Source organism: Rhinolophus hipposideros, assembly GCF_964194185.1.
Source record: "Rhinolophus hipposideros genome assembly, chromosome: 4".
NCBI lineage: Eukaryota > Metazoa > Chordata > Mammalia > Chiroptera > Rhinolophidae > Rhinolophus > Rhinolophus hipposideros.
In genome coordinates, this window is record NC_138050.1 from 29,999,468 (window position 1) to 30,143,646 (window position 144,179).

The 144,179-nt window shown below is 42.0% G+C and overlaps 1 protein-coding gene across 20 annotated transcripts; it reads right to left on the reverse strand.

Moving 5' to 3' along the window:
• Positions 1-9,401: 9,401 nt before the first annotated feature.
• Positions 9,402-77,616, reverse strand: ACSL1 (acyl-CoA synthetase long chain family member 1). Of its 20 annotated transcripts, none has more exons than XR_013993241.1 (22): positions 77,430-77,616; positions 57,386-57,612; positions 44,786-44,900; positions 40,763-40,827; positions 37,761-37,862; positions 35,378-35,477; positions 34,983-35,161; positions 31,754-31,786; positions 31,567-31,618; positions 30,982-31,055; positions 28,556-28,633; positions 26,753-26,887; positions 21,485-21,619; positions 20,729-20,824; positions 19,917-19,989; positions 18,721-18,809; positions 17,290-17,406; positions 12,697-12,840; positions 11,613-11,714; positions 11,434-11,505; positions 10,455-11,068; positions 9,402-10,368 (listed from the first exon to the last, which is right to left on the reverse strand). XR_013993241.1 is itself a non-coding variant. In XM_081046955.1 (22 exons), the coding sequence occupies exons 2-22, from the start codon at positions 57,578-57,580 to the stop codon at positions 10,928-10,930; spliced, it is 2,175 nt and encodes a 724-aa protein (XP_080903081.1). In that variant the 5' UTR covers positions 57,581-57,612; positions 77,430-77,616; the 3' UTR covers positions 9,402-10,927. The 20 variants fall into 20 exon arrangements, 19 of the variants coding, with proteins under 19 accessions (XP_080903081.1, XP_080903068.1, XP_080903079.1 ...); XM_081046955.1 differs by adding an exon at positions 28,407-28,484 and having other exon boundaries at positions 9,402-11,068; XM_081046942.1 differs by adding an exon at positions 76,595-76,675 and having other exon boundaries at positions 9,402-11,068; positions 77,430-77,604.
• Positions 77,617-144,179: the final 66,563 nt, after the last annotated feature.

A 144,179-nucleotide genomic window follows, 5' to 3' on the forward strand; every position in this document is an offset into this window, starting at 1 on the left:
ACCTATCTAGTGAGTTGAAATGGTATCCTATTGTTTTTGATTTGCATTTCCCTTAAATTGGTCATCTTTCCATTGTTTACAGGTCCTTCATGATTCCTCTTGAGTGAAATGCCTGTTCACCCCACCCAGGATCATCTGGGCAATCGCAATAGAAGAGTAAATCACCTCTGAGGTATTGGAGTTGCCCACTGATAGGTACAAATAGGGTTCCTGGCACCACTGAAAGTTGTCACCCTTCAGCGAGTGGATAGGTAACTCCAATTTCTGGGAAAGGGGTTGTAGTCAAACCTTTTGTGCTTGTGGGTCTGAAAAAAGAAACCACTCAACTGCTAAGACAGGAAGAGATTCAGCACTCGGGATGGAAATAAAAACTCAACCCAAATAGGTTTAAATAATAAAGGGATTTATTAAAAGCTGATGTCACTGTCAAGTCCAGAGGTAAGCTACCTGTCAAGCTCAGTTTGATCTAGAGGTTTGAGAAGCCATCAGGGCTCTGAATCCATTTTCTTGCCCTCCTTGTAAGTAAGGTTTTTTCCTCGGACTGGTTTCTATCATCATCATCATCATCATCACTTGGATTTATTGAGCATTTACTATGATCAGGCATTGCTCTAAGTGCTTAGTATCTATTAAACCATTTAATCCTCCCAATAACCCTGTGTGGTTGGCACTATAATCCCACTTTACACATGAGGAAACTAAGGAGCAGTCCTACAAGAAGTAAGTGAAGGTGCCTGCATTAGATCTTAGGATTCTGGCTCAGAGCTTGCACCTGACAACTGTTCCAAGTCACACATCTAAATTCCACCATTCAGAGAAAGAGAGTAGCTATGTCCCAACACTCCCAGGAGAAGACCTAAGATTTACTCTAATTGGACCAGCTTTGGTGACATAACTACCTGTATTAGTTAGGGTTCTCCAGAGAAACAGAACCAACAGGAGATTATATATATATATATATATATATATATATATATATATATATATATATATAATATATAAAATAAATCTCTTCCTAATGTGCACATATATATATTATACAGGAGAGAGGCTTATTTATATATAAATATACATAGATGTAGGATATACGTATATAGCCTACATAACTTCGGGATCTGCCACGTACACATTTACAAAAGGTTAGCTAACCGTGGCAGAGAGAGTACAGCACAAGCATCATCGTAAAGTAGAAACTGTTGGCCATGGCTTCCCCCCAAAGTAATCTGCCATGCTAAACTCAACAACTTTGTGTTGTTACATCGAGAAGGGTTGTGAAGAGTTAGGGAGAGTGTTCAGGATGGGGTGAAGCGCGTGGGTGATTGGAAGGGGGCTGAAAACACAGGAGTGAAGGCAGCAGGGTCCTAAGCCCTGGAGGTACCTGGAGCGAGGTGAGCAACCTCAGAAGAAGCTCGGAGATACGGGAGAGCAGGGGACTGCAGGACACTGGAGGACATCTAGGTAGCGGGTCCTTGAGTTATGTAATAACTTAACGCTTAACTTCCATGTTTGGCAAATGGAAAAACCCCGACTGCTTTTATAGTACAAATACAGATAATAAAGAACTACAAACCATCTTAGATCCTTGGGATAAACTGACTGGTTGGATGTGGGTGCTTCTCTGTGGAAATGGATCTTCCCTGTGGAGTGGGTTGATGTATAATTAGTTCCGTACTTCAGAATGAGAAGTTTGATGTTTAAGTGAGAATATAAACAAAGATATTATTATTAATATGTATCTTACAGCATTTTCATGAAGATAAGAGGTGAAGAATGTGGAGGCTCCTAGATTTATATAAGGGCTTCTCATTTCTTAAGGTGTATCTTTGCTTTTTTTCTAATGGACTCTTCCGTTGAATTGTCTGCTCAGTATGTGTCCACTAGAGGGCACATAAAGAAAGGGGCTGGCGATTTGAAAAGGTAATTGGAGACCAGAGCTACTTACTCATTTGCAGACGTTGTAAATATTGGTTCTAAGTCAGTTCAAAATTAGTAAGACTAGAGACCTTAACTGACCTTGCTCAACTCATTTGTCCCCTTCTTGTGCATATTCTCTTCCCTAATGTATCAAATCCATTCCTGTAAGTTTCCCTTAAGGCAAAGAGTATGGTTTTCTATTGTGGAAAATAATTTATTTCTCAGATTCTCCAACCTTCTTTTTTAACTTCCTATAGCACTTACGAATTATTGGGTACATGGGAATAACCCACTACCCTTGGCAGTTCTCGCCAGGAAGAAACTAAAGTCGTTATCTGTTTTAAACAGACCAACTGCTCCACATCTGTAATTATGACGCAGCAAAACAAACCTGGAAAAGTCCCAGGCGGCAAGGGTGGGGCAAGGAAGGAGGAGACCTTCACTTGGATGTTCTCTCTACGTAAAGAGGAAATAAAATTCAGAAAGGAAGTATTCATCGGTGTCTGTTAAAGTTGGAAGGCAGAAAGCTTTTTCCATTGTAACAATGGCAGTGGCATGATATCCTTTCGTGTGTCACCTGCTGTCCGACATTTCCCCGGCTCTACGCGACTACCAAACTTATTTGCTCTGTAACTAATGTTCTACTTTTTCCAGACCTAACTGGCACTGCTCCGCCCCAAGCTGAGATCACATGGCTAAATGGGTCTGACCACCACATCAGTGCTTGCGGCGTCACGTGTCTCAGATTCCATTCCCTGTTCCCTGCAGGGTTAGGAGAGGCTGGTGCAGGAATCCTGGCAGGATCATTCTAGCAAAAACCAGCATGGCTCTAGCCAAAGAAGCACTGACTTCCAACCTGCATAGCAAGTAATTTTATAATTCAAACTTGTAAAGAGGCCAAATGAGCAGAGACTATAAAAGGAAAGGATACCCCCAAAGAACAGTATTTTTTTAAGGAAGGAGGAAAAACAAGTCCTGGACTACAATCTCTAAAGTAGAGATTTGTCTCTATGATTCTCCCTCAAGCTGTGGTTGAAAAGAACTTTCTGAAAAAAGTTTTCATCCTTTGAATCACCTTACTCACTCTGACACTACTTTTGGGTGGTCTGAGAACACAGTTGTGATTGTGAGGCTGACCTTGTTCAGAGTCCTGGGCAACTAGTGACCCTTTCTGCTAAGCTGAGAATTGATAGCATGAGAGCCAAGATACCATGAGCCAACGACCCTTCAGACAAGCTCAAGACAAACAGACTTCCCTCTCTAATCCCCAGGTGACACAAAAACCTTCCTAGAACCTTCTCTGGAAGGAAGGAGCTCTCCTCATTCTGTGGCTGCTGCCCTATACCTCACAGGCCAGCTCACCCACCTTTGACCTTGTAACGTAGCAAAGAAAGATCATTACCACCCTACCCCTCTACCTCACTGCCAGGCCATTAACATGCTCACCACTTTTTTTCCTGGGCTTGGGCTTGGAGACTCAGAGAAGGCTTCCTAGAAGAAGTGACATCTATGATCTAACTGAAATAAAGAAGTAGGAGCCAGCCAGGCCAGGGTAAGAGAATGCTCCTGGAGAGAGCATGTGCAAAGACCCAGTGGTGAGCAAGAGCGTGAAGCATTCTGGGAGCTAGAATAAGTTCAGTGTGGCTGGAACAGAGTTGGGAAGGTGGCCCAGGATGAGGCTAGGGAGACAAGCATGGATCTTCCAGCACCTTGCAGCATTGGCATTACCTGGGAGTTTATTCGAAATGCAGAATTTCGGGCCTGATTCCAGAATTATTGAATCAGAATCCAAATTTTAAGATCCCCAGGGGATGTGATGCACAATAGAGTTTGAGAAGCCCTCCTCTTAAGTACATTAAGCAGTTCAGACTTGGCGGCAATGGGAAACTTCTGAATGATTAAGTAGGGGAATCACGTGACAAGACTTGTGACTTCGAGAAACCATTCTTGCGGCAGAGTGGAGGAAAAGTGAGTGAGTTCCTAGAGGCCAATACAGGAGACAAGGAGGTCAATTAAGAGGTTGGTGCACCTGTCCCAGCAAGAGCTAGCCAGTGCCCTGAAGGGCAGTAGAAATAAGGGCCGAAGGGCAATGGACAGATGTGACAGATGACAGGAGAAAGCATCGGCCAGATGTGGCAGCTGAGGCTGCCTGAGGCAGCCCTGCGATTTCTCCCAAACGTAGGGCCCACTGACGACTCAGCCGGGCGGGGCTGACGCACTGGCAGGAGTGTAGCAGGGTGGAGGAAAGCAGTATCAGGGGTGTGGGAAAGCAAGAGACTCAAAAACAAATGTCCCTCTGAGTCGACACACGTTGCCTGATGCAGAATGTGAGCAAACTGGTTTCACACACACTTCACGTATGTCCCACGTAGTGTGTGGTGCTTAAATACCCCTGTGGCTGGGCACCGCTGGCACTCCCATGACTCACCCTCCGATGTGAACAAGCCACCTGAAAAGCAGAAGCCTGTCTGGAGTTCTTGGGGAAGGGGGTGGGGGGTGGGGGGTGGGGGGTGTCGCAGCCTTAGTATTGAGCAAGGACGATTTGTGTTTGAGAAATTGTACAGCCAACCCCCGACCCCATTAAAAACTTCAGCAAAAGAGAGCAGCTAAGAATTTACATGCAAAATATACTTGGGGGGGAGGGCGGGGACAAAACGCCTGTTTCCCGCCAAGAACAGAATCCCTCTGTACCTGAAGTACAGTGATGAGAAGCAGAATTCATCCAGCAAGACTTCTACCATTTTCAGCAAGTCAGCGCTGGGAAGGAGTTAAAAGTCAAAGGGAAATCTGGATTTCTTCTTCTGACAAATAATGGATAATGAGTAAGGTGGGTCAATTTCCGCATCACCCACATTGAGTGAAGTGAGTTCAGTACGAACACAGATTTGGGCATCTCCTCTAGGATACCGGGTGAGAGGACAGCTGGGGTGGCAGTGTAGGGTTGCCCTCGTGATCTCATACCTGCAGCTGAGACAGCTCTGCTGAGAGAAGGTGTGGAGGAGCTGCCTCTGTGCTGGGACGCTCACCAGGATGCCCTTTCAGCCAGACTCAGGACCCACTCTACTTTCCATCATAAATACAGAAGGGGCTGGAGGCTGAGGAATGGGAGGGGCGCTCCAGGCCTGCTCAGCCTAACAGACCCTGGGCCCCCATCTCTCAAGGTGTTGCCACAGCCTTCTGCCTCTGTCCACCTGCAGCCAGCCATGGGGACAGACTGGCAGGCTTTTTTCTGCGTATGCTGCCGTGAAAAGAAGCAATGGAAATCTGGATAAAACACAAAAAGGAAATTCCAGGGCCCGAGGCATTTACCACCTGGGACATGACGAATTGTGAACAGGTATACGTATTTGCCATGGAAAGTATGGTTGCACCTGAGGACTGGCTAATTCAGAAAATGCATCCAATACAGTCATGGGGCACTCAGGGTACCCAGGGCACTGGGCACCACAACACGGAGAGGAAGGGACAGCAAGACAGGCGCTCCAGGCACGGAGAGGCCCCGGAGTCACAATATCCAGGTCAGTCCCTTTCTAGGACAGGTGAGCTGATCTCTGCAGGGCTCAGTTTTGTCATCCATAACCAGGAGGAGTACTTCAACGGAGAATAAAATAGAAGTATCCAGATAGAAGCTCCCTAAGTTTTCTACCTCGGTCACCATGGATCTTCTGACATCTATCCCACATTTTCTATATCCCCTAGTGCTGTGATGGAGAAAGTACCCTCTCATCCTCTCTCAGGACAGCAGTCTTCCCCTCTTTCCTCATATTCTCTCTCTCCCCCTCCCTCTCCCCCCACCATTCTCACTGGCATATTATGCTCTAGTATTTCCCATTTTAAAAACCTCCACCACCGGCAAACAAAAACAAATCTCTCAACCTCCCATTTTCTCCAGTTACCATCCATTTGTCTAGTCTCCTTCATGATAAAACTTCAAAAAAGAGCTGTCCACCCTTCTTCCTGACTTCCCAGTTCATGCCTCCACTTGCTTCACACAGGCTTCTGGTCTTCTTACTCTGCTGGGACACTATTGCCAAGGTTGCCCCCACTGCTGAATCCAGCAGCCATTTCTCCATCTCTACCTTATTCTACCTTTCAACAGCATATGATGTAACTTCCCTTCCTTCCTGAAGCACTTTCCTCTCTTGTCTTCAGGGAGATCACATTCTTGGTTTCCCATCTTCCTCCACGGCAGGTAATTCTCAATTCCTGTTGCCAGCTCCTTCTTTTAACTCCTGTTCAAATATCAAGGACCCCCAGGCCTCTATTAGGGCCTTCGTCTAAATTCTATCCAGATTTCCTGGTTCCCCAGGTTACCTGATCGAGTCCCTTGGTCTATCAGGGGTTTTGTGAGAGTGAAATGAGAGCGTAAGCACGCAGCATAGCATACTGCCTACAACAAATCCACAATCCCTATAGCTATTACCACCTCCATAATTGAAGACTCCTAGAACTTTGAAGGGATCTCACGAACCTACCTTATGTCTATGACTCAGCTTTATACATATTTTCCTCCTAAAATAGAGTGGCTGGTTCTACCAAACTTTTGGTCCTTAATGGATTTGGGATTACCAACATCACAGAGAGCTACGATATTTCATTTTTGATAAGCCGGATAGCCAGAATAAAATGCTGGGAAGTAGTATTTGCCCTACTGTAATAAAGAACAATTCTTAGATAGGAGTCAAAACCCTTTGTACTGAAGCTCAGAGGCAGAACTGCTGGCACAAAGAAACAATGCAATGACGCATTTTGTCAGGAAGTTCACTGCTGAAGGTACAAAAGAAGAAACCTCCACATCATGAGGTTGAGAACATAGTGTCGAGCTAGACTTCTTGGCGCCAGTTCTGTCTGGGTACATGACATTGATTAAATTATCTGTGTGCTTCCATTTCCTTGTCTGGAACACGGGGACAACAGTAGCATTTGGCTCAAAGGGTTGTAAACATAAAATGGGTCATCTGTGTAAAATGCTAAGAATAGTGTCTGGTAGGCGACAATACTCAAAACATTTCAGTTATCAGTATTATTGTAAGTAATCTAAAAGTTGGGAATGGGGCAAAAACATGTACCTACCAAATGCCAAATATACTTAAAAACAAACTGCATTTCCGAGTTTGGATACAGAGTGAGCGTGTGTCATAGCTGGGGCCTGCAGGGAGCAGCGAGGTGAGCTCGGAGGGCATCAGGACTACTACTGCTGGATTGGCACTTCCTGCCTGGGCCTCCAGGCTCAGGCTCTGCCAGGTGAGGCTTCAGGGCCGTTACTGAAAGGAACTTAGCACACAGAGGCCTGGAGAGAAGAAAGGACTGCCTCATTTCCAGTCAACCAGATTTCTTCTCTTCTGTTCTGGCTGGAGAGATGGGTTTGAGACAGAGACCACTGGGCTTTTGAGGTGAAGTTTGGATCTGTGGGATTGAGGACCATCATGCATCTACTATTGCTGAACAGGCATTGACCCCAAACAGTGCACCAGGAAAGTTAAAACTCCAAAAGTGTTTAGGGATTACTATTCATAATACATAAAGAACTCCGATAGCTCAATAACAAACAACCACCCAATTTTTCAAAATAGGCAAAGAACTTGAATAGATCTTTCTCCAAAGAAGATATACAGTTATTAAGGAAATGCAAATCAAAACCACAATAACATACTACTGCGCACCCATTAGGATGGCTATTATAAGAAACAAAACAACAACAGAAACCAAGACTAGTGAGGATGTGGAGAAATTAGAACCCTTGCGCATTGCTGATGTAAAATGGTGCAACGATGTGGAAAACAACATGGCAGTTCCTCAAAAAATTAAACATAGAATTACTGTATGCAATTTACTTCTGGCTATATACCCAAAAGAAATGAAAGCAGGGACTAAAACACATGTTTGTCCACCCATGTTCAAAGCAGCATTAACACATACATATACTGGAATATTCTACAGCCTTAAAAAAAGAAATTCTGACATGCTACAACATGGATGAATCTTGAGGGCATTCTGCTAAGCGAAATAAACCAGACACTAAAGAACAAATACTGCATGATTACACTTATGTAAAATACCTAGAGTAGTCAAATTCATAGACAGAAAGTAGAATTTCGTTGTCAGGGGCTAGGAAGAGAGAATGGGGGTTAGTGTTTAACGGGTAGAGTTTCAGTTTTGTAAGATGGGTGGTAAGAAGCTCTGTGGATGGGTGGTGGTGACAGTTGCATGATGTGAATGCACTTCACGCCACTGAAATGCATGCTTAAAAATGATTAAGATGGTAAACTGTGTGTGTATTTTGTTGTAAGTTTTTTTAAAAAAGAAAAACCTGTGTTTGTCAACCGCATTACAAAGAGCAGCTTTGTTCAAAGTTCCAAGTATTTGTCCAAACAGACTTATTTAATGAATAGCTACTAGTTTCTAAGTGCTGTGTTCAGTGCTAAGAAAGGGAAAAAGAAAAGTGATACCTACTCTCAAGAAGCTCACACTTCATAAGGGAAGAGAGGAAGAAAAAGGTAAGATAAAACAGGATAAAAATCTTAAGAACTAAAATAAAAGGGCAGAGGGGCCACCCCGGTGGCTCAGGTGGTTGGAGCTCCGTGCTCCTAACTCCGAAGGCTGCCAGTTCGATTCCCACATGGGCCAGTGGGCTCTCAACCACAAGGATGCCAGTTCAATTCCTCGAGTCCCGCAAGGGATGGTGGGCTGTGCCCCCTGCAACTAGCAATGGCAACTGGACCTGGAGCTGAACCGCACCCTCCACAACTAAAATAGAAGGGACAACAACTTGACTTGGAAAAAAAAAGTCCAGGAAGTACACACTGTTCCCCGATAAAGTCCTGTTCCCCCTCCCCAATAAAATCTTTCTTTTAAAAAAGCCCCCCATGAATATAGCTCTTTAAAAAAAATTTGTTTTAAATAGAAGAATGCATTTAAAGAATGCATTGGTAGCCTTACCAGAGATGCGTGCACAGGGCTTGAGCTTTAGAGAAAGAAACCAAACATCACACCAAACACAAGATTTAAGGGAGGGAGGGAGGAAGACTGATTTAAACACAACAGGCTGTATAAGGAATTGGGGGTTGATTAATGAACACCTTTGGAAAAGAAAATCTTTAAAATGACAGTGTAGAATAGGGATAGAGGAAAAAGAAAAAGGTGGTTGCTCTTAGACCGCTTCCAAACCAGTTCTATATAAGAAAATGACTAACATGCACAGAACTAAATCCACCACAGAACCACCAACTACAGCCAATGTCTCCAGAAACGTCATTTTCCGGCAAAGAATGTGCATTTTCAAGAATACCCATATTATTCACACCATAATTTTCTTCTCCACAGGACAGTGGGACTGTTGCCAGACAGCCTGTCAGCTCAGCAGCATTAGAGGAAGAAGACCTGGGAAGGAGCCCACGGGGTGGCCCCGAGGGCCACGCCAGCTCTTTGCTTGTGCAAAGCAAAGGCTGACCTGAATATTACAGCTGACCTGAAAAGAGAGGCTTCACTCACTTGAAATGCAGAAATATTTATTTTGGTTTCCTTCATTGTTTTTGGAAATTCTGTTTTGGTTTATAAAACATAGAAATAGCCAACACTTAAAGCAAACATTCAAAACCCCAATGTGACAAATTATTGACTTTTGTGCAATTAAGTATACACACATGAAGTTAGGCTACCAGATAGTGTTACTACAATGACAATTCTTTAGTGCAAACCTGTTGTGCTTGTGTAATACATGTACTTTCACACACCCACAAACAATTGCTTTAAATGTATAAATGACAACTTAATTCAGTCACATGTGGCAAAGGCTTGCAATAAAGTGAAATGCTGCTAATTTCCCAAATTAACTTTTTAAAAAACCCCTTGAGAAGTTCCTCCCAGGAAATGAGTTTTCCAGATTTCTACATCCTAGTATTTTGGCTTGTCAAATACATTTCATTAGAAATCAGGTAGCATGATGATAGAAGAGTATTTGTTTATTACTGTCCATTTAAATAAGTACCCAAGTCTATCTACTCCCTTAATCTTTTTAAAGACATGCCTTGCCTGAGAGTTTATTATGGGGAAAAAAGCCAGTTAATCACAACATGAACCTTTGATATGAAAACCACATTAAAAATCCGTTGGCCATCACACACACAGAGTGACTGGTTCAGTGAAGATAAAGTGGACAGTTATTTAGGCGTCACAGTTGAGCATGGTCTTTCTAGGTAATTATTTCCTTCTTAAAATGCTTGTCTTCACTGTAAAGTAGTCTAAGGCAGATTTTTTCATAGCCCCTGGGAAGGGATGGAGGGAGGAATCAGGTCTGCAGAGGAGGGTCCGAGAGCATTCTGCGCTGTGGGCGCCAGAATCCATTCGCTCTGGCAAGTGGCCATTCATCTGAGACTCAATATATCTACGCTGTTCTGGGTTGGTCTGTCCTTTGCTTCACTGGGAACCTTCTTCTGCAACAGGAACAATAGGGGACTGTGGAGAAGAGCAGGGCTTTCAGAACTCTTTATCAGAAATGGGGAAGAGAAGGTGGCAGGGATCCAAAAAAAAAAACAAAACACCTCTGGTCCACTTGTGACATTCTCCAGCCGGGATAGTTCTTAAGGGACAGTTTCCCTCCAGTGCACTGTACTCTTCAGAGCAGCAGACAACTGCAAAATTTGCAGTGAGCAGCAGACATCTCAGAAATAGCAAAGTCCTAATCCCTTGGTTAGAAAAACAGGGAGACAGAAGGTTTCACACCTGTCTTTTTAACTGAGGAAGTCGCAAATAACTTAGCACATTTATAGTTTCCCCTTTACAATTTTTAAGGCTCATTTTGGAAATTGTATATCACCAGATACATGGTCTGCAACACGAGGTGACTGTAAGGCAGTGTTCCATTTCCTCTAATATTCCTATGACAAGAACCCCAAATGCACAAGTCAAACATGGACGGTCCCTTCCCTATGCTTGCTGTAGTCAAAATTACCAACGTGAAGGCCATCAGAAGATTGCGGAGGTGTGTGGTTTCTTCTGAACTTTCTTCCTCCCATTAAACTTTGATAGTGGAATAAAGTTCATCTATCTGTGACCTGAAATAATTCCGAAGTTCTACCCTTTTAGCTTTCATTGTTGGGGTGAGAAGGCCGTTGCTGACGGAGAATAATTCAGTGTGGAGAGCAATGCCTTTGACCTGCAAATAAACAAGGTTATTAAAGGAAGAAAGAGGATAGATGCAACTGAAGTCTAACAAGCACCTAAGCTGCCCAAGGGGATACAGACCCTTATGCGAAACCATCCTCTCACCTCAGGCCCAGCTGCATTCGCTCAACAAAGGCAGCGGCTTATTAGGATAGGATTCAGGACTGTATCCTGACCTCCAGGAAAAGAGAATCCACACCCTTGCTGAAAGAAATCCCTTCCCTTGCCAAACCATTCCATTATTTATTCCTCATGGATTTCTTTAGGTCATATCATCCTGTTCTATAATCTACTCATAAAAAAATCGAGTCAAAAACTTGTTTTGCAGGAATTCATGCACTTTCACGAAAGTCTTACCTGTTCAAATGGTTTGAGGCCAGACTCCTTCCCAAGTCTCAACATGTCTTCTAGGATACTTTTTTTGACATCCTAATAAGGTAAGCAAAATAAGATGTTTCCTGAGTTGGAGGCCCCTGCACTTTGCACTTAACGCAAAGTGAAGATGCAGAAGTAGACCACACACTTGAGAACCTTACCTTGTTTCTGCACAGCTCTTCAAAGGAGCCTTCAAATCCTCTCTTTCGGGCCCAGTGACACAATGTCTCCACATCTGGTACCACAATTGCTATGAGAAATGCCTTTAACACAGACAAATGAGTTATTACATGGTTTGTTCCAGATGTTCTAGAATAGTGGTCCTTTATTATTATACATCACAGACCCCCTGGAAGAAACTGATGAAAGTTATAGATTCTGTCTTCAGAACATATTACCAGGCCCAGAAGTCCACTGAGCCCAGGTTAAGAACACCGGGCTCTAAACTATAGATAGCAACAGGAATTTTGCAATAAATGTCTTACAAGAACTACTGAGAATCAAAATCTAACACAATCCTAATTTTTATTTACACTTATGTATACTTTTCCAAAAATAAAACAGAGTCAAATAAGCAAATAAGGTGACACATATCGAATAAATAAATAAACAAATAATACATTTAAAAAATTCAATGGCACGGTAAGAGTCTAGGTCAAGAAAAACAGGCCCACTTTCTTATAAGAAAATATGCTTCTAACGTTATTTATAAATCTCAAGATTTATAAAAAGATTAACCTTCAGGAAACCAGACCCCCTTCTCTCCCTTGTCACCATCTATCCAACATTTTGGCAAATGGATATTTCACTACAATATTGTCCTTCTGTTTCAACTTTAAGTATATGTTGGCTCGCAACCACCGTTTTCTCAAAAATGACTGAGGAGGCATATCATAAATAAGTTGGGTTTATTTAACATGGTTGAAAATGCCAAACTTTCTCATAGTCCATATATCAATATCATCCCCACATAATTAAATTAGAAGCATATTTTACCCACTCTCTGGTATCTTTATCTACCCTCCCTTGGTATACCAGATGACTGTGGGTAAAATTAAAAAATATGGAAATTAAAGAGAAAACACCTTTCTGGATAAGAAATGCCACGCAGCAAGTAACATTCCAGCATGTCAAACATGAAAGTCAATTCACACCCATCAAAAACTTTCTATCGCATTTAAAGGCCCCGGAGAACCCCACTCCCCACGCCTGGGCATCAGAGCTCACAGCTCAGAAAGCACTTACCTGCAAGCTCTCTCCATGGACAAACACCTGAGCAACAGGTTCACTTCGCTGGTAGACATTTTCAATCTTTTCAGGTGCTATGTATTCTCCTTGTGCCAGTTTAAATATATGCTTTTTCCTGTCGATAATCTTCAAGGTACCATTCTGTTTATCAGAGGGGAGGGGACTGTGAGTGGGGTTGTGGCTGCTGTCTACCCAGGATCAATCACATACAGCACAGGGATTTTTTATGCACTATCATTTAATCCTAATAAAGATGCCTGGCAGGGCCAGTTGTGATCCCATTTTACAGAGAGGGAAACCAAGGCTTAGAGAGATTAGGTAACTTGACCAAGGCCATTGAGCCAAGTAGGGAGACAGAAAGGACTCCAGAGCCCATGTCCACTCCGCTTCACCTCTTTGCTTGCTACCTTCAGTTTAGCAAGCTTCATGTAGTCTTGTATCTGAATCAGAGAAACACATATGTGCCTCTCCAGCTGAGCCAAGTTCCTTGAGAGCAGAGATACAGACCTACCCTCCCACAGTGCTCTGCACAGAGTAAAGACTCGGTAAATGTTTACTACACAAAGGCAGGATTTCAGTTTCTTTATCACTGTTTCAGGGTGGGGGAGGGACAGGGCACTACTGACCCTTTGGAAAAGTTCTGTCAGCCGCCCACACAACTGTGGGAATGCTACAATCTCTGGACCAGACCAGCCAAATGCTAGTCGTGACCACGTCTAGTAATCAAACCCCAACCCAGCTTTCAACCAATCACCACCCACAAATATACTCATGCTTCTAAAAGTCATCTGTTGGAAAGTTTCTAGGTTCGCTCATTCTACACCAGTTCTTTCATTTTCAAGAGTTATAGACTGACATCCAGTGAGATTATGAGATGTGCTCATTAGAACCAGAGTCAGAATGAGAACTGATACTTAATCCCTCCTGAACATGGAAAAAGGAACTTAATTTATTTCTAAATAGCTTGGTATTCTGAAATCTGAATTACTTGGGGGAGGGTGGACATTTTTCAAATCAATATAAACTTCAGAGTATTAAGCTCCTTAAACCAATAAGAATCGAACAATACACAATAAAAATTACATTAGTGATTTTAGTGCTTGCATTTAAACATAGTAACAACTTTAAAAAGCAGTGGTTGTTACCACATCAAGCAAAATTGGCCAAACCTCTGGATGTGGCTTCTTGGCCGAGCCTCTCACTCCTAGGATGGCCTCTGGAATTTCTATATAGTAAATTCAAATGAGGTGGTCTAATCCATGAAATATTTATCCTATTTTAAACTTAGGAAACACATGTATTTACAAATTCCTGCCCATTTTACACTCCTGGCACTCTACCTTGTTTAACTAAGGCAGCAATATCAAGGCACAGCATTGATATATAAAAATCCAGTCTCTATTACCTATTTTCCTCAAACTATTCCAAAAAATCCAGAAGGAGGGAAGGCTCCCAAACTCTTTTTACGAGGCCACTATCACCCTGAATCAGACAAAGACATTACAAAAAAAGAAAACTACAGGCCTATATCCCTAATGAACATAGATAAAAAATCCTCAACAAAATATTAGCAAACAGAATTCAGCAATACATTAAAAAGATCATACACCACAATCAAGTGGGATGCCTTCTTTTTATGCAAGGTTGGTTCAATATTCGCAAATCAATTAATGTGATACACCACATTAACAAAATGAAAAACAAAAATCATATGGTCATACCAACATATGCAGAAAAAGCATTTGACAAAATCCAGCAGCCATTTATGATAAAAACTCTTAATAAAGCGGGAATAGAGGGATCATATCTCAACATAATAAAGGCCGTATATGATAAATCCACAGTTAACATTGTACTCAATGGGGAAAAGCTAAAACCATTCTCCTTATGATCAGGAACAAGACAAGGTTGCCCATTTTCCCCACTTTTATTCAATATAGTTCTGGAAGTTCTAGCCATAGCATTCAGAGAAGAAAAAGAAATAAAAGGCATCCAAATTGGTAAGGAGGAAGTAAAATTGTCATTATATGCAAATGACATGATACTATATATAAAGAACTCCAAAGACTCCACCAAAAAACTATTAGAACTGAAAATGAATTTAGTAAAGTAGCAGGATACAAAATTAATATTCAGAAATCAGTTGCATTTGTATATACCAATAATAAACTATCAGAAGGAGAAATTAAGAAAACAGTTCCATTTATAATTGCTTCAAAAACTATAAAATACTTAGGAATAAATTTAACCAAAGAGTAAAAGACCTGTACTCAGAAAATTATAAGACACTGAAGAGAGAAATTAAAGAAGATACAATTAAATGGAAATACATACCATGCTCATGGATAGGAAGAATTAATATAGTTAAAATAGTCCATCCATAATATAGTCCATCCATACTGCCTAAGGCAATATACAGATTCAATGAAATTCCTACCAAACTACCAAGGACATTTTTCACGTAAATAAAACATATAATCCTAAAACTTATATGGAACCATAAAAGACCCTGAATAGCCACGGAAACTTGAGAAATAAGAACAAAGTGGGAGGTATCATGATACCTGACATCAAATCATACTACAAGGCTATAGTAATCGAAACAGCATGGTACTGGCATAAAAACAGACACATAGATCAATGGAACAGAATAGAGAGCCCAGAAATAAATCCATGCCTATATGGTCATTTAATCCGTGACAATGGAAGCAAGAATTTACATTGGGGTAAAGACAATCTATTCAATAAATGGTGCTGGGAAACCTGGACAGACACATGCAAAAAAATGAAGCTGGACCACCTCGTTACGCCATATACAAGAATAAATTCAAAATGGATTAAAGACTTAAATGTAAGATCTGAAACCATAAAACTCATAGAAGAAAATATAGGAAGAAAATTTGCAGACATTACTCTTAGTAATATTTTTACTGATATATCCCCTTGGGCAAGGGAAGTAAGACAAAAAATAAACATATGGGACTACATCAAACTAAAAAGTTTTTTCACAGCAAAGGAAATCATCAATAAAACAAAAAGGCATTCCACTGAATGGGAGAAGATATTCATCAATGATACATCTGATAAGGGGTTAACATCCAAAATTTATGAAAAATTCATTCAACTCAACACCAAAAAAACCCAAACAACCCAACTGAAAAATGGACAGAAGACATGAAGAGACATTTTTCTAAAGAGGGCATACAGATAGCAAACAGACATATGAAAAAATGCTCAACCTCACTAATCATTAGAGAAATGCAAATAAAAACCACAATGAGGTATCACCTCACCCCACTCAGAATCATCAATGAATCAGGCTATCATCAATAAATCAACAAACAAGTGCTGGTGAAGATGTGGAGAAAAGGGATCCCTCGTGCACTGCTGGTGGGATTGCAAATTGGTGCAGCTACTATGGAAAACAGTATGGAGGTATCTCAAAAAACTAGAAATGGAACTACCTTATGACCCAGCAGTTCCACTCTTTGGTATCTATCCAGAGAAATCCAAAACACTAATTTGAAAAAATTTATGCACCCGTGTTTATTGCAGCACTATTCACAATAGTCAAGACATGGAAACAACCAAAATGCCCATCAATAGATGACTGGATTAAGAAACTGTGGTACATTTATACAATGGAGTATTACTCTGCCATAAAGAAGAATGAAATCTTACCACTTGTGACGGATGGACCTAGAAAACATTACGCTAAGTGAAATAAGTCAGATTGAAAAAGATAAATACCATATGATCTCACATACATGTGGAATCTAAAGAATAGAATAAGTGAACAAACTAATCAGAAACAGTCTCAGAGATATAGACAAAAAACTAAGGGTTGCTAGATGGGAGGAGGGTGAGGATGAGGGAGAAGGTGAGGGGATTAGAAAGCGCAATTGGTAACCACAAAACTTCCATGGGGATACGAAAGACAGTTGGGGAATGTAATCAACAATGTTGTAAAGATTTTGTAAGGTATTTAATGGATACTTGTCTTATTAGGGAGACCACTTCATGGATGGTGTAGGTGCCTGACCACTGCACTGTACACCTGAAGCTGAATAATAGTGAATGCCAACTATAATTTTATATATATATATAGATATATAAATATATATCTATATATATGATCACAGGATGTGGAGTGCAGCATAAGGAATAGTCAGTGGAATAGTAACAGCTATATACGATGTCAGAGGGTTAGTTGATTAGGGGATGGCGGTCATCACTTTGTGAGGGGTATAAATGTCTAACTACTACATTTTTTTTGTACACCTGAAACTAATAAGAAAAAAAATGCAGTCTCTCTGGATTTCAAATGGGAAGCAGCAACCAGAATTGATGTCAAACATCAAAATAAAACATACTTGTTACAGTTAAGGTGGAAATCCTACACAAATATGCTAAGAGTATAAACTTGTTCCCTGCAGGAAATGAAAACGTCTCCACCAGAGCACTCAACAAAGAGAAGGGGAAAAGAAAAGTCAGGGTGCCACTGCCATGTGGCAAATGTAGAGCAAATGGGATATTTTCTTCCCTACAGCGGAATAAAAGTATTTGTGAACAGGGGAGGCAACCACTTACTGGTAACCATTTTCCAATGTCCCCTGTGTGTAACCAGCCATCTTTATCCAGAGCTTCTGCTGTTTTTGCTGGATCCTTCAAGTAGCCTTGAAATACATTTGGCCCTTTCACACACACCTGAAGGGAAAAAGATCAGGGGTTGAGTTAGGGTGGGAATTGGAGGAGGGGTGTCAAAAGGTACAAACTTCCACTTATAAGACAAATAAGTACCTGGGATGTAATGTACACATGATGACTAGAATTAACACTGCTGTATCAGACATTTGAAAGTTGTTAGAGATCCTAAGAGTTCTCATCACAACAAAAAAAACATTTTCTTTCATTTTTTTGGTATCTTTATGAGATGATGGACATTAACTAAACTTACTGTGGTAATCATTTTGCAATTATGTGTAAGTCAACTCATTATACTGTGTACACCTTAAACTTATAGCGGGTTGTGTGTCAATTACATCTCAATGAAACTAGGAGGGGGAATCATCTGTTAACAGAGAAAACTGGTGTGTGAGTGTCCCATCCTTTAGCAAGAAGCCCTGAATTCCATGATCCAGAGGGAGCTCCCAGAGTGCCAATGGAATCTTGGTGGCACCTCCCATGCCTGCCCGTTTCCCGTTCTCTTTCTTTTAAATTCACCAACCCATTTAATTTTTATTTTTTAAAATTTTGTTGGATAACAGTGTTGTTGTTTTTTTTCCAGAACCCATCAGCTCCAAGTCAAGTTGTTTTCCTTCAATCTAGTAGTGGAGGGCGCAGCCCACTGACCCATGTGGGAATCGAACAGGCAATCTTGTTGTTAAGAGCACACACACTAACCAACTGAGCTAACCGGCCGCCCCCACTGCTTCCCTTTATTAATGACCTTATCTGCAGTCAACTTGTGGGGCTGATGCTTGCTCTAGGTTCTGGAAAGCTGCTGGGAAGCCCCCGAGGGGATGAAATCCCTTTGAAGTAATCAGGCTTTCCTTCTGCCAGGTAGCTCACTAATAGGTGTCCAGGGCAATTAGCAGATAGGAGCTCTGCCCAGGCCTCGGGCCAATGGGGCCTTTGCTTGCTCTTGGGCCCAAGTCCCTGTTGCATGTGACAGAAGTGGCCTCCCTCCCACACACTCCCTGAGAGCTAAATATAAATGTACCTTCAAAAAGAAGTGTGTTTGGTTTAGCCTTTGTATTTAAAAGAATCACTTTAAAATTCTTTAGTGAACATCTTTGACATTGTTCTAAATTATTTCCTAAGAATAAATTTTTAGAAGTGGACTTGCTAAAAAAAAAAAAAAAAAAAAGAAGTGTGTTTGACTCCAGGGTCACCAATAAAATCAAGCTCAATGGCTCAAAGGCTTTACGGGACACTATGCTGGGACATGCACTGCACTTGTCATGGCCAGATTTAGAGGCAACGGCAATGACAGTGACTGACAGACGGGACCTCACTCACCTCGCCCTCGCCCTTGGCAGCCATGTAGTTCATTTCTTCCACATCAACAAGTTTTATGAAATTACAAGGCATTGGGGCACCAACATGGCCTGTATGTGAAATAAAAGAATGGTCACTCCTAATGGGACTGTAATATCCTTTGGCAAATTATTTTTTTTTTTATAGCAAATAAGCCTGCTCAGAATAAGAGCAGCTGGTATAAACTTCTGGTTTCTGCAATTAAAGCCAGTCTCCCCCCCTGGCAAATTAATTTAGAGAGTTTATTCCTAGAATAGAGACAAAAATATGCAAAGGTCTCCTGGGGACCTAGAGATCCATATTCCAAATTCTCTCGCTGGAAAGGAACCAGAGGTTAAACATTAAACCCCATGAAAAAGGTTCCTAGACTGTTAGTATCAATCCCAGAAGAATTCCACTATGGATCATGCTAGGTACTTGAGTCTGTGTTACTAGATGATGCTCTTATTTATAATACACCAAATAAATCAAGGAACTGATATATCACAGAGAAGACTACACCACCAGTGTGGTACAAGGAATGCGCGGAAGTTTTACAGTCGGACCTGGGTGACAACCCTGGCTCCAAAGCATAATGCTGTCAATTCTTATATATTATTTACATGCTTCTCCACCAACAATCAATCATTTCCTCCCAGAGGTAATAGGACTCATCTCAGGGATGCTGTTGGGATGAAATGTATGTAATGTACATCTTAAGCCCCTCACGCAGAACCTCATTCATGGCAGATGCTCCACCAATTATTTTTGTGTTTGTCTCTGCTTGTGGGGAAAAGGACCTGTGATTATAGCTCTCTGTAGTTTCAACATCCAGCACAGCACACAGTATAAATTTAGTTAAAATTCACCAGCAAAGCATTAATCCCCAGTCAATTACTGGAAAGCTCTGCTGAGCCAAACATTCCAAACCTGGTGTAAAGGGCATCGTTTCTCAGCTGTCACTTTCACGTTCTGGGCACATCTCTATTGCCACCTAGCTTTACAGTCAGAGCCTCAAAATCACATCCCACTCCGCCACAGGAGACATTTTCTGTATGGCTCCCTGATTTACATGACTGTGTGCCCAATGCCTGATCATTTGAGACATAGCACTTAAGTTGGTGAATGAACCAATTAATTATTAACTCAATTCCAATTCTAATAACAGGGTCCCGCAAGGACTGTCCCACCCAATGTACCTGCTGTCCAGTCTCCAGGCAAAGTCAGGGAGCAGCCGGCTGTACACTCGGTCTGTCCGTAGCCTTCGTAAAACTAGGTCACCAAGAGATGAAACGTTACTAAAGAAGGGACAGTCACACCTGTGCTGGAGGTGCACAAGTGACTAAGTTCCTCTAACTCCTGAGTAATGGCTGACTGTGGTAAAAACCTCTTTTCAGATTTTCTGTTTGGTAAACTCATTCAGTACTACAGCACCCAAACATACTCACCCTCACAACAAACACCAGCCACAGTCCATGTCTGTTTTCTACTTAACTTCCTGTGCACGAGCAGGGGAGAACAGCGAAACTGCACAATGGCCCCACTGCACATGACCCCACTGGGGAATGTATTTGCTGTGCCATCTCCCAGCTCTACCCCCAACATGTCCTGTGTCATTGGGGCTATCTCCCTTGCCCCATTTAAGACACGTTCTCTGTAACGTTTGTCGATCAGCCTATCACATACAGCCCATCCCATACCCTCATGCTTGACTCTAAAGGCATATTCTGTGTCTTTCTCTAGAGAAAAATGACATATTTATGGTGGACACAAATGCATCTTTCTCTGGATAGGGTGAAAGATATATATATATATATATATATATATATATATATATATATATATATATATATATATATAATATATATATACTCTTCTCCAAGCAACCTCAGAATAACATCATCTTCCAAATAAAAAACTAAGACATACATAAGAAGAATAAGAATTTTTGGAAAGAAGGCCCCGGGCAAGACAAAGCCTGAGACAATCAAGTGCAGTGAAGCCAGCTCACCTGACAGCCAAGCGCAGCTCGCAGAAATGTCAGCACGGTGGCAGACACTGGTGCAGCTCCTGTGATCATCAACCTGACCTTCCCTCCCAGGCTCGACTTATAAGGCAGGAGAGGAGAGAGAATGAGGGTTAAATGGCTGGAAGTCGGTGGGCTCCTCAAAGATTATTTCTCAGTACCTGGGCCCTAACCCCCAGTGCCCTAACCTCCTCTGCAGGCCACCCAGACTCACCAACACCTGAGAACTCACAGGCATGCCGGAGAAGAACACCTGACTAGACTTTGTTTCCATCTGAAACTATACCATTTGCTCTCAACCAGAGTGGAAAGAAGCCAACACCTCTACTTCCAGGTATCTTAAAGAATTAGAATAAGAGTGTGATGGATTTGAGGCAACAGCCACACTTTTGGCATTTTTTTGGACATAATATTATTCTTTATCACACATGCCTAAAAACATCACCTCAACAAGGACCCACTTGTTCCAGAAAAATAAAAACAAATGGGGAGTGAGAAAGTCTATGATACCCTGATTCCGTCTCCACCTTAGTAGCTACAGTATTGTTCAGATCCTACATGTTGTTGCATACTGAGGTTTACCTAATGGCGGTAGCCTTAACTTTTAGAAATGGGCCAGAATTAACAAAAACGTGTCTCTCTCTTTCTCACCTTCATACCGCTCTAAAATAGAGCCCTCATAGATATTTTGGGACCCAACTTAGTCTACATGACAAATAATAGTGTGCATCTATTTGTTACCTGTATTTTGTGGAAGATTAGTTTATCCCACAGGCTGTTGTTTCTAATGATACCGCTGCGGAGCTCGGCTTCTTTCCTCTTGGAAGCAAAGTCCAACAGCCAGCGCTTCAGTGTGGTGTTTGCTTGTCCAAAAATCTAATGAGTCGAGACAAAAGAAGGTGTCACAATTACTAGAATGACTGGAATCAGAAAGTCAATAATAACAAGTGTTGGTGAAGATGTGGAGAGACTGGAACTGCTGGTGGGAATGCAATATGGTTAGAAAACAGACTGCAGTTCCTCAAAGCGTTAAACAGAATTATACTGCCTAGCAATTCAGCTCCTAGCTACCCACCCAAAAGAAATGAAAACACATATCCACACAGAAACTTGTACATGAATGTTCGGGGCAGCATTATTCGTAATAGCCAAATGCTCATCAATGGATGAATGGATAATAAAATGTGCTCTGTCCATATAGTGGAACACTTGGCCATTAAAAGGAATGAAGTATCGGTATGTGCTACAATATGGAAGAACCTTGAAAACATGTTAACTGAAAGAAGCCAGTCATGAAAGAACACATATTGAATCATTCATTCATATCAAAGTCCAGAATATACAAATCTATAGGTTCAGAAAGTAGATTACTTTTTGCTTAGGGATAGAGGTGGGTAGCTGGGTGGATGATAGTTAATGGGAAGGTAAAGGGTTTCTCTTTGAGGTGATAAAAATGCTCTAAAATGGACTGTACTGATGATTGCAGAACTCTGTGAATGTACTAAAAACCTTTGCACTGTACACTTTATTTATTTATTTTCACAATGACCTAATTTATTTATCCAATCTCCCATTGGTGAACATTTAGATTTTTCCAATTTTTCACTGTGTGGACATTGAATAAACTCATAAATTCAGTGGGAAGCAAAGAGCAATCATGATGTCATGATTCTTCCACATTTAAACATCAAGTAATTTTAGCATTAGCATCTATGTGTATGATTTTATCAACTTCTAGCAAAGGAGAATTCTACAACTTTTGCCAAAATATGTAATTTTATTTCTAGCATGATTTCAAGAAGGACCTATTTATTGTCTTTGGCAATTTTAATTAGCACCAAAGTCAGAAAAACCAGCATCTAAAATCTGTGGCATGCCACTCTTAGCATGGATCAGTGAAAGGTCGAGTTTAATGGTATTGCCTCTTGACTAAATGTGCAAATGACGTGGCAATGAACACCCTTGTCTATCTGTCTTTACGGCCCATGATAAAAGTTTCGTTAGGGTTTTTACCTAGAAGGAGACTAGGCAATTCTTCTCCAATATGGATTTGTCAAAATGGATGAGATCCCATTTCCCACATCCTCACCAACATTTGGTATTATCCAACTCCTAAATTTTTGTCACTCTAATGGGTGTAAAATGGTATCTGAATGTAGTTGTTGGGTTTTTAATTTGGAAATACTTTCAAACTTACAGAAAAGTTGGAAAAAAGAGTACAATGAACTCTCATATACCCTTTAGCCAGATTCATCAATTGTTAACATCTAGCATCATTAGATTTATCATTCTCTACCTATACGCATATATGAATTTTTCTGAATCACTTCAGATTAAGCTGTGTGTATTATGTCCCCTCACACCTAAACATTTCAGTATATTCAGTATATTTCCTAAGAATAAGAATACCTTTTATAATGATCAACTTCAGGAAAATTAACATACAATACTTTTATCTAATCAGCCAACCATAATTCTGTCCACTAATAATGTCCTTTATGGCATTTTTCTCCCCAGTCCAGGATCATGTACAGCATTTGACTGTCATGAGTTTTTAGTCCCCTTTAATCTGGATTAGTTCTGCAGGCTTTCTTTGTTTTGAAGAATATAGTCCTCATGTTTTAATAAAATGTTCTTCATTATGAGTTTTAATGTAATTTAATCTATGTTTTCCTGTTAAAATCTTTTCATATGTGTATTGGTTATTTAAATTTCCTCTTCTGTGAATTAATTATGTATATTCTTTGCCCCTTTTTCTACTGAGTTGTACTTATTGAGTTTTCTTTTTAAGATCTTTATTAAAGATATAGCTAACATACAATATTACATTAGTTTCAGGTGTACACCATCGTTATTCAACATTTATATACCTGAAAAAGTGATCACCATGGTAAGTCCAGCAACCATCTGACACTGTACCAAGCTACCACAATATTATTCACTATATTCCCCATGCTGTACATTACACCCCCATGACTTATTTGTTTTATACCTGGAAATTTGGACTTCTTATTCCTTTTCATTTCCCCCCACCCTTTTAAAATTTTTCAATTACAGCTAACATTGCATATTATTTTATATTAATTTTGGGTGTATAGCACAGTAGTTAGACATTTATATAATTTAAGAAGTGATCCCCCTAGTACCCACTTAGCACTATACATACTGGTAGTGATTACCATATCATTGACTATATTACCTATGCTTTACTTTATGTCCCCAAGACTATTTTGTAACTACCAATTTGTCCTTCTTCATCCCTTCACCTTTTTCATTCTGCTGCCAAATCCCCTCCCATCTATCACCCCAATAAATCTAGTACCCATCTGACACCATACAGTTATTACAATATTATTGACCATATTCCTGTGCTATAACCTACAGCCCCATGATTACCATGTAACTACCAATTTGTACTTCTTAATCCTTTCCCTTTTTCACTCACCCTCTCAACCTCCTTTCCATCTGGCAACCATAAAATGTTCTCTGTACCTATGAGTTTGTTTCTATTTTATTCTTTAGATTCCACATATAAGTGAAATCACATTGATCTGTCTTTCTCTGTCTGACATACCCCACTCAGCACAATACCCTCCAGGTCCATCCATGATGCCACAGATGGCAAGAACCCATTCCCTTCCATGACTGACAATATTCCATTGTATATATGTACCACCTGCTTTTTATCCATTCTTCCATTGATGGACACCCAGGCTGCCTCCACATCTTGGCCATTGGAAACAGTGCTGCAGTGAACATATGGATGTATGCATCCCCTTGGGTTTTGGGTTTCTTTGGATAAATACCCAGAAGTGGGATTACTGGTGGGGTCCTTCTTTATCTTTTGTTATAGCCTTTGTTTTAAAGTCTATTTTTTTCTGGTATAAGTACTGCTACTCCAGCTTCTTTTTCTTTCCATTTCCATTTTCATGAAATAACTTTTTCCATCCCTTTACTTTCGGTCTGTATGTGTCTTTCGATCTGAAGTGAGTCTTTTGTAGGCAGCATACATAAGGATATTGTTTTCTTATCCATTCAGCCACCCTGCTTTTTATCAGACCATATAATCCATTTATATTGAAAGTAATTGCTGATAAATATATAGTTATTGCTATTTTATTATTCATATTTTTGATCCTTTTTTCCATCTTAAAGTAGTCCCTCTAACATTCCTTGTAATACTGGCTTGGTGGTGATGAACTTCTTTAGCTTTTTCTTGTCTGGGAAGTTCTTTAAATGATACTTGATGGGTAGAGTAGTTGGTTGTAGGTTCTTGCTTTTCATCACATTGAATATTTCTTGCCTATTGCTTCTGGCCTGCAAAGTTTCTCTTGAGAAATCAGATGACAATCTTTTGGGAGCTCCCTTATAAGTTACTAGTTGCCTTTCTCTTGATGCTTTTAGGATTCTTTGTATTTAATCTTTACCATTTTAATTAACGTGTCTTGGTGTGGGCCTGTTTGGGTTCATCGTGTTTGGAACTCTCTGCGCTTCCCAGGCTTATAGGTATGTCTGTTTCCTTAGCCAAATTAGGAAAGTTTTCAGTCATTATTTCTTCAAATAGGTTCTCAATCCCTTGCTTTCTCTCTTCTCCTTCTAGTACTTCTATGATGCGAATGTTTTTATGCTTTATGTTGTTCTAGAGGTCTCTTAAACTATCCTATTTTTTTTTAAAATTCTTTTCTCCTTTTGCTGTTCCGATTGGGTGTCTGCTACCATGTCTTCCAAATCGCTGATTTGATCCTCTGCTTTGTCTAGTCTGCTGGTGATTCCTTCTAATGCATTTTTCATTTCAGTTACTGTATTCTCTACTTCTGACTCGTTCCTTTTTATGGTTTTTATGTCCTTTTTTATGCTTTTATCTCTCTGTTGAAGTTCTCATTAAGTTCCTTGAGCATCCTTATAACCATTGTTTTGAACTGTGTATCTGGTAGATTGCTTGCCTCCATTTTGTTTCATTCTTTTTCTGGAGTTTTCTCCTGTTCTTTCATTTGGAAAGCATTTCTTTGTTTCCTCACTTTGGTTGCTTCTCTGTTTCTATGTATTAGGTATTTCTGCTATGTAAGTTAGTCTTAGTCTGGTGGCCTTAAGTAGTAGGTGCCCTGTGGGGGCCCTGGCACAGTCTCCCTGATCATCTGTTGTGGGTACTACAGGAGTGTCCCTTGTGTGGGTTATGTGTGCCCTCCTCTTACAGTTGAGCTTTGATTGCTAATGGTACATTAATGGGTGGGATTGACTCTCGGGCTGACTAGCTGTAGGTTTTGGTGACAGTCACAAACAGCTTTTGGACTATTTGCATTGTACGCTTAAAATGGGTGAATTGCATGTAATGTGAATTATATCTTAATAGAGCTGTTTAACAAGAACCATAAAAAAATGAATAGGTTCTTATAGATGACAGAAGCTATGCCTCAAAATAAAGAGTATTAAAATCTCCCAGTCCAAATTCATTTTGGAGACTGTTCAAGTCTCATGCTGATCTTGCCCTGGCTGTGTATTCCATGCTACAATGGCCCATACAGAAGGGATGGCTTCTCTCGGCCCCTGGTTTGGCTTAGTCTCTTCTCTCAAAGTGGCTAAGCATGTAATATTTTACTTGTGCATGGAGCTTTACAATTTATAAAAGCATTTCATAGTTATTATTTTCATGTGATACAATTAGCAACTTTATAAGCTAGACAGCAAGGGGAGGAGGTAACAGTCCATTGTATAGATGAGAAAACAGAGGGTCAAAGAGTTTATTGTATAAATAAAATGACCTCCCACCTTATACCTGCATTGTGCTTTCCAGTTTACAAGTGTGTTCACCTGTGTTTTCTTTTATAATTCTTGAAAACATCTCTGTGAGCTCAATGTATTCTAGTTTTACAGATGAGTAAACTGCAGTTCTGTGAGACTAAGAGGATTGTCGATGGTCACACAGAAGGTACCTGGCTGAACGTAATTTAAACCTGAGTCTTGGACTCAAGGCCAAGTGCTCTGTCTCCTAACTCTGCACTTGAAACTTACTCGGTCAAACATCCGGTTCAGCAGTCTCGGCACCACAGGAAAGATAGTGGGCTGAAGTACCTTGAGGTCATCCATAAGCAGCCTGATATCTCCTTGGAAAAATCCTATTTTAGCTCCGTGACACAGCATCACACACTAGAGGTAAACAGAAATAACCAACATTTTACCATTACACAACACACACACAGACACATAAAGCTTCAGTTTTCGCATTTACGAAATCTTAAAGTTCCTATTTCCAGAAATGTTAAGAGTCCTAACTTCAGGTAACTTTTAAAAAAATGTTCTGTATTCTTCAGTCATTGTAAAACATAGAAATGTGGTATTTCTCCTGATCATCCTGACGACGAAAGATCTAGCAAGAAACCAGGGTATGTTGGTTTTAATGACGATAATAGAGGTTCTGCTATTTTAGCTTCATGATAAATAATCCGTTGACTGAATGACATGGTATTATATAATCAAAACATGTTTGGTCTTCCACAAACTGTAGGTCTAATTTATTCTCACAATAAAAACGTAGCTACTTGCTTACAGCCCAGGCTTATTCAAGTCTCATTTCATTTGAATCTAAAAAGCCACTGCATATGTTGCTGTTGAGACACTAGGACATCTCATGGCCAGCGTGGCCTGTTATTTAGCTATAGTCTGTTGCATCACAGTTTTCCTGTGGGACGTAAACTGTACTGGCAAGCCACATGCGCTTAGCAAATGGTCTGCCTCTTTTCAATTTTAAAAGGGAAGAGAGATTCAAAAGATGATGCCACAGAAATGCAAATGTCTTCAGGCGTCAAAGCAGAAACCATGAGAAAGGCACACCATGGCTCACTGTTTAAAAGTTCAGGAGACTTTGTTCAGTGTGCCCTGCCTCACAGGCACACTTCCAAAACAACATTCAGGTTCACAAGGCACATTATCAACTCGTTTGAGATCACTCGATAAAATCACAGGACCTCCTGAAGTGTTCAAGAAGCAGAAGTAACAGATGGAAGATGGAATCTAATGATCCTTGATCCTTTAGGGGTAAGTAAATCTTATAGGGCAGCAAGCAGCCACCCAAAGGGTGGACCCACTATTAGTCACCTTTCTGTCACCAACACCTAGCACATGGCCTGGCATATGGCTGATACTCAATAAATATTTGCTAAATGAATGAATGGTGTCCACTGTTTTTCTTATAAGTACATAATCCAAAATTGTCCAAGAAGAAAAAACAGGTGGTTCTTGGCAAGTTTTTAAACTAGTCACACAGTAGTGTACAGGGAGCCCAGGTGAAGGTCAGCTAAATAAAGATCATCCTGCTTTTCAAAGGTCACTTAAAATTTTGGTGAAAAAAATTAGTCTTAAGCCAATGTGTGCATTATGAAAAAGCACAACCAAAAACAGAGACTCTTCACAGAGCAGAAGCCTCATTAGGCTTTATAGAATGGTATTCATAAAAATTCTGCTCTTAAAGTTCATCTTTCTGGAGTCATATCCACATTCATATCCTTCAAAAGTTTGAGCTTCTAATTTAAAAATGAATGATTAAAGTTCAAGTATCCAGACTCAGGAAAATAATTATAATCTTTTAAATAATTAGCACCATTTCTAAAATGGGGCTAAGCAAAGAATTAAATATGGGGATGGATGACAGTGTACACATCAAACTTACCATCATGATTTGCTCATACATGTGTGCAAGTGGTAAAAACGAAATATGTGTGTCACTGGCATTCAGGGCAAGTGCTTTCTGTAAAACACAACAACTTAGCAGAACACAAATAAACAAGCAAGGAAGAAAAACAAAAATCAATGCCTTACCTCAACAACTCTCTCAAACATATGAGCAAGAGGCAAGAAAGAGATCAAAGTATCATCTGGAGAAGGATTGACAGTATTCTGTAAGCAAAGACACCAGCAAAGCAGAAAAGCATTAAGATTTCCAGTAATTTCCCACTTTATTTCAGAGCACATAATACCTTAACACTAAGGAGAAACAGCTTTAGCTTACGATCTGTAATTTTTCCTCACCAAAGAAGGAAACGAAAAGCAGTACTTTAATTATTCAAATAGAGTAGAGGTCACTTCTAACAACAAAGTCAATCCACTCAGGACTTTGGTCAAAATAAGGAAAATTTTGCCCAAATAGGGATATTAAGGGATCATGTGCTCTAGTCATTTAGCATTTCAGAGTTATAGTACCCCAGTACCAAGCAACCTCAATTTGACCCAAAGTAAGAAATATAAGATCCAATCCAACGTAAGGTAGCATATTATGTTGTATAGGGAAAGGGGGAGAGAAGATAAGAGAAATTGGATTTCCAAGCTCTGTCTATTTATGGAATAAGTGGATCTTGAGTATTTCAGTTTGATCAACATCTTTACCATAAGTCCCTACTTTACCCAGGAAAAAAACCAATTTGTTCAATGCAAGCTCTGATCTGGCACCAGGCGATCTGTTCTCCTATAAAACACTCATCATGACAGGTCTGCATCTAGATTAAGTACAAATATCTGATTTCCATTTTATGGCTCTGAACAGGCTTTACTTATGGTCAGGAACATGAGGGTTTGCAGGGTCTGTTCATGTTATTAACATAAAGAATACTGGCCAAAACAGAAGCTGCCAAAGCAGCTGCTGCCACACCAACTAAGAAACGAAGACACTGCCAGGTTGCCTAGACAGTGATACCTTCACTCCTCCGCCATGCCCACCCTCTCCCCACAGCTGGGCTACCCTTCCTAATAATGCGATCACCGGGGAAAGCACCAGTCCTGAGCAAACACAGCAGCCCCAGAAGCATGTGCTGCAGCCTGAACACGCCATAATCTCAGATTAATTTTATTCAAGTGTCATCTGCATCCCAACGAGTACTGCTTTGTAGGAAATTGTTATATAATGAGAATCAGACTTAGTAGTATTATACTTTTTGACTTTCTGATTTGGTGCAACAAATAACGTGCACTAGCATAATTAGAAGTTTTACCAATTTGAGAATGCCCGATAATTAATTTTAAACAAACCTTTGTAATAATTTGTCTCAATGAGCCACTAATGCATTTGAAATTTTCTTTGAAGGCCAATTAGAAAATTAAAATTTCACTTTGGTAAAGTACTAAATGCTGAATTCTGTTTAGACAGTATATACCAAAAAAAGTATTTGGGACTAAGAGAGTGTGAATATAAGTGAAAGCAAGATCAGCCTTCAAAGATGTCCAGTCTCCAAAATCAGCACAGACTTCTGCCACAGACAGAACCCTCCCGGAGACTGCAAAAGCAAATTATGTAAAAATTCAAAGGGCCCAAGGGAAAGGTGTTACATGGTTCAATAGTAACTTTCTAAAAGTTTGAAATATACCCTTAGTGTGATAGACTGCATTGTGTCCCCCACGCCCACTCATATGCTGAAGTCCTAACCCAACGTGAATGTATTTGGAGATAGGGCCTTCGAGGAGGTAATTAAAGTTAAATGAGGTCATAAGGGTCGGACTCTGACCCAGTTGGGCGGGTGTCCTTGTAACAAGAGGAACATATACCAAGAACATCTCTTGTTCTCCTTGTGCACAAAGAGCAAAGGCCATGTGAGGCACAGTGAGAAGGTGGCTGCCCACAAGCCAGGAAGAGAGCCCTCACTAGAAACCGAATTTGTCGGCACCTTGATCATGGACTTCTAGTCCCCAGAACTCTGAAGAAATAAATGTTTAGTGTTTAAGCCACTCAGTCTGTGCTATTTTGTTATGGGAGCCCAAGGAGACTAAGACACTTGGACAGCAAACTTTAAGATTATAGGAAATCAACTGAAATTCAAGGCTTTAATCCTTCTCATAAAATGGAAGTCAAATTGACCACAGTAAATAATAATAATTCAAAAATCTTCAGCATCATTTAACATTTCATTGCCAACTTAAAGAAATTATTTTTACTACACTGGAATAGTAGATAAAAAGCACAAAAGAGTCATTTCTCCCCTGCCCTTTCCTGGAAACATTTATAGAGCAGTTGCCAAATAAAGTTTTACTATATAAAAGTTGTAATAAATGCTGTCAATTCACTTAATGGTCACAAACAGAAGTTGGAGATTAGGTCCACAATGAAAACTATTTGAACAAACCACATTCAAGTTTCAGAGAGTTTTCCAAATACAGTATGGACTTTACATGGTGGGGGTGCCTTTACCACTTTCATTCTTGAGGCCTAATGCCAACCAATGAATATGAAGAAAGGTGACAAGATGCCAAAAGCTTACCTCTGTCACTTTCACAAAAGCTGAACAATCACTGACTATATTTCGATGAGTGATCAATGCTCCTTTGGGGTTGCCTGAGGAACACATATGAGCACAATAATGTTACAGGACAGAAACTCCATTCAAGAATGACAGAAATTAAGGAAGCCCAGGGACCCTACATAATTAGGGTGTCAAATGCCTCTAGTGTTAGGTACACCCAGGAAAGCCAAATGTTGAATAACATTAATTTCCTGAGCAATCTACAATTCTTTAAATGAAACTTATCATCTTAAACAATTTTTAATAATATGGACAAGTTTTAGAGGGTGTGTAGAAATAAGAGAAGAAAAACCAGGAATTTTTATATTTCTGTAAATCACTGATACAGTCTGTCTCAGGAAGACCGATGAAATATCACCTTCAATAAATGAGGAAATACATGTCACTCTCAGTTTCTAAGAATGTCTTATAGAGTAACAAGAAGACAGTGCTTAATCAATTCCTTCTCTTCTACTTTCCGTCCATTTATAAGTCATCCCAAAAAGGGGACAGGGAGTATATACTTCCGATACCACTTAGAAGCAATTCCATTGCAAAGCTTACCTGTAGTTCCACTTGTGAAACAAATTACTGCAAGATCTTCAGGTGCTGGAGGCTATAGCACATTTAAAAAGGAGGCACAAATTAGAATAGAAAAATGTAAGCTATAAGCTATCACTCAAAATTTCTACTAGTCTCCGAGATGACTAGATATTGAAAACTACATAGAGGGCTGCAGCAGAATGCTTACCTTGGGTTTTCGTCTGTTGGCTCTTCCCAGGTCCTTAATTAGGAGAGGAAAAAAAAAACTTAAATGGGGATATTTTCTAAATGTAAATAATAAGGTCACATCAAGTCACTTTAAGCTAACTTTACTGTGGGATTCACTAAAAGCTGGCTCAAAGACAGCATACATTTCCAATTAAATGAACTATGGCAACTTAAATTAACCCAAACCAAAAAATTCATCCTTGGCTCTAAGAAGCTGTTTTCCAGTTGTCTTCTCTTGAATGCAAAACTATATAAATGGTATTGGGACTGGCCTTTGCAACAGGAGTTATTCAAAAGACAGGAATCAAAGTCTTTTATGATGTATGTCTTGTCCCCACTCCCACTTCCTGGGCCTTTAACAAAGCCCAGCTCTTAACCATCATCAAACACCTGCAGATGCTTGGCACCCTCCCCAAATGAGAGCCCAACATATGTGATCACCTCATTCTGCATAACTAACATCTTCAATCTGGAGAGAAGGATCAGTCGGCAGGATTTAAATGCTGGCAATTTTAGAGGCTCAAATATCTGTACTCCCCACATGGAGCAGCGAATGATAAAACAGGCCACAATAGTAGATCTAAGGCCTCTTTTGAATGGATGTGAAAGTTAAGAATGACAGATTCATTTCTGAGGTGCAGCATTTCCCAGCAGCTGGCTCCCACATACTACCAAGGATTCATTCCGATCTTGTTCAGTTTTACTACATGAAGGCAGTCTCCGTGACTGCTTTAATACCTATTAATTTTTAAATGAACTATTGACATTCTTTTCCTATTAAAATTGAAGAGTTTGAGTGAGCAATGGAGTGAGCATGCCTAGAATTAAATGGAAGTTAGATGGATGTGCTCAGGGCTCAGTGAGCTTCTTTTGCCCAGCATACAATTTTAAACAGGTTTTAATCTTAATCACATTTTAAATTATATCTATAAAAAGACCACTGGTTAAAAAAAAGAACACTGGTGCCCAAATTGAAGTCAACTAAGAGCTAGAGCAATGAGAGTTCCACCAATTTTTTTCCCAAAATCTTTATCAGATCTAAATTCCCACTCATCTATTCAAAATTCTTACATCTATCTCAAAATTCTTGAGATCTCAAATTCTTCCAAAATTGAAATAAAATAAAACAATAGTGATAAGCAATTTAGCTTTCAATTTATTGGGAACAACATTACTGCACTATTTGCCAAGAAAGTTTCTCTGCCTGAAATATGTCTTAAGTCATTATTCAGGAAAAGCGCAGGAATCATAAAAAAATAAGTCACCATCTATAGGTTCCAAGTGCCAAAAAAAAAAAGAACTATAAACAGAAGAAAACCTGAATTCTAGTTAATGATTAGCATGCTGCCATATTTGAGAGTGATAAAATATGCACCCTACTGAAAATGCATTAAGTAAAAAGACAGATTGATGAATGAATAGAGGGATAGAATGATGGATCAATATATGATAAATCAAATATATTAAAATGTTAGTTGTAGCCTCTTGGTGGCTATATGGCAGTGTACTGTACAATTCTTTCAACTTGTTTGCATGTTTGAAAATTTTCATAATACAATATTTTTAAAAATTCCAAATACCAATGTTTCTATTTTTGATCCTGTATAAAATATACAGTAATATAAACTTGATCACATGATCAACCATAAAGCTAATTTTAAATAAGTTTGTATAGTGACAGACGATTACCATAATCAGTGGTATACCTCACATTGTAAGGTATAAAAATGTTGAACCACTTTATTGTACACCTGAAACTAATAGAATACTGCACACCAACTATACCTAAAAAAGAGGTAAGACAACAACAGTGAAATCAACAGAGATGTGAGGGGTCAACTGGAAATATATTTAACAATTTTTACAAGAAACATAGGTTTTTTTTTCCTTTACAAGGCCAAACAATTCATTTCTTAAAAACTTAATCTTTTGCTTACAAACTTTTAAAAACAAAATATGAACCATATTACATAGGTAAGTATAAAACAATGTGTTTCATAAATAAAGATTTTAATATAAACTTTATATTATAATCTTCAGTCACTCATCTAAATTTTTTAATCTTAAAATTACTTCTTTACCACATAGCAGTCAAAAAAGACAAAAAAATTCCTGTGTGTGTGTTTGTGTTGGGGGGGGTAATCAGGGAGAAGAGGAAAGATAAGGGAAAAAGAAATTAAATTATGGTGAAAGAGGATTACAAGTGAAAAATAAAATTGAGGAAACGCTAGGTAAAAAAGATAGTTAACAACCCGGTTTAACACTACAGCACAGCCATTACTTCTTACGGATTCATGTTCAGTGCTATCATGTGCGCGCGCGCATGAGGAAGAAGGCTCTGTCAGAACATATGACGATTTCCCTCTGACAACTAAGTTCCCAGGAAAGGTTATATGGATCCTTCTTTGTAGCCTCAAATTCTTTATAGAAGGAAAACTATAAATAAATTTAAAAACCCTATTTATAACAGTTCCAGGAGAAAACTTATAAACATTTTCATAAAGAGAATGACTTGCTCTATCGAGCCTATTACTTCCTTTTGTGTGTACATAACAAGACCCTCCTCCTGCCAACTCCTTTGAATTCTAACCTAACGCCAACAGGGAAAGTCAGCTTTTTCCACGAGCTGATGTCAAACCACCAATTTAAATATGGGCCACACTCATTTTCCTAGTATGGTTAACTTTAAAGTTGTGATGAATGTGAATCTGAAGAAATTTAATATGAAAATAAACCAAGTCAAACGTCTGTGTCGGAAATTCACCAGGACTACAAAAGCAAACTTGGAACACAAATAAGAGGGCAGGTGTCCATACCCATACCTGGCTCTGTTTAGAGACAAATCAGTAAGTAAAAGGCATTAAATCCTAAAAAGGGACACACAAACTTAAACCTCGTCTGCATCTGAAATTCACATTTCCGACATTTATTGGCGTAGCTTGTCAGGACTCTAGAATAACTACGTGTGCAGCTCAACAGCTTTATGAGAGGAGTCTGTAAGATGTGGGGCATTAACTCTGGGCATGCAAGTAGAATTCTTTCCAGCAGTGAGATAGCAGTTTCTGCTTTCTCTCTTTCATGAGCTGCGAGACTACAGGCCAGAGGTGGGACTGAATACCAGTGTGACAGAAGGTCACACTGAATACCACATTTGAGCCAAAGTGACCTCAGGGAAACCCTCCAGAAGTGGGCGGGGCAGAGGGACTCACCTCCATCGCCTTCATGCTGAGGATTTCCACCCCACACTTCTTGCCTCGTTCCAACAGGTCACTGCCATAGGAGTCCATGACAACGATGATTTTAAGGCCCGGTGTTAACTTATTTTCTACACCTTCTAATAACATGTTGGCTTTCTCGGGCTTGTCAACAAAAACCAGAGAGAGTTCAGCTGGAAATGAAGAGATACAAGTAAGGAATAAACTCTGGGATATTAAGATCTTGACTGTATAATATCTGATACCAGGTTATTTTAAACATTACATTAAAAAGAAAGGGAGATGCACATTTAAATATGAAATCCCTATCAAATCAAATATAAGCAAATGTAAAATCACCATATCTAACCGATAATAAGGCCAATTTCCACGCAAAGTCCACAACATACCTTTGTTGACGATGTAGGTGATGGCTTCAGTTCCAAGGGTGTCATAGAGGGGAACGACCACCATTGAATAAGCAAAGCATCCCTGTTCAATGATCACCCACTAAACAAACAGTAAAGGTTGGGGAGAGAAAACGGGATGTCATTATGGAATCAGCACAAGGAGACCAACACTCTAGATCTAAAGTGGAAACAGTAGGTGTGGCAAAATAAACATTTGTACATCTACGGCTATATGCCAGGCACCGTGAGGGATTCATGAGGAGAACAAAACAGTTGTCCTCTTCTTGAAAGAGAAGTGCAATTCCCCTGAACAACTGAGGCGAATATGAAAAGATAACAATACAAGAGAGTGACTGACTCAAGCCCCGATGGCCCCCTTTCTAGGGGAGGGAACTGACTCAAAGCCAGATGGCCAACCTCTGTGGGGGAGGGAAGCTTGCCCTTTACAAGAGCAGCACGATTCGGACAGACAGAGAGAAAGGCAAGGACCTCAATAGCAGGACTGCAGGAGCAGAAACAGGGAGGCCATCAGTGAGCCCTGGACTGGCATGGGTGTCCTGGCAGGGAGTGGAGAGCAGCAAGGCTAGGAACAAGCCTCCGGCTCTGAAGGAGTCTCTGGTCCCCAGGCAATGCAAAGCCCCTGAGGGCTTCTCAGCCAAACGGGACCGTGAGGTCTGAGGAAGGTCATGCTGGCAGCCATGGACAGTAGCCTAGGAACAGGGGAAGGAGGGACACACGTGTCTAACAGGAAACGCATTCTGGCAGAATCTCCCCAGAAAAGGGGTGAAGGAAAAGCAGTGATGCAGTCACTGGCCTCCAAACTCAGCAGCCACATGACAGCTGATCTACCTACAAGGCAAATGTGGCAGATCCTCAGAGGGACCCATTATCTCCAGCTGCAGTTCTGCATCTGCCAACGTCTGGCACGGCACAGATAAAGGCATAGCTGCCGTGGGAAGGGAGTACAACCCAGTCAACAGTTTTTTTCTCCCTCCCCCTTCTCCCTTGAAACCAATTTCAAGCCACCAGCAGGGAGGTAAGGCCCACGCTCCTTAGGAGAATACATGTGGCACACAGGATCCTCTCTTCCCCGCCCCCTGATGCTGCCACTCCAAACTGTCCCAGGTTAAAGTGCTTCATTCCCCATCATGGGCATGCTGCTTGCTGAGAGCATGCCCTTGGCTTCTCCTCTCTCACTTCCATCAAGACTCCACTCAGCTGCCAGCTCCAGGAAGTCCTCTATGCCTGAGCTCCCATGATTCTCTTGCCCTCTGTCCACACTTAGCATGTTACGGGGAAAGCATCAGCTTACAGGGCTGTCTTTCTTTAGGCAGTACCTCACGGAGAGGATCCAAGTCACTGTGGTACTTTGGTGCCGTGCACAGTGCTTGGCATAAAGTAGGTGCTCAACATACATTTGTTGAACTAACTGACAAATGTAGGAAGGAAACTCATCCTTGGAGTAAGGAATGTGTGTTCTAATTATAGATTCATTATAAAATTCCACCAAAACAAAAATTCTGGGTGTGTTCCTTTGAATGGGTTTCACTTCAAATGAAAGAAACTAAATTCTGTGAGCCTAGTCATGGTCCAGCTGTGGAAAATGCTGCTTTTCCCTTACCAGGACGTAAAACTCTAAGGAACTATTCTAATTTATAAAACAGTCGGTAGCTCAGGGATTGAGCCAATGTGTCTTTTGGATATAAGTAGGATTAAAGATTTCTTCAAGCCCGGGGCTTGAACTTTTCCAAGCCAGCTATGCCATGAATTTATTCACTAGTATTATAATCAATACCTCCAAAAGAGTGTCTCGTTTACATTTACTTTAATACCATGGGTTCCAGCAGCACCATGCCTGGGCCTAGAGAGCTAAAGAACAGCCTGCACGTCTAAATTTAGTCCCACTCAAGGTGAGGCACTCTGCCCACTGTCTGGGGTATTTTAAACTTTGTAACCTGATCAGAGGGAAAACTCGCACCTTTCAGAAAGGAAAGATGGGAGTTTGCTATTGACAAAACTGTATCCCAGTTTCTCTGTAATTCATTAATGCTATTTTTCTACTCACAAAGGTCACCCTTAAATAGAAGACTTTTTTTTTTAACTATCTGTTGTAAGGATTTTGTTTGAGGACTTGGCTTAAAAAAACAAAACCAATAATTTAAAAAAACAACAATGTGATTTCTCTTTGTTTTTCCCCACCTAAGGCTAAGCAGGCCCTGGTTTGGGTTTTCATGTGCAACTTTCTAAGGAGTAACATAAAGCCATGTTGTCAGCAGAAAGCAGACCACAAAATTTGGTCTCCAGCAGAGACAGGTATGAATCCTAACTGGCTCTCTCTGAGAACTCCCCAAGCCATGGGCCGCCGGTGCTTCATGGTTCTTACCTCAGGTCTGTTCTGAGCAAAGATGCCAATGAACTGATCTGGGGCTGCCTTGAATCCCTTCTGGATCAGTGCTGAGCCCACACACTCCGCCATTTCCGCAACCTAAAGTGGGAAGAAGACCAGGAACAGCGTCAGGACCGACTCAAGGACAAAGCGAATTGGGTGAGAGATGAGTCTCAGGTCTCAGGTGGTAGGCAGCTCCACACAGAGAAAAAGCTCAGACGCCAACAGGTACCCCCTCAGTTACACATTTTTGTACAACACAAGGTGTGATTCACTAGAATTCACCCTTAAGAGAACTGATCACACAATTCCTTCTGTAAAGCAACAACTGCAGGTCGCTACGACAGTTCTATTTTACACCTCAGTTTTACAGAATCTTACAAAATTATAAAAGTAATACAGGGACATAGAATTTTTATTTTTATTTTTTTTTTGTATTTATAAGAGCAGCAAAACAGCCGTAACTGGTCATTTGGTATAAACACAGGAACAGCAAGTTTGGGGGAGACCTTTAAAGAACATGGGAAACAAGTTCTTATCATTAGGCTCTCCAGTTCCTTTCTTAAGAAGTTATTCTTTGGAAATAATTCAATCTTAGAGGGAGGTTTTAAAAACTTTTATGTACAAAGATAGATATTTCTAAATTATCTAAAGCCACAAAACTCAATGACACAAAAGCCCAATGGCTGGGTGGTTAAGTACATGATGGGAAACCTCTGAGAAAATGCCACCTAGATAATAAATACTATCATTATGAAAACCATGTCAAACTTAGAATATTTGAAACAATTTTAAGTAAAATAATTACAAAAATGCATACTATTATTACAACAAAGTAAAACTAGGTAGATTTATAAAAATTAGGCAGAACTATATACTTGCCTCTATGCCCTTTCCCCATTCCTACCCCCAATTAACTAAAAAACGCTTTGTAAATCTTAAAATTTGGAATTCTTTGCTTTATTCTCAGTTGATGAATTCTCAAGAGCACCTTTAATTCCCACCCACACAGGTAAGAGATAAAGCCACACCTATTCCTGCCCCAGAACCCTGTTGGTTCTGGCACCTGGTGCCATCCTTCCCTCTGCCTATGGGAACGAGAGCTGCTGGAGAGGTGACAGCAAGAATAATATTAGGTGCTTATTACTTTCATACCCCATGGACTGTTTCACAACTCTTGCTTGCATTTAAGGGATGGGAACCTGTGAAATGCCTGCAGTGGTTTGCAGAACTTACTGGGATAATACGCATACATTTATATCTCTAGAAAGAGGGTCCATACTTTCTTCAAAACACCTCAAAGGGCATGCTAGCCCCCAAAAGGTCAGAATCATTGTGGTAGTGAAAAAAAAAAAAAAGATTTAAATGTACAATCTGAAGTTGGTTTCAGGTAAATCCAGGTTTTGTCTTCACCAGCCTCTGACTAAAATGCAGAATTCACAGATTAACACCTTCAGAAACCCCAGTGATTTTTCAGTCTGCTTTGCGAAACCCAATCTGCAATGGCCGTGTCCTCTCTTCCAGCCGACATACAACATAAGTGATGTGGGAATATATTACTGTGGGTAACATGACAGAAGTAATCCAGAAAGCACTGAGCATTCTGTGAGGCCCTAAGATGCAATGTTATATGTCCAATACACATAAACTGCTTTTGCACCACATGTGAAAATGAGGGATCTTGAAAACTACTGTTTGGACACTATTATTTGGCTCTGGTAAGGCAAAATAAAGACAGCAAAATCCCTCGTCACCTGGGCTACAGCTCTTCACTCCTTCTACAAGCAAGGTAGGCCATGCTGTTTTGCCTCTTGCCAGAGAGAGAGAGGGAGGGAGGAACGGAGGGAGGGTGGAGGTGGGGAAAGGCCCAAGAAAGCCTTTTGCATTTGGCTGATCCTGGGGGAGGGGGCGGGGAGGGGAGGGAAGAAAATGCCTAGGGAGGACATAAATAAAGCATTACTCCAGAGCGGGCTGTAGCGCTCCCAATGACAACACCTTCACATACACACCCCAGAACACACCAACAACTGAACGCATGTTCACACAAAGCGTGGAAGGAGGAAGTTCATTTCTATTCTCCAATGCCGCAGGATTACCTGCCCCTAGAGCAGGGAGCCATTTCCTGGACAGCTGTGCTGGAGATAAAAGGCAGCAAAGCTGACACTCCAGCTGCTCCTGCTGGTCCTCAGGCTCTACGAGGACTCAGGAGAAGCACAGGAAGTCGATTTGTTGTGATCATGATACAAAATAAAAATACCCAGCAAATGTACTGGTACCTGCCATTCACAAAGTACTAGTTAACCAGCTAACAGCGGTGGATAGTTGGGACTGCCGAATGACAAGAGTAAAACCACCCAGATCCCAGCTTCCTTTGAATTTACAGAGACTACAGGTGTGGTCTCTGAACATCTGTGCTGCTCTCTATGGCTGCCATGAGGCTAACTGTCACACTGGTCCCAAGTTGGTCACGACACACTGAAGAGCCCTGCACCAGATGGCATGGGTCTCACTTCTGGTCCTGGTTCTGCCACTGACCAGCAGTGACCTTGGGCAAGTCCTGTGCCCATCTGGAGCATGTTTTCCTCGTCTAGAGAATGAGAGGATTGCTCTGTATTGGGACTACTAAATTTTTCTAGAACCTCTCATGGCAGAGACGAGAGTTATCCTATCCCGCGACATGGTCTGGGAGGAGAGTCACCTGCCTCAAGCTCATTTCTAGAATTTTTATCTTCAAAATTATACTCTACTCCACAGTGTATATACATCAGCTGCAAAATAAAGCACTTTGAACCACCAGCTAAATTACTTCACTAGTTTTCCCCAAATCTTTGTGTCAGCCTTCTCCATTCAGATGCTGCACGTTGGTCCTAAAGCTCTGAGCGAGTCCTCACGTATATGCTGTGGACACCTTCCCAGCCTAACATTAATTATGGCCCCAAGAACTGACATACATAAGCTCTACAGCTTGCATGAGGCGTCCACACAGCCAGAAAACTCACCTGGTTGTATGAAAGCCACTCATAGGGTTGGTCGGGCTTTCGGGATCCCAAACAAGGGCCATTATCTAAAAAAAGGAAAGACAAAGAATGGGGTAATGTACACAAATATCCTAATTTGTATTCTACCTCATTCTACAAAATATCTGGTCGACTCTAGCGGTCCTCAGATTAGAAATAATAAGTTCAGATTGGAAATGTTTTCTCCCTGGGTTTTGGTCTGATTTTTCACTCATTTATTTGCTCCCATTTTGTTTCTTAAATGCGACAGGACAGGAGGAAAATGAGAGGAGAAAAAGCAAATACAATTTTTAAGGACACTCAATTTGTGAATTCTTCTTTAACATCCTATCGGCTTAGGAAGGAGTCAGTAGCTGAGTAGTAGAGATCTTGATATGGGTTTCCAGAAGTGTCCCTAAAAATTTCTAGAGAAGTGTAAAGCATTTTAACTCAGAATGCAAAAAAGGAAATATAATTTTTAAGTGTCCAAATCCTGATGGCTAAAGGTATCAGGAATCATCTGGAATTCTGATTACCTGGGTGCAGTCTTGATTGCAGAGAAACAAATATGATGAAAAGATGCAAAATGAGGGAAAATAAGGGGGCAGTTGTGAAAGCAAAAGTTAAGAAATATCAGAATGTGTCCTCATTCCAATTTAGGTACCACTAATCAGAAAGAAAGGCAATCCATATTAATTATTTATACTAAGTGCCACCACAGTAATATATATAAGCCCAAATCATTTATATTTGGAATTATACAAGTTTCTTTCTACAGATTACTCCCATGCTAACTTTATGCTTAGTTTGTAGTTGTTGAAGGGAAAAGCTATGTCCACCTTTAAAAAAAAGAGAAAAAAAGCTGCCATGTTTAGACGAGCAGAGTTGACCACACATGAGTATGTTTCCTAACTGGAAACGTGGGCTCTGTGTCATACTGAGCCTACACAGCCACTTCTACGGGACATCTGAAGTTGGATGTTTTGACATCTCCCATCTGATGGGGCATCTACATTTCTGCTTTGAGACCATAACACATCTGGCTTCACCATTCTTGGTTTGAGTGTCAGCTGAGGTGTTCAGATTTGGGTTGGGGACTGGAGGGTGCAGGAGGGGAAAGGCCAGCAGGTCCCATCTGGGGCCCTGACAAGCTTGGGCCTATTACATAGAATTACACCCAGGAGGAGAGAAGTAGGATGTGCTTGTGCATTCGAGAATGAGTCACGAGGATGGGGAGGACCCAGGCTGTACAAACCCCCTCTTTCACACTGACTCCTTGACCCTCTCAAAGGCCGTCTTGAGAAAAACAGAAAAGTGTGCCAAGAGGGCCTGATTCTCACACCCTCTTCAATTCACAGGGACAATAATAAAGACCAGGCTGCCAGTCATAAAATAAGTAAGTCATGGTAGTCAATATAGTACAGCATGGTGACTGTAGTTAATGATACTGTAATGTATATTCAAAAGTTGTTAAGAGGGTAGATCTTAAAACTTCTCATCACAAGAAAACAAAATTTGTAACATGTGAGGTGATGGACGTTAACTAGACTCATCGTGGTGATCATTTTACAATATGTACAAACATGAAATCATTATGTTGTACACCTGAAACTAATAAACTAATATAAGGTTATACATCACTTATAGCTTAAAAAAAACAAAACAAAAAAACACAAAAATCCAGGCCAAACATGACAAGTTCTAGCAGATGTTGTTTTCAGATGGAAAATATTTATGTTTGCTATATGAAATAATACCATTTTATTCTTCAAGAAAAGGAATTGGCAATCGATAGGCAGAGGCCAATCAGGCCTGCCGCCTGGTTTTATAAATACATTTTTCATTGGAAACAGCCGACTCATTCATTTACATATTAACTAAGGCTGCAGTTGAAGAGTTGTAACAGAGACCACAGGGCCCAAAAAAGCCTAAAATATTTACAGTCGGGACCTTTACAGAAAAAGTTTGTAGATTCCAGCTCTAGAACAGTGTAGTGAATTCCCAGGCTCACCTGGGGAACTTAAAAACATACCCTATACCCAGGCCCAACTAGCAACACTTTTGAAGTAATTGGACAGGGATGGGCCTAGGCCTTAGTATTTTTCAAAAGCTCCCCAGGTGACACGATAGCAAAGCTGGGGGTGAGAACCACTGACAAACAGGAAACTCAAACTTTATGAATAGCTTCGTAGGTATACTTTTAAAATACTAGGTTTAAAAACTCTAAGCTGGCTTTTCCTGTCATTCAACAGACTCCTAACTGCCTAGGTGCTGGTTTTTGCTCTCCTGTGAAAGTTTAATCTTATGGTAGCCTAGGTAAATTAAAAGTTAGAATAAAAGTGTCCTCTGCGGGGAGGTGGGAGGGAGGGGGCGGAGAAAGAAGAAAAAAAATAACCTGCAAAGCAGCTCCCTTCAATCCATATAGGTTAAGAAGACTGAACTTATTTTTCTTCAACTTCTCTGAAACATTCATATAAGTCCTTCATTTTCCAAGTGACCAAAAAAAAAAAAAAGTTACAAGACCTGTCTTAACATCAAGGGAGAGTCGAGTATAATGCAAGTCACCATACTCCTAAACGAATCCCATCCTCTGTTAACAATGTAAAAATGCGTGTACACTTCTACACACACATAGGATGTATTTTTTCATGTGGCCGTACGTGAGGATGATCTGTACCTTCTATTTACACTCACAGACAAACACTGACCCTGACACCAACTCGGAAGACTCGGAAGTTCATGAATTACATAATGTAGCAGAGTGAGTCTGCTTTTCCTTTAGAGAGGGGCTTCATGAATATGCTACCGGGATATCGGGGCAAACGCACTGAACTGAGAATCCCATTTTATCAGAAGCAAGTGAAAAACAATGGGCACCTCTTGAGTACACATCACATGCAACATATAGTGGGGGACAGAGCAACAGCACACAGTCCTTCAGCTGAAAGCAGATTACAATCTTGCTAGCAGTGGCAAAATAAAAGCTAACCCTCAGAAGATTTAAATAACGATGCATGGCCCCCAAGGACCACGTTTAGACAGGAAACTGAAACTAAGCAAAACTAAAGAGGCTAAAACCAAAAGAGGAGTAGTGGGAAGCAGAGGGCATCCTCTCCTCCATTGAGGGCACATTAACGGAGAATCTTCTGTGTGCCAGGCTCTGTGTTGGTGCTGAGAGAAGAAATGGCCTCCCTGTTGAAAGAGCAGCTGCTGGAGGGACAGATGGCCAGGGAAACACCTGTCCCCTGAAAGGGGTATTACAGAAATAGGTACAGGATGCTGGGAAAGGGAAATGTCTCACTTGGAGGTAGGGGGTGAAAAGGGGAGACCAGGAAGCTTTCACAGAAAAGGTGAAAGGCGATCTGAGTGTTACAAGATTAGGAAGACTATATGAAGCGCCGTGGGCCGGGGTAGGACAGAAGAGGCGTTCCGACGAGGAAGCACACAAAGTCATGGGGTCACGAGAGAGAACAGGGCTTGTGGCTTGGCAAGCTCAGTGACTTGAGTGCATCTGAAGCCTGAAGGGAGGCGGGCTGGGAAGGAGGACAGTGCCCGAATCACAGGGTCTCTGATGCCACCACTGGTGATTCAGGGCAGTCCCACAAGCCACCATTTCCAGTGTCACTGATGGAACACCGCTTCCTGGGATGTCAGTATCAGTTTCTTGAGATACGAGTGTCCTGGTCACTAAGTTTGAAAAATGTTGGCTTGGGCCCAATTAAACAAGTCTCTTGACTACAGGAAAAATGAGAGCCCATAATGAGCTAACGTACGTGTGATTCTCCATGAAATAAATAACACGCTAAACACATATTTGACTATGGAACCCCCTTTGCCACGGGGAACATCTATCTTGAGGGTCCAGTGAGCTTTGGGGCTCACCCTGGAGAACTTAAGGCACAAGACGGGGAGACTTGAATGACACTAGGAGGCGAAAGTCGTGAGCAAATGTGCCTTTCTAAAGAAATACCACTCCTGAATGGAAACCGTTAAGTGCCAGCCACACAAATTCAGTACAATGCTTACTTGACACGTGTCTGCCCCTTTGGAAACCTTCGTATAAGGTTTTGACGTCATCATAGAAATATGACAAGAGCTCATCACTGTTAAGTAGCGTGGATCTGCGAGCACCATCGCTGCCCTGGGGGAAAAGACAGACAGACAGACAGATGAGCATGTTAGAAGACAGCATCACAAATAAAACGCCTAACGTGCATGCCTGTGATCCCCCAGGAGCCCCTGCGGAGTAGCTGCTCAGCGAGTATTTGTTGAATAAACTGAAGTGGAGGACGGGGCACAGAGGCCGGTTTTGTGTCAGCTCTGGTGGAAATGACACTCCGTTCAGTCTCACTTCCACAGCGTTATCTACGTTCTTTTCTTGTTAAAGTATAGCCGACTATATTCTTTTTGAGATTAGTTCCACTCACTTATCTCTTTGCCAACTGCACTGTTAGGAACGTCACATAGCCTCTAACAGTCACAGACATCAGTTACCTGACGCGTGGGGTGCAGACATGCCTGTACGTGTGTGTTGTGCAGCACGTACAGGTAGGCAGACTTGATACCACTGTGCGCCCTGCTCTACGCTGTCTTCCAACATAGTAAGCACACCTGCCATGGACCAGAGCTCCTAACCAGTAGTGGCAGTCATCTTAAGGGGTGCTGGTTCTCCACCTGTGAGCCGCTGCAACCCCTGGGGACACAGAGTCACTGCCAGGGGTCCAGATAGCCATAGGAGTGCCAAGTACTCTTTAGAGACTGATGAATGAAAGCTCAACTACTATGATGCCAGAGCCTACAATTTTTTGTTTTTTAAATATCAGACAGGGGCCTTCACATTTGCAATGGTCAGGACACACTTTCTTGGGGGAAATTAGATGATGATACAAGGACTTCTAGTACCACAAAAAGGGCTGTTCAAGAATGAGAGAGATCGTTTCTGGCTCGAGGTCTGAAGAAAGGAGACAGGAAGAGGCAAAAGGCTGATGGGGAAACGGGATGCATTGCAGAAGAAGCATCCTGGAGACCCTGAAGGTAATGACTGCCAGATAGGTTTTGACGGATTCCTTTTCTTCTGTTTTTCTGTTGTTGTTGTTTTTTTTTTTTTAGACTTCTTCACTCCTCTTTCCACATGCTCTTTTTCCTCCCTTCTAAGTTAACATTTATACAGTTTAAATGTTTTTAATAACACAGAAGTATATCAAGGAAAAAAATAACTAGCCCCTATTATCAGCTTGGTGAGTCCCTTCCAGACATTTTTCTACGCTTATACATTTATATACATTCCTATGTGTTGCATATGTGTGTTTAACACTCGATCTAAAACTGCTAATCATTTTCTGAAGTAAATATCACCCAATCATATATTCTAATCCTCACACAGCCTTCTCTACCTTGGCAGAAACTTTCTAATACTGACGCTTATAAGCTATGATTCCAAACATAGTCATTAATCACAACATGCTACTTTATAAAATAAAGAAGTTATTCTTCATGTGAATAAACATGGGAATAGAATAGTGTATTATTATTACTTAATCTCTGAATCTGCTTTCTTTTCTGCAAAATGGGGATACCATGTATCCATGTCCAGCATTATTTTTAAATAAGAACTTTCCTGTAAAATATGAATATATAAACTATCACTCACACGCCATACAACATGACCTAACCACAATACCAGTCCTTCTTATAGACCTTCTATGTCTTTACTCCAAAAAGTAGATTAAGATTCAGAATCAACATTTCTGGGTAATTATCCAAAGAACCCCAAAACACTACTTCGAGGGACGTGTGCACCACATGTTCATTGCAGCCTTGTTTACAATGGCCAAGATTGGGGGCAGCCTGGGCATCTGTCGAAGGAAGAATGGATAAGGAGGAGGTGGTGCATATATACAATAAAATGTTGCTCGGCCGTGGAAGGGAATGGGTTCTCACTATCTGCAGTGGCGTGGATGGACCTGGGGGGTACTGTGCTGAGGGGAGTGTCAGACAGAGAAAGACAGATGCAATGTGATTCCGCTTACATGTGGAAGCTAAAGAGCAAAATAAATGAACAAACAATACAGAAACAAACTCATAGATATAGAGAACATTTTGATGGTTGTCAGATGACAATGAGTAAAAAAGGGGAAGGGATTAAGAAGTACAAATTGTTTGTTACAAAGTAGTCATGGGGATGTAAAATAAAGCACAGGGAATATAGTCAATAATATGGTAATAACTATGTACAGTGCCAGGTGGGCACTAGACTAGTCAGGGGGATCATTTCTTAAATTATATAAGTGTCTAACCACTATGGTGTACACTTGAAATTAATAAAAAATAATATTCAATGTCAACTGTAATTGAAAACTTAAAAAAGGGGGAAAAAAATGAAGGGGAATAAGAGGTCCAAATTTCCAGGTATAAGACAAACAAGTCATGGGGAGGTAACGTACAGCATATGGAATATAGTCAATAATATTGTGATAGCGTGGTACGGTGTCAGATGGTTGGTGGACTTACAGTGATCACTTCTTTAGGTATATAAATGTTAAACAACTATGGTATACATCTGAGCCTAACATAATGTTGTATATTAGCTATAATTTAATCAAAATTAAAAAAAAAAAAAGATTCAGAATCAATGTGTGCCTTTATAGTAACATTCAGAAGCATCTTCAGCCCAGAAAGCCACCAAAAGAACCAGGGCATCATGGCTAAGGTAGGAAGAGAAAGGGGCAGGGGATGAAATGACAGAAAATGGGAACGGGAAAAAAGTTAAGAAAAGCAAGAGGTGTACCTGGGGAGAAGAGCCAGCTGCCATAAATAACTGCCCCCTGGCCCTGGCCCAACCCACTCTGCAACACGTGGCCTGGCTGCACCGGCAACCTGGCCTGCGACACGGCTCAGGATGCCGCCTTCTCCGCCTCTCCTCGCGACATTCATTCATTCACAGTATGACTCAGTGGTTTCTCTGCAAAAGTAGTACCGCCCTCCTCACGCACAGCTGTCAGCAGGGCAGATGGAAATCAGGTAAAAAAGACACAGAGCTTGTTCTGAAGGAGCCTGAGTCTTGTCCTTATGGGACCAGAGGGGATCCAGGAGCCCTGGTGAGCAGAGCGTGGAGGAAATCAGCATGAACAGACAGGAGCAGCCTAGCATTTACAGAGCGCGGCTCACCGGGGAGCCCAGGTCCTCAAAGGATGGTCGGGGGAACACCACCTGCCCTTGTCGGAAAGCAAATTAGCTAGACCTTTGCTAGATCTACTAAATCAAAAGCTTTGGGGTGTGATCCAACAGTCTGTGTTGTAGCAAGCCCCATGGGAGATTCTGATGCGCACTAAAGTGGGAAACCACCAACCCGAGGGCACTGAGGTTCCCAGCAGGCAAGTAGTGAACATGGGGTGATGTATTAGAAATAAATCTACATGGAGTATAAGCAGTGTGCAGAATAGGACAGAGGGGAAAGCAATTACAAAGAAACCAACTTATACGGGCCTGAACTAGGGCAGCGGCAACGGGGAATGGGGGCAACGTGGATGCTGGAAGCGTGAAGCCCGAAGGAATGGGATTGGGCAAGCAACGGGGTGTAGGAGAAAAGGAGGAGAGCATTAGGGGTTTGAGGAGACGCGGCTCCATTTTATTAAAAATAGAAGACTGGGGTTTGGGGGTAGGTTTGAGGAAAGAGATTAAGCTTAGCTTCGAATATATGGAGATCACATCCCTTCCAGATAGTATGTCAACTTCCCAATTCTCATTTTGGGAATCATTGCTCTACAGTATAATTTGATAACAAACTTTTGGTAAATAATTCTTTGGTTAGGTTAAGTTTTTGGTGGTATATAATCTTCAGGACTTTGAGAAACATAGAGGTCAAAAGCTAACTCAAAGTTAGGTTAATTACATCCCAAATAAAGCCATTCTCTTGACAAAGTAACCTGAGGACAAGATAGTCATTATTCCAATTAGCAATAAGAATAGTCAGCAGAAGTTTGAAGGTAAAGCAATAAAGGAGTTCAATGCCAATTTAAGGCACAGGTGAAAGAGGGTAAGGGGTCACACTGTCGTTTGATTATAAGGCATACTCGGTAATTTCAAGAGAGGAGGTTAAATGAAATGGGGCTGGTGGAGACTAAACAACAGGGCTTTGAAGTTTGTTGCTCTATGAAATGATCACACGTTCCCATAAAGAATCATCATTTTTCTTTCCTCCAATAACCATCATTGCCTATTCCCATTCCTCCTGAATGAAAACGCTGTAGGTAAACACTGAAGGTGGGTCAGCAACCTGAGTTACACGCACAAGGGCCAGGCCTTGCTTCGGAGTGTTGTTGGGAAGCACAGTTGTAACACAGGGACTTGAAAGGTCTGCATGTGCTACAAAAACGGAGTCGTTTCAAAAGCCAGGGATTTAATTCTTCAGTTATTCAAGTACCTGTGGCTATTTCTAGGAATATCTACTTAAATGAAAAAATACTTTATATTCTGCCTTCTGGACTTCTAATATGACCTACAGATTGTGGGTATGGGTGGGGGTTATCAGATTGGCTCAAGGAACAGGGTGAGCTAAGCAGACAACCCCAATCAAATGTGCAGGAAATCAGTGAATAAGATTGCGAGTCAGGGAGGGTTATGGGACTTCATCCTTTCTGCTAAGCACTTCTTCAATGTGGTCATATGGTTCCCCAGTTTACAAAAATAGAATGATGGTGAGTCAGACCCCCTGCAGTCAATTCACTGGCATGAGTAATTCTGCAACGTCTATACAAGCTAGGGTTCCCCTTGAGGTCAGTCTCCCCATGTGGGAGGAATTAGGAAATAAAAGTTCAAATTCCCCTTGAGAACAGCAAGGGCAGGACACAGTGAACATCTGCATATCTGACCATCTAGTTGTGGTTCCCACAACTAGAATTCTAGCCAACATTTGACAAAAAGGGACACTTGATGGTGAGTCATTTTGTGCCACTACCATGTTTAAATGCAAAAGTAAATCCCATCCTTGAAGATTTCGGGGAAATAGAAAGGCCCAAGCTTTATAAATTGTGGTCTCATTTATTTCAACCTAGAAAATGGACATCTACAGGCCATAACAGCCAACTAACTATCCATCACGTTGCTATTGTTGATTCTCTCTAAGGAGGGGTCTCGGGGAGGGGCAGGAAGAGGAAAGAACACAGGGATAGAGTGAGGAGGGGAAGGAAGAAAGAGCAGAGAGGAAGAAAGAGGAAAACCAAGTAACTTCTTAAGAGACTGTTGAAGACTTGGCTGGATTTTAATGTTAAATCCAACTCTAGGGGGAAAACCAGAAGGTAGAACCACAGTCCAGGAGGTAAAATGACTTTTTTCACTGCTTCCCATATCCTCTATGAAATACAGATTCCTCCCAGCACTTACATTTTACATGCATCTTACCCTGCACACACCACTATCATCTGCTTCTTTTTACAAAACAGACACAAAACCACTTTTCCATCAGTGGAAAAGCCTCTTAGAGAGGCTCTCGTGCCATATCTAGCAACACCAGATCTTTGATAGATCAAACTAGGGCCTTTAGAGAGCATAGGTGACCCTCCTGACCATATTTTTTTAATGAGAATGGACAGGATATTTAAAAGAATACTTAGACTCCCCCATTATGCTGACCTGTAAATGTCACAGGGTAGCAATGAACCCTCAGGTTCACTGTTCATGCTCACCATTTAATAGCTAACTTCCCGAGATCCTTTGCACCCAAATGAGGAAAGAAAGAGCAGAACTATCACAGTGACAATCAGGCCTGGTGTTGCCATCTGAGCACTGATTGTCATTGAAAGAGGGAAAGTAAGTGAGTATTTACTGAGCACCGGCGACAGGCCAGCCACTTTGCAGATGAGAAAGCAGAGCGAAGCTTTGTGCCTTAGTCCCACACCTGAAATGTGGGGGAGCTGAGCTTCAAACCCAGCTCCATGGAACATCTGGTAAGTTACGAGATTTGCTCTGTGGTTCAGAAGCAGCTTCAAACTTGCCCACACCTGGCGTCTTCATCTTTGAGGAGTCAGGCCAAGATCACCAGTGTCTGACTGGGTGTTTTGGTTCTCCAAGGCTTTCCCCGAATCCTCAGAACCTTTTTCCTTTTCCTCCCTGGTTCATTCTCCAGTTTCCAGTTTCCTGTGCTCCCACTGTCCCAATCAGAGGATTTGCTCTAGGGGTGGGGGATGCGGACACAGTACTGAGGGAACTCTAGTTCTGTGCTGCCAAACTCATTTCCGTTTCAGCACCAGACAAAGTCAGCCAAGCACAGAAGGGAAAAAGAGCACCTTCTCACCTCCATGAAAGGGGAGAAAGTTTAGAGTCTCAGAATCCAAATTCCCACAAACACACATTGACCTAGTAAAACAAACAAGCGTGGCTGGAGCATCTCCACATGCCTGCCATGGAGAATATGTGCGGCATCCTGCTTCACTTTTGAAGGGAAGTCGGAAGGGAACCAGCGTCTATTTTTGACTCTTTGTCGGACTTTCAGATTTCAGTGTGAAATAGGGATTTTTATTGAGAGGCTTAGAAAGCTTGTAGTTGTCATTTCTCATCTGGTATAAGTTGACCCCGCTTTGGGGGGGGGCTATTTTTAAACGTAAATAATCATTACAGCACACATTTCTGTCACTTATGTATACACACGTTCCCTGGTTAAAGAAGCCTGGGAGAAGTGGCATCATTTGTAGAAAATCATAACTCCAAGGCTAACTTCAAATTCAGCATTTTAAGTTCTTTTTTTGAGAAATGCAAAGCAAATTTTGTGTCTATTCCTGAGACCTACAATTTCTGAAAATCAGAAATAAACCTCTTTCTCTACGGCAAAGAGAAAAATCAGGAAGCCTATATACTAGGTAGTGGAATTACAGATTTTAATTTTCCTTTTGCTTATCTGTTGTTTTAAACTGTTCTACAAAGAGCATGTATGCTTATTTTAATAACGCTCAATGACCATGCTAAGCTGGAACTTAAAAACCACATCACAAATGCCTCCACAATTTCTCATACAAGAAATAAGAATTAGGCACTTTTTACAGTTACTGCTAAATGATATCTGCACTTGCCAATGACTCATTTCATTGTGATGGCAATGCCACCATGAGACACTAGGTCCAAAGCCAGAAGAGAAGGAATGCCAGAAACCTCACACATCCCTATTAGGGACAATCCAATGCTAACATTTCTGACTTCCTCTTAGTGGCTCACCTGCTGCCTCTCACCTCATTCAAATGCGTAAGCCTAATGCATCCTCCCACAGATGGCTTTGCCCTCCTTCTGCAGACCCACAGCAGAAGCTGTGAGCCCCCCCTCTGCCTGCACCGCCCTTCCCACACAGCTTTTTTCCTGCTCTGCTGGGCAGCTACCACTCAGGCTTGTCCCTGGATCCCTGCCTCACAGTGGTGTTTGATCCTGCCCAACGCACAACTGCAGCCCTGCTCAGAGCCAGCCCCAGACATTCAAGTATAAAAGGGCAACGCCATTGCATGTCTTTCTTTTTTTCAGCTTTATTGATGTATAATGGACAACCTGCAATCTGTGTAAAATGCATAGCAGGATTTGATGTGCACATACACTGTGACAGGATTCTCCCCCCACCACTGAGCTCGTGAACACAGCCATCACCTCACACAGGTAACTTTTTTTTTTCCTTTTTGGGTAAGAATCCCCAAGTTCTACTCTCTTAGCAGATTTCAATTACACAATACAATGTTGCCAACTATCCTCTATACATCAGATCTTCAGACCTTATCCTCTTTTTGCTGAAAGTTTTTACCAGCCTTTCCCTATCTCCCCCAGCCCCCAGGACCTGGAAACCGCTTTTCTACCCTCTGTTTCTATGAGTTCAACTTTTTTCTTTTTTGGCATCACCGTCTTTGTTTCTCCACCATCATTACCCCCATAGGCTGCTACTTGGTTCTGCATAAGTCCAGTGTATGAGTCTTCATAAAAACTTATGAATCAATGACCTGCTCTCTTCTCTTGCAGAAATTGCTTATGCCCATTTGCAGGTAGGTCTTTACACACACACGTGTGTGTGTAAAATGAGTGATTCTGCCAACCCATGGGAAAATCCTACTCTTAAGAGTCTCCGTACACCCCCTGTAAATGTGGCTAGAATGCTAGCCCTTGTTGCAGTGTGCATGTGAGCGGGAGGTCTGAGGTTGATCGAGGCAAGCCACACACGGAGAAGGCCTCCAGATTGTGACTTTTGTATTTTAAAATCATGCTGTTTATTGAGCATTGCTTCCACAGGCTGGATGTGGTATTGTGTTTGCTTCTTTTAAGTTCTTACCTGAGAATGAACCACAGCTCTAGCTTTATGGCATGAAAACAAGTCACTCGTATTACTCTTAGTTTAAGGACGGTCCTCGTCCTCTGCCAGGGCTGGACGGGGTCCCCAGCAGAACGTTTGTGGCCTGTCAGCTCCCTGCGGGCAGCAGCCCCTTTGTCCCAGGTATGGTACACAGCACACAGCACACGCATAAGTATTTGTGGGATGAACAGCTGTGTGACGACGACGCCGGGCTCGCGGAGGATCGCATCCCGAGTGTCACGTCCTCCGTGGGAGGCTTTCTGGAGCACAGAATGACAATGCTAAGGCAAGTTTCTCATCATATATATCCCAACAGATGCCAGGTGAAATCTCAACCTTGCATGCGAAAGGGTCATCCAGCCGACATGTAACCTGAATGTCATGCAATCGTTTGGGGGTGGAAGCGAGTCATCTAACTTGGAGAAAAGATGAATTAGACCCAAGGAATTGGTTCCACATAATAAAAGACATGAACCCACTCTAGAACCAAAGTCCAGTAACACAGCTAAACGGTACATGTGACGTAGACTCTCCGGTTTCGCCACCAAAGGTCAATTTCAGTCTTAAGTTCTGATCATCTTAAAGTGAAGTCTTAGAAAGGCTAAGAACTAGAAGGTATAAAACAGTTTTTACTTGCTATAATTTATTGCCTTCTCTAATATTTAAAAACAAAACAGACAACTTGGGTTTTAAGTGCTTTATAGTCTCGCAGTAGTTGTCAAAATCTTTCCAATCTAATTTGACAAGTAAGCCATCTCAATGCCCGTGTGACATCTCTCATCAGGTAGAGGAGTTCCCATATTCCTTCTACTACCTCCTACCATTACAATGGTTCTCACCTATGCTTTGCAATGGTTTGTGGCCTAAATTCCCTGAACTCTAGCAGGCACCCAACAACCCCATCAGCACCAAATTCTGTTCTGACCCTGTCTATGTCCGACCCAGGTCAGGGGTAAAGGATGAGAAAAGGGCACAAGTTCACTAGAAATCAGCTTTTGCTGTTGCCGCCCAGGTTTGCACGGCACTGTCTGCCTTCCCAGTCCCCACTCCCATACTTGTCAGTTTCTAATCCTATGTCTAACCCAGCTGCACAACCTCAGACTCTGCTTATCTTACCTGTCCCCTTTCCTTCTTCCATTTCTATCACTACCTTCAGATTCATTGGCCTACATACCCATTTTCAGAAGAGCATGCTTCTGGGTTCAGAAGCTCTAGCCACCAACTCTTCAAATGTATCTAGATAGAACCAAATTTTCCTTAATGTCCTTTTTTATTCTCCCCCCACCCCACAGAGCCCTAGTTATAATACATATCTTTCAATTACCGTAATGAAGGCCATACAGCCTTCTAAATCTTCCACTAACTATATAATTTCACTTCTTTAGACTCAGTAGTTTTCTCATGCATAAAACGTGAGGGTTGAAAGAGGAGACCCTTACAAAAGAGGAAAACTGACACCGACTGAACACTTGTAGCGGCCAGACATTGCATATACCCATGCCGTCCTCTGCACTGAAGGAGGCAGGGTTCCGGCACTTCTGTTTTTCCAGTCAAGGAATGTGAAGGTCAGCAGTGAGGTGCGCTTGCCCACGGCAGCCTGGTCTAAGCAGAGCGGCCTGGTTCAGCCTTCCATGTCACCCTGCCTCTCTGCTCCCTGCTGGCACCGACACGCTCTCCTGTGTCCCTTAACCACAACCACCACAGTCTGGGCCCTACCCAGGGTTTCTAGTCACTCGTGAAGGTGATCTTCATGAGGGGCCATGGGGACTGCAACCCCAAAAGACAGGCAGAGACAAGTGGAAAACTTGCACGTCATTTATGAAAATGACCGGAAAGAAACAAAACAAAACAAAACAAAACAAAGACAGACACTCGCACAGATCCACTGTTCACCGTTATGGAGCAGCAGCAGAAAACACTGTTGGAAGATGGAAGTTATTCCCTGACAACAGGGAAAGGCCCGCCTTCAGATCCCCGTTGCAGGTTGATGAGCTGTAAGTGCAGACGGAGCTCTCTATTTAAATAAGGTGCTGATCAAACTATGCTCAAAAATTTAAGAATGATGCTGTTGCTAACTGTCTCATCCTGTAACTTATGTCTTCGTCGCCTTTCCTGCATAGGTGTGCGGCAGGAGTGCTAATATCCTCATGACAACCCTGGTTTGGAAAAGGACATTTTACTTACAAGCTGTAACTTACAAAGAATCTCGGTGCTACTGTTTTTAAAAAGTGTAGCTGAGAAATAGCCAGGGTGGGTAGTGATGAGACGCAGCCAAACCAAAAAGGGCAGATTCGTCTCATTTTAATATCCGTGTGATGATTATGGGAAGAGGAGGGTGAAAAAAACAACACATGTGAAATGGGAAGTGGGGGTGCAGGTGGGGGACTGGCAAATGGTACTTATTGTCTTCAAAGTGGGAACAAGGCAACAATATTTTATTCTGGCGACAGCCCCTATGACAGTGCCAGATATACAAGCTCCTGATTAATACTTAATGAATTAAGCGCTTCTTCCTGCCATAGAAGTCTGTCTGACAATGCTAGCTATATAAAATATCTGCAATTACTAAGGATCATAACTCCAAGGCTAACTTACAATTCAGTATTTTAAATTATTTTCTGAGAAATGCAAAGCACATTTTGTGTCTGTTCCTAAGACCTACTATTTCTGAAAATCAGAACTAAATCTCTTTCTCTAAGACACAGAGAAAAATCAGGAAGCCTATATACTAGGTAGTGAAATTATAGATTTCAATTTTCCTTTTACTTTAATTTTCATTTGGTTGTTCTAAACTGTTCTACAGAGAACATGTATGCTTATTTTAATAACGCTCAATGACTTCATGTGAAGCTGGAACTTTAAAACCGTATCATAAATGCCTCCACAATTTCTCATACAAGAAATAAAAATTAGGCATTTTTTACAGTTACTGCTAATTAATAACTGTCTTAAATCTGCACTTGCCAATGACTCATTTCATTGTGATGGCAATGCCACCATGAGACACTAGGTCCAAAGCCAGAAGAGAAGGAGTGCCAGAAACCTCACACATCCCTATTAGGGACAATTAAATTCTACTCATTATTGGTATATGACTAGCTGAAATGAAATATTAAATTTACCTTCTAAATAGCAATAAAGCATAAAGCCATCTTTCCTCAGCAGTAGTTCAGTCTTTCTATTTTTATATTTTAGCATGAGTAAGACTGACATATCTTTTATATATTTTAAGAGTTTCACAGTAATGAATCCAAGAAGTTGTCTAAAAGAACTAAAACCCTATAAATAACAAAAAGCCATTAATCAGGCTTGGGTTTTATTCGAAAGGGCACATTCTCCTCCAAATGGCCACCAGCCCCAGGCCAGAGAGGTCTTTCACCTACATTTAAAAGCATCAAAGGCATTAAAAGCATTCATCTACATTACAGTAAATGAGGGGATTCTATATTTCACAACATTCTTCTTTGTATATGCCAAAAGTGATAAATACTGAAGATTAATTCTGACTTAGGTAGGAAAGCAAGAAATGACAAAGCAGAAGAAATCAAGTCAAAGCACCAGTGAGAAGGTGGCTTCTTTATCTTTTCAACCTCTCATATTTTTTTATTAACCTTGAAAACAGACTCAGAAGGGAAGGAAAGTAGAGTAAGAGCACTAAAAAGAATTTTTCTGGAAGGGTCTTTAGAGTTCCCTCTGCCATCTCACCCATTCAGCCTTAATTATGGAACACACGCTGTGGTTTAATTTTCCTAATGATGACAGCGCGACCTTTGGTTTGCCCAACTCATACACAACCACAGCATTCAACATGCCTCCTAAATGTCCTTGTTTCTTCATGTTCTATCCTAAATTCTGCAGTCATATTATTCTGTCAAGTTCCTAGTCTAGCCTCATCCTATTTGAAATCCCAAAGTCCCTTTCAACAGCTGGGGGAGGTGTTTTAAGTATCAAATATAGCACAAGCAAAATCCTTCTTTCTGTGACGTTTGTTTGACAGCTCTCTTCTCTGGTAGAACATAAGCTCTGCAACAGCAGGGACTCTGTGCCTGTCCTTCCCCTCATGGAATCTTCTGGGCCTAGTACAGGATTTCTGCAATGAGCCTGTGTCACTACAGACACCCAACGGACACCACCTCATTTGTCCTCTGCCCAATATTTTGGCCTTCGCCTCCATTTAGTATTGCTGACGAACTTCGGCTAGTTGAGTATATTTTGGCTTACAAAGTCCCTTCACAAGCAATACTTGACTGTGATCTCGATCAATATTGCATTGGATGCAGAGAAATCACAGGGCAGGCAGCCCCTCCACTTACCGCCACTTCCACCGACTGCATGGAGAGGTCACATGGTGGCTTCAGGGCTTTGGGTCTCGTGGCGTACCAGAACGTGGTGAGAGCTGCAAACGCTCCAAAGCCCATGAGCGTGTTCGTTGGAAGAGTGCGGACGTACTGACGGAAGTCAGCCAGCTCTGGCATTCGAAAATACCGGAACAACTCGTGGGCTTGCATTGTCCTGTGTTGGAGGTGCCCTAAGCTGACTTCTGTTGGAAGAAAAAAAACATCATGCTCATTCCAGGGTGGCAGAAGTCTTCTCCAGAATTCCCAAAGGCCAACCACCTAACTTGATGGCTGGCTAAACAACCAAGGCATTAAGCCCATAATCTAATGGTCCAGGTCTTTTCCTGGCTGTCAAATTTCATTTTTCTAAAATCACTTTAGGAATTCACTTTACGTCTATTATCTTGTGTAAAGCTTTCATTAACCACATTAAAAATTTTTACTCACGGAGAATTCTTATCATAAAATGCTCAAATAAATGACGTAAGTTACCATTTTCTTCCCTCATATTATGTCTCTGTTCTCTTCCACCTAATCAAACACACTCAACTCTTATCATCACAGCTAATGGGGAGAAGAGTGAAGTGGCACAAACAAGCCCAAATCACCTAAAGAACAATCGTTTTCATTTCTTTCCACAAATCTCAGAATAAACTCCCCAATTGGTAAAACAGACCAATCCAATGTCTCTCCCCTTCCCCGTACTTTTTGTACCATAAAAGTAACAATATAAATGCAGGAGAAATTGTATTTGGCTATTCTAATAAAATAATTTCTTTTATATTCCTCGAGATGTACCTAAAATATAATAATAAATTGGTGTGCATAAATTGTAAACCAACTACCACATATCCAGAGAGAGATTATAGCATAGTATTTGAAACAAAATATAGAACAATATTTAAGATCCCAGATTCTAGAGCCAAATCCTGCCTCTCCAGCTTATTGGCTGTATGATTAGGGACAAATTACTTCACCTCTGTATGCCTCCGTTTCCTCATGGATAAATGGACATGAAAATAGTACTTATCTCATAGGGCATTTAGAATGCCTAAATAATTCACACTGAGCTTAGAACAGTATGGCACTAGAAAGTACTATTATTGTGAAGCACTATTATTTCCTCTACCAACATTCTGTGATTAGTCCTGTGTGCGGAAGAGTAAGGTACAGAGGCAATAAAAAACAATGCTAGACTACAAGGAGTTTACAAACAAAATTAAGAAGCCAAAACATCCAGAAGAAAATGACATGCACAATTCAATGTATCTTAAAGTCTCAAATTGCATGTTATAGGCAATTTACATATATATCAGTATAAAAAATGTACAATACATATAACAAATAAAAATACTTCTCATTAAAAAATTATTGATGAATAATTGCTCTAAAGTATGTTTGGCAGTAAAGGGAAGGAAATAATAGTAGATGATCTGAACGCCTTTTCTCAAAAACTTCCTGGAAATCCACCAGGCTGTTAACATTTTTGGTATAAGTTCAGATGGCATTTGTGATCTACTTATTATATGTTCTTTTAAATAGCAAGGTCACAGGATTGAAAATAATTTTTCAAATAGAGAAATCCTCTTTAAATTTCAATCTATTTTATAGTATTTTATGTTTGTTTTTACAGAGCAGCAAAATATCAAGTGTTTTCATTTCCCTATAGGGGCTACTAAAATGTATTTGCTCAGCTCATGCAATCTTGTGCTACAACAGCTCTGGGTAGGTATATGTACACACACACACACACACACACAGGAAATTTCGATGTTTGACATGACAACAGAGAAGAAACAGATAAGCAAATATCTTCAGGTCATAATTCTGGAGAGAAAGCACCGGCAATTACAAAACCACTCACCATCAGTGTCACCAACAGCTGACTGCTAGGTGACACACCACTGCAGAAACGAAAAAGGCAGCAAGGGTGGGGGTGGGGCAGGGGTTAAAGGAACTCAGCCAGTGCTCACCCGCCTGCCAAGGTCTCTCAGGGCATTCGTCACATGCCTAGTCTTGTGTGGCTGCCCACTGGGCTAAAGGTAACTAGCAGACAAAACCCATACTTGACTTCCCAGGAGAACAGAGGGTGAAGGATGGGCCAATGAGAAGCTGGGAGTAGAGTCACCCCACTGCTCCACCCATGGGCAGGGACAGGCATCAGTTAGTGTCACTGCCAGTGTCAGTTCTGAAAACAAACATTGTGTTCTTTCTGCTCAACTTCCCCATAAGAAGAGACAATGGGCATAGTTTTAAAAGGCATTGAAATGATCAGATGTTGGGTGGTGTGTCGAACGGACATAAGACAGACAGAGAAAGAAACAGATTGTCAATAGCACACTCACAGCAGATTCTAGATGAATTCATAGGACTTGAGCTATTCCAGGCATTTAACATATCTGAGCACCTAGTGTGTGCCAGGCATGTGCCAAGAGCTGGGAAGATGGGGCTAGAGACATGTCCAGGCTCTCACAGACCACTAGAGCAGAAGATACAAAACTGAACAGGCACTGTCTGCAAGCTGTGACGAGTGGTGCCACCACCGAGACCCAGCGGTCACGGAGCGCCTCTCTGAGGACGACATGCCTACGTGAGACTTTGAGGCTAAGCAGACAAAGCGAGTCTGGTCCTACTGGCACTGAGCGGTCAGATTCCATACGGTCGAGCAACTCTCGGAAGGAAGAGAAACCTTACATGCAGACCTGCCTTCCCCTCAAAGCGTTCCATCTTCGTTACCCCTCCAGCACCCCAAGCCTGAATGGGAGTTACCCCCCGCTTACCCAACACTCCTGTCCTTCCCTTTTCTCTCCCTGTAGTAATTTCCATAAAACCTAGACCACGTGAATGTACAGCGATTATTCAACAGAATCACATCCCTGTGTGAGAATATTAAATAATTCCCTCACAAACAAATACCGTCATAGCCAGGTGACTTATTTTTTCTATTTTAAGCATCAGCTGTAGCCAAGCTGTGGGTAGCATTATACTAAGAAAGAAGTCTATTTCTAGAAATAAGTCTAGGAAAGAAAATTTTTAAAAACTTCAGGAAATTACAGGAGCACCCATGCAAAAGCATTTTATTAGATACTAACCTGTAATGCTAAGTGCTTGAATTCAGCTAAATTCTTATCTTTAGTGGGTGATGATGAGAAGCTAGCTACAGCAGTTTTAATTCATGCCTCTCAGCTGGCAGCCAGTAACCAGCTTCAAACCAACTTCACAATGCTGTACATAGGGAAACGAGAGTCTGTGCAATAAAGAACTAAGACATGCCTCATTTACATCTGTGGAAAGGACAATTCTTAAAAGTGATATGGGTAGCATTATAAATCTTTGCCTTTCTAGTTAACTGGTATAAGGAAAAGACACATGCGGTAGTTAGAAATGGAGGCCGACGGACGTTCAAAGAAAATGAGCCACAATCAACAGCCTTGCAGTGTGGCAGGTGAACACGCACAACGTGCTCTAATACAGCCCCGTCTACCGGTCTCTAAGACGCATCAAGACACACGTGTTTGCCAACAAATGGTTAAGACTCAGATTTTATTCTTATTCCAATGCTGTTCCAGTTGCAATCGTTTTAAAAATTCTTTCAAAAGCAAATTTCTACATCACCACCTCAGGAAGTTTACAGCCCGGGTATATAATCATGCTGTTGCTTGCCAAGAACACGGTTCGATCGGCTTAAGGGGTCACACAGCTGGTATTTCTCGGTCTGAAGACTCAAGGCTGTTGGCAGCTAGCTTCTCCTTCCCCTCAGCTACTCCCGCACACCTTCCTCTCCGCACCTATGAAAAGTGGGTGGGCTCAGATGGGTCTTTTGAATTTCCTATAAAGCTGGAGTCTAAAGCCACAGAATGATAGGGAATGTGACACAAGCCCAGTGCAAAGAACCAGAGAACAGGGGCCAATCCACCCGGGCAGAAACAGATGCACAGGGCAGGGTAATAGAAACAGGACTGATTACTGTCAGAAAGCAGAAATTCTGGTTCCCATTTGCCCAAACCTTGGGAAGAACAGCTAATGACACAATTCACGTTGATTTGGTGTTTGGGAAAGGCTCTCATACCCTGTGTCTTATCTGAACATCACAATACAACGTGATGATGCGAAAACCAAAGCTAGAGACTTAAAAGGCTTCCCCAGGGGTCTTCCAAGGCCAGGACCACAACATGAGTAAATTCACGGGTTTTCCTGTACACGAACAAATCTTAACTTCTGCTGGGCTGCTGACCCTCTCCACATACTTCTCATGTAAAAGCCTCATGTAAGAACATCCACATACTTCTTTGCACATGAGGCTCACAAGTCCCCTTCGGTCCATCCCAGGTTAGGAACCGTGAGAGCAGGTGGCTTCCAACGGTCCCTCCAGCATTCATGCTCCCTGGCATTGTGAGAACTTTGCATCAGAAATCCATCTAAACTCTCCATGTCTTATATAACCACAAGCATTTATCCCACCACCCTGGCTTCTGAACATGTGGGTTCCAGGTCCGCTGTGCACAGAATTTCAGTTTTTACCATTTTGTTTGCACCAGCAAAAAAGTGGTCCAGCACCACAGGTGAATCCTAAAGGCATCATTCTCTAATGACATGGGCGGGGACAGTCTCACACACACACACACACAGCCCCCCCAATTCTGCAAAATTATACTTACATTAGCATTTTATTTTCTTCATGTCATTTACAAACCAAAAACCAGGTGCCCTGGATTTCTCTCCTTTTGAAGCTCCTCAAGGTTTCATCCAGCTGAATAATAGCGGTTTGATGGAATACTTCACTAGGAATGCAGCCCTCAATCAAACAAACCCACAGAAATAGCACCCTTGCCCCGGCAGTAGCAAATGCAGAAATCCTGACATCTTTCTTTAAAGCAGCAAGCCAGGCTGGCGAGACGCTGCCATTCCTTGCTCCACCTCCTCCCCTGGTACAATGTGCCATTTACAGAGGCTGAAAGCTCCCCCTTTGTCCTGCACTAGCTGGGCAGAGCTCAGCCTCCAGGACGAACAAGAGAGCGGCAGCCAGACCATGTGCTGTTCTTTCAATGTGCCACTCACTCCAAACCGTCGGATTCGTGCTCCTTAACCTTGGTTGGCAAATTCCCTAAAACTAGATTTGCTTAAGCCATCCCCTCTTGAACCAAAAGAGCAGTCAGGCTCTCCCTGGAGAGAGGAAGGTACAGACGCCACAAGCCACCAGTTGGAAAGGAAAGCCAAGGTCGTTGGCACAACCCCATCCCATACAGGAATCCCTAACCATCTCTTCATCCTGAGCCTAAGAAGGAGAAGGACCACTTGGGTACCCTGGGATCCCACGCACAATGAGCAAGTGTTCCACAGGAAATTAGGGATCGCCATCCACTGCCTTGGAGATTTTCTTCCCAAGAATGGATAGCAAACCTTCAACCCACTTAATTTCCATTAAAGTGATTCTATGGATCAACCAATTCAATTTCCAAGAAGATGTTAAAAGGAGACATGAAGCAGAGATGCTCCATTTTTAGAACCTGACTTATTGAACTGGTCAAGTTGAATAATTCTACACTAAACCACTTCCTGCCCATATTCCCCAAAGTTATCAGAGAAAGAACGGGACACAACATTTTTAAAGGCAAGTATAAGGCCAGACTAATGTTTAACCAGTAAGATAAGGGCTCTGGTTCTCTGCCCTGAGCTTGTGCCAGTTTTCCCTGACCATTGTTATGTTCCCTGTAACCTCACACATTCATATTGACCACAGGCCACAACTACCATATGTGCCTCCAAACTAAAGGGATTCCAAATATAAGGCGTCCAACTTAAACAGATAGACTCTTAGGGATTAGATGAAATGGGCTACTTAAAAAAGAAATTGTTTCTGTATTCATTAAACTACATATATATTTAAGTCACATGACAATATAAATTACTTTAGAAATGTTTGCCTTTATTCTATTTTTCTATTATTCACATTTCGTTAATATTTTATTCAAATTATTTGAACATGCTTCTTTAAACAGAGTCTTAGGCATCTCTAAAACTACTTTTGGAGGATTAACAGTTTTCTGAAGCATATCATCACATTTTTCTCTTCCATTTAAATTGTCTAAGTTGAAACATTTTTTTGAAGTCATATATGTAGCTACCACTGAAAAAGGTTCTCCCAAGTCACAGGAACACAGCTGTATAATGTTAGGACAATTTTAAAAAAATGTGTCCTATGGGTCCATATTCATATAACTAAACCACATACTTTATTTCTTTTTAAACTGACTTTCAAAGTTTTTTTTACAATACTATCCAACATTTGCCTTTGTAAAGTCAAACCCCCGGAAATAATTATTCAGCTAGTGTTAAGCTCCTTTGCCTTAGGAAAAGTCAGACTCGTCAGTTAACCTTTACAAGGACCCACAGCTAGGACCGGCAGAGGTGCTTTCGGGACAAGGTGCCCTGCTGTCGTTCCAAATACTGCGACCCTGAGCTCACCCCATAAAATGAAAGCCTCTAATATGAGGACTGAAAGAGGGTTTTGGGGAGACCCTCACCTTCTATTGGGTATCTACATTATTTAATATTCCTACGGGGGACAAAGTGTGAAAAACTTACAGGCCCCGTGCATGAGGCTTGGAGGTGAAATACATAACGCAAATACGTACACAAAACAGTGACTAACAAGGTGGCAACAAGTGCAAAAGAAATTATGAACACGGCCGCAAGCTCAGGGAGAGCTGCATGTAGCAGGCAGGCACTAAACTGTCCCAAAAAATGAGGGGACGAGGTAAGAACGTGAGTGCTGCTTCAGGCTGTGGGGACAGAAACAGATGCCTAGAAGCAGCTCCCCACCTCAGCTCCAGGATTTTGGGCGAGTTAATCCAAAACAAATGACAGGCTTAAACTGGATAGGACAGGGGAAGGAAGACTTCAGGGAAATCAGTTTCAGACGGTGATTTCTTTACCAGCCACTGCTTGTTAGGATTTCCTATGTGTGAGGTGCTGTGCCGTGCGATCTTCCACATGATTAAACGTAACCCTCATAACAGTCCTCCCTCATAACCCTCATAACAGTAGCTGTCACTACTTTCCATTCAAAGATAGGGAAACTGTGCCGAGGAGTTCAAGGTCCAGCCCGGCTCCACACAGAACAGGACTGACGCCCGGGTCTGAAACCAAAGCCTAAGGACGCTGATGGGCAAGCGCTGTGCCCCAGGCCCGTGGTGATTCCAATCAACATAAAGGCGGGAGGCGATTCGGAGGATGAGCACAGGTCACGATACAAAGTGCCTTTAAAAAGCCAGGATGAATCCCAGTGTCCATCAACAGATAAAGGGTAGATACGACGTACACACAATGAAATACTATTCAGCCTTTAAAAAAGAAGGAAATTCTGACACACGCTACTACATGGATTAATCTCGAAAACGTTATGCTAAGTGAAAGAAGCCAGGCACAAAAGGACACATATTGTATGATTCTGCTTATATGAGAGACCTACAATAGGCGAATTCATAGACAGGGATACAGGCCATAAGGGGTGGGGTGGGGCATGGGGAGTTATTGTTTCACTGGTAGAGTTTCTGTTTTGGATGATGAAACATTCTGGAACTACTGGTAGAGAGTGGAAATGGTTCTATAACACTGCAGTGTATAAAATGGCAAATTTTATGTTATGCATATTTTACAATGAACAGAATTTTTAAAAGATCACTTAAACACACACACACACCAGGATCTAGTAACTAAATGCATATAAATGGAAAAGAAGAGAAGAAATTGGAGGACCCAGCTTCTGAGCCTGGGAGAATGACAGTGGAACAGTGAAGAGAAGCGGGGAGGGTGAGAGAGGAAAGAAGTTGGTTTGTGAGCTCCCGGGCCGCTTTCCCAGGATCCCGAAAGCCCTCCACCGTGCTTGTGTAGAAGCTCCATCCTCTCCCCACGCTTCTTGGGTAAGAAACCCCACTGCTCCCTGCCTCACCCTCACCGGGGCTCTGGGGGCAGGTGTCAGCCACATGCTGCGAGTGCCTGCCCCCTGCCCCGCACACAGCCCCTCCTCACACACACCAGGAAGTGTTCCCAGTGCCTCCGTGCTGCTCTGCATTCCCCTCCCTTCCATCTTCTTCAATGCAGCTCTCTTCCCTGGCTCGGCTCTAAGGTTCCCAGACTGTATCCATGTAGGCCCGAGGCCAGTTTCTCAAACAAATTCTTCCATGTCCCCCAAGTCAGAAGCAGCAAGTCCTTCCTCTGAACTCCAGAATACTTTAGCCCCTGTGTGGCCCTCAGCACCTGCCATTTTATACTCACGGTGAGTGTCTGGTTCTCTTGTGGATGCCTCTCTCTCTTCCTGGGTCAGGGCCCCTTCCCATCCATCTTCACAGGCCCTTGGTGCTTAACACAGTGCCCTGCCCAGAGCAGGCGCTTCATAAACATTTATGAGTCATGAATGACCCTCTGTGATTCTGACCAATCTCTACTGTAAGCTGTATTTATATTACTGTATGATGTAGTTATATTAGGTTGGTGCAAAAGTAATTGCGGTTTTTGCAATTAACCTTTTAAATCGCAATTACTTTTGCACCAACCTAATAGAACAGCCACTCTCCAAAGATAAAGGGGTATTCAAAGCATTTTCCAACTTCAGCATTCTCCTCTACACCCCACGGAGATGCTGTGGGTCAGTGTGCTGGGAGGGGGGAAGAACCATTTCCCAGGTGATATATAGGAAACAAAAAGAGATTGCAAGCTACTGATGTGAAGGCTACATAAAAATATTCTCTTCCCCTCTTCCCATGATGTTTTATGTTTCTCTCAAACTGTTTCACTTACGTATAATGTCACCCAAAGTCATCTAAAAGACAAGGGTCCTCTCTTCTCCTTAGCAGACATTTAGATATACATTTAGACCTATGACTGTGGATTAGCTTAAAACAAATCAGGTTTGCCCACAGGGAAGGGAACAGAGGAAACAAATACCTTTTTGAAGTAGAGCAGCAAATGCCAGGACAATTCAAGTCGAGAGCCTGCCACCAGGGCTGGCCACCAACTTCTATCTGTAAGTTTTCTATGTCAGAAAAGAGAATTCTCCAAACCAGAGAAACAGCCCAGGAACTGGAGTACAAGTGCAGGACTAGTGAGGAGAACCCTCAGAAACATGGAGAGAGCTGGTCTGTGCTCATCTGAGATGTAAGGAATGCTAGAAACAGGACCTGCCTGACTTTCTCCAGAGCAAAAACAAACCCAGCCATATAGTTCTCCTCCCTTCACTTTGCAATGTAGATACAAAGACCTGTCATGTACATCCACTTGGGAAGGTGATGATACTTAGGACGTGCCTAATGACGTGCCAGGTCATGTTAAAACCTCTGTGTGAGACAGCAAGGTTAAGTTTTACAGTGTGGATTTAAGAGGAAAAATCACCATTCAAAACATTACCTAGGAGAAGCGAGACCCTTTCCCTTGGTCCTTAAACACTGATTTAATACTATTAAGCAATTTCTGTATATATGTCATGATCAGGCAGGGACGTAGGCTGGTAAGAACGAGACAGGGAGAAGCAGGCTTGGACAAAACAGGGCCTCAGTCAGTCAGCTGTGCTGCAGCTGATGGGAGACGGGAAGACCTGTTTGTTAGGCTGACCCAACCCTTCAGCAAGAACTAAGACAGACGAGGTTTCTGTAGGTTAAGCTGCCCACTCATCACCTGGATCTAATAAAGTATGTTATTTCAGTTGACATTTGGAGCAAGAAGAGTCCTAATTACATCTGTAGGACTGCACGTTGAAGAACATGACATCACGGCCTGACGACGTTGGGCAACACAAGCAGAGCTTGTTATGGTAATGACTAGAGGAGGAGAGAAAATCCCTGCTGCCACTAACACAATACAGGACAGACTGTGCACCTTCTAGGACAGGGTTGACCACAGTCAGCCTGGAAGTAAGAGGCTTCCCCAAGAGAAAGGAGAACTTACTAGGAAAGGGGACAGGTGTCCGTTCCCAAGAGCCGGAGCTGGACCCAGCTACACAGGACTCTTCTCGCCTGAGGATGGGAATAGGTCCATTTGTTTGACAAACTGCACATAGAGAAGGTACCTTCGCTAAGTCCTAGGGTGCCCTCAGATGCTTTGTCCAAAGCTAGTAACTTCCAATAGTATATACAGGAGACAGAGCAGCAGGGTGGAAAGAATACTAGAGTCAAATGGAGAAAGCTCATGTTCTACGTACTGGCTATGACCCCGATGAGCTACAAAATCGTGAGCCAGCTTCTCCACTGCTGCCTGTGTGGGCCTCAGGGGGATGCAGAAAGGAGTGGGAACTGAGGAAAGCTATGTCGCCCTCCTTCCCCAACACCATGGAGCATCTCCATGGTGATGCTAGAGAAGGCAAAAGATGGTCACGCAATCCTGGCACCCAGGACTAAATAACAGGACCCCACCTTCACCTAGAACCTCCAGGTAACAGCAGGACATATAAAGAAAACGATGTTAAAAACGATCAATTCCACGTGATGGGCACATCGTATTTGTTTGATCATTTTATTACTCTTTGTACTTTGCTGTATTTCTTTTTTTAATTTCTGAAAATAGAGATGATATAACTAGGTCAGCTCATTTCCTCTGCTATGTATGTATTTCCCACCTGCTCCAAAAAGGGCTTAGGGTGGCACCCTATTCTAGCAGAATGACAGATGAGGACTCAGCCCCTCCCAGAAAGTACATGTCTAAGCTCTCACTGTCTGCCCTGTGTTGGGTCCTGGCACAGCCACTGACCAGCGATGTTGGCCCCGCTGCACTTAAGGGTCCCACTGCAAAGAAACAGAAATACTCTGAAAATGGCAGGAAGCAAAAAAAAAACAACAAAAACACCTCTCCCTAGTCTCTTGCAAGCAGAAAGCCATCAGCATGAGGACACAGCACTTACTTCAATGACTTTAGGGTATCAATAAGGACAAAGACCCCGGCAAGGGCTAACCAAGTCGTAGGGACAAAACGTGCGACTGTGACGAGGTAAGCAGAGGACCCGGAGCTCCGGGCACGGGCACGGAGGACGGAGAAAGCTCTGCACGGCTGCAGGGCAGAGGGAGGCTCCCCTCCCCAGAGAGCCCGCGGAAGCAGGCCAAGTGGGAACACGCAGGGGCAGGTGGGGGTTCAGGGAGCAAGAAGGAAGCCTCAGGGCAGGTAGCTTAGGAACAACAGTGTCCTAAACCAGAGGCCAAGGACACCCTGCCTGTCTCCCAGGAGAGCATCCTGTCAAACAGGCTGAGGAGCCGCAGGCGGCAGGAGGCTAGCCCCACACACACGGCCCTGTGTAGTTTAGGGAGCACCGGGCCCTGAGGGGGAGGCCTGCTGTGAGAGCGGGACAGAGACCGGGTCCTCAGACTCTCAGAGGTCGCAAAGATCAAATATCAGTGACCTGGGTAAGAAGGCTGAAGGGACGCAAGGGTGGGTAGAGTTACTTACACCTCTTAAAATAGATCAAGGTTTCAGAGGGCCTGATAAACTGGAGAAATGGCTCCGCAGAACAGGGTAAGTAGGAGACAGTCCTGTACCCAGAGAGAGGAGGCCAGCTACTCACAAGTGTGGGAGAAACCCGCCGTTAGTGTTTACAGGTTTCAGCCGGGAATGGCTGTGACCCTCAAAAGCAGAGACGAATGGAACCTACAAAGTGTTCTTAGGCTACGTGGTTTCTCAGGACCTAACAGAACCTTTAAAGAGCAGGGACCCTGTTCTGACCTCTACATTTCATCAGCTCCACCCCGGTCCTCTCCTCGGTGGTGTTGGAGGAAGCAACATGAGAAATAGAGGAAAGGTTAACCAGGATTTAGCTCATTGTATAAGGAGGGATAAGGGAGGTGTGGGTGACAACCACGGGACAAGAGCTAGAATTACACCGAGAGAGTTCAGGTAACTATACGGCGAGGTGACTCACCCTGGGGAATCTAAAAACAAAACAAATCTAACAAGTTGCAGAGAATTATAGACTAATGAGCCGGTGTTTGAAAACATGGAAAGAAAAAGAGATTGTCTGGTCTGGCTGTTACCCGCTTGGGTGACACTAGTTTTGGGTCTCTATTTTTCTTGATGTTTTATTAAAATTTTTATTATGAAAATTTTCAAATCTATTCAAAAGCAGAGTAGTATCGTAAGCCGCCATGCACCCATATCCCCAGCTGCAGCTTCAATAATGATCAACATTTTGCTAATATTGTTTCATTTTATATCCATTTTTAAAAAAACGATTTAAAGCAAATCCTAAATATCCTGTCATTCAGGTGACATGTCTGAGGCCCATTCTACTCTATGATCCAACAGCTCTGAGAACTCATTTGTGGGGAGTAAAACTGTCTGCTACGCATGCTGCATCCCGCCACCTGACTGAAGTTTTAACTTGACAAAGAAAGTCAAGTTAAATATCGATTTAAAGTGGCCAACCCAGCATGATATTTAATTGTCATGCAAAACAAAGATCCATATGTTTAAATTGTAAATATTTGAGTACCCACTCGGTCAAGTGTGGTTCTAGCTTCAGGGGGAAAAAACAGTGAATAACACAGAAAAAAAAAAAACAACCGAAATAAATCAAATCCTTGTCCTAAAGAAATTTCTATATTGTCAAGTTTTGGGTCCTAAAGCAAAACACACTGTGGATTTAACTAGACTCTCCTGAAGTCAGAGACCAATGTGACGTGAAATCACAGCCAAGTTTCACAAAACAGTTTCTATCCCCTTAACTGAAATTGAGTTAGCTCCTTTTTAAAATGGCATTCAAAGGTTTCTTGTCACACGGCTGGTAGAGAAGGAGGTAATTTTCAGATTCCCTAAACTTTTGACAATGCATGAAAAATAATAAATAAATGTATCCTTAATATGTAAGTGTATTTATATATAAACTATGTACATATAGTGTTATCTGAACATTATACAACACACAAATGTGTAATTTTTTTTAAAAAAGCTAAAAAATTAGTTCTAGATATATCTAGAGAAGTTCCAATATATCCACCCTGTACCCTAATGGAAGGTCTACCCCCACCCACCGTGGGACACGTATACCCCACTCTGGAGACCACCCCTCAGTCTCCTGAGCAGGACCTGCAACTTCTCTGGTCACTTGCCCAGCTAGTCTCCGGCAATTCCCAACTGTGGGCAGCGATAAGTCACACTGCTAAGTGGAAGACCCTGAAAAGCTTGTTGCACCTAGGAGGCAAAGTAACAGTGCCTCCCAAAGCCTGCAAACACTTTCCATATGGGGAGACAAAGACATTCAATACCGCCCTGTGATGGAGAGAAGCGTGCTGGAGAGGGCAGGACACGGCCCGGGACTGTTACCTGGGCGAGTATGAGAAGCCAGGCAGCTGCCCCGGCTGTTCTGAAAGGAGAATCAGGGCCCTGGGACCACAACACTCTAAGGGGGTGGCCTCATCTCAGGAGGTCTGTCCTGGGCACCCACAGCTCCAGGCCCTGCCTCAAGAGCCTAGGATCTTCAGCTTGCCTGAATTCTAGGGAGGTCTGGGCTCCCCTGGCCTTTATCTCTGATTTACATCAGGAGAGAAAAACACAGACGGGCAATGTTTTCAGTCCAGCCTGTTTCTGGGCTGCTCCACCACACCCCTCTGGATATTGGTTCCATCCTCTGTGAGGTGGTTGATTGGTCCCTGCCAGTTCACCTGGGCCACCTCAGAAGCTTGCCTGAGGCACAATGGGGGTAATTGTCCTACAGAAAGAACCAACAGCTGTTTGACCATTTCACAGAAACCAGGTACAACTTTAAGTAGGAATAAGGTAAATGACGCCTATCGTAAGTTATGTGAGATTATTAAGAACTCGACGCTGATCTCCTTCCCTCCCACATCCTGCAAAACCCACAAGCACCTGCTGCTCAAACATAACTGACACAGATACCTCAGACGTATTCCAAACACAAAGAGGGGCCCGCTGAAAGCACAGGCAGCTTTGGTGAGATTTCAGCTTTGCACAGCACCATAATATACAGACCTGGAACATTTAAGGTATATGTTTGTCCGTGATGCTTCCATGGGACCCACCGTGTGAATGTCTCCTAGTCTCAGTCAAGCATCAGATAAACATTCAGTGCTCACTAGCATTAGCGCCCTACGTCAAATGTTGCTGCCAACACAGAAATGACCGTGCCTCGGACTAGCCCAGAGCTTAGAGTGCGGCCTGGGTATTTCAGTGGGGAAGCAAGATAGGCACGCAGGAAAAGGCAGATGAAGGGCAGAGGGAGGAGTGCTATTCAAAATACTGAATAACCAGTACAGCCAGGCATCAACCAATGGGAAAAGAAGCAGGCAAACGCCCCACACAGGGTTCAGGAGGTACCCCCCCACACCAGGCATTAACCCTTCGGATTCTGAAGTAGGGCTGAGGCCTATTTTCTAACCGGTATGGGAGTACTGTATCATTTCAGCCCCCAGTGTGGGTGCTTGTGCGTCCCAGCTGAACGTCAGCCTCAAGCTCCAGTGATGATTTGGAGTCTGAGGACCGTGAGTAGCTCCAGGAAAGTGCTCCGAAGAGCTGGGCCATGAGTAACGAAGGTAGGATGAGGAACGGCATTGCAGACGGGTCGCGGGAGGCACACAGGGCCCAGGGAGGGGGGCCTTCTAGGACACAGGGAGTCTGGGGGGGGCAGAAGGGAAAGCTCACGTAGTATTGGGGTGCAGAGACCTGGGTTGAACCCCGCGCCACAGAGTCTGTGTTCCAAATGCCCCAGTATGTGGTGCTTTGGGAGGCATGCGAAATAGCAGGTTGGGAGCAGACTCCAGAAGCCCCAACAGCCAAGCTAAATAAAGACTTGGGGCCTTATGGGGAGGAGCCCTGGACAGCTTCTGGGCAGAGGAGGGATTCAATCGGAGCTCTGTGTTTGGAAAAGTCATCATCCTCTCCCGCTTTTTTTAACTAAGGGCCTTTGCCGTCTAAGCTAGGGGCACAGACTGGATTAGGGTAGTGATACTAAGAAACGAGTGTGTTGGGCAATTTGGTACAGACAGTACACTAGAATAAGCAGAACCTGCTGACTGACTAGTTTAGGGTACAAATCAATAGTAACACCAAGGTCAAGCCATTCCTCAAACAGGCACAGGGCTCAGGAACAAATGCCACTGTGTCCTGGCCAGAGGGGAGCACAGGTTGTGTAACCTGCCGCTAAGGTACCCCATCTCTTATACCACAGCTACTGCATCAGTCAAGTGAGGGAGTTAGGTGCTTTCCATGTTTGGGGAGTCTGGGGCTGAAGTGCGTCAGAGGCTGAGAAAGCAACTGTGTCCGCCCCCCTCAACCACGGCAGCCCTGCTGTTATTTATTTTATATATCGGGGTTCTGCCTAAAATTGTACTGGGAAAAAGCGGCCAGATAACCACTAGGGACCAACACTGTGCCTTCCAACTCTGGAAACTCACAATTCTGTTCTCTTGTCTAGTAAGAGTTTGCAGCATGATCTATGAGCAGGACGTGTCGAGAAGGTCTGTTTCTGGTAAAAAATACCCCTAGAGAGGCAGCAGGAAGCAAACCTGCGTGCCATGGTGAGGCCAGTCTTCTACTTAAGCGAGTGGTGCTCAGCATCCCTGCTAAGCCTGGGTCCCTGTCCCCACCCCACTCTCCTTTCCGAACATGATGCATTCATCATGTGTCTCGACTGTTCTCCTGTCTTACAAGACCAACTTCCAGGGGAGACAAAGCCTTTTACTCTTTAATTCTCTAGAAGGTCATAGCTGTGCAGCGGGTCATCGCATCCTTCACTGAACCAAGCTGCATCAAAATTTGTTGTCGTTTTCAGCACTCTGGTGGTCCGAGACCGAATGTAAATCAGACAGGGAAAACTCAAGGAGAAACCAAATCGAAGAAAAACCAGCTCTGTCTTCAGTCTTGCCACCAGCTGGAAAACCTGATAGAGCCAGGAAATTACCAGCTCTGGCCCTGAAGCCAGGCTGCTGAGGTTCAAATCCTGGTTTGAGTGACAGTCTCTGCGTCTGTTCTTTTCTCTTTTGTAAACTATGGATAACAGCAGGGCCTACCTTACAGGGCTGCTGAGAAGATTCCCTGAGTGAACACATCTGAAGCACTGAGGACAGTGCCTTGTACTGTTAGCTATCATCACCTCTTAAGTCCTCAGCCTGCCACGCTCAGCCTGTGGCCACCATGTCAGCTGACACCGCCGGCTTCGCAGTTGACAGCTGAGCCTTGAGAGAGAAACTAGTTCCTATAGCAACTTCCCTTTTCTGGTTAATAAAAGAATGAACGGCATTCAGGGCATTTTGGCCTTATGTATTAGGAACACGTCTCCCTCAATAAACCTGAAAGGAAAGTGTCAATTTCTAGAGTAGCCAAAATTGTGCAAATGGACAGATAACACATTTACCAGAAATCCCTCCCCGAATAAGGAAATGGTGTAAAAGGCAATCTACATTTCCTTTTCTGATGGCTTAACTTGTTTCCACTTATCTTTCCAAACCATGAAATCCTTATTTTAACAGCTTTTGACAGGAACACACGAGACCAAAAGTCTACTAAATTAATATTCATTAATAAAAACAATTTTCAAATCATTGTCAATTTCAACAGCTTTAAAGCAGATTATGCCCTAATTTCTAAAAAAAAAGATATATTAACAACATGGAAAAAATATTCACAATATAATTTAGGTGATTAATATTAAATTATCAAAAATTTTATCTTCAATTAAAAATATATGCTTAAATTTAAAAAAAGTTTAGAGAAACAAAAAGGAAATATATAAATTATAAATAGTATTAATCTCTTGAAGACCTTTATTTGTATAGTTCCCAAATTTTCTGTAAGCATAGATACCTATTATTAGGTTGGTGCAAAAGTAATTGTGGTTTAAAAGGTTAAAAATAACTGCAAAAACCACAATTACTTTTGCAACAACCTAATATAATATCAAAAGTATATCACATGAAATTATATGTTCTATAGAGCTTTTCTGAGGCAAATGGTTTTGATTTAGATAGTAGAGAGGTTTCAAATTTTTTTAAAAACTGGAGGATTGACAACCAATTCATGAAGAGAACTGGCCGAGGTACCTACCAGTGCACTGAGCCACCAATTTTTAAATTTTAGATTTCAGACAACATTTGCCTCCAGTGTTCTTCTGAGGCAGGAGCACTGGGAAGTGGAGTCCTCACCTCCGCCTAAGGTTTTGTCCCGAGTGTGCCATCTCTCCAAGCCAGCCACGTTTCAAGGAAGGTTCTAGGTAGGATACGTCATCCTCCCTTCTTGACTTTACAAAGGTTACGATTAACTGAAAACTCTGCTGTCTCCAACACACTCAAGAACTTCTACATATCAGGATGTAAAAACTCAGAAAAATGACCTTACTTCCAATGACGTGTTAGTCTTCTCTTGTCACTGTGGTATGGGCAATTGTTTCAAATTATGTGTCACCTTGGGCTTACACAAACTGGAATTTCTTATGCTTTGGCATTAAGCATTTTAAGTAAGGAGCTGCAGATACACTGATACCTTCAGAGGTGCAGCCACAAACATGGGTAAAATTGCCTCTACTTTCTAGTTCATAAAATCTAGCTACAACTTCAGGGCTTGTATGTCTTTAAAAGTGCTCAGAAGCCCCTTTAAGTCCTAGAATGTTGAAACTCACGCTCAACTACGGGCAGCTACAGGTCAGTTCTGTTCACTGAAACGTAGTCTCCAGGCATGAGTGTCAAAGTGACCCTTATGTGTTTGTCTGACCAGCAGCTGGACTACAACGTTCAATAGAAACTCTGGCACCTGACTGACCATGGCCTGAAAATAAGGCTTGAAGTGGCCTTACGATACCAACAGTTGAGCTGCCATAAAGAAAGTTCTTTTGTATTTTGTAACACAGGAGTCTAACCCATTGCATCATCCAAACAAGACTGTTCATAAAACACTATTAGTGGACTCAACAGAATTTGGTTACAAGAGACAGTACATGCAAAAGAATAATGGGCATGTTTTAAGTGGCAAACTTGCACAATAAATTTAACAACTGACCTTAAAAATGATCTATTTCTCTAAGGTTATTAGCAACATCTAGAAATTACTACCATTCCTATAGTCTTGCTCTTCCAGAAAAGTGAAACTTGAAGGGTGAGAGGAGAAATTCCCAGCTATAAGAACAAGACAACCGGATCTTTTCCCAGCCTCTCCCCAAACACACAACCACTTTCCACACAACACACAACTACATCTAAACGAAAGCTGTGGCAAGACCAGGGCCTTAAGCATGATACTGTGGCAGGCTGGTAGACTCAGTTATTCCAAACTTCATCCTAAAGCAGTCATAGATATGAAAACTCTACCTGTATTATATAAATAGATACCTGTCCCTACCTGCATTTGTCACAACTATCTATCTCTTAAATGCTCCAAATTAAAAAGTCCATAGGTTTCTCTGTAGTCAGGCTGCCTATAATAATAATAAAAATACTGTCGAAATATGCATAACAGAGACAGGAAAGAAATATATCAAAATACTTATAATTGTGGGGGAAGGGTAATTTTTTTATTTTAAAGTCTTCTCTATTTACAGGAAATGCAGGAAATAGAGTTCTATAGTATATGGTCTACAATATGTCTGTATAATTTTAAGAGAGGGAGGGAGGTGTGAGGTGTGCTGCTTTTAAAGATTTTCTTTTTCTAGTCTAGAATTTTAGCCCCTGAAAGACTTTAGGCTAATGCAGTCTTTTCACAAATGAGGAGTCATATTTCAGGCTGGAAACGGATTCTCCCAATTGAGTCAGGACAAGAAAGACCCACCATAATGGGAAGCAAGGGCTTCTTTTAAAGTTCCACCTTCTCAAACCGACCCATTGCAGAGAGACGGTTAACTCAAACCTGAAGTTTTAAGTCAATCTAACCTTCCACCTCCACCTGCAAATGCAGAATCAACCAGAAGTTTTTTGACTGACTTTTTGTTTGTTTGTGTCAAGCAATAATTGTTTACATTGGGATAATCACTGGCGAAAACTGTGTCAGAAACTATGAGATTTAACCAGCTTCTCTCATACTAGGCAAAAGTCAATAAATAAAAGGAAGGGTATTGACAGTGGGGGCACTTTGGATACTCCTGCACCCACAAAAAAGCTTAAAAGTCTTAACTTTAAAAGGACAAAGGGTACTTTTATAATGTTCTTAATTAAGCGCCATAACCTGGAAAGTGGCTGGGGGGGAGGGGGGCTTGCAATTATTACGTACACACTGATGATCCTGAGCCTCTGTCTCTAGGTTCTAGTCCACGTGTCCGCTCGAGTCATCCACCACCACTCTCCGTCTAGGCTGCCAGGTGATAGATATCATCTTTGCTTGTTAATTTCCACACACACACACACACACACACACACACACACACACACACACACACAAAGCCAGACTCCTTAAATCAATGACCATCCACGGCTCTGTGCAGCGGCTGTGGGCACTGTTCTGGAGACACCGCCAGGATTCCTACATATGGCCACCGGTTTGATGCTGCATTTGACCCTCCTGCAAGCGCTCCACGCAGGGGCCACTATCCAACCGAGACAGGACGCCAGCCCCGCTCCGATGCGTCCGAGCGCACCTCAAAAATCCCAGCCACGGGGGCAGAGGGGATGCCCGTGGCCGAGAGACATCCGTCACCGGCCTCGCGGGATCATCCCCTCACATCTGAAGCTCTGGATCCTCCCCACCGGGACGGTCCCCGCCGCCGCACAAACAAGGGGCCGGACCCGCGGCGCGCGTCACCCGGTCCTCGCCGGGCACCAGCCCCGCGCCCGCGCCGCCCGCGGGAAGCGGCAGGCGGGCACCCCCGGCTCAGGCATAGGAAGCGGCGGCGGCTCCGGCGGCCGGGAGGCCTCCACTGCGGCGGGAAGGGCAGCCGCAGGGCAGAGGCCTGAAAAGCGGAACGTCCCCGCGCGTCGAGGGGCGGCTCACGCGCCTCCGCTGCGGCCGCCGCCTCCTGGGGCTCGGGCCAGCGGGGCACCGCGTCTCCGCCGAGACCACCGGCGCCGCAGTGGGAACGCACGCGGCTCCGTGGGGCAGGCGCACTCACCTCCTGGGCTAGCCGGGCCGCTCCGCCGCCGGCTGTCACCGCGGACCACTGCCTGCCCCGCGCCTGCTCCGGATGCTATTTAAAGGCACCGCCGTCACCTCTGCGCGTTGGCTGCGCCCCAACCTCGGTTAACGCGGAGCGGAGGGGCTGCCAGTGCGCGAGCCGCGCCCGCCCCGCCCAAGGCCCCGCCCCCAAACCCGCCCCGCAGCAGGCCACACCCCGCCGCAGGCCACACCCCGCCGCAGGCCCCGCCCCAGCCGCGTGCCCGCCTCTCCAGCTGGGCGCGCGCGTGTCAGACTGACAGCCTGCGGATCGCCAGCGGGTGGTTTCAGGGAGGCGGTGAGCGAACGCAGCTCGAGTCTCCAGAAAAATCTCTGAGGAAGCGAAAGGGTAAATTGTACTGCCTCAAACCAGGACCCCGGCCAACCCTGGGGTCTGCGGGGCCGCGAGATGCCCTTTCGCATCTTCCACCCTCCAAGGCGTGCCCTACTGAGTTCTTGGCGGGCAGAGGGTTCTGCAGGGAGGGACCCTGGGGGCCGAACGGCTCTCCTTTCCTATTTTATTTGGCACCAACGTGCGCGACCCCTTTTAACCTAATTTCACCACTGTCCCCACATGGGGTTTCGCTACAGCTCATGGCTAGAAAGACTGATCTGGACTTCTGCAATGCCCTGGACATGAAGCAATCCTGGACAAATCAGTCCGGGTATAGTTAGAGCAGGAGGCAGGCTGGACATTTCTCAAGGGCAGTATTCACCGGCCAAGTTCTTGGGGCCCCTTCATCCTGCTCAGTCCTGGCTGTATGGTTTTCAGGAGTTCTGCATCCACGTGATGCCCATTTGGGGGCTTTCAGAGGCCAATGCAATTTCTTTTCAGGCTTGTATCCCAAATGTTATTTTTCCTCTTGGCACCTGAGGCTTGCCAGTTTCCTTCACCTCTAATAATGGCTGTCTCAGTTACAGTGGTTCTTGTGCCCAGCTTTGAGTGGAGGGCTGTTATTTAGTACTGCTTTGAATTTGAGGCATGATTAGAATTATTGTTATAATAAACACCTCTGATGACAGATACCGTTTATTGAAACCTGTCACACACATTATCTTATTGACTCTTCCTCATAACCCTATGAGGTGGGTGCTGCCAGCAGTCCCCTTCTACAGATGAGGAAACTGAGGCACAGACAGTTTGAATGCTAGTGAGGGCAAAACTACGTTTTGAACTCAGGCAACCTGCCTCCAGAGCATGCACAGGATAACCATGAAAATATATTTGCAAAGTGGGCCTTCTGTATCTGCGGTTCAGCAGATTCAACCAGCTGTGGATTGAAAATATTCACAAAAGAAACGTTATGTTGTTGCTGACGTGTACTGCGTAGTTAGGCTCAAGCTGTGTGCATCTCTACTGAAACTGTACAGACTTTTTTTCTTGTCATTATTTCCTAAATAATAGAGAATTACTATTTACATGGCATTTACACTGTACCATGTTTCCCCGAAAATAAGATTTAGCCGGACAATCAGCTCTAATGCATCTTTTGGAAAAAAAATTAATATAAGACCCAGTCTTATTTTACTTAAGACCAGGTATAATATAATATAATATAATATAATATAATATAATATAATATAATATAATATAATATAATATATATAATACCAGGTATTATATTGATTTTTGCTCCAAAAGACGCATTAGAGCTGATTGTCCGACTAGGTCTTATTTTTGGGGAAACATGGTATTAGGTATTATCAGTAATCTAGAAATGATTCAAAGTACATGAAAGGATATGCATAGGTTATATGCAAATACTGCGCCGTTTTATGGAAGGGACTTCGCAGATTTTGGTATCCGTGGGGGTACTGAAACCAATCCCTCACAGATACTGAGGGATGACTGTACTTTCTCGAAGCCTCAAGCATACTCAAGTTGACTCCACCAAATAATCTCCTAAGGACTTTCCCTGGGCTTTTCTCACTTTTCCAGAATATCTGAACATGGCAGCAACAATTGTTCCCTCCGTCGTGTGCCAGCACCACGGTTCAGTGATGGTGAGGGCAGCCCTCAGTCCGATGGCCTCTGCTAACAGCTCACTTCTCCTAGATCCCCTTCTAGGTCTAGACTCTCAATTTAAAAGAATAAATGGACTCCACTTTCATTTTTATTGGTTTCCACTTGGCTAATCCTTGGTTTCTCTGCCCAGGTGTCTTTCTCCCCACCCATGATTTCATCATTTTAGCCTCTCCTTTTTCCTCTGACTTCTCCAACCAGTCCTTCAGCCCTGGTGCCTCCTCGGGTACTTCCCAAGTTCTGTGGTTTAGTAGCTCGCTAGGGTTGCCATAACAAAGTACCACAAACTGAGTAGCTTAAACAACAGAAATTTATTGGCTCACAGTTCCGGAGGCTTGGAAGTTCAAAATCAAGGTATAAGCAGACCTGGTTCCTTCTGAAGGCTGTTTGGGAAGAATCTGTTCCAGGCCTCTTTCTTTGGCTTGGAGATGGCCATCTTCTCCCTATGTCTCCTCACACAGTTTTCCCTCTATACATGTCTGTCCAAATTTCTCCTTCTAAGGACACAGTCTTATTGGATTAAGATTCACCCCGATGACCTTATTTTAACTTAATTACATCTGTAAAGACTATCTCCAAATAACATCACGTTCTGAGGTACTGGGGGTTATGAATTCAACATAAATGTTTGGAGGGGGAGCAGGACACAATTCAACCCATAAGATATGACAGTTGTCACTGGCCGTCTCCCACTCCAAGGCACTTTTCTCCTAATTGCATGCCTCTCCCTGGGTTCTAGCCACGAATGCAGGTGATTTACAGCTCTAGAGCGGGAAAGGCGCACAAGCAGGGGTTACATCTGGATTCCTATCCGCTCTGGCAGAAGCTGCTGTGAGACACTGGGAAGCAACTTCATTGCTCAGACTATTTCCATCTGGAAATAAGGGGGCTAGACTAAATGATTTCTCAGTCCCTTTCAGTGCTAACACTTCAACACACACACAAACACACACACAACTTTCTCCCTAATCATTTCACAAAGTCTCACAATTTATAGGGCTGTCTTGTGATCACCAGGCAGACAGTGTGATGGGGAGCAGTGTGCGTAGTGGTTAAGAACACAGGTTTGGGAGCTGGGCAAATCTGCATTGAGCCCCATTTCATCCTCTGCAAGACAGGAATAATAGTCTTATAATAATAATAATAGTCCTATTATTATTTATTATTATAGTCTTATTCCTATAATAACAACCTATCATAGAAAGGTGTTACAAGGACTGACAGCCCACGGCCTCAGTTTTCTCATTAAATGAAGGTTCCAGACTTCATGGTTGGGGGTTCCATTTTGTGACTCAGGAATATGTAGGAGTCTTTTATCTTTGCTTTTTTTCCAAACTCTTTAGCTAAGCAAACAAGAGCCAATTGGAGGTTGCAGTGAAGCAAATTTCCTAATGGAAGTTTGAGTCTCTTTTCAAGTTGTTCTCGCTCCCATTACATTTTGGGTTCATGTGGCTAATGCTGGCTAGACCCAAACCTACGTCTGCCTAAAACTGATTGATCAATCTTCTCGAGACGCTAAAGAGAGTCAAAGTGCTTTTTGGAACAAGCTGAGGGGCAGGTTGCTAATGGCCTTGTCTCAGAAGCTCCCACGTGTGATAGCCAACTACAAAATTGGGATTATTGTTGATGGACTTCTATCGCTTTTGAGTATGAGCATCCGAAGTAGAGCCACATCAATTAATAATGGCCAGTGTGCTTTTAATTACAGATCTTGGTAAGTGGATGATTAAAGCTGGGGTTGGTATCAGTGGTTGGGTGTTTGTCACTCAATCTGTTTTGAGGCTACATATACATTAGGCATATATCCACCTCCCCCGTGAAACTGTAAGTGCCTGAAGAGCAGGCACTGTATCTCCTGCATCTTCACAGACCAGTACCTCCCACTCCATGCTCCTCTGCAAGTCCTGGCGTAGTATTCATACACAGTAGGCTCTCGATTTTTCTAACTATTCATGTGTGACCAACGTCAACCAAGGATGGATCCAAGTATTATGGAGTCTGAAGTTCACACAATTTAGAAGACCTGTTTAAGGAAGTTACAAATACAAAGTTGGATACAAAAGTGAATGTTCCTTTAGAATGAAAACAGAAATACAGTAAAATGCAAATTTTAAAAGCTTATAACACTAAAAAAAGTTTATGACACCATAAATGTCACAGAATCCAGAAAAAATAACCTAAAAATTTTATTAATCCCTTTTTCTACTTCTATTAATAAGTTTTCCCTCTACCTTTTTGGCTGCTCACTCATTAACTGTTTCTTTATATGACATTCTAAATAAACTGTATTTGTAGAATAGTTTTAGATTTATAGAAAAATGGCAGTTTTCATAAACCCCACACTCAATTTCCGTTATTATTAACATCTAACATTTGTTACAATGAATGAGCCAGTACTGATACATTTTTATAACTAAAGTTTATGCCTTGTTCAGATTTCCTTAGCTTTTACTTAATGTCCTTTTTCTGTTTCCAACCAGGGCACTACATTACATTTTGTTGTTCTGTCTCCTTAGGCTTCTCTTGGCTGTGACAGTTTTTCAGATTATCTTTGTTTTAGAGGACCCTGACAGTTTTGACGAGTCCTGGTCATTTTATTTTGTAAAATGTCCTTCTATTGGAATGTGATGGATGTTCTTACGATAAGCCTGGGGTATGGATTATGGGGAAGGAGACACTTTCATAATACAATTTTCTACAGAGAGAAGGGAAGGAAAATGCATTCTTTCCTTCAGCGTGGTTGATGGAATTTTTTTAAATTGATAGTTTTGATTAGGTGTTGATAAGAACCAAATCCATTGCGTTCCATTTTAAACAAGTGTGAATCAGAAGAATTTGCAATAGTATAGCTTCTGTCTATGTACCTTTCATACCGGGTGTCTCTTTTGCTGCCCACATACTTCCAGATGCCTTAGGACAGGTTGATAAGGAGATAGACTGCTGGCCCTGAGGGCCCAGGATGCTAGGGAGTTGAGAGAGAGTGGAGAGGTGGTCCAGAAGGCATTCATACACTGGGAAGGTTAGAAATATACATGCAAATGACTGGACATCCCATAAGTATATACCCCTAAACCCAAAGTTATATATTCCCAACTCCAGTTCTCCTTTTCTGGGTTCCAATAATGGTCTGGTCACTTCAGCACTACCAAGGGAGGGGTGGTGACTAAAGGGACTTGGAGTAGAGTGGCAACAGTATTAACAGAAGCAGCTAAATGATCTTACTTCCAAAAATTTTGCAGAGACATTTAACTATGTGAACATATTGCTAGAGCGCCTTCCAAGGTCTTCCAAGGGGCTTCTGTAAGGGAGGGGCCCTTGAATGAAGCTGTGTTAGCTTCCACAGTTGGCAGGGCTGTTTGCAGCGTTATTCTGCTACCGCTCGGGTTTGCTAGGACAGTACAGCTCTTTGGACTTCCAGCAATAGGAAGAAGGCTATTTCTACCAAACTGGCACTGATCTGTAACTACTGGTGATTGTCACATAGTCTTCAGTGGCCCTAATTAAGCCACAGTGCCCCCTTCTCCCTCACCCCTTTTCTTTTTTAAATGCACTTGATCCACTGACTTCATTAACTTTATGAAGGAAGAGTTGGTCCACAGCTGTGTAGGCAGTAACGTCCGTGAGTGGGTACGCCTCTTCCTACTGGGTGAGAGGCCGTTGCTCTCCAAGTCTCACTGTTCAGGCCCATCTCCTGGCACGTCAGTGCTGCTCCAACACAGAGCTGCCGGGCGAGGCCACGGCTTCCACACTCCATCCCGCACCCCTGCAACACGTGACTTTCTGTTTCCTGAGGCAGTATGGCTTTTTCAGTCAATGGAAAATATAAATTATAAGTACCCCAATCTTCCAATTCAGCTAGCTTTTCCTTGTCAACCAGTAAAACCCAAACTCTTTACAAGAACTTCTGAGATGCCCTTCATAACCTGTCCCTGCTCTCCTCACCAGCCAGCTCTCCAGCCATTCCCCTCTCCAGCCAGATGGAACTACTTGCAGGTTAGCAGCAAAGGCTCTGGAGTCAGCCTGTTGAGATTCAAATTCCACACCTTACTGGTTACAGACCTAAGGCAAGAAACGCTCTCATCCCTAGCTTTCATATCTGCCAGGCAAGTGTAATTAATAGTGTGTTGCCTCCAATCCAATTATAAGAGGCACCATTATTTTATGTATCTCTGAGAAAGAAAATAAGACATCATCAATTGGAAGATGCACTCTATATTGAGTAACTTTCACTGCATAGTAAATCACCCGCAAACTTAATGGCTTAAAAACAACAATTGTTTATTAGTTCATGATTCTGTGGGTTGGCACGTGATCTGGCTTCAGCTGGATCATTCCTCTGCTCATCTCTCCTATAGCTGGTTAGCTGGTGAAAAAACTGGGGCTGGGTGGTCCAGGGATGCCCTCACATGTTTGATGGCTGTCAAGCTATTTGCTGGGGTCCCTTAATTCCCTTCTAATGGTCACTCCAATAAGCTAGTTCAAGTATGTTCAAACGGTGAATCTCACAGCTCCAAGCTCAGCAAAGGGACAAGCCCCAATAGTACAACTATTTTCCAAACTTCTGCTTGCATCGTGTTTGCTGATGTTCCACTGGCCAAAGCAAGCCACGTGACCAAGTCAAGAATTTGTGTGGGAAAGGGATACCCAAGAATATGGATACAAGGAAGGGAAATATGAAAGCCAAATTACAATCTACCACACACCCTGATTCCAGAGATGTTAAGATCTAAAAAATATACATGTAAGAATACACAAAATATAGTAATAATGATGGATAACTAGACTTACTGTAGTGATCATTTCACAATATATACATATATCAAATTACATTGTACACCTGAAACTAATATAATGTTAGACGTCGCTTATATCTAAATCTTTAAAAAGCAAAGGAGAAAAGAAAAATATGAGCTAAAGAGAACACAGAGTTTAAGAATATTTACTTTGTAGCTTTACCTTATAAAGACAGAAGAGATTGAGCATGAATAAACCTGTAAACTTTGAATCAGGAAGCAGCAAAATGGAAGGGATTGAAAATAAAAGAGGAACAGGGATTGTTGGTGGAGGGAGACCCAATGATGGAAAGGATGGGAGGCAAAAGTTTCTGAAAACAGGTTAAGCCATTATCTTCTAGCAGAGGAAAAACCCGTTTTCTAGAGCTGGAGGGAAAAGGTACAAGTGCATACAGACAAAGTTTAACAATATTAGAGTTGAAAGAAGAAAGAACCCTGCCCTCTACTCTCATGATGAAAGTAAATGAAATATTCTCCATTTTAAAGATTATATACTCACCATGCCTTTCCCTCTCCCATTTCCTTCAGAGATTACAGTCCTGCAATCCTTCTGTTTTCACAGAAGAAATAATATTTTCAAAGGAAGAATAATGCTTCTGTGAATTTCAGCCAACAAAATAGCTTCTTGGTCAATCTGAAAACATGTAAGACTGTCCAGTTCAGTGGACAACAATGGTGGATATTGCTCCTGATGGAGTTCCTACTCTTGAGCATTCCCGGCAGTTCCCCCATTTGAGCCCTCCAGCCTTACACGCACCTGCTTAAGTCTGCAGCATTGACAGAACTGAAGCTCCAATTCACAGCCACTACTGCTCCAACGAGCTATGACTTTCTAGCTTAAAACCTGGAATATCACTTTAAAAAGTTTAGGATGACAAGACAAAAACCTCACCCCAAAAGTTCCTTTCAAGGTATTGAAATATTAATCACACTTGTCTTCCAAACATGTTCTCTTTTCATTCAATAATCACTCAGCTAACCTAATAGAGGAATACATAAGCCAATACTTTTGAAAGTATATTTTCTGCTTATTAGAAGAAAACCAGAATTTTTCAAGAAAATAAAATCCTGTATCCGATTCCGTATTAAGCACCAGGATAGATAGGTAGATGATGATAGATAATTAGATGACAGACAGACAGACAGACAGACAGACAGATAGATGGATAGATGGATGGATGGATGAATGGATGGATGGACAGATAGACAGATAGATACGCTTGGAGTATGGTAGGCCCTTTTGGAATCAAGTGCCATCTTCTATCAGAGAAAGGCCTATTACATACAAAAAATAGGAAGAAAGAAAAGAAAGAAAGAAAGAAAGAGAGAAAGAGAGAAAGAGAGAAAGAGAGAAAGAGAGAAAGAGAGAAAGAGAGAAAGAGAGAGAAAGAACAATAAGGGTCACCCTGTGACATAATGTCTGCAAAGCACTTAGTACACTCTTTGGCCCCGAGTGAATGCTCTATAAATATTATCATTTTTGCTTCTCTTTGGAAAGCCTTTGTATCTATGCTTCTCACTACCCGCACCCCCTTAAGTTCTTGTTCATCCTCCAGAACCTAACTCAGGCATCCGTTTCTCCAGAACACACACACGATTTGTTGCTCTCAGAGCTGTGCTGGCCTGCACTTCAGACACAGTGCCTTTGTTGCAACAGGCTGTCATTTCCGTGCTTCTAGGCCTGCGGGCTGGCTTTGAGCTCCTGACAGCAGATACTCTGCATCTAGACATCTTCCACCCCATGCCAATACCGTGCTTGGCACTTGACACATATTTATTTAATTGAACTGACATGTCACCTCCAATAGAAGTACTTCTCATTCCCCTAGGTATAATCATTCTTTCCTCTGGAGGTGCTCCTACAGCTCTTTATAATGTTTCTGACATAGGACTTGTCACATTAGATTATGATTCCTCGCTTGTGGAAACGCACACGTACAGGATGTGCCTTATTCACATTTATATTACACAGAGCCCCCTAGCACCACGCGTAGTGAATACTCCACAAATACCTGTTTAATGAATAAGAAGAGTGGTTCAAATCTCCATTCCTTTTATATTTGGGAAGGCCTGTGGCCTAGAAGTCCAGAGTAAAATTAGATTTAGCATTTAATTCATCCATAGTTCTTTCCACTGCATTCCTGGAGTGTGAGCTCCCCCGGTTCCTCCCTTTCAGATCATGACACAACTACATCGCCACGTGCTCGAGACATTCACTGTAGGCCTGGTCCTCATCCCAGTGGCTTCTCTGACATCCTCGACCCCACCAAGGACCCTGCTATGTGGCAGCCCCACAGCACCTGCCACTATTCTTCCTCTCGATGACTAGAATATGTCTACAAATACAACAGGGAGTATGTGAGACTTGGACTAGGTCATCTGTCACCTCAAGCCCTTGGGGATGAAATACCAGCAATCCCCCTGGAATCGATAATCAGTTCAGAGTGGTGTGGAAACTGGGCGAGTGGAGTAACACACAGCCTCCTTCCCCTTCAGCTCTTACCTCCGCCTCCTTCTCCATTGCACCAGGCGAACACCAGACCAAAACTGCATGTGGCCGCCTCAAGTTCACATCTCAGTGCTCTGGAGGCCATGGACCACCTTGAAAATCTGAGGAAAGACATGGCTCTCCCCCTCATAAACATTTCCCATACACTTTCTATGGGTTTCCTAGGATCCCTAGGTGAAGAGCCTCTGATAGGATAGGAAAAGTATTAGATTTAGTTATAAAGATCTAAGTTCAAGGCCTGATTCTACCTCTTGCTAGTGTTTTAGTTCTCAATGATTCCAACTCAAAGGATGGGAGAAAAAGGGGAAACATGAATTTGGAAAATCACAGCCAGCTAGTGGAGGAAATTAGAAGAATTCAGGATCCAGACCAGTTTACAGGCAGGAACAAAACCAGGCTGATACTGCCAAGGGTTTTATTGGTTTCCATAAATTAATCTTAATTCCTTAAATTTGTCTGCTTACATCTGAGTGTATGCATTTTTCTCTCAAATATGACATTGTAATCAAAGCCTTGATAATACAACCAATTTCAATTGCCCTGTTATAAGGAAAACAGATTCTTATTGAACGTATGCAAACAACAATATTGCCATGAAAATAAGAATACTCTCTGACAGTTTCTGAATTCTAGAAGGATCAAGTAGGAAGAGATAAAAGCTTCAATTCTGCACAAAAAGGTGTCATTTGCCAAACCGCTCAAGTCATAGACCGCTTAAGAGAAAAGGTTTCCTTGTATCTGGAAAACAAACCAAAAAAAATTTAAAAACCATCAATATTTCAAATAAAAGGTCATAAAAATTACAATCATCCTCATCAGTTCATTCAGGTCCATGTTCTTAATTTCTGTTGATCCTGGTCTTTTTGTTAGCAATTTTATGAATCAATTTTTTCCTTGGAATTCTGCAAATTCTCACCTAGTTCAATGGAATTATCTGAAAATTTATCAGAAACCTGTATGAGTATTTCGGGTGTCAGCATCCTCTTCATGAATCTCTCTGAAGACAAAATGTTTTTGTAAAGAGTATTAGTAAAACAATGACTCTCTGTAAATAACAAAGACTTAAAATGACATGATTAAAGACCTTATCACGATGCAATTGACAAAGAAAGTTGTTTTTCTCTGCAACACACTACATTTTAAGATAACAACTAGAATTGCAAATGAAAACTATATCAGGACAATGTAGATTCTTAGGTATTTTATATAACTTCTATAAATGTATTTTAATAACTATATATGCATACAAATATAACATAATTGTTATCTTTTAAAAAATGCATTAAAAATATACCTAACCTACAATATTATATTAGTTTTAGGGGCACACTATAGTTATTCAACATTTATATACCTAAGGCAGTGATCATCATGATGAGACCCGCAGCCATCTGACACTGCACTATGCTATTGCAATATTATTGACTATGTTCCCCATGCTGTACGTTCACAATTGTTCGGTTTTTTATTTGACAATGCTTTCCATGTAATTTTAGTATATCAAATAGGCCTAATTAGTTTAAATTCCCCCTTTTATAAAGGGAGAGAGAATGAGAGAGAGAGAGAGAGAGAGAGAGAGAGAGAGAGAGAGAGAGAGAGAGAGAGAGAGAGAGAGGATCCTTTGAAATGTTTTAGGGATCCTTATAAATATTCTCAAAGTTATTTTCAGGTTAAGATTTTACTTAAATTTTGAGAAGTTTGTCAAACATATTAAAGGTTTTAAAACATTTGGTCCAACAGGATCATAGGTCACTGTGCAAGAATACTTAGGTATCCATTTAGTCATGGTGACAATTAAAGCCTGGGCCTGCCTGTCTCGGGATCCCACACTTGTGGAGAACCTTATAAATAGAGCAGATTCTGTCTGGACAAACTCAAGACTGGCCTGAAGGCTGGTGTGTGTTTGGATGACTGCCCCCATCTGTTTCCATCCTGCAGTTTGTGTGCTCTATTGAAGCACATTTGTTAAATACCGAAGGGGCAGCCGATGGCTCAGTAGGTTAGAGCGTGAGCTCTGAACGACAGGTTTGCTGGTTGGATTCCCACATGGGCCAGTGAGCTGTGTCCTTCACAATGAGACTGAAAGACAGCAACTTGGAGCTGATGGGCCCTGGAGAAGCACACTGTTCCCCAATAAAAAATAAATAAGTAAAAATACCAATCAAAATCATGGTAAAATTTATTGGGCATTTTTTTTCTTTTTTTTTTTTGGTCTTTGTCAAAAGGACAATAACGGTTCACAGAACTTCTGCAGGCAGTGGCAGCAACACATGGGCCAAACAGGAACAGCAGTATCAGTGAGAGACAAAGGCGGCTTGTACCAAGATGGCTGCAGTGATGATGGAGAAAGTGGATATATCTGGAATAGATTTTGCAGTAGAACCAGTAAGGCTTGTTTCTTGATTGGATGGGTTTGGGTGGTGGTGTTCATGGGGGGAAATACAGTACTTACTCAAGAATGACTATGTTTTTGCCTTGAAAAACTGGTGCATCGTGGTGCCATTTATTGAGATGAGAAAGTCTTGGGCAGGAACTGGTTTGGGGGAAAATAAAGAATGCTGCTTTAGAGATGTTAAGTCTGAGGTGTCTTTTACCCATCTAAGTGGAGTTTCTGAGCTGGCAGTCAGATATACTGTCAGCTCAGAAACTCCACTTAGATGGGTAAAGTGGAGGAGAGCTCAGGGCTGGAGATTCCATATTGAGAGATGGAGTTTTGCTAATCTCTAACCTCCTTCTCAGATGTTAGGTTAAAGTCAGGAGGGGACAGAAATGCTTCTTGGCTTCAGAGACATGAATAACTGATGTCCATTTGTTCATTGACCTTTTTATTAATTCCTCAAATATTTACTGAGGGCTTCTCAGTGCTAGATACTGTGTTGAATTCTATGAGTACAATGGTGATTGCGTGAGTAAAAACAGATACAATCACTGCCCTCTTTAAACTTGACATCTAGCACTATATAATATAATCTGAGCTTCCTATGGACGTCTTGATTTCCTAGTAGCCACATTCAAAAAGTAAGAAGAAACAGACAAAGTTAATTTTAATGTGTTATTTAACCTAATATGTCCAAAAATAATATTTCAACATGGAATCAGTCTCAACCATTTTAGTGAGATATTCTGCATTCTTTTTATCATGTGGTCTTCCAATTCCATTGTGTGTTTTATATGTACAGCGCACCTCAATTCAGACGAACCGTATCTCAAGCACTGAGGAGCCACATATGGCTGTGGGACAGCACAGAGCCAGAGGGTGCTGCACAACTTTGCCTCTTGATGTGTAAATTCCTCCCTTCTGCCCACTGGTCGTCTCAAGACATTGAGGCCTGCCTGGAGCTCCAGGATGCTGTGACGTAACGAAATGGAAACTGAGCATCACAGCCCTGGAGTAAACCTCTCAGTTCACACTGCCTAAAGGGCCAGCAAAGGCAGCCTGACGATACAGGCGCCATCGGTACACAGATCAGTATCCAGTTGGCCCCAGCCACACCTGGATTAATTAGTGATCCACTAGAGGATAACTGCTGTGTGTTTTTAAAATGGGAACATTGCCACCATGGTAAATATGTTTATTGGCAAGGTTTTTCAAGGCTGGTTTTCAGTAAATCAAGCTGTCTCAATCCCAGTCTCCCTAGACACTCCTAGACTCCCCCAATCACGTCTGCCTGACACAAGGCAGTGACTCCATTAAATGGCATTTCTTCTCTGAATCCCAGCACCTGGCCATGGCAGCGCTCAATATGTGTTTAGCGAGTGAACACAGGAATGGTATGCTTGCTCCATGACTCAGGGAGGAGAGTGTGTGGGATTTAGTTTTCAAAATTGGTTCCTTCTTCAAATGACAGATCTAGAAAAAGACTAATGTCTTCTCTGACATCTTCCTCTCAGGGGAAGTCAAGACAGATGTTCCTCCCTTTAACAAGTATTCATCATAGCTGGTTGCCTCTTCCCATCACATATAGTTTAAAGGTCAACAAAAACAGGTCTTGAGGATAGCAACTTTTGAAACAAGCAGGATGAAGAAGGTCAAACAGAAACAACTTGTCTTCTGCAGGGAGAAGGGGCTTTGTTGGGGGCATCCCTGCTGGGAAACAACCACTTCTCCCTGACCACTTCCAGAAGGCTGCTCATGCAACATGCCCATCGCAGTACTTTCTCCCGAAGACTCCGTATCTCAGGACAGATTGGGCCTGGTGCTGGCATGCGTGTTGAAATTTGCCCAATCTGTCTGGCTTTTGCCTTCTTGGTTTACCTGCTACTTCGCTAGAGACTCTGGACATTAGGTTCTCCTCGGGGTTCCTGCGCCGGGAAACAGGCCTGACAGGGGCATCAGCAACCAAGAATGAGACGGCCTGTGATAACCTGGGGCCTCCGAGAAGCAGCAGCCAAGGATTTGATCACTGATCTGGAGAAAGGTGGGATTGCCATCAGACTTTAGTATGAGTGAAGAAAAGGAAGGACAGTGGGGTGGACTTCCTTTGCTCCTGTGCAGTCTAGGGAAAGTTTAGCAAGGCCAAAGGAAGTCCTGAGACAACGTCACCATGTCTCCCAGGAAGGAGCCTGCTCCTAGCACCCCTGCCACACGCAGTCATTGGCAGGGAGCAGCTTGTGGGAACGCTGACCTCAGCAAAGGCAGAGATGGATTTTAGAACAGAGCACAGTGGCTGGTGCTCTGGCGCAATTATGCTCCCAGTAGTTGGAGGTCTGCTACGTGCATTCTCATGGCCGCTCTCAGGTTCTCTCATTAACAAGCTGTGTGGGCTCTGTTTGGCCCATACACATAGCAAACACCACATGACATGGTGGAATGTGCCCTGGAATTGGCATCGAGGACCTGGGTCAACTCCCTGATCGCCACTTATCAGCTCTGTAACCTTAGATGACTCACGGAACCTCTCGAAGCTTTGGTTTTTGAATGCACAAGAACTGGGGAAGATGAAGAGTATTTCAGAAAGGCCTACAATTTTACAAAATATGGATGTTCCACAGCTCATGAATAATTCAGTTGAAAATAATGCATGGTGAGTCAGTGAAAGGTGCTTACTTCTTCCCTGACTTCTTTTCCTGCCTCCTAAGATGAGGAAGACGCCGGTGAGGAAAAGCTGTTTTAGTTAAAGAACATCCCTCAGTTTTTATTCTTGGAAAATGCTGAGATTTGAAAGGCTGGGAAACCACCTCTTAGAGATCACAGGGTGAGACCAGGCATGAACAGAAGCTCTGAGGCCTCATCCAGATTCCGGGGCAGATTCACTCATTTTGTGCAGGATTCTAGAAAACGAGGAGAGTCAAGCAAGAACAACAAAGCTGGAAAGACTGCATGGATTTATTTCTACGTAGCTGAAGGACCAGCAGTGTGTAGGCTTTACTCTGAGGAGAGAAAAAAAGTTGAAGTAGATAATTTGATATTAGAATCTGGGGTTTTAATGTTAGCTCTGGGGTTCTGAGTAAATGAAATCAGATGTTGGACTGGTAGGAACCGGGTAGCCAAGGGTGGAGGCTGACACTGAGTGATTCACACCATTAACAATCTACTCGACTATGAAGAAACAGATCACCCCACCTGAGGACACTCCAGACAGAAGACTCAACCAACCAGGCTACTTGTCTCTCTGCTGATCTCCATGAAGTGTTTGTTTCACTCTGCCACCACCCAAAGATTGCAGTCAGTGACTCTCCTTCAAAGACAGCCCTAAAGTTCTGGCTTTCCCAACTTCTCTGTCCTTCTGTTCATGCTGCCTCTTCTGCTCAGCCGTCCAGCATCCAGGTTACTTCAAAGGACAAGAGGGAAGTGACAGTGATGGAGGGGGTCTGACTACACCGGGTTTCTGAGAGTGTGGTCCGAAGCCACCTGCAGAGCCACCTGGAGTGCTCATTAAGAAGGAGATTTCATCAGCCCCACCCAGACCTACTTATGCAGAATGTCTGTAGGCGGGACCCAGAATCCACATTCTCTCCCCTCACTCCCACCCACACTCCTTTTCCCCAAGTGCTTCTTTTGCACACGAAAAATGTGAGAACCCATGAGATGATCTGTTAGTTCTAGGATCAAATATCCCTGGACTTCATGATCCTTGTTTCAGAAAATTTATCTTATTTCTCAATTATTTGGAATTTTAAAGTTTTAAGCTCCTTTCCCCCCTGGGTATTCTCTCTGGACATTTCCTTTTATAAGTTAGAGATCTATTTTGTAAGTCTCAAGAAATTATTCATATAATAACGTAGACATTAGGTTGATGCAAAAGTAATTGCGGTTCAAAAGGTTAAAAATAATTGCAAAAATCGCAATTACTTTTGCACCAGCTTAATAGTATATTACATGCAAGCAAGACCTCATGTTTTGCATGGGGGGTGGGGACACTTACAAAAATAGATGAAGGTGTTACAGGCTAAAAGAGGAGCTAAAACTATGTGGGACCAACTTCGCTGCAAGGCGAGGACAATTATAGGACTGAGCATTCAGGAGCCCTCCCTTCTGATTGGTTGGTACTTGGCCTTGCCAGTTGATAAATATATTGGATATCAATCCTGGCAGTAAGTACTATATAAGTGGTAGAAACAAAGTTTGCCAAGATTTCTGAGGCGGAAGGGATCAACCAACTGGGACGATGAGGATTGCTTCACAGAGGAAGTACCTTAAGGAGAAGTAAGATTACAACAGGAAGACGGCATTCCGATGGAAGAAATGGTGTGAGAAAGGCATAGCGGCAGAGAATCATGAGGTGTGATCATGGAATGGGGAGAAGTTCAGTTTGGATCGAGTGGAAAGATGGACAGTGTATCAGGTATCTGTTGTTGCACAACAAACTACTCCAAAAACTAAAGGCTTAAAACAACAATGATCATTTATCTTGCTCATGAATCTACAGCTTGTCTTTGTTCCATTCAGTGCCAACTGGGGTTGGGGGACCCACTTTCAAGATGGTTCTCTCACACAGCCGGATACGTGGAGCTGCATAGCTATCTGTTCTCTATGTGGGCTTCTCTATAACTTGGGCTTCCTCACAGCTGTTGGGTTACAAGAGTAAGTATCCCAAGAGAGCCAAATGGAAGATGCATCACCTTTTATAACCCAGCTTTGGGAGTCATAGTATCACTTCTGCTGTGGTCACCAGCCCACCCAAATTCAAAGGAAGGGAACGGAGACTCCACAGCTCATGGGAGGAGTATCAGTATTTTATAAGAAAAGAATGTGGGAAGGGAGACACCGTTTGCCCAATTTGGGGAAATATATGTGAGAACAAGCTCTAATGATGCATTAAATAGTAATAAAGAATGTTTTTATAGATGATTTCATTATATATATCACAACAACCTTTCAAATAGGCAAAACAAATATTGCTTTCCTTTTGTAGATGAGGAAACTAGACTTAGAGAGATGGGGTAGAAAGGTGGATTTGCCGTGAATTTAGTAAAGCTTTAGTTTCAAAGTCCCTCACTAGCACTGATACCTTCTTCCAAGGCACTAGGAACGGCCCAAAATAGTGTTCACAAGAGCAGGTGTTTTGTACATTTTCAGAGGTATGATAACTTAACAGCAACTGGTTAAGTCTACTGTACTTTTCTACTTCAACACATTTCTCCTTGTGTCAGGTGTCACTGGAATGGTTATGGGCATTTCGGAGATCTAAGTAAGGAGAAATTGAATCATGGGATGCATTTGGTGTTGGTGGAGTGGGATATATTGATGTGGTTTTCAGTAACTTTAGCATACAGTTATTACAAGGTAGAAATGACTTCCAGGAATAATCCTAAGGCTTACTGGCTGACTCATTCAGTGCTGTGATGCTAAAGTCTAGGACCAGAGGTCACACTGGTATGACTGTGTCCTGTGGTATCTGGAATTAGAGTAAAAACATGGATAGTAGAGGAGAAACAAAATTTGAAATGTACATAAACCAGAAGCTAGTCTGCGGAGAATTCTTCCAATCAGGAAACAATTGTTGTACCTGCCCAAAGGCAGAACAAAATGCAAGGAAAATAGAAAACAAAACAAAACAAACACATTATGATACAAGTATTAAGAAAGGTTCTTTCCAGTAATTCTCTGAAAAGAAGACTGGGACTCAGAACTGCTGACAACTAAGAAAGCTAATGATGCCTGCAGTGGGTTTGCAGGAAATGGAAAAGAAAATAAGGCTGCCTAGTTGTCACCATAAAAGAGGAACTTGCAGAGAATAGGAATGGGGTCACCATCATTATCAGCTCATCAACAAAAAGCATTCATAAAGTACCATATGGTACCTGTGTGGGGATGCTGGAGCATAGAGGATGACCTCTAGTTAGAAACATTGAATTAGACGTGGCTTCTGAAATGTATGACATAAGGTGATGTAAATGACACTAACTCAGGCTAGCTTATCAGGTAAAACCAACAATAGAAGGAAAACAAGGCAGTTCTTACACAATGCAGCAACTGTAGCTACACGGTTCATTGGCACACCATATTTGTTACTTGAGAGGAAATGCAGGTAGCATGCCTGGGAAGGGAATAGATGGGAAATAATTGTGGAAGTCTTATGCTTAACCAGGGAAGAAGTGAGAAAAATCCAACTGGAGAGGCTTTGTGAGGAAATACGATTCTAAGAATCACTTACAAAGTGGGCTGAGGCAGAGAGTTAATTCCTGGTGTATGCTCCAAATAACAGTTGGGTACAGCGCATGATGGAATTATGGTGTAAGAGGTGAAGGAACTTAGAGTGTTTGAGGGGAGTGATCTGAAACCCACAATGATAATAACTGCTCTCATCTCTTAGATACCTGTGTCAAACAAGAGGAAAATTTATCAGGTACAAGCATCTTCATTCTTGATGGTGCCTTTAAAAGAGAAACAGACACTTTTAGATGTGTTTGTTAAAGATCACAAGATCCATGACATCATCAGAAATGGTGGGGTTGGGGTTAAATGGGTCAGGTTTGATGAATGTGGTAACCACAGTGAAAGCGAAAGGAGAAGACGAGTTAACAGAGGTCAGACTAAGAGTGTGACAGTAGCATGGGAAAAGGGGCATGTCCAAGAAGAGCTGGGCGGTGGTAAGTGTATGTGGGGGTGGTGAACTGAAGCTCACTCAGGTTTGTTAATGGGATAGGCCTCTCCAAGAGCAAAACATAACTTCCTGTGTTTGTCTTGCTACAAGGTCTCCCCGCATCCTGGTTCTCCCTGTGCACGTACATCTGGAATGATTGGGCAGCGCCTGCTGACTGCTGCTCCACCTGGCTCCTCCCAGTCCGGGTTCCATGCCGCCGTCTCTGCCCCAACTGCAGAAGTCATTCCCTAGTCCCTCGATCTTTTCTTCCCTCAGCAGCCCTGGGCACAGCAGACCTCTCTCCTTTGGGAAAAATCCCTTCCCTGTTTTGTGACTTCTGTGATCTATATTATTGTCTTATCTCTCCCTCTCCTCCTTACGTATGTCCTTCAATGACTCCCTGCCCATTTCACACTCCTCAACTGTGGGCACCCCCAGATGTCAATCTGGTCCTTGGGTCTTCTCTCTTTATACTGGACTCTAGTTCATTTTTATTTTTCAAATAAATACACTTATTATCATAATCCCCAAATCTACATTTCCAGAGTCAACTTTCTGGCTAAAACTTCTAGTATATATTCCTTAATGTATTATCATCACTTCAAACTCAAAATATCCAAAACTTAACTCATCATCTATCTCCCAAAACGAACTCCCTCCCTCGCTTCCTATTTTCTAGTCATGTTACCACACCTCAAATTCTCCTAAATTTGTGTCTTTGGGCTTTCCTTTCTCTTTGTCCCTTATATCAGTCAGTAAGTCTTGTGGACTTATCTTTGCCATGTTTGTAAATTCATTCCTACTTGTCTCTCCTAACGCAAGAATTCCTGTCTCTCCTAACCCAAGAATCCCAAGCCATCTCATTCCATCTCTCCAGGGGAATAATCTTTTAGCTGTTCAGTAGAAACTTTAAATACATTACTTCATTTAAGCCCTTTCAACCCTATGAATTGATACTACTGCCAAACACATTTTACAAATGAAAAAAACTGAATCTCAGCAAGTTTAACTACGTATCCCAGAGTCATACAACTAACATGGACTAGGGCCTTGAACTCACGTCTTGTCTAACTCCAAAGTTTGTCGCGCTACATGCGTATGTGCTGAAAAATCTGCAACCGTCTCCTGTTACTCATCAAGTCCAGCACCCTTGGGCAACACCGGTGTCTCCATCATCTAGCTTCACCAATCTGTATACTTTACCACCTTCTGTTGTCCTGAGTGGACCCTTCTTACCTGCCCACCTCCCTGTCCAGCGGGTGGCACGTAGACTTTGAATCATGATTCGGACATTTAGCACTTCTCTAAATCTGAGTTCTCTTATTTGTAAAACACCTACCTCATAACCCCAGGATTGTTGTGATGATTAGATAGAATGACTGTGCAAGGCCTGGCATGGCACATGGCACATAATAGGTGTGTAATAAATAGGACCCACTATGACTATTACTAACATTTCTGCTCTGGGCCTTTGTTCATGATATTCCCCACAAAGGAAATGCTTATCTTTCCTATTGCTCTAGCCTAACAGACCTTACAGGTCAACTCCCTACTTTATTAAACCTTCCCTTTACTCCAGCACACATTGGTCTCTCCTATCTACATTCTGAATGCCCGTTTTATACACACTAAATGGCTAGTATTATATACTATCTTATTCTCTAATGGTTTCATAGGAGTCCCACAGGTCACTGGTGAACCTGCTTGTATTTCCTCTGTTCTCATCGCAAAGTGTATCAAAGTGGTTTGGTAATTGATTGATAAAGAAATTTAAACATTAGAAGAATTATGAGAGAAAAAAGGGAATGAACTGGATATTATCTTGTTTGATTTGATTTAGCAATCCATGGCCTGTGATTATATAATCCTGTAAGAGGCCTAAACCAGGAGGGGAGGTTCAGGAAAACAATTGCTGCCAACTGTGGTAAAGGGAAAGAGAAACAGCAGATATCTGTATCATTGAGCTCTTATTTTAAAATTCTTTCTCGTAAAAAAGAGGTAGACCCAAGAGGAAATGATTTGAGATACATTTTCAGGGAAACTCAGTGACAGGGCCATAGATGGGTGTGAAGAATTAATGGGCTGTAAATAATGAAGAAGGGGGTCCAAGGCATTCAAGTTTGTAAATAACAGAAATACCAGGAAGCACATTTCAACAGAAAAAAAAACAGAGGATGCATTAAAGAAGTGCGATTGTGACTGATACAAGAGTAAGAGGAAAAGCCTCAAATGAGCTCAGGGACCCAGTAAATTGGGTCACGGAAAGCCAGAAGCATTGCTTAACTAGCTACTTACTAATGAAGAACCACATTATTTTGAAAGAAACCAGATTGTGTTTACTGAATAATCTAAAAGAAGTGAAAAGGGCTAGATCTGGATGCTTTGTTTTGGTTTCTGAGATCATGTCACATCAGAGAGCCCGTTTTGCTGTATTCATGAAATGCCAAAATAGGGAGAGTTCTCGACAGGCTTTTGAACTCTGACAGGTGGGACTGGCCACCAGGGGTGAGCACCAAAGTAAACTGAGAGTATGTATTCATGGATTTGAACCCCCTTCTTATTCTGCTAAGGGGATGTAAATTATAAGACTTAAAGTGAAGGCAGAGTAAGTCGTAGAAGTTTTGTAAATCTTCTTAAGCACCATCTTTGAGCATCCCATGTAGCCAGCCTACTTATTCTAAAGACTCTGCAGTCTCCAATTTGTTTAACTAAAGGATAGGAGGAATGTATTAGCCAGAGTTACTAACTCCTATATCAGACAATCCAGGAACTCTAATGACTCCCCTCACAGTCCAATCAGGTGTCAGCCAGGTGAATTATTCCACATAATAATTCAGTGACACAGCTCCTTTCCTGTAGTTCTGCCATCTCAACATGAGGCTTCAAAATCACCCTGTTTACTATCCAGTCAGCAAATGGGGGAAGTGGGAAGAGAACTTCCTCAGCCCCTACGTGGTAGTATCACTTGTACAATGTTCCATTCATGAGAACTAGTCGTGTGGCCCAACCTAGATGCAATGGTGAGTGGGAAATTAACGATTGTGTTTCTAGGAGGATGTAATAGGCTTGGTGAGTAGATTGCTGTAGAAGAAAATACAGTATCGGGTTGTATAAAAAAAATCTAAGTGCTAATTCATATTTTTCTACCAATCCCCATGCCTATAAATGAAGAATGATTTAATTTTCCATTTCAGACAGATGTTTTGGGTTGTGAAGACCCAAATGGTATGTGGGTCTCATTTTTTTGGTAAAAGCATTAGGTAAATGAGGATTCCAGAAGTTTATTTGTTGAAATGAGTTACTAAATTAATGAAGCTTCTCTACTGACACGGTGGGAGCTAATGCTGACCCACCAAGAAACAAACAAAAAAATCAAAAAAATAAAATGATATGTAAGAAGCAGAAATGAAAGAGGAACTATGAAAATTAATCATGTCACCAACCATTACAGAATATATTGGGAGAGAAAAATACAGAACATTGAAATAGTTGAAATCCTATGACTTCAGTGTTCCATAATAGCATCAAGGTGACATTTCCTTTTAGAGGTCATTTTCATTGTTTTAGGCTCCAAACCAATTTCCTTTCCCATTGAAGGAAATGATGCTTTCCATGCAAGCAGCTTAATGTATGACATGAGGGTGTTTCACAGTAGTGTCAAAGGTAGATCGGTAAGTGAAAAGGTGGCCCACCCATATGATGTAGCTTACATAGAGAGAAAAGGTCATTCTCAAGCAATAGCATGAGGGATAGGAATTGAAAATAAAGACTAGAGCTCTTTATCTATGGTGGAGCAAGTTTTCAGAACCTCTTCCTGAAAGACAGACAGACTTACTTACAGATATTAGCCCCATAACCATGCTGAGGGATAACTCCCTCAGAGTCCTCAGGTGACAGAAAAGACGTCTCAGCTCTAAATTCACAGTTTTGTGGCAGAAAGGTGTCATATAACTTAACATCACTAACGAGTAACATTTATTTTAACTGAAAGGAAGTGAAGCCTCAGATTAGTGTAATGCTTTTCTCAGTGTCACAGTGGGAATGGAGAGTCTAATTCTATTCCACGAAGAGACATGAGCAATGCCATGACTGTGTTGAAATCAAGGCGACTCGGATGCAAAATGTCACAGGTCCTTTGACGCAATGGGAAATCAGAAGGAAGGCAAGCTCTGGCGTCTGAAGCAGTGGGTAAAAGAGAATCTGTGATCACACGGTCAAGGCCTGGGGCTGGGGGACGCAGGCAGCCTTCACATAAATGCTAAGGAGCTAAGAGAATGAAGCACTGTTCCCTGAAAGCTGTCTGCGTACGGCAGGAAACGACATGAGGGGTCAGTTAAAGCCCCAGAGATGGGGCCAGGCTGGTGCTAAGGCCACCGACAACTGGGAGTGAGACTAAGCCCAGCCTCCCTACAGCCTGCATACCAGACAGAGCAACAGATCAGACTGAAGGAGGGAGTGCCCAGCTAGAGATGAGCGCAGGGAGAGAGAGGCCTGGGGACCATGCAAGCATGGTCATCAGTTCTTTAGGTCTGACAGACAGCAGGGTCCCTCAGGGAGCGACCTGAGCCGAGCAGTTGTGGCCAGACCTGGTCTGGGCTGCTGACTTATTCTCAAGCCCCACCAGATACGTGAGGATGGGTACAGACACTCGTGGTTAGCATCTGAGGTGCCCAGGACTGGCTCCGGGGCTGGGGGTGAGAGGATGTGGCTGGCAGTTGATGAGGAAGGCAAGGCCCAGGAGGCAGGGTGGATTAAGCGGAAATAAAGAACAGACCCAGCAGCTTTGTGTCTTGAAAGCTCCTATCTGACCCTCCAGCATCTGGAATCTCCACTCAGCTTTGTCACTTACTGGGTTTTGACCCCAGACAAATTGTTTATATATCTAGGGTGCAACTTCTTCCTTTTAAAGGGGGAAATTATGTAGCTGATAAGTAGGAACACTGAATCTCCGTGATTTGCCGAAGTTCTCTCCGAGCAGATGGTCAGGCTGCTGTAGGATGAAAGGGGCCGAGACGTGCGGAAGTGCTTGCAGAGCTGGACGATGCCAGGCAAGTGGAAGGTGTTACCCTTCTCGGCCACCTCCTCTCTGGAGCAAACAAGCCATTCTTCCAGATTTCCCCTCACAGGCCAATTATCCATTTTTCTCCTCATATAATCAAGTCCAGATCTGGACAAAGACCACAAAGAAAGTCCTGTCTCCTTCTATAGAGTTTCGACCTGTACCCATTTAGGTTAACATCACTAACAAGTAACATTTATTGAATCTTTCTTCAATTGTCAGGTTCTGTACTAGATACTTTACATTCACTGCCCCTCCCCCAATAACCCTATCATATAGTTTCTATTATTAGCCCCAATTTATAGATGAAGACACTGACGGAGGCACACAGAGGTTACAAACAAGCGATGCGATCAGAATTTGAACTCAGGCAGCCTGTGCTTTATAACCACCAAACCACAGTCTTCCCTAGATAAAGCTGCTGGATCATGAACACGTAGGAACAGAGAGTCGAAAAGGAGTTTTCAATGGGACAAACTGATACCTGGAGATTTTCTGGAGAGGGAGATGAAAAGAATTGAAATGAAGAAGAAAAAATGCCAGGGCTTGTGGGGAAAATAGAGTAAAATTTGTCTTGGGAATGAGACTAACATGAAGCCGTCAAAGCCGGTTTTAGTCATGCATCCTAGAAATTAAACATTCATTGAAGAGCTAGAATAAACATGTTATCAGCCTTTTGGGGTCTCACAGTCCAAAAACCAGATGTTTGTACTCCTCCAAAATCTACTTCAATGGCAAAAGCGGTTTCTGAAACAGTGTGGAAGTCACTACCTGAAAGAGATACCTAGGCCAAAGGTTACAGAGGAATCGCAGCAGGGCTTCGTCCTGTAGCTTTCATTCATCTCACAGAAGGAAGCACAGACAGGGGATCGAGAAAGTCAAATTCCACTCACCCCTGTCAGGCTCCCTCCTCTAATCCCAGCCAAGATCAGATAAAAATGAGTAAAACCTTAGGTTCAATTATTTGGGGGTAGAGAGAGGATGTAGAAATAAAGCTACTGGGGACTTGTTACATTGCAAGACCATGAAATTAGCCTCTGTTTGGCTCTGTTGTAAGAGGAGCCAAAAATAGCAACCATTTCTTGGCAGAGAGGTGCTGAGTCAGTGCATCTCCTAACCTCTGCCTGATATTTTCAGATCAGCTTTGTGAATCTCTAGAAGACATTTAATGGCCTATTGTAGGTAGAGAGAGGGCCAAAACACTTATTCAAATTATTGCATGGCTCTTTTTAAAGGAATAAAATCCTGACACCAGAAAAGCAAAGATCTTCATCTTTTGAACACTGATGTAAACGACCATTAGAATGGGATGCAGTGAGCAGGATGAACGAGAGACTCTAGTCCAGAGGCTTCTAGAAGCCAAAAAGTCCAAAACGTAACAGGGAGAAGGGCAGGATGGCAGGCTGAATGCACTCCACAGGTCTCTTTTGTTTCTTAAGTTCTGGTCCCCCCACCCCCTCACCTATCATCATCAGACCTATTCTCTGTATTGATGGGGTAGGAGTTTACGCCAAGGAAGAAAGTTCATCTCAAGCCAATATTGTTTTTCATAATTGCTTCCTTTCTTCCACTTACGTTTTTTCCCCAAATATAAAAATAGCATACTCGTTAGAAGGATTTAGAAAATAGAGAAAAGGTTAAAAAAAATTTCTTACCATCTCAGTATCTGTTATCCCCTGCACTAGAGTAAGGGGCCGTCACTTCACTGTTTTATTTACCAAGATCCATCCCCAGGCCCTACAACTGGCACATAGCAGGGGTTCAATACAAACCTTTTTTGTATGAATCAATTCATATTTTTAAAAAATAAATCAATCAGTATCCAGAGATTACATCTTAATATCTATTTATACATTACCCTATATTTCAAAGTATACATTTCTTTGTAAACTTCTGTATGTATTTTTTTCCATGCGGTTTTTTATTGTGGTAAAACACACCTAATGCAAAATGAATCATTTTAACCATTTTTAAGTGTACAATTCAGTGGCATTCAGTACATTCACAATGTTGTACAATCATCACCACTATTCATTTTCAGAACTTTTTCATCTTCCCAAACTGAAACTCTGTACGCAGTAAACAATAATTTCCAATTTCTTCCCCCCTAACCCCTGATTACCTCTACTCTACTTTCTGTCTCAATGAATTTACATATTCTAAGTACTTCTTATAAATGGAATCATATAGTATTTGTCCTTTTGTATCTGGCTTATTTCACTTAGTATGATATTTTCAATGTTAATCGATGTTTTAGCATGTATCAGGATTTTGTTCCTTCTTAAGGCTGAATACTATTCCATTGTATGTATATACCACATTTTGTTTATCCATTCATCTATTTATTGATGGACATTTGGGTTTTTCCAGCATGTAGTTTTGCATCTCCTTTTCTTCACCTTATAATATCTCTGAGCAGTCTCCATTTTATTACATATTAATTATTATACACTTCATATATTTACCTACTTTATGTATATTATAAACATATATTTATAAATATATAATAAACATAGTAATAATTAATATATATTTATCCATTTTATTTTATTTTGGGGGACACATTTTATTTGATCGAGTAGCAGTTTCTCTACACAAGAGATTACCTAATCATTCTCCTATGTTTGAACATACAGGTTATTTCAGACTTTTGCATGGTAAATGAGTTTGTAACACCTTGACAGAAGCTTTTGTCCAAGTGTGTGATTGATATTATTGTTTTCTAAGGATGGATTCCTAGAAGATAAATTACGGTGACATTTACATTACCTAAACTACTCCTGGAGTTTTCTTCTTCAACTTGCTTGTCAAATGACTCCCCAGAAAGGTGCATGGCTCTTCCAGTTGTACATGAGAAAGTTTATTGTACTCTTTTCAACACTGACTGATATAATTTGAAATGTCTTTGCTAATTCAATTGATAAAATATGTCTTGTTGACTTAATTTACATTTGATGGGTCACTCGACCTCACTCAGACATATTCTCTAATATTTTCGTATTTTTTCATAGCAGCTCTCATGACACCAGCAGAAGAGGAATCAGCAGCAGTGATGGGAAATAGGAACTACGGAAAGTTCTGAAACAGAACACTCCTTTAAATATAAATTTAAAAATATAAATATAAAAAACCAGTTTTGCATAAATTTATTATTTACTGCCTCAATAGTTACAATGAATATCATAGATTTCAAGAATTTTAACTTTAGGACTTCATAATAATCAGTTCTGCAGGATCACCACTTTGAACCATAATCTTTATTGAATAGATGAAAATATAAAATGTGTATGGGAATAGGATGAATCTATATAGACCCACTTTATCCTGGACCATGTTTTTGGAATAAATCCCTGATATAATTTTTGTTTTCCTTGTATTTGCTTCTTTTTCATAAAAATCCACTGACAATATGGTTCCAGTAAAGTGGTTAATCAGTGATTTGAAGTACAATTTTCAGAGTTGCAGCAATTAAGTACCACTGTATCAAATTTAAAAATGCATTTATAAATGGTGGGGGGATGGAGGAAAAGAAACAGAATTACTGAGGATAGAATGTTAGAAGCAGTTGAATAAATATTTTAGCTCGAAGTCATTCCTTGGTTATAATGACAAGAAGTACACCAAATGATAATGAAAGCAAAGCTAGCCAATCAAGGCTAAGACTTAAGAGCATCATAATTTGTTTACTTGAGAATGAAAAGTGCACCAAGTACAGCACTGCAAGTGCTCAAGCTTGGTACATTCTAGAAGTCAACATGGAGCATAAGATGCTAGATAGACATAAGAATGTTGAGATACAAGTTTACACCAAAGTAGTAAAAACTCTTGCTTTTATGATGGAAGAACAGCTTGATAACACGGAGAGTGTATTACAGAAAATATGTATTGTAGAACAGAAACCTGGTAAATAAAAACTGAAAACTAGGTCTAGAAAAACTGTGTACACACAAGCCATTAAAATATGAGGCCAAAATATGAGTGAAGATGCGTAGATACCACTCAAAGTGGTACAGATCTTTCTTCATCTGACCTTGTGGCTCAGGATATTTCCTGTGTGGGTTTCTTTCCGCTTAATATTATGAAATCGTTTGATGAAACTATTCACTGTATTGACTCAGAAATCCTCCTCCTATTTGCAGTTATCCTAAGTTGTCGCCAAAAACAAACAAATCAACAGTTTTAACTGGCTTTAATTAAAAACTAAATATACACCAGAAGGGATTTTTAGAGATCACGTGGGGTGTTGTAAAACCAAACAATCCAAGAGTGCACCTTTTCTAAAAAGTTTGGTAACATAGCAGTATCTGGAATATAGATAAAAACCTAGATACTTTCCATACACATGTCTCAAGGTAGTCTGAAGTTGCAACGTATCAAAAATCAATGAGTTGAGTGAAAAAGTCATGTTTCAAGGAAGCATAATCAAAACAATTGGTTGATTTATGCTATCTGCTTTTCATCGAGTCCTGTGCCATTTGTAAAGCTATTGTCTCTCGAGGGCTCTGCTTTGTAATGCTGGGGCTTTTTTCTTTGCCAGCTGGCTTTCTCTGGACTGCTCATAGAGCACGATAGGAAGACTGGAAGGTGGGAAGGACAGGGACGGCTCCTTTTTGTGGCTTCCAGGGGACTTCCCGTTCTGGTCAGCATCAGCTTTGCTTCTTCCTCCTGCAGCCTCACTGTGTTCCAGCTGCTTTTGCAGAACCTGCCTCACTGCACACCTTCACATACACCAGCACGAGCAGGCAGCATCGTGTCCTCGGCAGCCTAGGTTTCTGCTCTGTAGACCCCTTTCCCAACCTTCTGATTCTTAAACATTCCCACATCTTTCCATTGTTGGTACCCTAGGAGAATTGCTGCTTCCTGCAGTTGCTGATTCAGTCTATAAAACGGGATACCTTAGGATTCTATTTTTGCCTTGTTACTTACTCTGGTGGATAGAATAATGGTCCCCACCAAAGATGTCCATGCCCTAATCCCCCAAACCTGTGAATATATTACCTTACAAGGCAAAAGGAACTTTGAAGTAAATTAAGGATCTTGAGATGGGAAGATTACCCTGGATAATCTGTGTGGGCCCAATGTCATCACAAGGGTCCTTATGGGAGGGAGACAGGAGGGTCAGAGCCAGAGAAGAAGAGTGACAATGGAAGCAGAGGTTAGAGTGATGTGGGGCCGAGGTGACCAGAAATGCAGGAAGCTTCTCGCAGCTGAGAAAGGTAAGGACTGTCCTTTAGAGCCTCCAGATGGAACACAAGTCTGCCAACACTTGGATTTGAGCCCCATGAAACTGATTTCAGACTTCTGACAGAGCTCTAAAACTGTAAGGTAATAAGTTGGCATTGTCTTAAGTCACAGAATTTGTGGTAATTTGTTACAGCTGCAGTAGGAAACTCCTACAGTTCCTAGCTAATAACACTTTATATTAAATTCTGTCTGTTAAAATAACTGCTGTGGTCTGTATCTTCTGATTTGATCCCGGCTGATTCAAGCAGAATCGGGGTATTTAGTTCAGAGTCTCAGGTCTCAAGTGTATCTTCCAAGGTGAACATTAGTTTGTGACGACATACTTAGCATTGAATTTTTACAAATACTTCTCCTATTTGTAAATTTTGTCCTCATTAAGGCCAACTTTACATTATAAAATATAACATTAAAATATATTAACTAAATTAGAAATTAAAGCAAAGGACACTTTATCAATTTGTAAGGTTGTGATGACAATCGGGAAAAACCTATGTAAAATCTGTGGTACTCATTAGGGTCACTGTGTGGAAAGCAAGGCAGAACACGTTGCCTGGCTAGGACTGGGAGTCTGATTAATGACAAAATGAGTGTGTGTTACTTATCTGGGCATGAAGGCCCAATCCAGTGACTGGGAAGTTGAGGGAGATGGGGAGATGAGACAGGTGCAAACTCTAGGAATTGAGTAAAGGTATGAAGCCATAGCTGTACGAGTATATAGTGATTCACGTAGTTGAGCTGAATCCAACATCCGGAAAGTGCCCAATAGACTAGAAGCAAGGCCGCCATCATAGTTTTTAGTAGACAAATAGAGTTCATAGTCCAGGGAAGTCTACAAAGGCAGTAATGAGCAAGTGGATCCACAAAACGGTCTCTAGAGAAGGGATTTGGACCTCTATTCCCAAGGCAGACACATGAATACATGTAATGTTTACTCAAATTTCTGTAACATTTACTTCTCAGAAGAGATGCAAGGACTCCAAGTCAATTTAGGGGGCATATAGAGATAGAGATAGATATATAGATAGATATATTTATATTTATATATAAATTTAATATATTTATATAAAGATATACCTGTATCTATATATCTAATATATAAACAGATTTAAGAAATTGGCTTACACGCGATGGAGGTTAGCATGTCCAAAATCTGCAGGATGGGCCAGCAGACTGGAGACAGGAAGAGCTGATGCTGCAGTTCAAGTCCGTCTGCCGGCAGAATTCCTTCTTGCTTGGGGGAGGTCAGTCTTTGTTCTGTAAGGCTTTCGCTGATTGGATGAGGCCCACCCACCTTATGGAGGGCAATCAGTTTTACTCAAAGTCCACCAATTTATATGTATATCTCTTCCAAAAACAGCCTCACAGAAGCATTGAGATTAATGTTTGACCAAATAGCTGGGCACTATGACCCAGCCAAGCTGACACATAAAATTAACCATCACAACCTTCTTGCCCAGTTAATGAGGTAGAGGAGGATATTACATTTTAAGGGCAGAGGATATTAACATAGTCTTGCTTTAGGATTTTCTTTCCTCCTATCGCCTGAAGATAATAGAACAATTTGAGAACTAAATTATTATATCCTGTCTTCAAACATAGGCTCTTAGCTTAAACAAACTAAATTTTACTTTGTTTCAAGTAAATAGGTATATATATACACATATAAATATATATATACACATATATACATATAATATGTGTACATATTTATATGTATATATGTGATTATAGTAAAACATCATATACTTAGAAGGAAGTAATCCAGGAAACTTCTTTTTTTAACTCCTACTATTGTTCTCAATGATGAATAAGCAAACTCTCCTGAAAACACCGTTACATCATGCCCTTTAATTATAACAGTAAACGTTGCCAAAAGCAATTTTACTTTCACTGATACTTTCATATCATCCTTTCTAATTAACATCAATGTGTGTTTTCCATGTTAGGGTATACACAACAGAGGCACATATGTGTTGTGCCTGTGGATATCTGCACAAATGCACACACATTCGTAGATGCACACACAAATATGCTCACACGCGTGTGCATACAGATTCACCCCCACATTAGCATCCATTTACAATATAGCTTGTTCCACTCCCCAGCATGCACGTGAGTACACACCAACAGCACATAAGCCAGTTGATTTCCTTTCATTAACTTTTAGAGGAGGTCAAGATTCAATAGTTAAAAAAAAAAAAAGCCAAGCAGATACTTTTCCTTATATAATGTAATTGCAAAAACAGAAATAATCTCCTCCCCTCAAGGGGGGCAGGGGTTGAAAAGCCCTTCGTAAGGCACATGCATTTTTTTATCTAAAGGAGAGGCAACTGTCTGAAACATAAGACCAACAATAACACGCGTAATAGCAAGACACATCGAAGAAAGTGAGAGGTGATCGTTCATAGCTAAAGGAAACAATAACCATTCGACCTCTGATTGCTTCCACTTCTTCAGCAAACAACTGAGGTCACTAAGTGTTTGGGTAAAGTAGTGCTACACTCTCAATAGCCCCTGAAGGTAGTCCTAAAACACAGAACGATAATTAACAAAATAGTTGAGCTATTAAGTTGGCTTATATTCAGTAAAATACTGAATCTGTAAGAAAAAGAGGTTCTTGAATCGAAAACAAAGTGCATGTTTCTACCTCCAACCCAAAACATCCAGAAAAATACCTTATAACATGAAAAGAATGAATTAAAGAGAGAGATGTAAAATAAGAAGCACAATGAGAAAGTTTGAAACTTGGAGAAAATTCATGAATGATAAAAGCAGATGGGACCATATTAAGTGAGGAAAGCTTAATCCAAAACACATGCAGTGGAAGGGAGCTATGGAGTCAGGAGAGCTTCTGGCAGAACTCCAAACTTGGAGTCAAGGGAAAAAGGAGAAATAACTGAGTAAATAAGCAACTTGGCCACTGAACAACTGAGGTAGGTGGGCCCCTCCCCTTCCCGCTGCATGTCAAGCAACAGCATCCGCAGAGCGTGGCGCCTGCTACAGCAGGGCTGGCCAGGCGGAGCACAGGACCTGGGCCACGGTCCCCAGACAGACCCAACAGGCTCATCAGGTGTCCAAATACGGATGTCAGATAGGCAGTTGCAAATCTCATTGTGGAACTCAGAGGAAAAGTAGGGGCTGGGGAGACAAACATGGAGTCATGAGGGACAGACGGTATGTAAAGCCGTGAGACTGACTCCGTGGTATCTATCACCTAGGGAAAGAAGGTATATAAAGGAGAGAAGAGGACCCATGACTGAGCCCCGGGGCACCCCAATATGTTGAGGACAGGTATTATCTATGTGACACTAAAACAACAAGTTAGCTAAATTACTTTATGTTTGTGAAAAAATTAATTGAGTGAGTCACTGATGGTTATGTAAAATGGGGCTTGCCGACCTAGAATAGAACTGAAACACATTCCAGTCCCCTTACCAAATCCAGGACAGTCTGGATTGCCTGTGAGCTGTTTCAGGAGAGAATGCAGTGGCTCATCTTTACACACCTGAGCTGCCACACAATAAATGCTTGATAAATGTTTATTTAATGAACACATTTATACATTTATAAACTTCCCATTGTTTGGGGAGAATTTAGACCAAATTTCTAATTGTTAAAGCATTTTCTCCACTCACCTCAGGTGTTTGCTCTTCATCTTGCTCCTTTTGTAAGTAATGCCCAGAAACATACATTTTAGATTCAAAGAGTTTTAAATAATAAAAGACATACTTCATTTTCAAATACCTCAATATTAAATATTAAATTAGCATTCTGTCATTTTATTTCTAATTTCCCAGCTGCACTCAAAGGGACCACTTATCACTGCTGGTGGAATGTAAATTGGTACGGAGGGTTCTAGAAAAATTAAAAATATAACTACCATATGATTCAGCAATTCCACTTCCGGGTATTTATCTGAAGAAAATGAAAACACTAATTCGAAAAGATATATGCACCCCCATATCAATTGCAGCATTATTTTCAATAGCCAAGACATGGAAACAACCTAAGTGTCCATCAACAGAGGAATAAAGATGTCATATATATGCACAATGGAATACCGCTCAGCCATAAAAAAAGAAACCTTGCCATTTGCAGTAACATGGATGGAGCTTGAGGGTATTATGCTAAGTGAAATAAGTCAGACAGAGAACAACAAATACTGTGTGATCTCACTTTTGTGTGGAATTAAAAACAACGACAAAATCGGAACTCATAAATATAGAGAACATATTAGTGTTTGCCAGAGGTGGGATTGGCGGTGGGCAAAAGTGATGAAAAGGTACAAACTTAGTTTATAAAATAAGTTTCAGTCCTGAGAATGTAATGTTCACCATGGTGACTATAGTTAACAATGCTGTGTTGCATATTTGAAGGTTGCTAAGCAAGTAGCTCTTAAAAGTCCTCATCACAAGAAAAAAAAATTTTGTAACCATGTGCAGTGACCGATGTTAACTAGACTCACCGTGGTGATCATTTTACAATATGTACAAATATTGAATCATTATGTTGTACCCCTAAAACTAATATAATGGTATATGTCTATTATACCTCAATTTAAAAAATAACTTTTAAAAATAAATAAATATTAAATTAGCATTTTGTTATTTCTAATTTTCTAGCTGTACTGATTCCACTTTTCCATCAAGATCTTTTTGGGAAAAAATATTTGGTAAGGAAATAGCCCCTCCATAGAATCCTCCAAGGATGATAATGGAAGATGACTATCTGAGGATAAGAGTTTTGACTACGAGATCCAGCTACTTTTTCCCAAATGGAGATCTGACCTCCATCGTGACCTCTGAGTTTGATTTCATTAAAGAAACTAGCAGGTTTCCTTGTACTGTTTTATTGATACTGTAATAATACATCTCTCAGAATTCTGCTGTCTATGTAGGTGACAACACAGTGCCTGCCCATTTACTGATGTTAGCTATAGTTGATGGGGTCATCCATCATTGGAAAGAAGGGGAAAACAGACAAGAAATACAAGCAAAAGAAAAAATATGTATGGTGGAACATTTTCATGCCAATAAATATAGCTATACCTCTTAATTGTTTATGATTTGAGATTTCCATTTTATGAATTTCTAACAACTCACTTAATCCAATCTGCCTTTTTGGACACTTAATTTTCTCCTATCATAAACATCTATTGTAGATCATTTTGAACTCTAGCCTGATTATTTTCTTGAGATAAACTCTTGCAAGAGGGATCGATAGATTAAAAGATACGCATTCCAAAGGATTTTTGGCATGTACTGTTGATTGCTTTTCAGAAATGTTGTACCAACTTATACTCCCATTATCAGTGACCCCTTTTCCTACGCCACTGCTAATTGATGGTATTAACTTTCTTTGAAATACTTGTCAATAATATGTGTGAAAGGGTAGCTTATTATTGTTATAATTTACATTTCCTTGCTTATATTTTTCACATTTTTTTTCTGGCCTAATTTATCAAGCTCTTAAAGATGTAACAAGAAAAATGGAACCTAGTGCCTCTTCTTTTTGCCAGGGTGCCTTGTACAGTGGCTGATTTTGTCCAACAGGCTTCCGTCAAGTGTCCTCAGGGACTCAAGTCCTGGGCAGCAGCGCAGCAAGACACTGGTCAGGCTGAGAAATCTGAGCCTGTGTCCTGCCCCTTTGCTTCTGTCACTGAAACCATGGTCTTTCACAAGACAGCAGAATGGTGTCTTAAGGCTGAAGAAATATATCTCTTTCAAATGAAGTTCACCTAATGATGAAAGACCTTTGCTATTGGGAATGTACTGGAGTAGAAATCAGAATTTGAAATCGCTGACATTGTGAAAAGCAGTTCCAATAGCAAGAAGCCCTTTGCTTTCTGGGTCAAAGATCAATCGAGAGCCTAACAGTCACTCATCCCCTCTAATCATTTCATAGGAAACTTTATAACTCAGAGATGATGGAAAGGCTTATTTTGTAGCGCCTGCAGTTTGGGGGTGTGGTTTATTCTCGCAGTCGCTGGCACTGTTAGGAAGGGGTGGGAGCTTTGGTTTCCCCTTTGCCTGTTACGCATCCAGGCCTGCCTAGGTTAGTAGGACAATAGGTTGAAGGCTTTTGGAGGATTACAACGACAACTATCATGGCTATAAAATCGTTGTAAGGTGGCAGTTATATTGCTATATCGCGTATGGCCGTATTTTTCTTTAAAAAGGGGAGAAAAAGTTCCACTTCCAGTTCAGGCGGGATATTGAGCATTGCAGAGGAGCAAATGCTTTCTGGAATTAAGCGCTTGTATGGGGTAAGGGAGGAAGGACAAAACGCTGATGAAATTCAGAAACCAAACCTATTGAAAGGGGAGAAGTCTGAGAAAACATTCAAGCCCTAACGAAGCACTTACACCAACTTGCACGTCAGTTGCCAGTGTTTGGCCGTGTCCACATCAGGATGTCTTCTCCCCAGCCCAGCGCGTGGCCACAGTGAACACCGTCACATCGGCCCTCCAACAGCCCAGCAGGGACAGCCTTTTCAGGAGACAGGACAGAACCTGCGTCCTAGAGCTGGAGGGGACTTCAGACTGTGCCTAGTGCCAACTTCTCACAGCAGGTGAACAGGCAGCCCCCCCCAGATGCATCGGGCACCCTGCTGGGCCATCCTCCCGCTAAGCTGCTCTCACTCCACCCAGCCTAGAGGCCCCCTGTCCTTATGGGCTGCTCCTCTGTGGGCGGAGAAATTCCTGGTACGCACTAAACTATATTTACAGATGAAAATAGGATATCTGGGATTTCCAGGGATGGGAGACACTGGTGGGGTCACAGATAAAACAAAATTAGCTATGAGTTGCTAAGTGTCGAAGTTGATAACGAATACCTGGAGGTTATTTTTGTATTCTCTCTACCTTCATCTTTTTTTTCCCAGTTTTTCTTTAAACATTTATTTTCCAATTAAAGTTGCCCTACAATGTTATATTAGTTTCAAGTGTACAAGATAGTGATTAGACATTTGTATACCTCACAAAGTGATCACCTCGATAGGTCTAGTACCCATCTGACACCATACATAGTTATTATAATATTACTGACTATATTCCCTTACTTTCATTTATGTTTGAAAATTTTCTTAATAAAATACTTTTTAAAAATCATGAGACAATGAAAACACAAAAGCAAAAAGGAAATCTCTGAAAATCAGGGTGAGAGGAACTAGGAGGTCCCCACAGAACATGGTCTGGTGTCCTGCACACGGCATTTGGTCCGTAACTATGGACAACAGTGATCACAACCACAACAATGACATATGAAAAGACAGGTATTAGGAAACCCGGACCAGTAACTTACCCTTTCAACAGTTTCTAATTTTGGATAAAATCATGCCGTCTGTGAGACATTTGAGAGCAAGATTGTAGGAAAACATTCTCTCTCATACTTGGTTTTAGGATTGCAGAATGCCACAACCCTAATGAAGGGATATTTGGCAATATTTATCAAAACTACAGATGCGTGTGCCATTTGACTCGGCAATTCTACTTCTGGTATCTTCCTATAGACATAACTCCACTCATGTAAATGATTGCTGCACTGAAATGTAATAACAAACAATCGGAAACAACCCAATTGCCCATCAATAGCAGAATGGTAAAATACGTCATAGTTGTGCACACAATGGTGGCCAAGTAGTTGCAAAGGAGGAGCAGAGGAGGAGATGGATGAATGGAAGGAAGAAAGGAAGGAAAGAAAGAAGGAAGGAAAGAAGGAAAGAAGGAAAGAAGGGAAGAAACTATGAGGACCATCTCTGTTCCGTTTTGGAGAAGGTTCCAAATTGTTAAGAGAAAAATGCTGAAAAGAATACTTAAGAAAGAGGGGGGTGGGGAAGGAATATATCTTATTATTTGCTTGATTCTGCATTTAAAAAAAGCTTGAAGGAAGTAGTGAAAGTTGTTAACTATAGATAGGGTAACCGTATTATTTTTGCCTAAATGGAGTATTTTTGAAAGTGAGAATAGGTAGAGTTTGGGACTGTCCTAGACAAATTGGTCTGTATGGTTGCCCTACCTATTGAGGATGGGGATGGGGCTTGGGGAATGGAGTAACAGGACAGGTGGGAGGGAGACTTCACAAAGTACACCTTGTTATATTGCTCTGACTTTGGAATCAGACATATATATTACCTACTGGAAATAACAAGAAATAAACCTTAGAAAATATTTGTGAATACCATGGTCATTGTAAAATTTGCTACTGGATTTTAATGATTTTTAATGATGGGAAAGGATTTAATGATATATCACCTCCCTAGTGGCAATGACTGAAGACAAAATCAGAGCACACACTTGTATGAACACAAAACTACGTTCTCACAGGTAAATTTTCCAATGAAGAGCTGAGGCTATTCAGCCTTCATTTATTCATCCATCCATTCAGTCATTCATTCAGCTTACAGCAAATATTAATTGAGCACCTTTTATGTGCTAAGTAAGCACTGGAAACTCTCTGGTGCTCAGGACAGATCCTGACGTCCTCGCGGAGCTCGGGGTCCAGAGGAGGCTACAGACAAGTACTTGTACACCGGACATAAGAGCCGTGGTGCAGTACAGCTGCCAGAAAAGTCGCAATGCTGTGGGCACATGGGCTTCCCTGAGGAGATCCACTGAGCAGTTGACAAAGTGAATGAAAGCATAAATGAATGAATGGATGCAATAACATAAAATGACCTCTTATATCACTTCCAAATCTGCAATTCACTTGTATGACACACAGAGCTACTAATATTTTGGAACAGGAATGGAGTCAACTCAAATTGCTTTTCTGTTTGGTTAACCAGAGGGTCGTATACAATAGTCCACAGTTCTGGATTCTGGTTCTCCTCTTCCAGGGGCCTGCAGTGAGACCTTAAGGAAGGTAACGAGACTCTCTAAACTTTAGAAAAGATAAAATAGTGATGTTTGGCAAATTTCTCTCTATGGTCATTCTAGATTCACAATTCTCTGTCTCACGTGCAGATTTAATGTTAATATTTCCTTCTATTTCAATAGCAGACATTTAATGTACCCATCTCAGGACCTTTGCTCATGCTGTTCCCTTTGCTTGGAATGGCCTTGCTCTTAATCTTCACGTGGCCATTTCCTCTTCATCTTAATTTCACCTCTTCAAAGAGCCCTTCCCTGATCATTCTCAAAGTGCCCGCATTATATTTCCATTACAGTTCTGATCATAATGTCCAGGTATTTTATCTGAAATTGCAAGCTTTGTAAGGCAGGAATAGTGTCTGTGTAGGGCCCAGCACCTGGGAAGTAGCAGATTCTCCTAAGGATATGTTGAATTAATTGGTGAAAAAGCCCATCCATTCGGTTAGATTCTAATTTCTTGAGCTGAGTGGAAGCTTGCATAGATAAGCATCAAAGTCCCTGTTTTCAGTTTAAACAACAGTTGTGTCATGTCCAGACTAATTTAACACAATCTCCCCAAAGCACATACCCATTTTCGGGGGAGGGGAGAACTTGCACTTGGGTTGCTGCAACACTTAAGTGATTGCAGACTGTAGTGGCAGGTTTTGGAGGTAGTAAACCCTGTTTCCAAATCTGGATATTTCAGAGGCATAGCTCCCACAGGACACTAGCTTTTCTGTCTGGATTTAATTTTTTGCAAAACCGATAATTATTTATAGCAGTTTACACAACTGACATATAACTCTGCAGGGACTAAAGAAGCAAAGTTGACAAGAAGCTTGCCAACTGTGTATTATTTTGGGCCCCTCTGCACAAACCTACTCTCTAACAGACCAAAATGATCTTCCTCTGGGTCTCTCCTGTTCCATGACTTCTTTTTTCTATTTCTGCTTTTTAAGTGAACATAAGAGGCCACCGCTAGCTTAATTTAGTAGTTACCACTGAAGGCCTATCACCCTACACCACACTGACTCATCTACCCATTCATTTTTATCAATGAATCAGCCCCAGGCTAGAAATAAACACTGACAAAAAGCCAGCTAAGGGGAACATACAAAGTGCTTTAATTGTTGAGTTGGGCTCTGCAAATTAATAGTTATTTGGAAAATGTTTTCATGGTCACCATTTAATCAAATGTTCTCTTGCCTCCCTCTGACGTTTAGGGCTCTGAGACAGCTGCAGAGCGATAGAACACGGAGTGCTAGCTGGAGCTGAACGAGATCCACTCCAGAAACTCATCTGGCAAGTGACGATCCAGAGGCCTAGATGGTGGAGTGGTTTGCCCACAGCACGGGCAGAGGCAGGTAACGCCCCCATCTGCGGTGCCCACCACTTCCTTACCGGGCTGTCGTGCTCCTCAGTGCCATGGCCTACCAGGTGAACCCCAGGTCACCTCCACACCCCACCTGGCCGCATCAGGATGAAATGAGGTCTGCATTTCTATTTTATTTTCTGCCCACATCAGGCTGACCGCCTGGCGAAGAGAAAGCATCCCATCCGTAATTTTCTAGGGCTACTGTAAGATAGAACTATACACTGGGTGGCTGCAAACGACAGGAATCTGTTGTCTCACGGTTCTGGAGGCTAGAAGTTCAAGATAAATCAGGAGGAACCAGCAGGGCTGGTTCCTTTGGAGGCTGTGAGAGAGAACCTGCTCCAGGCCTCTGTGAGCTCCAGTGGCCCCGGGAATCCCTTGGCAGCGTAACTCCAATCTCTGCTTCCACCTTCACATGCTGTCTGCTCCTTGTGTGTGTTTTCATATAATCTGTGCATATCTGTCTCTGTGTCCAAATTTCCCCTTTTTATAAGAACACCACTCTATTAGATTAGGGCCCACCCTCATGACCTTATTTTAACTTGATTAACTCTCTAAAAAAAAACTATTTCCAAATAAGGTCACATTCTGAGGTACTGGGGGTTAGAGCCTATCTTTTTGGGGGGACACAATTCAACTCATAACACCATCTACTACCTTTTCTCTGTCAACTGAACTGCAAAACTGCCATCGGACAGTGGGGAACAGGGAGAAGACAGATGATGAAACACAGCGAAGGGGAGTCTTTCTAAACCAAGGGGACTTTCAGCGAATGAGCAGATCACAGCTGAAATGTAAAAGTTTTGCTGTTATTATTGTTATTATTTGCTTTCAGTTTGTATCCTCCCTGACCAAGTTTTCTATCATTCATTCACTAATTCATCATAGCTCTACTGAATTCCTACTACTCTAGAATTCCTACTGTTCTAGGGCCTAGATGCACAACACTGACGAAAATTCTGGTCCTCACGGAGCTTATATTCAGTTGCAGGAGAAATATTAGTAAATACGTAGTATGTCAGATAATAAATACTATGAAGAAAAATAAATTAAGGAGGGTTAAGAGTGCCAAGGCAGAGAAGTAACACATTTTTAGGTTAGATGGTGAGGGAAGAGCTTACTGAAGAGGTGACACTGGAGCAAAGACATAAAGGAGGAATGAGGAAGCCATGCTGATATGTGGGGGAAGAGCATGTGAGGCAGAAGGAACAGCAATTACAGATGCCCTGAGGTAGAAGTGTGCCTGGAACATCTGAGGACTAGCAAGGACGCCAATATGGCTGGAGCGGAGGAACTGAGTGGAGGGCAAGGGCAGGAGGTGGTGGCTGTGGAGGGTGGAAGACAGTACACGGGCCATGGCCTTGAAGGACACTATGACAATGCTGGCCTTTCCCTTGGAGAGAGGCGGCAGCCAAGGATGGGTTTTGAATAAAGGAGTGACATGATCTGACTTGCATTTTAAAAGATTGCCTTTGGCTGCTGCACTGAGGACAGACTCGGGCAGCAGGGGTGGAAAACGGGGGATCGGCTAGGAGGTCAGGTCACAGTGGTGACCTAGGCAGGAGGGGATGGAGGCCTGGACCAGGCTGTTGAGTGGATGTTGTTAACTTCTAGAATCTAGACAGACTGTGAGGTAGAGCAGATCTTCTGTGCTGATGGATTGGATGGAGTTTGTGAGGGAAAGGGTCAACTATGACTCCGAGATTCAGGGCCCGAGCAAGTGGAAGGATGGAGTGGCCATAACCTAAAATGTAACAAACTGGGATTTTGGGGGCGGGGGGAGATCAAGAGCTCAGCTTTTGAGATGCTTACGAGACACCCAAGAGGAGGTGCCAGTGTGCCTATAAGCAGTATGTGTCTACAAGACAGAACAGGCACTTCTTGGGAATTCAAGGCCCTGCGTTTGTTAGTGCCACACAACCACCCACTGTCATCCCCACTCCTTCCCAACATGAACCACGGTGTTTCCCCCACTGCTTCCCACTATCCTGCCCCAAAACTTCTTTGGTGTTCTTCCTCTTTCTTGGAATGTCATCTCAACTCATTTCTTCCTGTCTGGATTTGAATCCCCCTTCAGTTTTCATTTATTCATTTAACAAACATTGACTCCGAGCCCGACACTGCACAGGCTGACTGAATATGGGTGGGAGTCCCCATGCCTCTCACCTCTCGGCTCTGGGGGGCCTTTTCCTTTGTCCACACTGCTCTCCTCTGATCTCAACTGCCCTCTGAGCCCTCACTGCCTGGAGCCCTCCTTCTGGCCTCTAGTCATACATACCATTTAACATTTGGGCTGAATATCCTGCTCCCTAATGGAGATGCCAGTTGTCTGTACTGAGGACTTGGTACATGTTCAATGACTCCTTGTGGGATTGCACTCACGGCTCTAGTTCATTTGTTTGGTCTAAAGCCTCAGTCTCTGCGTGCACTTCCCGATCCAGCTCAGGCTCCCGACCCCTCTCTGGGGGTCTCCCAGATTGATAAAGGAACAGGAGGGAGGAGGACAAAAAGAAAATGGAAAGGAGGTTCTAAGTTGTCAGTACTGTATCCTTGGCCTTGATCGAATGAATGGGCTGTGAAACTTTGATTCTTGAGCTCCAGGACACAGTTCTGCCTCCTGAACCAAGTTAATTAGCACTTCTCTGAGGAGGAGGTGGCATGGCGTCATATAAACGGCATGGGCTTTGCTCTCTAGCAAACTTGGGCTTGAATTCTGTCTCTGCCTGCTAGCTGGCAACAGTAAGCAAGCCACTTAACTTCTATCGCCCTTGTCTTACCTCTGTGATGACGTGTTCGTCAAGGTTTTTGTGAAAAAAAAAAAAAAAAATATATATATATATGGCACATGGCACACTGCCAGACATATAGAACCTGCCCAGGAAATAGGTGCCACCTTCCCTGAAAGGGCCCACTGGGACTTTCCCTGATTCCTGTGTGGGACCAGACCCATTCTAGCATGGTCAGCACCCCGCCCACTGGCTTTGTCAATTCCAAAGGGCAATGTCCTCAGGACCCTCAGAAACGAATCCAGTTTGAGCTACCTGCCCCACAGGGGTGGATAACCACGGTGTCCCAGAAGGACGTGGGATGAGAATCTGTACAGGAGAGTCATGAAGGAGCCATGGGATTCCCCAGGAACCCGATTCACCGTCTTCTCTTATATCTCGGTGTCTTCCTTCACTCTTAGTTTGATAGGACTTGATCTCAATAATTTAAGGTGCACAGACAGTGAGAGGAATTTTAGCCTCTCCTACTCTATGAGGATGAGTGTGATTGGACACAAGGTGAGTTGTTGCTAGACAGACCAGCCACCAAGCTCCTGAGGGACAGTGGGGTTAGTCACAAGGGTCGGTCTACACAGGCCAGATCAAGTGGAGGACTCACTCCTCACCTCAGTCAAGAATATCTGAGTAGCTGAGAAAAAAGGAAGAGGTTGTGGACTTAAATGATAGGAGGATTCTAACTTCCTTCAATGCATTTACAAAGATACGATTCCATTTAATCCTTTTCCCTCTCTGGGTTGTAGAGTAGGCAGGTCACAGATGAGAATGTTGCCGAGAGCAATTGCAATAGCAGCAGTGTCCTCAGAACCCAGGTTTTCTGACCCAAGACCAGTATTTATTTCTCTCCCACTTCTCTCCTGCCTCAGATTTGGGTCTCAGCCCTCCTTGGCCTGCACGAGTCGACATGACAATCATCTCGCTGACTGAGTCCCACGTTTTACGCCCCACTTGACTTTTTCAAAGGATGACTTATGTTACACTTGTATGTCATGCCCGTTTTCCTGGTGTTTATGAAGAATGTGAAGCTTGGCCATGGAAGGATCTATCTGAGGGCTGTGCCTTTCCTTCGCCGGAGTTATCCAATATGTGACTGCCAAGTCTGGGTAAATACAACTGCTTTCCCCAAACTAGCAGGAGTGAATGAAAACCGTTTTGTTTTTAGGTACAAGGGTGAAAAGTCTCCAGCGCTACAGCATTTCTAATAGGTAAATATTTAGGAGAAAAGAGCACTGGGCTAAAAGTCAGCGCACAGTTCTGCCTGGTCAGCAGCCTTCACCTTTGTCCCTGCACCAACCCCTCAAACGTCCCAACTCTGCAGATTCAGCCTGAGTCCGGCCTCTGGGGCCAATCCAGGCCTCAGCCCAGGGGATTTAGCCCAACACTCTGACACCCCTTTTGTCCCTTGCCTTGTATGTTCTTGCTTTCCTCCCCCAAATGAACCCCATTTTTGACCTGATCATTGAGTGCCTTATTTCTTAAACATGAATATCGATTTTTGTCTCTTGCCAAGCACTTCAGTCCTTGTGGGGCTGAATCTCTGACTTCCTAGCATTAGACACCCTCCCAGGGAAAGCAGACCTGCTCCTAAAAACAGGCCCAGGACCTGCTCGCTGCTGCCAGGGCACCAAATACCACTTGCCTGCGGATTGCCCTGCTCCCAGCTTCTCAAGTTCTAACAGCCATCAATTATAACACGGCTTTCTGCAGCCACAACCTTCAGAGACTTCATTCTGTTTCCCAGACTGTACCAGCTCTTAGCAACGGCCTCAGTGAGTTCTCCAGGGCCTGTCCCATCGTGGTGGACTCTGATCCTCATGGTCTGTCCCATTGGACAGGTAACCACGCCATACAAGCCAGGTCCCAATACAGGAGGAAGGGTCAGAGAAATGGCTCTAGTCGGGCTCTTCTACTAATTGAGTGGCCCCAGGCATGTCACGTGACCTCCCTGAACCTTCCTCCTCAAGGGCAGGTACTAAAGGTGCTAAATGGGGGCAGGGTGTCTAGAGCTCCACTAGATCACCTGCAGTTAGAGGATTTGAGGCACTCTATAGTCACACAATTAATTTATACAATAAATAAAACAGAAAGCCCTGGTTCTCAATACACAAACTCACACACCAGTGATGGTTAATTTTCTGTGTCAGCCTTACTGGGATGCCCAGATGGCTGCTAAAACCTTATTTCTGGGTGTGTCTGCAAGGGTGTCTCCAGAGATTAGCAGTTGAATAGGCAGACTGAATCAGAAGAAAACCCTCCCCAGGCGGCATCATCCCATCTGCTAAGGGCCAGCAGGCACAGAACAAAAATGCACAGAAGGAGCAAGTCTGTTCTTTGACTGAGCTGGGCATCCATCTTCTCCTGCCCTCAGACATTGGTGCTCCTGGTTCTTGAGCCTTTGGACTCCGATTGGGCCAAATTCTTAGCATCCACAACCACACAAGCTAATTCTTATAACAAATCTATCTATCTGTCTACCTATCTATCTGTCTATCTGTCTATCTGTCTAACTCTCTGTCTCTCTATCTGTCTATCTATCTATTGTCTTCTGTTTCTTTGGAGAACCCTGACTAATACAAAACCTTTGGCTTATGCACAATTCTGGTGTGCTTAGAACAAAACAAAAAAGCTTGGCTTCCACAGGCTGCCAGCCAAGACCATTCCTAAGGGAGCTTGAGGTCCAAGAGAAAGGATGCAGCTACGCAGAATAGGTGCTCATTACGCACTGCCTGTCACCAGGTCTTGCCCAAGACTCATTTTCGAGGTGGCACTCCGGGCAGCCTGATTCAATTGGGCTGATAAAACTTACCGGGCTCTCCTTCCCTGGGGCAAATCCCACGGTGTATAACCACTGTCCACAGATACACTAACTCAGGTGAAATCACATGCACAATAGACACAGTTTGGAAGGTAGGGGCTGGCACCAAAGGCCCAGATGCTGCCTGGTGGGGGCCTGGGGAGAGGAGAAGTGGTCCTGCAGCCTTTCTCCAGCCCCCTCCCCAGGGTTGTCTGCATGCAAGAGCTTTGAGCCTTTTCAGGCCTAACAGACATAGCCTCTCCTTCTTCCCTGTTTTACTTGCACTGCCAAAGGACAAAGCACATGAAAAGGACAAGTCCCCTACCAGATATTTGGTTTGGCAAAGCTCTACGGTAGGCACACTTGGGGCCAAGGAAAGGCGATTCCTCAGGAATGCTGCTAGTTACCTATTCTGGACATTTCCAAAATGAAATCTATTAAACTGATTTCGCTCCTTACACCTGGATAATTTTATAGATTTTTTAAGTTTACAGAAGGAGACATAATTTCCTATCTGTAAATACTAACAAAGTATATTTGCTTATAAACATGTATTTTCGTTTCTTTGACCAGCTATTGTATTTGTTATTTGTTCTCTAAATCCGAAAATCTGAATTTATTTTTCAAAATAAACACCACCAACAATATCCTGTCCATGCCCAACAGGGAGCGTGTGGAGGTTTTGACAGAGTGGGGAAGGATTCCCCGGGTCTGTCCTGCTAGCCTCAGTGGTATACTTTCCAAAGAAAACATTCCCATTGTTCACAACCTTGTAAGATAGTTTGGACATGGGTTACTCTCTTATTTTGCAAATGAGGAAATTAGGGCCCAGAATGGTTAAAAGGCTCATGATTAGTTATGACTGAAAACAGGATGCAGCCCCCTGACTTTTTCTGTTGCTCTCACTGGGAGAGGTAGCTGTGACAGTTCTGTTCTGACATGGCTTGTGGCCATTCTCTCTTCACCATCTCTAGGGACACATTTCCATGCACTGAACATCAATGCACATAGGGACCATTTTTGATCACCAGCTACTGTCGCCCTAAGTGATTCTCGAGGGAAACAGATATGGGACCAGCGTCACAGAGAACGTGGTTGCTAGAACATGACTATAAACAGGGAGGATCACACTTAGGCCTTCGGAGTGAGGCAAGTGTTAGCAGTCCTTTCAGATGCCTGTAGGGCCCCGGTTCCATGAGCAATCTGACAGTTTTCTTACCTACCACTCCTTGCGGAGTGACAGGGGCCAGTGAAGGAACCACTCCACACTTCTGGGTCCTGATGTGTAAAATGGGGAACAGAAGAAAACTCACCCTGCAGGATGGTCATGAGGGTTAACTGCGACAATTCACTTTGTAAACGGTGAACTGCTGTAACGATGTCACCATTACTATTATTAGGTAGTTGGAGTGTGGAACATACAAATAACAGATGACTTCTACTTCCTCTTAAAGAGATTACAATCTAGGAGGAGGAGTATACACTATACTCACATAAAATGTTTTAAAGACAACTGCATTCCTGAAGAACTGCATCATTCAAGACTCGCCTACTTTAAGTGTAATTTTCTTCTGGCTATAATCACAAAATGGGTGAAGGGATACGTTCTCAGACTGCACAAATGTATAATCACAGTGGCATATTTTTGCTTAAATGGTGCTTTAAAAAATGTCGTCGGGATATGCCTTTTCATCTTGTGAGTTTTTCTCTTAAATTGATAGCATCACAAATTGGCTAAGTCCAGACCTTTTTTTTTTTCATTTTATTCATTTTTTTTCTTTATTAATTTCAGGTGTACAAGACAAGGTAATACTTAAATGTTCATCATTTATATCCCTTACACTGTGGACTCCCCTCCCCCCATCCACTATCCCTCCGACCTCGCAGACCTTCTTTATCTAACCTCATTTCATGGGAATTCACAGCAGGTTTACAGCACCACTACTTTATAAAAGCTTAGATGGTATTATCAGAGTATAGGAAAGACATCAAACTATTAAAACAATGACTGTTCAAAGAATAGCACTATAGTCACCAGAATTGCTCCCGAAAACCCGAGCCGTGATTCACAGTAGGGTTGGCCATCATAATGACCGAGGCCTATGGGCTCTCTATTTCCTGCTAATGTGGGGTGGCCACCAGACAAGGGACTGAATCGATACTCTGGCTTTGTTATACCATTCTGGACAAATCATACAAACATAGAGGAATTTGCACTATTTCAAATGTTTTCAAATTTGCACTATTTTCAAATATCATTCCATGATATTTTATTACTGTCTTACATACCATTATCGAACATTGCATAATCAAATTTACATGAAATGTGTGAGCGTATTGTTTAAATGAGGGGAACTTAACTGAGTAAAAAGCATTCAAATGGCCTCCAAATAAAGATGGGAACAAATAGGGGTGGGGTGGGAGGGGGAGGGAGTTGCTGGCTAATTGGGGAATGCCTTTTGGAGAATGAACATTTTGAAGAAGTTGAATAAAATACACTTGGAACATGTTTGAATAGAAAATAATTTGGAAGCACTGAATTCCAACTACTGTGTTTCCCCGAAAATAAGACCTAGCTGGACAATCAGCTCTAATGCGTCTTTTGGAGCAAACATTAATATAAGACCTGGTATTATATCATATCATATCATATCATATCATATCATATCATATCATATCATATCATATCATACCCGGTCTTATGTTGTATTATATTATATAAGACCTGGTCTTACATTACAGTAAAATAAAACCGGGTCTTATATAACATTTGCTCCAAAAGACTCATTAGAGCTGATTGTCCAGCTAGGTCTTATTTTCGGGGAAAAATGGTATAATATGCCAGTTCTTGGTACCACTGGAAATTGCTCAATATCAGGATCATTAATTCCGATTGCAGCACTTTTGAAAGGACCTTGGATCTTTTCTATTTTGAAAAGCACTGCCATCACTCAGAAGCATGGTAAACACCCAGGGGCAGGGAATGAAGCCACCCCAAAGGGTAAGGAGTTCTGCCGGAAATTCCCAGGAGCCCAGGATTTAAACCTACCTTGCCAAGCACAGGGCACGGATCATGTAATATTTCTTAGTAACTGAAAATAACCATTAATACCTGCCTGAAAGAAGCGTAAGTGGGAGTTCTATCTTTGGTTGCCAAAGAACACATTAAACCCTTTTCGGTATTTGTTTGAATAATGGAGTAGATAGTTTGGGTTGCTTAGGGGAGCACAAAGCACATTTTTATCCTGAATTGGGCAATTAGAAATCCTGACTTTAAAACAACAACAAAATTCCTTCTCTGCTTGAATTAGCACATCAGTTGGTTAACCAACATATATTTATTAAGTTCTTCAATGGAAACTTTACCTTTCCTGTTTAATAACTCTTGACGAATTCTCTGATATCCTATCAAAGAAAATATTTCCTGTACCCAATCGTCTTAAATCGTGTTTATTTTTCCATTTCATTTTTTGACTAGTTAAGGTGGGGTTTTTTGTTGTTGTTGTTGTTTTTTCCTCCAAAAAGATGGATTGGTTAATCCTATGTCCGTTTTCAGGTCTAAGTTCTATAACCTTAGGTCAGAAAAGTAAAATTCTATTTCCATGTTAGAAAAGATAGACTCATGGGTTAAGATAACCCTAGTTCAGTGGTTCCCAAATCTGGTTGTGCATTAAAATCACACAGAGCTATATATATAGATATATAATGAACGGTACCCAATGTGCCATTAATGCATAGAATATCATTGGGACCACGGGCTTTATCTTACAGGCAAGGAAATTGAAAGTCACATCATTTGTGGCAGAGTTGACCCAAGAGACCCAAGACTCCACCCAACTCGCAGTCCTGTGTCAGTTCTACTGAAGCTTCCATTAGGTTCAATAACCTCCATGTTTAAAGAGATAAATATCTCTCAATGAAACTCTAAGTGGGTCTTTGGACATATCTATTTTCTTTCTTTCCCTAGATCTCCACTGTCTAGGAATATATTGGGTCTCAAGTTCCTTAATAGCCAAGAACCTTCATTAAAAGTGACCAACAGCACATACTCCTATGCGAAGTATTATTAGAAACAAACCACAGAGACTCAGTTTCAGTCCATCAGGAGCTTGTCGAATCTATCACTTCAGCCTTTCCTGAAGGCTCATCATGTGCATGGCTTTATGCTAGGCATTCTGGGGATCTACGAATTAAAGAAAAAAGATGTGTTCCAAAGGAACTTGCAGTCTAATTGAAGAGAGGGGACCCAAACATATAAAAGGGTCAGGAAACCAATTTGTACAATACTAAGTTCTCCTCTCGGGGTGTACTAGCTAGGGCAGGTCAACTGCTATCACACACAAACTCCCAAATGTTTAATATAAATTTCTGGTAGGCGGGCAGCTTCCCCCAGGAGGTCATTCAGGCTCTCAGTGCCTTTTCCATCTTTTAACTCTGCCTTTTTCAATACCAGTCTCCACACCGTATCAGCTATCTCCTGATAGTTCTTTAAGATTATTAGAACCATAAAACAAGACTGCTTCATGGTTCTCTTGTCACTGAGCCAGTTAGAAGGTGACTCTTTAGTTTGATGATTCTCTTTAATCATGAAGGAGCTCCCAGCTAAATGTAGCACCCAACCTTTGTAACTCTGCAAGACCTCACCACAGACGTCCTCTGCATGAAATTTCCTTCTGGTCTCCTCCTCTCCTTTTATTTTTTCTTTTCTCTGATTTATTCTTCCCTTTTGCCTTCCTTCCTTTCTTTTTAAAAATCTTTTAAAGTATAAATTATAGTAAACCAAAAATTATAAATTTAATTAGTGAAGCCAAACCTAAAAATAGAAACGCTGTTATATCATTTCAAAGGCTTTTCTAATGAAGTACAATATGCATAAGTAAATGCATGAAAATAAAATATACTGCTGTTGAATCCAAAGAGGGAAACATAGAACCTCTGCCAGTCTTTTGGTTGTGTGGTATTTTTTAGAACAAAGAACCAGTAGCTAAACAGAGAACGCTAGGTTCTCTTCCGAGACTGTGGCGACAGCCCTCCTACCCATCTGCCTGCCCATGGACCCACTGGGACAGAGGTCTTGAACGGGTTCCCTTTTGTGGCCAGGCAAAATCCCTCCAGCCTTACCAACAGAATTGCTTTGAACACACATAAACAACAAAAACATTCCCCAAAAGGAAGTGGGTGGGGAGGGACAGAGAGGAGATAATCGAGAAAACAGATTAAAAACACTTTTTCAGATCGTGTAATAATAGGAAAAGTTTTCACTGCGAGTATGTGCACAGCCACTCCTGCTCATCTGGTAACAAGATTCCATCCCCCCTCTCCTGGCACTAGATTGGGAAGAGAATTTGGGGAGCAGGTATATTCTGAGGATTCTTTTTCGCTCTTCCACGGGCCCTCTACACCCTGACAGAAGCTACCACCAAGGCCAAGTGTAAGAAGGTGACATGGGATTCTCTGGGCAGATGGGATGGGGCCAGATGGACCGCAGGGAAAAACAGAATATATACACAAACACATGTATGTATAGTAAGCTTTCATACACATATATAAAGTGCTTTTTTCTCTCGTTATGCAATATATGCTTACTGTAAAAAATAATAATAATAAAACGTCATGGAAAATTTAGGAAAAAAATCATTCCTCACCCCATCTCCCAGAGACAAACTACACTTTTTAAACATTTTATTAAATTTATTGGGGTGACATTGGTTAGTAAAACTGTAAGTTTAGATAATTAAGCTTGCGAACTCATCCTAGAAAAAGTTCTTCGTACCTAATTGCTGAATATCACTATGGTCACCTTTGAAGTACTCCCCTTGGGAAGCTATGTGCAGACGCCAGTGCCTAGTCTGCCCTTCAAAGCAATTTTGGAACTCTTTCTGGAATGACCATCAGCGCTGTCGTCGTATTACCCCTGATGTCCTGAATGTCATCAAAATATCTTCCTTTCAGTATTTCCTTTATCTTCGGGTAAAGAAAGAAGTCATTGGGGGCCAGATCAGGTGAGTAGGGAGGGTATTCCAATACAGTTATTTGTTTACTGGATAAAAACTCCCTCACAGACAGTGCCATGTGAGCTGGTGCATTGTCATGATGCAAGAGCCGTGAATTGTTGGTGAAAAGTTTAGGTCATTTAACTTTTTCACGCAGACTTTTCAGCACTTCCAAATAGTAAACTTGGTTAACTGTCTAGTTGGTACAAATTCATAATGAATAATAATCCCTCTTATACAAAAAAGTAAAAGATTAGCAACATCGTTGCAGCAAGTTCGCAAACTTAATTGTCACAACTGTATTTAGGTCTTTAATCCATTTTGAGTTAATTTTTGTGTATGGTGACAAATAGCAGTCTTGTTTCATTCTTTTGCATGTGGCTTTCCAATTTTCCCAGTACCATTTATTTATTTATTTGTTTAAAGTATACAAAGCACTGTAATAGTCAGACATTTACACCACTCACAAAGTGATACCCCCTAATCTACTACCCCACTGATATATATCATATATAGCTGTTACAATACCATTGGCTATTTTCCCTGTGCTGTACTCCACATCCCGTGACCATATATACCAGAGGTGCCAAAAAATGTATACAAGTGGACACTTTAGTCCACATTGCTCAAGCAGTAGTTAGCAGTAATCAGAAGCGTCTGGACGCTGATGGTAACACTTTGAGCACCTCTTGCAATTGCAGAGGTCAAACGTGACTTGTATTCATCTATTGTTATCAGTATATATTGAGCATTACAATTTTAATACAGTTTTCCTATCTTAAAATGTGTATAGATTTTTTTGGCACCGTGTGTGTGTGTGTGTGTGTGTGTGTGTGTATTTAATTATAGTTGACATTCAATATTATTCTACTTCAACACCACTTATTGCAGTGGTTTTCTTTTTTTCCATTGTATATTTTTGGCTCCTGTGTCGAAAATTATTTGCCCACATACCGTATTTCCCTAAAAGTAAGAACTAGCTGGACAAACAGCTCTAATGCGTCTTTTGGAGCAAAAATTAATATAAGACCTTAAGTCTTATATCAAGTAAGTCTTATTTTACTATAATATAAGACCAGTCTTATTTTACTATAATATTATGTTATATAATATCATATTACATAATATAATATAATATTATATAAAACCAGATCTTATATTAATTTTTGCTCCCAAAGATGCATTAGAGCTGATTGTCCAGCTAGGTCTTATTTTCAGGGAAACTTGGTGTAATGTGGGTTTATTTCTGGGCTCTCAATTCTGTTCCATGGATCTGTGTGTCTGGTTTTCTGCCAATACCATCCCATTTTTATTATTGTCACTTTGTAGTATAATTTGAAGACAGGGGTATGATATCTCCAGCCTTGTTATTTTTTTAATCAGGATTGCTTTGGCTATTTGGGGTCTTTTGTGGTTCATACAAATTTAACAATTTTTTGTTATTGTTCTATTTCTTTTTTAAAAAGCCATTGGAATTCTAATGGGGATTGAATTAAATCTGTATATTGTTTTGGGTAATATGGTCATTTGAACTATGTTGATTCTTCCAATTCATGAACAAAGAATACCCATTTCTTTGTGTCTTCAATTGCTTTTCATAATGTCTTGTAGTTTTCACTGTATATGTCCTTCACATCCTTTGTTAAGTTTATTCCTATTATATATGTCATTTTGTAGTCTTTTTTTTGGATTCAACATTACATCATGAAATTTTTGTCCATCTCACTGAAAAACTATTTAAGGACATTATCAGTAAAAGCTAGTATGAATAGACCATGATTTCCCCCAGTATTTACAGTTTTAAGGATAACAGAAGGGAGAGTCATGTTTACCTCTGTGTCAGTTGCTAGGCCTCTGCAGCATGCCTAAAAGGAGGCATGTGCCTGGATGCCCTGCTCTTATCCACGTAAGGAAGTGTTAAGGATGAATCTGTTTGCAAATGTTGTAAATCAGTGGCTGTGTGTCTGGTTTGACCTTATTTTTAAAAATGTTGTATCTCACTGCCTCTAGAGAAGGATGCACTCTCTACTTGGAGCTAGAGGCCCCTCATTCCATATGCCTTTCATTTAGGGGGAGCATATATCCTTATTTGCCTGGATGGTCTCGGTTTTTGCTAGTTGTCTCCACGCAATTGGTAAAACCAGCCATTCTCACTCTAAAAGTGTTTGCATTTGGGAGATGAATGATATGGTCACCATCCTATACCTTGTCTACTTCACTCATCTAAGCTCCTGCCATGAAAGCATTCGAGGTGATACTGTGTTTCTGTCCATTCTTGGGCATGCAGAGATTAGGGGGAGTGGAAGAGCCTTCTGGATCCCAAAAACTGCACCCAAGGACACTACACCCACGGAAGTGCATAAAACTTTCTACCTTCCAAATACATGCAGCCTGTGAGAGAAGCATTTGTGCTGAGGTTAATGGAAATTTGACCTCTTATTTTTATGCATATTATATGGATTTACCTGTTTTTAATAACAATAACTCAAGAGTATAAATATATTTCTGTCTTATTTGTAGTTTCCTGACACAGCATATGCACACAAGGAATGCTCCCTTAACACCATGGACTGTCTTTAAGACTGACATTAAAAAACATTAACAAAGTTTGTGACAATTCTGATGCAGAGAAACTTCCTGCTAGACAGAGGTACAAGAAGGAACAGTTGAACTGAAACATTGACAATGGTGCTGTGTTGAATACAAGGACTAAAACACACTATTTTGTTATTTTCTATCTGAGTAATCAACCTGGCATTCATTTTTTAAAATAGAAATAGTTCTAGCTTTATCTGATATGAAAGCAAATATCACCCATAACTCCAATATAAACACTGGAAGCATTGTGGTTCATGTCTTTCCAGACTTGTTCTATGTACTATAAATGCTATCACCAAACAGATGTGGGATGGGCTCCCCTAGCCCCTCCCTGGGGGTGGCATTCTCCTACATAGAGAAGTAATCAGAGTTGGCCATACTTTCTCTCCTGCAAATATTCCTGTGGGAAGTTCCGTTGCCATCATGGGCTTCGGTCTTTGCCCACGTTGCATTGTGGGACTGTGAGCGGTGGTCCCCTCCAGGTAGAGCCTGGGAGGAGGTGCTGGGTGGGGGAGGAGGGCTAGGATCTCCCCTTTGCCACCTGACCCCTTCCATCTCCATGAGACAGCATGTCAGACTACAAGGTGAGGGCAATTGCTAAAAGGATTACAATGACTAGCCCACCCCATAGTCGTAGCAGCATTTGTCACAACAGCCAAAAGGTGGGAACAACCCGCGCGTCCATCAACAGATGAGTGGATCAACAAAATGCAGTGTAGACGTATAATGGAATACTATTCAGCTTCAAAAAGGAAGTATATTCTGATACATGCTACAACACGGATGAAATTTGAAGACGTCGTGCTAATTGAAAGATACCAGAAGATAACCACAAGATGGCCTCAGGGTTTTTTTTGAAAATTAATTTGGGGAAGGTATTCAATAATGTTGTAAAGATTTTGTTGGGTATCCGATGGACACGTGTCCCATTTGGGAGACTACCTCAGGGATACTGTGGATGCCTGATCATGGCATTGTACACCAGAAGCTAAACAGTAATGAATGCCAACTATAATTTTATATATATAATGTGATGGTTCAGTGTGAGGTCGGAGGGATAGTGGATGGGGGGAGGGGGGTTCACAGTGTGAGGGATATAAATGATGAACGTCTAAGTATTACCTTGTCTTGTACACCTGAAACTAATAAATAAATAAATAAATAAATAAATAAATAAATAAATAAAAAGAAAGATACCAGAAGACACAAAAGGACAAATACTGTATGATTCCATTTATATGGAATTTGCCTGGAACAGGCAAATTCATAGGGACAAAAAGTACAAAAGAGGTTACCAGGGGCGGAGGGGGAGGGGGAATGGGGAATTAGTATTTAATACGTACAGAGTTTCAGTTTAGGATGATACAAATTCTGAAAATGGATACCAATGACCATTACACAACATCGTGAATGAATTTAATGACACGAATTCTACACTTTAAAAGGGTTAAAATGGTTTATGTTTTATATATTGTACTACAGAAAGCTTTTTTTTTGAAGAAAGAAGGAATGACATTATCAGAGAGTGAGTGCTAACTTAGGGTCTGTCTGAGGACCTGGTCCTCTCATGGCGCTTCGTGTCCCAGCCTGTGGGGGGGACGACCAAGGACACTGCCTACTCCTGTGAACCTGGTTTTCTCACCCCCCAATTTGCATCTATGCTCCTCCCATTTCAACATAGCCCCCACTTCTTCCAGTGTCTCTGTTTATAAGAGACATCCTCCCCAAAACTCCACTCCTTCCCATAGAATGCATGCTTCCTCTTAGGTTCTTCCTTCCATACAGGGCACCGGGAGGGCTGCAGGCCCTGCTAGGATTTTACTGCTGATCTAGTAAGACAAACACATCTCTTAGAGACAAATGTTGATTATGTTTTCCTAGAAACAACAACATTGAAACCCATCGCAAGGAACTCCTCAATTAGCAAGGCAGTTGTTCTGCTCTGGAAGTCAGTGGGTCCTGTTATCAGGCAGAGAGGAGTCTGGTTTCTGAGCTTCCCCTTCTAAGGCCTGCTGGAATCAGAGAAGGGCCTCATTCCCCCTTAATGTCTGCTATCTCATCCCTTAGGAGGGTCTCAGGAATCCAAAGCCATTTCTTATAAAAGGTGGGGAGAGGGTGGTAGTTTTTCCTGTCACATAAACAGAAACTCTGGGAAGAGTTTTGATTGAGCCAAAGCTGAAACCCACATGTGCTGAAATGTGGAGAAGCAGAGATAGTCCAGGTGCTGGAGACAGGCCGAAGCTCCTTAAAATCAAGGACCGCTAAGGAATACTTGAGCAACCATCTAGCCAAACCCTTGATTTGCCAGAAGCTCCGTGGGAAGGAACTTGAATCCTGTCTAGAGCAGGGATTCTGACACATGTAGAAATGTCTGATGGGCTCGGTGGGGCCTGACAGACACAAGGTCTGCGCACCAGGCCCCCAGAAGACAAACGCCCCACAGGTAAGGAAAGAAGGTTGAAGGAGCCAGACTCAGCTGCAGGATTGGCCGTGGGCTCTGGGCCTCTGAGAGGCTACGCGTGACGTGCCCTGACTCATCTCTGCGACGCGGTGCAAGCATCTCAGGAAAGAGAGTACTTGTGCAGAATTAAATAATACTAAAGAATGACTTGCCTGGGAGCGTATGTCGCCAGGGTCAGAAACCTGTTAAAAAGGCTAGAGTGGTGGAAGGAGTTCTTACACAGGCTGCAGGTATCTAGGAGCCAGCAGTAATGGCGCAGAAGAGAGAACAGACACCTCCAGGGCCATCAGAAGCGATAGGTGGCTGGACTGTGTGAGCAGCTCAATGGTGAGGCAGCTGGTGGCCCCAGTGGGGGCAGCCGAGGGCAGCAGAATGACCCGAGCAGCAGGGGGACCTGTCTGGTTATTTGCGAAAGGCCCACATCTTCCAGCACCACACACTGCCTTATCCTTAAGAAGCTGGCCAAAGGGTATTGCTTCTTTCGGTGGCTAAATTTCAAACCAGGTGATTTTGATAAATACTAAACAGCCTTTTGTCCTCATCTCCACCTGCCCCTTTATCCATCCAAACAAACAAAAGCACAATATAATAACAGCAGTAAGGTACATGAAAGGTTTCATCTGGATTCTCCCACAAGGAGAAGGGCCTTTGTCAACCCCTAACTATTTCTATCATGCAAGTCACTGTGGCCTGAATGCTACCTTCCCCGTCCCAGCCAGGCAGTTTTCCCGCACCTTTCCATTCCCAGGTTATCATGTCATTTCCTTGGGAAGACAAAGTGGTGTTGGTGCTCCGATGTGGGTTTAGACAAACAGCGCAAGGGAAGAAGTAATGTATTCTTAAAGGGGAGAACGTGTACGTCTCTCAAATACCCTGAAGACAGACAGACTGCCTTCTGTGGACAAGCTGGAAGAACTTCCAGTAAGGAGTAAGACACACGGGGATCAGTCAAGTGGGCAGGAGCCCCCACACATGCCATGCATGCTCTGCTCCCCTTTGGGCTTCCCCGTGTCACACGCCATGGCTTGGGCAGGCCTGTCCCCAGACAGACAAGGAACAAGAGTAACATAGTGAAGGAGCCGCCGGGCAACCAATGGTGCTCACGTCTGCTAGAGAGGAAAGAGCACAGAGGGCCTCATTTCTTCCCAGAACTTCACTGCTCATTAGCCAAGCTGGGGCTTCCTTGGTGCATGTAGCTGGCATGAGGCCCTACCCACAACAGAGCTGGCTAAGCAGTAGGCAGTTTCCAGGAAATCCAGGGTACACTTAGGGTGTTCATCTGTCAGGACCCCAGGGCAGTGCCAACATGGAGCTTCTCCTCTGTGAATTCTCAAACCGGACTGCCAGCCAGGACCAGAACGCTCACCAAAGGGGTCATAGGGACAAGTGACGAATGCAGCTCATATAAGCTTGTGACACGGAGCCATTCGGCAAGGCATCGGGGACCACTCCGTTCCACTACTAACAACCCCTGCCTTTGATGTGGGCTCAAGAGAGAGCATGACTTTCATCCACGGTTCAGCATCAGATCTCCCACAGTGACGAGGTGGCCACATGCTGATGCTCCAGTTGAAATTGCCCCAAAGTCTTAAAAATGTTTTGTTCCTCATTTGAGAGAAGGTAGAGACTATGGTTGTAGGAACGAGGAATGTATCAAGTGGGAGACGGTATCAGGGATGTCCCCAAGATCAGTGGTATCCCATGGACTGTGTCACTACTGGCTACAGAACATTCATTCATTCATTCATTCATTCATTCACTCATTCGTTGTTTCATTAAAAAAGTGTGTGTGCGTGCGTGCGTGTGTGTGTGTGTGTAGCAAGGTGACTTCTTTCTACCCTGAGTGTCTCACTGTTTACCTGTTTACTTGGGGTCACATGACTTTAAGTAGCTAAGTAAGTGGCAAACTGGATTAAAGAAATGCTTAAGGCACAGTGGTCTGTCATTTGGTCAGATTTAGCTTTTACAGAACTCTCTCCCAGTGCACTTTTAGGTAATGAGGATACAGAAGTAGGCCTGGAAAGGCTGAAGGAGAAATTTTAAAAAAGAAGAACTGAGGAGAGCACAGCTGCCATTAGGAGTGGAAATCTGGCAGAAGAGGATATGTTTAAGAAGATTTTTGAAGAGGCTTCAGTGATTTGTGGTGTAACTCCCTTTTCCATATGTCCAAGGAAGCTTCATTAAAAATCCTTGTTTATCACACTGCAACAAGGAGATAACAAGGGGGGAAGGGTTACCTCTGACTCGGGGAATCAGGAAAGACTCCACTCAAGAAGCAGCATTCAAAATTGACCCTGAAGGATGGGTGGGAATTTTCCAGGAGAAAAAAAAAAGATAGGTAGGGTAGTGGGTCTCTAAAAGAAGCCCGGGATAGACGCTGGTGATTAATTTTTCACTGTTCTGAGGGGACATGAGAGAAATAAGGGCAAGGTAGTAAGTTTTTTCAGAAAGCTAGGTTTGTTCAATTCAAAGGAACTTTGGCTAGAGATGATGTAATTTCTACTTTTGGAGAGGTACAGTTTTTCTTTCTCTTATGAAATCAAGGTGATAATAGATGGTATTATTATAATTTATAGTCTCTCACTTGGCCTAATGCAACACATATTTCCTCTATTTGAAAAAAAATGTACTGGTCTTTGAAATCCAAGGCTGAGGGAAGGGATAACGCAAAGGCTGTCTGCTGGGACAGGACGTGTGTATGTGCAGAAGTGGGGGGATCCCGTGTGTGGTGAAAACAGAGCGGTGGTTTAAGGTTAGATGGGGGAGGGTCTTTCATAAGGTGCTGGGACTGTATCCTTTAGGAAGCAAGACCCAGCATGGGTTTATAAGTGGAGGGGAGAGCTGATTGTATTTGTTCTATTGGAAGATTAACTTGGGTTCCAGTAAAGCAGGTAGACTGGAGAAGAAAGAGATGAGACAAAAAGACCAGTGATCAGATGAGGGTGTTAATTACAACCAGTGGCAGTAGGAATGAGGAAACAGAGCAAGACTCTAGAGGCGTTCTACGATAGCATTGGCCTCAAAGCCATTCAGCGGAAGGCTGTAAAGAATGCTTGGGGGATGACCATCAACTAAGAGAAACAACCCGTGTATCCGTCCAAGTGTATCTGAGATGTCTCAAAGCGGAGTAGTAAAGACTGCGAATAGCCTATCTGTCCCTTACGCTCACAAATCGCATTTCCTGAACCTGCTTGAACAGTTAAGAGCACTGGGGTTACCACAAGTCCATTCTGCCAAAGAAAGTATGCCTTCGGGTCATTGGCCAGGATTCTAGCCTGGCATTTTTGAGAATAAGAGATGATAGATTCAAAAGGACTCTGGGGACCAGGTAATTTAAGGGAGTGGAATGGATTTGAAAGTGTGGTGAAAATGCAACTGACACATGGCCTCAGTGAGAGGGCTAGAGTAGGGAGTGGCAGAGACGGTGACAAACTGCAGCTCATGTGCCCTACGGGCCCCGCTGTTACTCTGCACCAGCCTATTGTTGCAATACAGCAATGAAGCCAGATCTTCTGATTTTTTCTGAACAAAGCTAAAAATCTGCATTTTTACTGTCAGCTAACTCAAGTTGAAAAAACAATCACAACACTATAGGAACCAAAATCCGTTTTGTTTGCAAGCTGAATTTGTTCCACTGATCTCTCTTTTGAGACCTGTGGTCTAGGGATTAGAAAACTATTAAACTAATATATCCACAATAAGACCTCACACAAGAAAGAAAAATGTGAAGCCATTTAGTGATAGAGGTGATATTTGAATTGTCTGTGGGAAAAAAGAAAAGAGTATGAAACATTTTTCAATTTCCAATGAACGATCTCAGTAATCCTGAGTCTCCACTTCTGTTTCCAGAGGATGGAACAATGTGTTTTGGAGATTACAGCCTCCAAGCAATGCTCCAGCCACTGTCACATTTGTGTTTTTCACAACTGCATTATAGGAAGGAAGAAATAAGTGCTGTTCTCCTCATCTGACTGATGAAGAATCTGAGGCAGGGTGGCGTCTTCCGGAGTTTCCCTAAAACCGCTGAGTGTGGTGGTGGCAGATCTGAGTCTAGATTCCTGTCTGCTGTCACCACACTGCCATCAATCAGTCTGCACAGCCACCTCGGAGGGGCTCCCCTGCCTTGCAGGGATAACCACAGGAGTTCTAGAAGGTGGAGCTGTGTAAGGGAAAACAAGGAATACATGCTCTTCTACTCAGGCCAATCAAACCAGATCGGTTTTGGACTGGTGTTGAGTGTTACGCATGCTTCCTGAACACAGCCTCTGGGCTTTTGAGTTCTAGATGTGAGCATTGCCAGGAAAGGCTTAAGCACAGAAAGCAGTGCTCCGACGGGCTTTGGCCCTGCTGTCCTCACCTCTTGTCTATTTGGAGGCTTGTCCTAGAGGGCTGTTAGGTTGCCAAGGCAACCAGCAGTCCTGTGTGAAATGTTCCCAGCCTTTCCCGTGAAAATACAGACAACTGCATCTACAGCTTATGATCTGACTTTTTACCTAAGCCCACGGCAGACTTTTAGCAGAGCTCAGGCTGAAGAGGGTCATTTCCACCTCACAATCTAAGTGACAGCCCAGACAGGGATGGTAAGCCCCATGCTTCCCCACCCTGAAAGTGATTGCCATCTCTGTGCTTTGTAGGGAGCCCAAACTCTCTCACATTTTGTATCTGACTTGCCCAAAGATCCGCCTCTGTAAGAGGACTAATTCATTGAGGTGTCCCTTCCACCACATTGACTAGGATCCTTATCTCTGTCCCTCTCTTAAAGGCCAAGAGTGGACTAATGCTTGGGGCATTAGTCCTAAAAGAAATGTGGGTCACAGAACACAAACAACTGCAAGAATCAGGATGTGTCCTTCTCTAAGATGGTGATCGGGCCAGTATTTTAGCCTGAGCCCTCGACCTGTCTTGGTGCTTCCAGAAAAAAAGGTGTATTATATGGAAACAAGCATTGGGCTAAGAATTAGAGTCCTGGCATTCCCTTACTGTGAGACATTCTTATCTGAACATCAGACGCATCAGCAGAAGATGGAACTCACAACACCGACTTCACAAGCTTACTGTAAAAGTCCTGTGTAGTATTTGATGCATTCTAAAGGTATTTCTTAAAACCTTTAAGATTGTTCGTTTTAAGGACAGCATTAATCAAATTTTCCAAGTAAAACAAAACAAAAAAACAAAAATTATTTTTACAATGTAAGCCTTTAAAAGAATGAAATGGTTGTGATTTTCAAAGGTCTTGAACGACCTACCACCCTCTGAATATCAGAATCAGATACTTCAATACAGAGACTAATTCATAGGAATTACCAGTATCTGCGTTTTACTTAATATGTGGAGCAACCCAGGAGCTAGCTCAGGCTTTGTCCTGTAAGTAAGCCAAATGACTTACATAAACAATTAGATACTTAGCACAGAGCACAAATAGAGGTAAGGCATATATGCAAAGCAGACTGGTTAAACAATCTGATAAATTAGTTAATTTTGAGCCAGGTGCACCTATCTGTAAGATGGTCTGGAAGATTTCAAACAAACTATTTTCTTTATCTAGAAAAAAAAAAAACAAACTTGTGTAATAAGACTAATAAAACTAGCCTAGGGCTGCTAGTTGGCTCAGTTGGTTAGAGCACAGTGCTCACAACACCGAGGTCTCCGGTTCGATTCCCACATGGGCCAGTGAGCTGCACCCTCTACAACTAGATTGAAGACAATGAGCTGTCGCAGGGGCAGCCAGATTGGTCAGCTGGTTAGAGCGCGAGCTCTTAACAACGTTGCCAGTTCATTTACCTCATGGCATGGTGAGCTGTGCCCCTGCAAGTAAGATTGAAAACGGCGACTGGACTTGGAGCTGAGGTGCGCCCTCCACAACTAGATTGAAGGACAACGACTTGGAGCTGATGGACCCTGGAGAAACACACTGTTCCCCAATATTCCCCAATAAAGAACTAAAAAAAAAATCCTATCTGTCCCATGAATATAGAATGAAAATTAAATTAAAACATTTTTAATTAAGTCCATTTCCTATGTAATTCATGTATATTTTTCCTGGCAGGTGAGGCGAGTAAGGTGAAAAGATCATTTGACCTTAGCAGACCTGAGTTCAAGTTTTGGCTCCAGTGAACATTGTGCATACTTTGGCAAATTACTTAACTTTTCAGAGCTTTAGATCCTCTGATACCTGTAAAATAGCTTTCACTGAGAAGTGGTTACAGATGACAATATTTGTAAGGATTCTAGACCTCAACTAACCACTAATAAATTTCATGACCTTAGGCTAGCTATTCAGCCTTTTGGTACTTGTTTCTTAATCTATAAAATGGGATAATAATACCCACCGTACCCATATTGTACAGGATGTTATTAAATACAAGTAAGTAGTAGATATGAAGGTGCTCTGAAGTTCAAGGGAGCCGTAAAGCTGCCAGGTGAGCGTGCAACACGAAACCACTTACTCTTCCCCAGCCCCAGAAGCCTGGTCATGGCTGCCCCTTCTCCCTCTTCCCCCAACAAGTCTATTCTATCCTCACTCCCAGCTGCTGACCTTGCTTCGTATTTCCTGAGAATATTGAGGCATCAGAGAAGAACTTCCACAGATTCCCACGACCACAACTACCCACTCCAGCATCTACACCCACATACTCAGTCATTCTGTATGCTCTTACCTAGAACCACCTTCTGACGTCATTGACTTTTTTTCCTGTTTGTCCATTTTTTGTTTTGATTTCTGCTCTAATCTGTAACATTTCTTCTTTCTACTTGGTTTGGGTTTATTTGCTCATCTTTGTCTAGTTTCATTAGGTAGAAGCTTAAATCATGTTTAGAACTTTCTTCTTTTCTAGAATAAACATTGAATTATATATACATTTCCCTCTAAATACTACTTTGGCTGAACCTCACAAATTTAAATATGTAGTGCTTTTATTATCATTCAGCTCAAAATATTTAAAAATTTTCCTTGTGATTCCTTCTTTGGCCCCCAGGTTATTTACAAATGTATTGTTTGATTTCCAAATACTTAGGGATGTCCCATACATCTTTTCATCACTCATTTCTAATTTAAACCCAGAGATTTTGTCAGATAGCATATTCTTTACAATTTCAGTCCTTTTAAATTTATTGAGACTTGTTTTATGGCCCAGCATATGATCTACTTAGTCAATATTCCATGTACACTTGAAAAAAAATTTTTTTCTGCTGTTATTGAATGGTATATTCTGTGTCAATTAAAACAAGTTGATTGGTAGTGTGGTTCAAATCTTCTGTATTCTTACTGATTTATGTCTACTTATTCTAAAGTTTCTGATTATGATTGAGAATTTGTTTATTTTTTTCAGTTTCATAGTTTTTGCTTCATGTATTTTGAAAGTCTTATAGATGTCTGCATAAGATTATTTATTGTCTTATTAATAAACTGACTTATTTATCATTATGAGATATTCCTCTTTATCCCTGACAACATTCTTTATCCCAAAGTCTACTTTGTGTGATTAATACATCATATTGATGTTTGTTTTCTGTTTGTTGCATCTGTTCTTCGTTTTCCTTCTTCTGGATTAATTTAGTGTGTATTTACTATTTTATCTCCTTTATTGGCAATTACTTATGCCTATTTTGTTTTTAGTGGTTGTTCTAAAATTTACAATATTATAGCACTTCATATATAATGAAAGAAAAAATAATCTACTTCCATTTTCCCTTTCCTGTCCTTTGGATTATTATTGTCAAACAGTTTATTTCTACATATGTTATAAACCTAACAATACATCATTATCTTTATTTTAAGTAATTACCTTTTAATGAAAATTTTAAAACTAGGAAAAATCTTTTATAATTTCTTCAATGTTTATGGTTTCTGCCATTCTTTTTTCCTTTCTATAGATCCAAATATCCATTTGGCATTATTTTCCTTTAGCCTAAAGGACATCTTTTAATATTTATTGAAGTACAAGTCTTCAAACAACAAATTCAGTTTTTGCTTGTCTGAATGTGCTTTAATTTTGTCTAGTTTTTAAATTTTTTCTCTGGAAATAGAATTCAAGGCTAACAGGTTTTTTCTTTCAGCACCTAAAAGATGTCTCTTCATTGTCTTCTGACTTACGTTGTTTCTGATGAGAAGTCTTTTAAGTTCTTATGTCTGTTCCTCTGCGTGCAACATGTCTGTTTCTCTGGTTGTTTTTATACTTTTATCATGTGATTTCAGTATTTAATTATAGTGTGCCTGGCTTGATTTTCTTTTTATTTATCCTACTTGGGGTTAGTTGAACTCCTTAGATCTGTGGGTTCATAGTTTATATTAAATTTAGAAATATTTCAGCCACTGGATCTTTAAATAATTTTGTATGCACACCCCTTTTTTTTCTGGGGCTCTAATTACAAATAGGTTAGATTGTTTGATATTGTCACATGGGTCACTGAGGCTCTGTTCATTTTTTGACTCAGCATTTTTTTTCTCTGTGCTCTTGTTTAGTTTCTTTTGCTATGTCTTCATATTAACCAATCTTTTCTTTTATACAGCTTAATCTGCTCTTAAGCCCATGCAGTAATTTTTCATTTAAAAGAGCACATTTTTACCTCTAGAAGTTGCAGTTATTTCTTTTTTTTAATACATCTTCTATTTCTCTCTTCATCAGATTCATCTTTTTCTTTAATTCTTCATCTGTTATAGTAGCTTTTTTAATGTCCTTGTCTTCAAACTCCATCATTTCTGTCATTTTTGAGTCTTAATTATAATGACTTACTTTTCCCTTAGTTATGATTCATATTTTCCTACATCTTAACATGTCTAATAAGTTTTGATTGGATATTGTTTTTGTTGAGAGTCTAGATTTTGTGGTCGTTTTAAAAACAGTGTTGGAGTTTATTTTGACAGGTAGTTAAGCTACTTGCTTGATCCTTTTGCATCATACATTTAAGATTTGCTAGGACAAGCTTAGAATAGCCTTTACTTTAGGCTGGTTAGTAACTGAAGATGGACAGTTAACCCTTCCTACTAAGCTGTGACCCTTCTGAGGCTTCTGTTGAATGCTCTGAGTGTTCTACAGGGCGTGCTACTCTACCCGATCAGGACTCAAAAATCTCCCATCCTTGTATAAACTCTGTTAGTTCCCTCAGAGTTATTCTTTACTCAGCTTTGCAAAGGTTCACTCCAGGCACCTAAAGTTTAGTATTCAGCCAAAGATTCGCGGAAACCCCTAAGCAGATTTATGAGGCTCTTTACCTTCCCAGCATCCCCCTCTCTGGTACTCCATCTGCAAATCATTCCAGACGCCTTGGCCTCTTCAAACTCTGATCGCCATCTCCTCAACTCAGCAAGACCTTCTTGTTCTGCCTGAGTTCTCCCTCCTTGTCCTGCATACCAGAAAGTGCCACAGGCAGAAAGTCTGGGTGATTGTAAGGGTCCCTCATTTATTTCCCTTTTCTCAGACTTAACATTCTTTTCTAGTTTTCTAGTTGTATATGGAAACTCCAGTACCCATTATTCCTTCATGGACAGAAACTGAAGTCCTCTAAGCAACTATCTCCCTCTGTGTAGTGGATTCCATCTTTGTCACCTATGAATGACATCTTTCTGGTAATTCTTTCCTGTCTCTCCCTCACTACTAAATTTTTGTTCTCTACTGGATCATTACCACCAGACAAACATGCAGTAATTTCTCACATAGAAAAAAATAACAAAAACAAAACTTCTTTTAATCCTACTTCTTCCAGCTATCACCCTATTAAATTGTTCTTCTTTTCTAGCAAAACTCCTTGAAATAGCTTTCTTAATTGCTGCATCCAGTTCCTATCTTCTTCTCTCGTAGGCCCATTCCAATCAGGCTTTCTTCCTCCTCCACATAAACTGCTCTCATCAACGTCAGTAAGAACCACCACGTTGCCAAATGCCGTGGTCCTCATCGTACACTGGATCCCAGATCTATAAGCAGTATTTGTCGCAGTAGATCACTCCCTCCTCCGTGATGTTTTCTCCTCTTGGCTCCCAGGACACTGCACTCTCTTCATTTCTTTTTCCTGCCTCACTCATACTCCTTTTCAATCTCCTTTGCCAGTTCCTCCTCCTCTCCCCAACTTCTCAACACTAGAGTGCTCAAGGATCTTGGCTCTCCTTTTCCCTACTTGTACTTTCATTTCCTTGGCGACCTCATCCAATCCCATCATGTCCACCGCCATGTGTTATCCCATGCTGACAAGGGACATATAAGTTTATACATGCAGCTCAGACCTCTCGCCTAAATTCCAAGCTAGAACATATCCACTTGGATGTCTAAGAGAAATTTCAATGTTAACATGTTTAACACTGCTTCCACCCTGAGCATTTCCCATCTCAGTTAGTGGCAAATCCATATTCAACGGCGGGGCCAACAACACTCTTGAGTCCTTTATCTCACACATATCTCATGTCCATTAGGAAATCATGCTGGCTCTACCTTCAAAATAGACCCAGAACCTAAACATGTTTCACTGTCTTCCCTGTTACCATTCTAGCTCATGCTACCATCATCTCCCTCCTGGATCACTGCTCTAACCCCCGAAGGCATCCCTGCATCTGTCTCAGTCTGTCAGCACAGTTTATGTTTATTTTCAACATAACTTGCTAGATTATGTACTTCTCAGTTCAAAATGGCTCCCCATTTCACAACAAAGAAAAGCTAAGCCCTTATGATAGCTTATAAGGCTCTATATGATCAGGTCCCATCACCTCCCTGACCTTGCCCCCTGCTATTAATATCCTCTTCACTCTCTTCTCTCCAGTCCACTGGTCTCCTTGCTGTTCCTAGAACATGCCCCTCCTTGCTACAATGTACATGAATCAGGGATCTTTGTACATTTTGTTCTCTGTTGATTCCAAACTCACATAACGGAGACTGGCATAGTAACAGACTGCACAGTAAGTGTCTGTTGAATGAATGCATGATTGAACAAACACATAATTACCAGGCATCACCTGAAAATAGTGAAGGAACTTTCTCATGTCTTTGACTCTAGAGCAAGGGTGGGCAAACTACAGCTTGTGGGACAAAATTGAACCTGCCACCTCTTGTTGTAAACAAAAGGTTTATATTAACCATGGCTAAGCCCATTTGTTTGCATATCTGTGGCTGCTTTCCCACCACTATATCAACAGAGCGAGTAGCTGCTACAGAGAATGTATGGTACACAAAGCCTAAAACAGTTACCATCTGGTTCTTTATGGGAAACTTTTCCGTCC

What these genes read in the sequence shown, in the direction of transcription:
- ACSL1 (XM_081046953.1), bottom strand. Translation starts at nt 61,788, where the DNA reads ATGAATGCTGGAGGGACCGTTGGAAGCCACCTGCTCTCACGGTTCCTA. An exon ending in AAGGGGCAGACACGTGTCAA is followed by an intron (nt 40,828 to 44,785) that starts GTAAGCATTGTA and finishes TCCTTTTTTTAG; the next exon opens with ATAATGGCCCTTGTTTGGGA. An exon ending in ACATTGGAAAATGGTTACCA is followed by an intron (nt 12,841 to 17,289) that starts GTAAGTGGTTGC and finishes TCTGATAAACAG; the next exon opens with AATGGTACCTTGAAGATTAT.